This window comes from Pristiophorus japonicus, chromosome 2 (assembly GCF_044704955.1).
Source record: "Pristiophorus japonicus isolate sPriJap1 chromosome 2, sPriJap1.hap1, whole genome shotgun sequence".
NCBI lineage: Eukaryota > Metazoa > Chordata > Chondrichthyes > Pristiophoridae > Pristiophorus > Pristiophorus japonicus.
Window position 1 is genome coordinate 108,327,532 of NC_091978.1, and position 144,179 is coordinate 108,471,710.

The window sequence follows — 144,179 nt, forward strand, 5'->3', positions numbered from 1 at the left end:
CAAAGAATGGCTTGCATTGTCTCCTCCAAGGGAGTGAGGTGAGGCTAGGAATGGGAGATGTGCCTTATGATTGTTACAGATTGTTGGTAGATGAGTGTTTGGGTGAAGGGTGGGCGGAGTCATGCATTGAGGCTAGTGATGCAGTTGATAGGAGATGGCTTTTGAAGATACATTCACTGACCTTAACCACTGGTCTGAGGTCATGAAGCTTCTTTGGGCACTGGAGCCAGGTCGTGGTGTCGACATTGCTGGCAGTGGCGGTCTCAGTGATGTGGTCTCAGATCATTCTACGCCTCAGTGCGTAGAGGACCTCTCTTGCAGTGTTTCCCTCCTGCATAAAGCTGGAGTGCTGTGTGCAAGACCCTGGATGCCCTTCCCTGACTTGCTGAGCCATTTGTGTTAGCACTGAAGCACTTTAACCATTTTTCGTGAGTCAGCTTTAAGTGCTAAAGAATCCCATTTGGAACTTCTTTTTTTAATTAAAAGGCATCAAGGGCTGAAAACTAAATCTTTTCACTGCATTGTAAGATTGGTTCTGAATGCATTGCCCCTTTAATTCAAAGCCCCTTTAATTGCCCACAATGTTTTGCGAACTCCACAGCCTCGCTCCCAGAGGCTGTAACGGCGATGGTAGAGGACAACTTCGGGTCGGAGGCCTCCATTTCCATCACCAGGAGGGAGTTCCACAGTAAGAGAGCACTGCGCTCGAAATCGCCAACCCCCAGCACGAATTTTCGACTGGTAGCGCTGTGGCCATAAACTTGAGTTGCTGCTGCTGTACACAAAATGTTCCCCCTGTAATTCATGAGGACAAGTAAAAGCCCGGAATTCAGACTCGAGTTAAATGCATTTTTGTTAAACAGAAAAATTCAAGGCCTTACCTTAGCTTTGTGACGAAGACTAATTTTGGGAACTAATGCGCTGCACTCCGAGGAAACCTAAACGGGATCTGACCCAGTATTGGGTTGGGCCATTTTTCTGATGTCTAGGCTGTCTGCCTAAAATAGGTGTTAGACCCTGCATTAGCATATCGCCTTGACCTAACGCCTGTTTTAGGATCCCGCGGGGAAATTGGACTGCCCTGAGCAGAGCAGGTGTTGGGTCTGCCCTGCTCAGGTTTCCCTGATCTAGCCCAAATAGTGCTAATGAGGCCGGAGACTCAATTTCAGGCCGGCTTCGGGTCTCCTGGTTGACGCATGCGGTGCCTATTTCAGATCCGAAAACAGGCTTGAGAGAATTTACAACCCATGGTGTTTCCCTTGCCCCATGATGCAACCTATACAAATTGCACAACCTTACATACCATTTGCTTTTTGACTGAAACCAGATATTAAAAAGCGATTTGATGCCATCTTGTGGTCAGAAATTGCACAGCTCCAACAAGCTGCTGAACCCATAATAACCAAAGATTGTGAAACACTAAAAATTACATCTGAAAGTAAATGCAAAGAGTTCATCAGACCACTGCACTTTACTCATCACATTCAGGTTAAGAAACAAAAAGCCACAGACATATAAATATGCTTTAGAAACTATTAACTCATTTATTCCTGCATTATTTCAGTGTGTCGTGAATTAAACTGGTACATTGGGTTAAACAAGCTTTTCAACAATTGAAACAAACAACAGCAGTCTAAGAGTAAACAACAGTGCTCCTCATATAGGTGCTGAACAATGGAAAGAGGACATCTGGTAAGGACAAGAGACACTAACTGGGGGAGGAAGAGGACAAAATGCACAATTGACAGGACAGGTTTTTAAGAAGCAGAAATTTGAGGGGAAAAATTGTCAACAATTATTTAAATATACAAAATAAGTCAGTCACATTATAATAGTAGGAAGACAACAAAGGCTACTGGTTACACTGCCTATTTCCAGAGGATGCAATAGAAATAAAAAGGCTTGCATTATGACCGTAACCTGTGAAGGCAAAGTCTCTTTACATGTGTGTCTAACAATAGCTCCAAAAGTGCGTAATGACTTAATCAGTCACGACAGTGGGGGTTAGAACTGTGAGCTGTATTTCATAGATTTCTTTCTCAAATGATCCACCCTTCAGTCAAAAGCTTTTAATAAATTGTCCTGGAGGGGAGTTTACTGTTCTGGAACAAAATTAATAGAATACAAAATTATGTTATGCTTGAGGCTTATATTTGTATTTGTAAATAACTTGACAAATCTAGAACAGTAGGAGATGTTAAAAACACCTATTAGCTACAATGTACTTTTATGATCTTTCTACTAAACAAACTAAAGCAAAATGCAGACTAAGAAGAAAAACTTACAAGGAATACAGACAATCAGTAACTGTGCATAATGTAAAGTCAGCAACAACAGCATGATTAAATGGCATTGTTTTGTTGGTGTAAACATGGCAGTTTAAACTCATTGGGGTAATTTTGACTTTGGGCGATAGTGTAACACGGGCGATATTGGATCTGCCGCCCTTTATAATTAGTGGAAATGTAAATCGAGAGAGATGTATAAATGACAGCTGATCCAATATCACCCATTTTACACTATTGCCTAAAGGCAAAATAAACCCCATTCTCCGTATTGAGTTACTGCCAGTGTCATTGGCCTGGAAATCCCGGCCTCTCCGAGTCCGTACTGGGTGTCTACAGACTCGGGAAGGCATCACAAAAGTCAGTTTTCAGCACACACTGAGCATGCGCTGGAAACCAGCTTTTCCGATCTGTCAAGCTGAAGCTTGATAGATCCAGCGCATCTCGGGTGCGAGGACATTTGCAAGGGCAAGATTGCGTTATTTACCCATAACTTGCCCAGCAAATGTCCTCAAAATTCTTGCGCCTGATAAAAGCAGGGGTGTAGCCTACTTTTACAGGCATGAGTTTAAAAACATACAAAAAATTAATAAAATTAAATTTAAAAAGCACATTATTTTTAAAAACCCTGCCCACTAAATTACATTTATTTTTAACCATAATTTTAAAAACTTGTTAAAAACTCAGAATTTTTTTTCTCCAAGCGATTTATTAACTTTAATTTCAATTCATTTTAATTATGTGAGGTGTGTGTTTTATTTTTTATTACATGTGTTTAGTGTCTTTGGGTTTTTATTCTCATTAATAGCAGTGAGAACTTGTAGATACAGAGTTCTCATTGGTATTGATAAGAATGCTGTGGAATACGGCACCTGATTGGCTGAGCAGTCACACGTGACGGCACCTTCTGTGTGGGAACCTCGAGGACAGAAGCGCGCTTCGGAGCATGGGAAGAGAAGGCCTGCCCGACGGTATCCCATGCTCCTCCAGGACCACCAGGTAAATTCGTAGAAATGTTTCAGGTCAGAGGCAATTGCCCGCAGGAAGCTTCCGACTGGAATTTCAACCCCAATATCTTTTCCCGTTTCCATTGGCACCTTCATCCTACCTATGTCCACACATGTACTTTTCAGCTGAGTCGCTGGTGAACATTGAAGAGTAGGAAGTCTGGCTGACTCTTCCTCTGCTTAACCCAAGTGCACCATTCCCACCACTATCTCTGGTAAAATCAACACAGATCAGGAATTGAGCCTGGAACCTTCCCAATCTATATCAGTCATTCCACTTTAGGCAGTGCACCTACTGTCTCATCAGGGCAGTCTGTTAGTGACATACTCATACGCTTCCACGCCAAAAAAGGATGAATTCACAGGTGTTTCGAATGAAGAACCCGAACTACATCCTGATGGGTGGAAGATGCCTGCGCGTGGATTTTTTTTAACGTGTGGTGGCCGTTGCACACCAGCCACCATATGAGCTTGACAGAGCTAGGTCTTGGTCCAGTGGCAAGGATTCCCCAAGTAAACTGGAGACTTGCTCTGCTACATGGACCTAGTGCGCACATGTATCACATGTACCCCTGGGTCCCTGGCCCCTAATTCACGCCTCTCCTGGGCCTCGACCACATCCCTCCACATTCTCTCGCCGCTCCTTCGTCCCGATCTCGCCGCTCCTGCTGTACTAGCCCACGCTCCAATCACCGACCTGGACCTTGCTGACGTCACTCTTTGCTGTCGTTGCCCTCCTGCACCAGCTCGTTCTGTACCTTGTAGTAGTATGCTTCCTCATTGCTCATGGCCACAGCACACCGCTCCTTTTATGGCCCTGACCTCCCACTGATGGTCTCTCACAGGTCGGGACTTCCATGCGGCTAACCGAGGTATTAGACCCACAGAACAGCGCACCTCCGAGAGATCCGACGACTTTCTAGAATGAAAAGCGTGCCTAATATTTACCTCAGTATTCTCCATGATCAGGCCTTCTTTGGACTCGGCGCAGTGCAGCAGAAGCAGCGGGGGGCAGAGCTACAGCCCTGCGCCGAAAAGAGTGCTGGCAGCTGTGCGCGTGCACAGTGGAGTCTGCGCGTGTGCGCAGTAGCTCTTGGCCCTCCCAGCACGTCTTGTCTCCGGGCGACCCTATCCCTGGCTGTAGGGATGACACGATATTCGCAGCCCCTATCCCGGGCTGAGTGGCCTGCCACACAGGCCAGCCACTGCCTTTCCGCGCTCCCTGAACAGTTCCCATGGCAACACGGCAGTATGGAGCGTGTACACAGGGAGATTTAGGCCACTTTGTTGGCAGTGCTAAGGAAATAATGTTGGCAGTCTATATAATATACTCCAGTACATAAACTTAATTACTTTGAGCATGCATATATGACATATTTACTTAGCACTCTTTTCAGGAGGCAGGACCCTTTGTTCTTGGATTGGCAGCCCTACCAGAACTTACCCATTTGATGTCTATATATCTCAAATAGTATCAGCATTTTACACAATTACTAAGTATGCTGCAGTAGGTGTAGGAACTTTTAATTTTCTATTTGTTGATTTATTGATTGATTTTTTACTTTTTATTTTTTAGTTATTGATTGATTGATTTATCATTTATTATTGATGATGGTTCTTTATTTTTAAAAGTGAAATGTTTAATGTTTTGGAAAATTCTGTAACATCCCTCCCCCCACCCCACCCCCCTTTATCTCTGGCTACCTGCGCCTAATTTCTAAAGTGTCCGCAAGGTTTTTCAGAATGTACAAAAGTGGACACTTACTCTGACCTAAGTTAGTTTGGAGCAACTATTTGCTGGCCAAACTCGCTTAATTCGGCAAAACAGGTGTAAATGGCTGGGAACGCCCCCTTTTGGAAAAAAAAACGAAACTGAAAAAAAAACTAACTCACTTACGCAAATTAAATGGCCAGAATTGCAACTAAAAAGATACTCCAGAAAAATAAAGTTGCTCAAAAAAAAAGAGCAACTCCTGGGGAAATCTGGGCCCCACACCTGGTCTTGTGTCTGAAGGTGCTGAAATGCTAATGCCAGCATTGATTCCCTGTTGAGATCCCTTATTCATCTTTCTCTGAATGAGAGAACAGGCAAGTCATCTACTGCTGATCCTATTCCACCCTTGAGCCAAACACTATAATTTGCATGAATACTCAACATCAGTTCTGATGAAAGGTCATCAACCTACACAATTAACTCTACCTTCCTCTCTCCACAGATGCTGCCTAACCCGCTGACAGCTTCCAGCATTTTGGGCTCAAGTTTCCACACGATAAAAAACGGGCGCCCCTCCGAGCTGGGCGCCCGTTTTTCGCGCCTAAAACGGCGCCAAAAAAAAGAAATCGCGATTCTGGAGCGTTCTGCAGCTCCTTGTCTGCCTGGCGCGGTGCCCAGGGGGGGCGGAGCCTACACTCGCGCCGATTTTGTAAGTGGGAGGGGGCGGGTACTATTTAAATTAGTTTTTTTCCTGCCGACAACACCGCGCATGCGCGTTGGAGCGTTCGCGCATGCTAAGTGTGAAAAAAACATTGGCACTCGGTAATTTTTGTAGTTCTTTGTAGCTGTTTAATTTTTGAACATTTTTTTAATAAAAGCACATTGGCATCAGCACATCAGCACTTGCAGCCTTCTCACTGTCTCCTTTCCCCCCCCCCACTGCGGGAAGAACGGGCGCCTCCTCCCCCCCCCGCGGGAAGAACGGGCGCCTCCTCTTCCCTCCTCCCCCCGCGGGAAGAACGGGCGCCTCCCCCCCCGCCCGCGGGAAAGAACGGGCGCCTCCTCTTCCCTCCCCCCCCCCCGCGGGAAAGAACGGGCGCCTCCCCCCCCCTGCGGGAAAGAACGGGCGCCTCCTACCCCCCCCACGGGAAGAACGGGCGCCTCCTACCCCCCCCCGCGGGAAGAACGGGCGCCTCCTCCCCCCCCGCGGGAAGAACGGGCGCCTCCTACCCCCCCCGCGGGAAGAACGGGCTCCTCCTATCCCCCCCGCGGGAAGAACGGGCGCCTCCTACCCCCCCCGCGGGAAGAACGGGCGCCTCAGGCTGACTGCAGAATTCTCCGTGCCTGAAGCACTTTCACACAGGTAGGAAGATGGTTTATTTAATCTTTTCTTTGCTTATAAATGTTTATTCAGGTTGGATTTATTTGTATAATATTTGTAGAAGTATAAATAAGGATTGATTGTAGAATTTAATGAGTTACCTTCCCCCCCCACTCCCCCCCCCACCTTGTTCTGGACGCCTAATTTGTAACCTGCGCCTGATTTTTTAATGTGTAGAACAGGTTTTTTCAGTTCTACAAAAATCTTCACTTGCTCCATTCTAACTTAGTTTGGAGTACGTTTTCACTGTGGAAACTTTGAAATCAGGCGTCAGTGGCCGGACACGCCCCCTTTTGAAGAAAAAATTCTGTTCCGAAGTAGAACTGTTCTACCTGACTAGAACTGCAGAAAAAAAAATGTGGAGAATTGCGATTTCTAAGATAGTCCGTTCTCCACCAGTTGCTCCTAAAAATCAGGCGCAAATCATGTGGAAACTTGGGCCCTTTGTCTATTTATTCCATATTGATCACTAGCTTATAAACTTCTGAGAAGAAAGCCTTGTGTATTTTTGAAACAAATTTATACTCAGGGAGATTTTGAAAATAAAATGGTTGCAATTGAAATTTTATTTTAGTGAAAGTACTGTTGAGTTATGATTTTCATACTATTGTGAATTTCCTCTGACTTTCTGCCTCTGCACCACGATAACTTTGCTTGAAATATGGTGGAAACCCTGTTTACGCATATAAACTGTGTTTTCACTGCATTTCTGGTGAAGTTACAGCAGCGGAGTGGTAACTACTCTGAGGAAATTCTGGGGCTATGTCTTTTCGAAGTCTTTGCAAGTCTATCTTGCTTTGTCAATTTGAGTCATCAGCAAATTTTAAATGTTACTTCTTATGCCCAAGTCCAAATCATCCATATATTTCAATTATCAATGAAGTCGAACTGATGTTCTGAATGTGCAAAATCCCCAAATCTAATTACTGTGCTGATCTTGTACCCTGATTATCTGAATGTCATTAGTTACATTTCAGAATTGGTTTACTCTGGGAAAAATTGATCAGCAACAATCCTTCAAAGAAAAAAGAAATTCAATCATGTTGACGAAGCAGCCAGTCTTCACCAATTACTCTTCAATAAGTCACATAAATAGGCTCTGCAGTCACCTCAAGGTAAAGTCCAAAAATTGACTGAACCAAATTTTATTGCTTGTGTTGCAACGTCTATATTTTGGGCACAAGAAGAAATAAAACTCACCTGTTTTTTTTGGTCACAGCAGCTGATAGAAGCTTGGTGTTTCATTCGGTAACATTACAAGCAGCACAGACAATAATTCTGGGAATTGTTATTAGGGCCCAGTAGAAAAGTCCAAACAGCTTTAGTGTTCATTCTGTTCCCATGGGGCAACTCTGTTTTTTTTTACATTACATTAATGTCACTTTAATGCTAGGGTTAAATCATCTCCAAAGTTGCATTAGTATGGACATCAGACAAAAATTTAATTTACAGTGTTCAAGGTTTTTGGTGACAAGCCTCTGAGCTATTTTAAAAAGCATCTTTTCTAATCTGGAATAGCTACAATACATACTTGGTGTTTTCCAACATTTGTTTTATTATTTATTCTCATACACTGTACTATTGCAGTGCTAAAAGCAATTGTTCAACGTACATGATCAGATCTAACAAGTTTTACAAGCTCTTATACAAAACAATGTTATTTTCTTATCCAAAGAACAAAAAGCAAAATTGAAGTTCTTATTAATTGCAATACACAGGACTGTTACTCTCCATGTTGAAGAGTTATCAATTGAAATAGTCTAAGTCCTGGGCCTCAAATTCTTATTCTGTCTGTACGAATTCATTACAGTGCAATTTATTGCCCATTTTGGATCGGAGAATAGTTTGTTCAATTAACTTCAAATCAATTTGAATGTTTAACAGACCAACCACAAAAGATCGCAACTTCAACACTTCGCATTTGTTTGAAAAAGATAAAGAATTTTTTCAAAGCTGTAACTGATTTTGATAAGTTGATTCCAAGAGTGCACAGTAGACTAATAATTATTAGAGGGTACAGTAGCCTAATGCATAGAGGGTACAGTATCAAGTAGTTATTAGAGGATATGATAGCCTAGTAGTTATTAGAAGAGCCTGATGGTTATGGTAGTAGATTATGAACCCAGAGGTTGTGAGTTCTAATCCCACCATGCCAAATTATGAAACTGAATTCAACAAATCTGATCACTTATCAGCAAGCACTAGGAAATGAGGATGGAAGCTGCCGAAGTGTCATAACTGGTTCACTAATGCCTCAGGGAGGGAACCTGCCTTCCCTACCCAGTCTGGCTTATGCTGTTGACTCTTACTGCCCTCAGGGCAGCAAGAGCTCAGCAATAAATACTGCCTTGCCAGTAGTGCCCATATGCCCAGAACTCAAAATAGAGGGTGCCAGGCCAGTAAATCCCAGAGGGACTGCTGATGGCTCACCATTTATAGGGGCAGAAGAGTCCCAAAGATCAAAGCAACATCAAATAACTACAGTTCATGGCTCTTATTGCTGAGCTCCATGGTAGGTTGATAAAAGGGAGACAGTCTTTTCATTGAACAGAATCAATCTTTCTGACCTGAACAAGTAGGATCAAATTATGGCTTAAAATGACATGAATCAGGAACATCAGATGCTACTTTGATAGTGATTGTTAAAACCCATTTGATTCTCCCAAGGCAGGGTTCAAATGGCCATCTGATTTAGCTGAAGGGTAGGGCCTCTTCTGGTACTAATCCTAGACTTTATCACACCGGTAAAAACTGAGTGCAACTTGCAATCCTTTTCCTTTCACTTGCAGGCTGATCCACATGTCGGTGGGCCTCCATTTCTGGGCACCCAGGTTGTAGAATGTTGGCGGGAGATTTGAAATGAGTTCATCCAGTATGGAGACAGACCCACATTCAGTCCCTCAAGTGCAATATAGTGAACTATAATTGAGTGTTGGCCCTCAAGCACAACATTGGTATTGCGGCCAATTGGTTTAGCCATTCACCGCCAGATCTGGCTCAGCTACATAAAGCATTATCGGGTCCTACTCTTGTCTGCAAAAACTGCTCACTATTCCAGGATCATTCTGGAATGCAAAGATAACACCCGGCTACTATTTGCTACTGCTAACTGTCTTCTTAAATTCCTCTCCCGTCTCCACCACACTCACCTCCAACAAGTGTGAGGAGCTCATGGACTTCTTTGTGTCAAAGATTGAGACCATCTGATCAGCTGCCTCTGCCAGTTCCCTTCCTTCCCCTGGCCCACAGGGCGAAACTTCCTCTGAGGCTCCCCCCTGCCCTAGCCCTAAACTCGCACCTTTCTCCAGTTTTTCCCTGATCTCCTCTCTTGACCTCTCCATGCTCATCTTGTCCATGAGACCCACTTCCTGCTCCCTTGACCCTATTCCCACTAAGCTGCTGACAACCTACTTCCTTTTTTGGCTCCTATGTTAACTGATATTGTTAACGGTTCTCTCTTCTCAGGTATGTTCCCCTCTCCTTCAAATCTGCGATCATCACCCCGCTCCTCAAAAAACCAACCCTTGACCCCACTGTGCTTGCAAGCTATCACCCCAACTCCAGCCTCCCTTTCCTCTCCAAAGTTCCTGAACGTGTTGTCGCCTCCCAAATCCCTGACCATCTTTCCTGGAACTCCATGTTTGAATTCCTTCAATCTGGTATTCGCCCCTGCCACAGTACCGAAACGGCTCTCATCAAAGTCACCAATGACATCCATTGTGACAAAGGTAAACTTCCTCATCCTCCTGGACCTGTCTGCAGCCTTTGAAACAGTTGACCTCTGCATCCTCCTCCAACGCCTCTCCACCATTGTCCAGCTGGGTGGGACTACACTCTCCTGGCTCCATCTTGTCGATCTAAGCATAGCCAGAAAATCTCCTGCAATGGCTTCTCTTCCCACTCCCGCATCGTTACCTTTGGTGTCCCCAAGGATCTATCCTTGGCCCCCTCCTAATTTCTCATCTATATGCTGCCCCTTGGCGCTATTATCCAAAAACACGGAGTCAATTTCCACATGTATGCTGATGACACCCAGCTCTACCTCTCCACCACTTCTCTCGACCCCTCCATGCTCTCTAAATTGTCAGACTGCTTGTCCGACATCCAGTAACTGGATGAGCAGAAATTTTCTCCAATTAAATATTGGGAAGACCGAAGCCATTGTCTTTGGTCCCCGCCACAAACTGCGTTTCCTAGCCACTGACTACATCCCTCTCCCTAGCATCTATCGGAGGCTAAACCAGACTGTTCGCAACCAAGGCATCATATTTGACCCTGAAATGAGCTTCCAGCCACATGTCCATGGCATAACTAAAACCGTCTATTTCCACATCCGTAACATTGCCCCTGCCTCAGCTCTTCTGCTGCTGAAACCCTCATCCATTCCTTTGTTACCTCTAGACTTGCCTACTCCAATGCACTCCTGATTGACCTCCTACATTCTACAGTACGTAAACTTGAGGTCATCCAAAACTCGGCAGCCCATGTCAATTCGCACCAAGTTCCGCTCACCCATCACCCCTGTGCTCGCTGACCTACATTGGCTCCCGGTTAAGCAACACCTCGATTTCAAAATTCTTATCCTTGTTTACAAATCACTCCATGGCCTTGCCCCTCCCTAGCTCTGTAATCTCTTTCAGCCTCACAACCCCACGAGATGTCTGCGCTCCTTAAATTCTGTCCTCTTGAGCATCCCTGATTGTAACTGCTCAACCATCGGTGGCCGTGCCTTCAACTGCTTGGGCCCTAAGCTCTGGAACTCCCTCCCTAAACCTCTCTACCTCTCTTTCCTCATTTAAGGCGCTCCTTAAAACCTAGCTCTTTTTGGTCATCTGCTATAATTTCTTCTTATGTGGCTCGGCGTCAAATTGATCTGTTTTCTCTTATAACACTGCTGTGAAGCACCTTGGGAGGTTTTACTACATTAAAGACGCTATAGAAATAAAAGTTGTTGCTGTTGTGGCCGTAACAAAACAATAGTGAGTTACACCAGTGTACCTAGTGTTGCTGTGAACTGCAATAATGCTACTTTGCACACTTCCACTTGCATAGTCCCTGATACTATGCTTGCAATTGACTTCCATCCAAGTCCTGATAGTGTTATTGAAAAATCAACTAGACATTGGGTGTTTTCGAATTAAATGATGCAATGACCGCGTGCACAGAGGATTAATAAGAACCTCACTCAGAGGATAATAGGAGGATTAACCTTAGGTTGGAATTCTAATACACACGAAGAGCAAGCATTAGTTACAGATATTGCTCATTTCATCTAATAATGATTCTTGTTTCTTTTAAGCCACAGGTTTTTGTTGGTTTCGCATTTCCTGCAAAAGAGAAAAAACAAACATTTATAAATTGTTGCTAATGCAAAATCTTTTTTCATTCATCCAGATTGCTGCAGATCTAAACTACATCCTTTCTTTACATGCATACAAAATATCAGATTAACTGCAAATAAGAACCTTTGTTGGATACTGATAACATCATACCTGACTTGCTGATTTCATGGGCCTGTGCTGCCTTATGCTGTGTTTGTACTGCTTCAGCCACTCAGCGCTGAGCGCGGATTAGCAGCAATGTGAATAGGGAGCCATGAATTGATGGCAGGCAGAGTTATGCGCTGTGTATCGCAGTACACATGGGGGCTAGACTTTTTGGCCGCTATTTCCAGCCTTAGTGCTTTTTTTATTTTTCAGGATCGCTGGAATATTGGCCATTTAAAAAAAACACTAGTTTTGCCTTTTTAATTTGGGCGATAGCCTTAGCGACGTGAAATGGGCGATAGCGATGTATTCGTGCAAGACTGGCATCGGTAATAATGGCTGTTCTGCGCATGCGCGTTTTTTTCAGGCAAATAACTTTTGCTGCGATTTGGGAGGTCAGAGTTCATCTGCGCATGCTCAGAAGGCAAAGGGAGGGAGAGAGAGAAGGAAGGTTTGTGAGGAGGCATTTTTTGAAGCAGTTGAGAAGCAGATAAGATGGAGATGGAGCACAAGGAGTCGGAAGCAAATGTGGAGGAGGTTGCAGGGAGAAGGAGGGCGATAGCCTTCTCTGAAGGGGCAAATGAGGCCTTAATCCACGAGGTGGAGACTCGGTGGGGCCAACTTACCCGAGGTGGGCATGGGAAACCTCCCCCCCACATATACCAGAGAATATGGGCGGATATCGCCGCTGTTGTGTCATCTGTGACCCACGATAGGCGAGAGGCAGACCAGTATTGCAAGCGCTGGAACAGTCTTGTTTCATCGGCAAGGGTAAATATTAAATTATTAAATGTATAATTGTAATGATGCACTGACTCATTAATTAGAATGTAAATCTGCCGGATTGTAATCTTGGGTAGCTTCCCTGTTAAGATTTGGACTGGGGTCAGAACCTGCGTCCTTTAACTCTAATGTTGCTGAGATGCCTCAAACTTAAATCGACAGTATTAATTACTTTTTAAATGCTTTGATCACAAATTGGGGCCAAAGAAATGACTGGAAACAGACAGACCGCAAACACTCGGCATTTCTACCACTTCAGTTTAGAAGGAGAATTATTAAATTATAAGAACATAAGAACATAAGAAATAGGAGCAGGAGTAAGCCATTTGACCCCTCGAGCCTACTCCACCATTCAATAAGATCATGGTTGATCTGATCATGGACTCAGCTCCCCATAACCCTTTACTCCCTTATCGCTCAAAAATCTGTCTATCTCCACCTTAAATATATTCAATGACCCAGCCTCCACAGGTCTCTGGGGCAGAGAATTCCATAGATTTACAACCATCTAAGAGAAGAAATTTCTCCTCATCTCAGTTTTAAATGGGCGGCCCCTTATTCTAAGACTAAGGGCCCAAATTTCCCCAGGAGTTTCTCTATTTTTTTTTGGAGCAACTTGATTTTTCAGGAGTATATTTTTAGTTGCAATTCTGGTCATTTAATTTGCGCCATGTAAGTGAGTTAGTTAGGTTTTTTTTTTTGATTAGTTTTTTTTTTCAAAATGGGGCGTTCCCAGCCATTTATGCCTGTTTGGCCATTTAAGTGAGCTTGGCCAGCAAATAGTTGCTCCAAACTAACTTAGGCCAGCGTATGTTACCACTTCTGTCCGCACAGAAAAACCTTACCGAGAATTAATCGGCGCAAGTAACTACATTTAACGCACCACCAAGCATCAAACAAAGCACAAAAAGTAATAAGCATTCAAAAAAAATAAAGAACTGAAGTAAATAATTAAATTAACAAATAAAGAACTGAAGTAAATCCAACATTCAACTAAACTCGGCAGCGGCTGGCCATGTGAGAGTTCCTTTGTCCTGGGATAGGTGCGAGAGAATGCGGCATCTGAACGGGCGGGAGGGAGGGAGAAGGCTCAACGTGGCAGGCTGAAGTGGGGGGTGCTGGGGGTGGTGAACGCAGCATCTTAATGGGGGGGGGGGGTGGGAGAGGGAAGCGATCCACAGCGCCCCCGCACCCCCCCACCCCCACCCCCATTAGCTACATTACACTCGGTCCCTTCATCCAAGTCATTAATATAGATTGTACTCAGCACTGATCCCTGCGGCACCTCACTAGGCACTGCCAACTGAAAATGACCCATTATTTCGCTGCTTGTGTGCTATGAGCAACTCTTTAACGCTTGGGCACCATCTCCTTTTTCGTTAGGTTGGTGGATGGGGGCACGACTGAGCATTGAGGGATCCGGTCAGCTTTGCCCAGACTGTGTGAATCTCTCCGGCTGCTGTCAGTCATACAGTGACCCAGCCTGGACTGGGGGAGAGCTGCCTTAGCTCACTGTATGCCCTGGGACACTTTGGGACATTAGCTCCGGCCACACAGAGGTCCCCGAGCACAGCCCAGGGACACGTGGCCCCTCCCATTACGGTCCTGTCATTGTCTGCTCACCAGTGTTCCTGATTCTCCCCCCCCCCCCCCCGCCCCTCGGGGACCTCGATCAATTCCAATAAACCGCCTCCCTCCCCTCAGGCGTCGAATGGCACAGCCCGTGGATGGGGCCTTTCCTGGAGATTGTACGCAAGAGGGTTGGTGTCAAGCATTAGTTCATAAACACGATCTTATTAAATATTTTCTCTGAACGTAGATGTTATAACCATGCATCCATTGGATACAAACCGTATTAGCATATAATGTTAACGATGAATAGCATGTGGGGTGACTAATTGTGGATTACCGTAATAGTACCTAGTCAATTAACTTATGCCACGCTCTTGTCACATTTACAGAGGAAGATATCTAAGAATCAGGCGGAGCAGAAGTGGACTGGAGGAGGCCCTGCTGACCTGCACCCTATGACTGATCTGGAGGAGCATGCCGCAGCCTTAGTGGGCACTTAATCGTTCTGTCACCCGTGTTGGTGCCGATCTTGTTGTTGCGCCATGTGAGTAATGTGTAAAACAGTGGCAAACCCGTGGTAATTTAAAGTAATTTAATGCCATTTGATTATAATATATGAATGATGTAATGTTATGCATGTAGCTTCTGTACTCTTCTGTACTCTCATGTTAATCATATGTAACATCTCGCATTCACATTTATTGCAGTAGTTTTGCTCCTCGTACATGTGCCTGTACAGCGCAAACATTCTCATGTTTCCCCTTCTCTTCGACTAACCTCAATTATGTTTTTCACCTCCCCAGGCGCAACGGGAGGCCCCTGGAGCATCACCACTACCGCTGCAGGTTTTGCTGACCACGGGGGAAGAACAAAATACGACCGAGGAGTATGATGAGCCGGAAATGTCATCTGTTGTACCTGCAGCCACGTCATCCTCAACGGATGAAGTAGCGGGGCCAAGCGGCTTGCAGTAGGGCACTCCGAGTCGTCCAGTGTCCACACCAACCCTGCGGAGGTTGAGTCAGCGAGGTAGGCACATCTCTGCGATGTCAACGAGAACATGGTGTCACTGTCGAGGGCAAGCGTTGACATAGTTCGCGAGCTCCTCCAGGCTATTGATGGGTTGACCAGCAACATTGCCACACTGTCTGCCAGAATATCGGAAGGCATGGGGCAGATAGTTGCGGCAATGGGGCGAAGGACCAACGTTGTAGATGTCTTGCGGCATGCAATAGTTTCGGGATATGGCACTGCACCCCAAGGTGCCGTACCACCATCCAGCATCACAGATGCGAGACATGAGGAAGAACTTCCTTCTGACTCGGAAGACGTTTCTTCACAAATGTCTTCTCCTTGATCCACTGAGGTAATTCTGCCAACATCACTCCCCCCCCCCCCCACCCCACAGCAGCAGCTGCAAGACATCTTGGTCCCATTATTAGGGGATTAAGTGGGAAAGTGGGGGTTACGACGAGACGGGGGGGTCAAGTTAGAGGAGGGAAGCGTGGCCGCAGGTGGAGGGCGGGGGGGCGTACATTATTGTTTTATTATTATTATTTTTTAAAAATTGTTGATTGTTGACTGATGGGGATGGTAGGAGGGTGTTCTCGTTATATTGTTGTTGAAAACATTTTGTTCATTTTTGGGGGTTGAGGGGGGTGGGTGTTGTATATAGTTTGTTAAAAATATTTTACATCAGTTGTTCAATTATTAAACATTTTTATTTAAATTTACAATTGTTGTGAAATGTCTTCTAATAACGTAAGGTAAAACATCAATACAATGGTTGGAAACAATGGCTATGGCCAGGCCATGATGAAATGTAACTGTCACCAACGTCACTTCACGCAAAGCGTTCATTTATGAGCTGCTGACGCAACAGTTTTGCAGTTGTGTAACTACCACGGGGCTTTTCCAGTGGTGTGGGGGGGCATGGGTTCATCGCCAGGCTGATGGTCCACCTCAGGAGAGGGGAGGAGGAGGACGAGGACCTCGGGGAGTACAAACATCTGGCAATTGTTGTCCTCTCCTGATAGCTAGGTTATGCTACATGCAGCACATCACAATGAACTCAGCAACCTGCTCAGAGTGGTATTGTAGGTTGTCTCCTGAGTGATCCAGGCATCTGGAACTCCAATTGTCTTTTCGACGATATTGCGTGCGGCTTTATGGCTTTCGTTGAGCGCTTCTCGGCTTCTGTCTGGGGCTTATGCAGGGGTGTCATGAGCCAGTTGGCAAGACCGTATCCTTTATCTTCCAGCATCTAACCGTGACCTTGTGGCTGACTCTTAAAGAGGGCAGAGACAGTGCTCTCACACAGGATGTGCGCATCACGGATGCTCCCTGGAAAATTTACATTTACTGCCATGATTGTTTGCTTGTGGTCGACAATGGGCTGCACATTCAGGGAGTGGAATCCTTTTTAGTTCTGAAACACCTCTGCATCCTGTAAAGGTGCTCGCAGGGTGATGTGCATACAATCCATTGCTCCCTGCACCTTGGGGAAGTTTGCTATTCTCGAGAACCCCAAAGCCCTCTCATTCTGTGTCTCCCTGGTCATAGGGAAGTTCATAAAGTCCATCCTGCGTGCGTAAAGGGCTTTAGTCACCTGTCGAATGCAACAATGTGTGGTGTGCTGAGAGCTACCGCAAATGTCACCAGCTGAGGCCTGAAAGGAGCCCGATGCGTAGAAGTAAAGTGCCGCAGTAACCTTAACCTCAATGTGCAGTGCGGTCCTGATGGTGCTGATAGGCTGCAGATCTCTTTAGTTAGCTGGCATATCTCACTGATGACCTCCTTTCAGAATCACAGCCTTCTAACGCACGTGTTATCGGACAAGTCCAGGTATGGTCGCTTATCCCTGTAAATGCATTGGCTGTAATGTCTCCTCCTCCTCAGCAGTCTGCCACCTCTGTGATTGGGCACATAATGCTCTTCAATGAACTTTCTCCCATCTCTATTCTGCAGCATGTGAGTCGTCATCAATACTGGTTAAGAAATTACAGGCCCCATCACTATAAATGCCCTAATCTGTCTTCTTAAATTATCCTCAACAAATTACTTCTCCTCCCAATCACTTCAAGTAGCCTTTTATTAAAGATCCTCCGAGTTACAAAATGGCATCCATAGTGCCGAGTTATGGTCAGGTGAGTGCAGCTTTTCTTGAGCGTCTTTTTGTGCGAGCAATCATTTGGGTGAATTATGGGCGAAATGCCGAAAGTAGCGCTCGGCGATAATCAGGTGCTAGTTTCCATTATAATCAGTATTCTCGGCCTTGTTCGAGGATAACGTCATATTTTTTTTTAAATAGGCTGGGTGATGCAGTTCATTCCTGTATGCCGAAAGTTGCACCGGCGATAAATTGGCGATAATTGGGGGTTAGTTTCTATTTTTCATCAAATATGGGTGATAGCCTGAATCTCAGCACTTATATGGGCGCGAAAGTGCCGAAAGTCTAGCCCCTGGGGTGCTATTTACCAGTCTCTCTGCTGCTGAGAATTTTGGTAATTGAGAAAATGAATGGTGGTAAGCTGGTTTTAAGAGTGGCATCAAGACCTGCTGCACCTGCATCACATCCAGTACGGCTTCGACTGGTGCCTGCAGCTCACCCGAAATAAGCAAATGTGCCAGCGGACCGATTTGCTGTGGTCCTGTCTCAGGCCACATTAGGCGCTTGCTGCATGTGCTAGGCTGAACTTTCGTGCAGTATTACATCATCTTTTGTAGCTGGCACCTCATCTATTGGTGATGGCAATTAATGCCAAATGTGGAGATATGTTTACTTGTGGATAGTTGTTAAAGTCAACATTGAAATAAGAATGCAGTTTTCTTTGGAAATCAATTTCAAAAACAAATCATCATCACTCAAGGGGTTCAAAACCCAGACCTTCCAAATCCAAATGTAAATCATGTCACTGTATGAATAGAAAAAAGATTGGATTTTAGACCCAGACTGATAGGGCAGCTGTCCAGCTTGTACCATCAGACCTGTAAGTAACTGGAAAGCATTCAGCAACCCCTCATTAACCACACTGAATTGGTCACACTCCTAATTTAGTCCATCAATAGTTTAATTTTAAAAAAAATCATTGGTGGCTCCAGCTATAGATAATGGATATAAAGATCATCAGACACTCTTTATAGCTCAGGTCCTTCCTTGTGCCTGAATTGTTGGATGTTCTGATAGGACATACAAAATGGCAGCACTGATGCACTCAAATAGCTTTGACTGTCTGTGGCCTTGGCATTTCATCTCAGCTGAATTTGTCTGCATTCTGATTATTTTGGAAAAATAAAGCTACTGATACAAGTCAGGCAGGGTTCTCCCCCACCCTCCTCCCTAAGGCTGGGGCTCAGGCACGAATGGTTTGCTTGGTATGGATCTGATTCCAGAAAGCGAATGGCATTGTTTTGTGATGATTCAAGTTCAAAAGTGTTTCGCCCTAGATTGGCAATCGTATTAGGAATCATTATTTAGCTCTAATACTCAGATATAACTAAAATAATGGTGAACAGCAAATTAAAAATTAATATTGCCACAGGAAACTTAAATGCATCATCAATGATACATTCTCAAAACAAATACCCACAATTGTTAAAATAACAGAAGCAATATAGCTGTTTAAATAAACCGAATGCTTATTAACTGGTACATTAATCCACATACTGTAAATATAGGAGAAATTGGCGCATAATAACATGACATACAAATGGAACACAAGAGGACAGGAATAGAAGATTGACTGGAATAAAGTTCTGCAACAGAGGGCAAGATTGTAGGTGCAAAGACTGAGTTAGAGTGCAATGAGTGATGCACCCTATTTGCAAAGCAAACCATTTTTTGCTTCATTGGCTGATGTGCTTACTTTAGTGTCATATGTTGGTGTGAGGTCATAATCTGCTTGAGGCCAAATATATTTTCATGTCTTTTCATCTCACCAATCATTAGTTAATGAGAGAATGTATTTGAATAAGGGAATGTATTATGTGGTTACATTTATTCTGTACTTCATGCCTATATGTATATTGACAAATAGTACCCTCTTGTCTCCCCTACCTCAGGTCTTAAACAAAATAGTCTTGTTTTATTTTTATGTGAATTTTGCTACAGTTTTGGTCTGATCAAGCAGGGGCTTCACTAAGTTTGGTTCTAATTTCATCATGTTCAGTCTGGCAGGAGACTGGCAGAGCTCTCACAGAATTTTAGGGCCATAATCTATATTAAACTCACTTGCACTGAAGCAGGTTAAACCTTTCTGTGCCGGGCTCCATTTTCAGTGGAATCGAGCAGCTCTTCTGCAGTCCTATAGAAGTAGTCATAGTTAAATTAGAATAGAAAATATTTCAAATCAAACTTTGTAACAGAATTACAACAAAAAAGTTACTTACAGTTTCTGTGGAATTATTTCACCTTCCATGTCAACATCCATTTGTCACAATGTTCACATGGGAAAGAAAACAGTAAAATGGAGTTACATAAAGCAACGGTCCTCGAATGATATTCTAAGAATACAATATAGAGCAAGGCTACATTCAAGGGAGAAGGTTGTAATAAAGATTGTTGTACTCCCTGATAAACTAGAGAAAAATGTATTCTGAATAGCATTGATAGTGTCGGAGGGGCAAGGAAAGGCTGACTTGCAATTCCTGATTTATTTCTCACTAATGAATAGGATATTGTGCATGAAGTCTGGTGAGGAGAGATACAAGAAAGTCAGATATAGAGATCACATCACCTGCCTCTGTCCCTACCTCAACCCATCTGCTACCGAAATCCTCATCCATGCCTTTGTCACCTCCACATTTGACTATTAAAATGCTCTCCTGGCCGGCCTCCCAACATTTTCACCCTCGTTAAACATTGTCTCACCCAAAACTCTGCTGTCCAGTTTCTATCCTACACCAAGTTCCATCGTCACTGGCCTACATTGGCTCATGGTCCCCAAGTGCCTCAACTTTAAAATGGTCATCCTCATGTTTAGATCCCTATATGGCCTCAACCCCTCCCAATCTCTGTAACCTTCTCCAGCCCTAAAAATGTCCCTTTCCCAAAATTCTTCTGATCCTGCCCTCTTGTGCATTCGCCCTTTCTTCACCCCACTATTGGCATGACATCTTCAGCTGCCCACGCCTCACACTCTGGAATTCCTTCACTAAACCCATCCGCCTTTCTCTCTCCCCCTTTAAAAACCCACCTCTTTGATCAAGCCCCTCCCAATATCTCCTTCTTTGCCTCAGCAATCTTTATTGTTGATTATGCCTCTATGAAGCTCCTTAAGATACATAAATGCAATTAGTTGCTGACAAAGGCATAGATAAGGATTTTAGTGGCAGTGGGATGAGTCATGGGGAGAATAAACAATGTTTTATAAAAGTAAGCCAGCAGCCTTGCTAATGTACTGGACTTGACATGTGGAATCTTGCAAATTATGTCAAATGAAGAACCCTAAATTACTCAAATTGAACTTTATCAGATTTAGACACAATGTTTAAAATTAGCCCCATGTCCACCAATTAATATTTCTGAAGCACTGGCCTGTTTTTCAAGGTAGATGCTATTGAAAGTGACAAATATCATTGTTTTATATGTATACTTGAATTAATTCTGTACAGCCACAGAGGGCTCACTGTCAAGAGTCCCAAGGGATCCCATAATTCCTTGGGAGCACAGGTATTTAAGGAGGCTTCACATGTTGGAGAGGCACTCTGGAGATCTGCAATAAAAGACTAAGGTCACACTCTACTTTGAGCTCACAGTGTTCAGTCTGACTCTTTCTCTATACACAATAACTGGCGACGAGATACAGATAGCGAACCTAAAGATGCAGAGAACAGTCGGCATCCTGGAAAAGTTCTCAGAGGGAGGTGATTGGGAAACTTTTGTGGAGCCAATACTTCGTGGCCAACGAGCTAGATGGGGAAGAGAGCGCTGCCAAACAAAGGGCGATCCTCCTCACCGTCTGTGGGTCACCAACGTATGGCCTCATGAAGAATCTGCTCACTCCAGCGAAACCCACGGAGAAATCGTACGACGATTTGTGTACACTGGTCTGAGAGCATTTGAACCCGAAGGAAAGCATTCTGATGGTGAGGTATTGGCTCTACACCTACAAAAATGTCTGAAGGCCAGGAAGTGGCAAGTTATGTTGCCGAGCTAAGACGCCTTGCAGGACATTGCGAATTTGAAGGAGATTTGGAGCACATGCTCAGAGACTTTTTCGTACTTGGCATTGGCAACGAAACCATACTTCGCAAACTTTTGACTGTAGAGACCCCAACCTTGAGTAAGGCCATAGCGATAGCCCAGGCGTTCATTGCCACCAGTGACAATATGAAGCAAATCTCTCAGCACACAAGTGCTGCTACAAGTACTGTGAACAAAGTGATGTCATAACGTACAGGGCAGGTCACACATATCTGCAGCTACACGTCCGCAGATGTCTGAGTCCACCATCAAGGGTGATGAATGCAAGGCCATTAACACCTTGTTGCCGCTGCGGGGATAATCATCATTTCCATTCATGCTGATTCAAAGAGTACATTTGCAAGGGCTGTGGAACAATGGAACACCTCCAACGAGTGTGCAGGCGAGCTGAAAAGCCTGTTAAACCTGCAAACCACCATGTTGCAGAGGAGGACAGATCCACAGAGGATCACAACGAACCAGAGCCTCAGATCGAGGAGGCAGAGATACATGTGGTGCACACATTCACCACGAATTGTCCCCCGATAATGCTGAATGTTGAACTAAATGAACTCCCGGTGTCAATGGAGCTGGACACAGGCATGAGCCAGTCCATCATGGGCAAAAAGACTTTTGAAAGGTTGTGGTGCAACAAGGCCTCAAGGTCAGTCTTAACTCCAGTTCTCACGAAACTAAGAACTTACACGAAAGAACTGATTCCTGTAATCGGCAGTGCTACCATAAAGGACTCCTACGATGGAGCGGTGCACAAGCTAACACTCTGGGTGGTACTGGGCGATGGTCCCACACTGCTTGGCAGGAGCTGGCTGGGAAAGATACGCTGGAACTGGGACGATGTACGAGCGCTGTTGCCTGCTGACGACACTTCGTGTGCCCAGGTCTTAAACAAATTTCCTTCGACCCAGGCAATGGGAAATTCCAAGGAGCAAAAGTGCAGATCCACCTAATTCCGGGGGCGTGACCCATCCATCACAAGGCGAGAGCAGTATCGTACATGATAAGAGAAAGGGTAGAGATTGAGCTAGACCGGCTGCAAAGAGAAGGCATCATTTCCCCCGATCGAGTTCAACGAGTGGGCCAGTCCTATCATTCCAGTCCTCAAGGGAGACGACACCATCAGAATCTGTGGCGATTACAAAGTAACTACCAATCATTTCTCCCTGCAGGACCAATACCCACTACCAAAGGCCGACGACCTCTTTGCAACGCTGGTGGGAGGAAAGACGTTCACGAAGCTGGATCTGACTTCAGCCTACATGACGCAGGAACTGGAGGAATCATCGAAGGCCCTCACCTGCATCAACATGCACAAAGGTCTTTTTGTTTTTAACAGATGCCCGTTTGGAATCCGATCGGCGGCGGCAATATTCCAGAGAAACATGGAAAGCTTACTGAAGTCGGTCCCGCACACCTTGGTCTTCCAGGACGATATCTTGGTCACAGATCGGAACACAGTCGAGCATCTGCAGAACCTAGAGGAGGTTCTTAGTCGATTCAACTGCGTGGGGCTCAGGTTAAAACACTCAAAGTGCATTTTCCTGGCGCCTGAAGTGGAGTTCCTGGGAAGGAGGATTGCGGCAGATGGCATCAGGCCCAACAACGCGAAGACGGAAACAATCGAGAATGCACCGAGGCCACAGAACGTGACGGAACTGCGGTCGTTTCTGGGACTCCTTAACTACTTTGGTAACTTCTTACCGGGTCTCAGCACACTGTTAGAACCACTGCATGTCTTACTACGTAAAGGGGAAGAATGGGTTTGGGGCAAAAGCCAAGAAAATGCCTTTGTAAAAGTGAGAATACTGTTATGCTCTAACAAATTGCGTGTGTTGTATGATCCATGTAAGTGTTTTGTACGAGCATGTGATGCACCGTCATATGGCGTCGGGTGTGTATTGCAACAAGCTAATGATTTCGGGAAACTGCAACTGGTTGCTTATGCATCCAGGAGTCTGTCTAAGGCCGAGAGAGCCTACAGCATGATTGAGAAAGACGCGTTGGCGTGTGTCTATGGGGTAAATAAAATGCATCAATACCTGTTTGGGCTAAAATTCGAATTGGAAACTGACCATAAGCCACATATATCCCTGTTCTCCGAGAGTAATGGGATAAATACCAACACATCGGCCTGCATCCAGAGATGGGCGTTCAAGTTGTCCGCATACAACTACGCCATCCACCTCAGGCCAGGCACAGAAAACTGTGCCGATGCTCTTAGTAGGCTGCTATTGCCCACCACGGGGCTGGAAATGACGCAGCCTGCAGATCTAGCCAGGATTATGGAAGCATTTGAGAGTGAGCAATCATCCATCACTGCCCGGCAGATCAAAAGCTGGACAAGCCACGACCCTTATTATCTCTAGTCAAAAGCTGTGTGCTTCACGGGAGCTGGTCCAGTGTCCCAGTGGAAATGCAGGAAGATATAAAGCCGTTCCAGCAGCGCAAAGATGAAATATCTATACAGGCAATCTGCATTCTGTGGGGCAATCGAGTAGTGGTCCCCAAGAAGGGCAGAGACACCTTCATCAATGAACTCCACAGTACCCAGGCATCGTAATGATGAAAACAATAGCCAGATCCGACATGTGGTGGCCCGGTATCGATGCGGACTTAGAGTCCTGCGTTCACAGATGTAATACATGCTCGCAGTTAAGTAATGTACCCAGGGAGGCGCCGCTAAGTTTATGGTCTTGGTGCTCCAAACTGTGATCTAGGGTACACGTCGACTATGCAGGCCCGTTCTTGGGCAAAATGTTCCTTGTAGATACATACTCCAAGTGGATTGAATGTGAAATCATGTCAGCTAACACGTCCGCTGCCACTACTGAAAGCCTGCGGGCCATTTTGCCACACACGGCCTGCCCGATGTCCTGGTGAGCGACAACGGACCATGTTTTACCAGTGCTGAGTTCAAAGAATTCATGACCCGTAACGGGATCAAACTTGTCACATCTGCCCCGTTTAAACCAGCATCCAACGGTCAGGCAGAGAGAGCAGTGCAAACCATCAAGCAAGGCTTGAAGAGGGTAACTGAAGGCTCACTGCAGACTTGCCTATCCCGAGTCCTGCTTGGCTACCGCACGAGACCCCACTCACTCACTGGGATCCCACCTGCTGAACTCATGAAACGAGCACTTAAGATAAGGCTCTCGTTAGTTCACCCTGATACTACATGAACAGGTAGAGAGCAGGCAGCTTCAACAAAGTGCATACCATGATAGAGCAAATGTGACATGCGAGATTGAAATCAATGATCCTGTATTTGTATTAAATTATGGACAAGGTCCCAAGTGGCATCCCGGCACTGTCATGGCCAAAGAGGGGAGCAGGGTGTTTCGGGTCAAACTTTCAAATGGACTCATTCACCGGAAACACTTGGACCAAATCAAATTCAGATTCACGGACTATCCTGAGCAACCCACCTTGGACTCTACCTTTTTTGATCCCCCAACATACACACCAGTGGCAACTGGCACCATAGTTGACCACAAAGCGGAACCCCTCATCCACAGCAGCCCAGCAGAGCCCAACACACCAGGCAGCCCAGCAAGGCCAGCTGCATAGCAGCCCAGCGAGGGCCCAACAAATGATTCAACAACCAGCTTTCACACCGAGACGATCAACCAGGGCAAAAAGGGCACCAGATCGACTCACATTGTAATAGTTACACTATTGACTTTGGGGGGGGGGGGGGGGGGCGGAGTGTAGTTATATCTGTATACTTGTATTGACTCTTTCCAGCCACCACAGGGCACATCCCCTGGAGTCCCAAGGGATCCCATAATCCCTTGGGAGCACAGGTATTTAAGGAGGCTTCACAGGTTGGAGAGGCACTCTGGAGACCTGCAATAAAAGACTAAGATCACTCTTTACTTTGAGCTCACAGTGTTCAGTCTGACTCTTTCTCCATACACAATAATCATGGTCTGCATTTTTACCGTGGAGTCAGGTTGGGTGCATGTGGGTCGTGTGGCGGGTCGGGAACACAATGTTCTGCTCGGTGTGTTCTTCAGGGCGGCTTTAACTTAATAGCCCCACGTAAAGCAGCCATGCTTATTTTCCAGCCCAATTAAATGGAGCGGGTCTGATGATGTCAATGATGACTCATATCCAGTGCTAATATTTAAAGCAGCCTTGCACTAAATACATTTGACAGTTGCTAGAGGAGTGTGGAAGCTGAATACTGTTCTAAACTATCAATGATAAATAGTCAAAGGCAGAGAGCTGCACCACGATTTTCTGACGCATCCCTGTATACTCTGGTGGAGGCAGTGAGAGCATGTAAGGGGGTCCTGTTCCTTGCAAATTGGCACAGGAGACCTGAAAAAGGCACCAAGAGAGCCTGGTTGGATATAGCAGAGGAGGTCAGCAGCAGGGATATGGTGAGGAGGATCTGGATCCAGTGGAGGAAATGATTCAATGACCTCAGGAGGTCAGGAAAGGTGAGTGCAATGCCACATTCATCTTCATCCTGATGTGCCTGTCACCCCAACCCCATCACTCTGCCTTTCCAAGCCTACTCCTGTACTTCACTGCTCACACCTTGTACGTCCACCCATCCCTCTCTATGTACATACCCAAATCCCCATCTGATTAACCACTCCTGACACTCCCCCTAATGCAATCTTAGCAAGTAACACCACAGAAAGAGGCCATTTGGCAATTTGCCATTGTCACCCCACTCCCTCGGTCACCCTCTACAGATGCAACTCTTGCAGGAGGAAAGTGTCTAGAACACGCGGGAGAGGCAGAGAATCCTCCAGTATTCACACAACTGACTCCAGCAGAGGAGGGGGCCTTGGAGATATTGGGAGTTGCAGAGCTACTGGCGGTTGGAGACAGAGAGAGGGGACATCCCAGAAATCAGGTGACAGAACGACAGCTCATACAACCACATGGCATACAACAGTCACTCATATTGTGACTAATGTCAGCAGCCAGTGACGCCATCATGTGCATAATGGTAATGTTACACTTTCTTTTTATAACACTTCTAATTCGTCTCCATCAAGTGCTCCCCCCACTGTCGAGCCAGAAAAAGACAACTCCTCAGAGGAATCTCCAGCCACTGAGGATGCAGCGTCAGCAGAACCAAGCGCACCCAGCACCAGCACAGGTATGTACACCTCGGTGGGTCCTGTGCATCATAGCATAGTGTCATCTGGTGTCTCAAACTTCACAAGTAAAAGCAGATGGTGTTGACAGGGGCAGCAGTGGAGACTCCTCGCCAGAGGGTGAAGCACGCTACAAGCTCTGCTCAGCTGCATTCAGATGCTGAGCCTCGGGAGCCATCCAGAAAGAGGTTGATCTTGGAGGGGCAGCAACAACTGCATGAAGCTCTGTCATCTTTTGCAGCCGCAATGTATGCAAATGTACAGAGAATGGAGGAGTGCATTTCCAACATGAAAAGCAACTTATCACAGGTGATGGTGGACATGTGCTGTTCCATGGAAGGGATGGCCAGCTGCACGGAGCAGCAAATGTGCCAGTCACATGAGCACATGCTAGCTGTGGACAACAGATGGGTCATGCTCATAGACCTCATCTCCAGGAGGTATATAAATGTAGACTTGGGCATTCACTGCCCTACTGCTGTGCAGCAAGGTGCTCTCCAGCTCCTTGCTCGCAGTGAAGTGTGGGTGGCCCATGAGAGGGATGATGCTGAACAGGGACATGGAAGTGGGAGCTCTTCTCAAAGTGCTCACACTTCTCCTCCATTGCCTCCCCCTCAGTCAGAGCCCCACATACTGCCTCGGGTCCCAATGGCCGAGTCTGCCCCTGCACGGTTGCAGGAGGAACAGACTTTAGCGGCGTCATCACAGGCTTCAAAACCCAGAGGACACCTGCCAATATCGTCTTAATGAGTCACAGCAAGGAATTGAGCGGGCTGCCTCTACCTCTGCTGAAGCCACAGGGGTAGCATCTCGTAGAAGCATCAGAAAAGAAAAAAGACACAAAAGTAGATGCACACGTATGTGCACATGGGTGTATAAAAAAATTTTAGTGTTCGGTTTTGTTATGTCTTTGGATGCTCTGATAATAACTCCATGAGGCAATGTATTGCATTGAACTGTAGTGACCTTAGTCCATTTAACATAACTCCAGAGTGAGGATCACACATGGTGGCCTGCCTTTTATACTAGGCCTGACAGACCTATACAGGTAGCCTACAAGTTTCCCATAGTAGTACCCTTTGGTGGCACATCATATTTAATAGTACAAACAGTAAACATGTCTGGATTCATGACATCACTCTCCCCCAAGTCCTTAGTGCAAATCACCTTTATGCATTGACTGTGCTCTGGGCTTAGCTTTATCTGGTTGACCCTTGTAGGGCCGTTTCTATCTTGGGTGAGTAGGTGATGTTTCATTGGCAGTAGAGGTGCTGGTGGTTTCTGTTTGTGTGTCCATGACCAATCCATTCTCTCCCCCCCACATATAGATTATGCCGGTGCCTCATTATATTCATGTACATTCAAGTCCAGAAAAAAATTTTTGCATTTACATCATTACATTTGTGGTACAGTTGTGAGGCAAGTGCATTTGACTGGTGCGATACATTCTTGATATATACTTGGAATCAGTGCTGGTGTCAGTACTGGTGCGTGAGGACAACCTAGTACCAGAACTGCTGGATGGTTTCCAGGTAGACTGGTGGCGTCGCAGTGCCCAGTGCCGGCAGTGGGAACCTGATTGGCTCAAGTTGCCTGCTCTCGGGGCCTTTGCCATTGCTCCTGGCGTTGGGACAGGTTCACAGATGCCTGTGACCATCCCTGTCCTTTCCTTGCGCCCCAGGTCGCTGCTGCTCCCTGCGGAGCAGTCGTCTGGGCAGTGCACAGGGAACTGCTGACTCACTTGCCTGGGCGGTATTTGGTTTGGGATCCTGGCTGGTCCCGGTCCCATTTGGGAGAACTGTTGCGGGTGACCCTTCGTTCCCGGGTGTAACCTTGGTGGTGATAGGGTCTGGGGGCTGCGCCTTGCGTGGTTTGCTCTTTCAGGCTCATGGCGGTTGGTGCCATCGGGTGCCTGAGGGGTGGAGCCGATCAGGGGCAGGGTATCGATACCGGTGTCATTGCCCTCCTGAGATCGTTTGCTCTGCAGCTTGTCTATATTAGCTGCTTGTGGCCACACTCCGTGGTGCATCACTCTGGTCCCAGGGACACAGGCTACATCATTGGGTAGCTCACTGGACCTGTGTGTTCCTGATGGGTGTTTGCCCGCTACATTAACTGAGTGCAGTTGAAATCCTACATCGCACAATGTTTCATTATTCATTGTAGATAAACTGAAGTTCCGATCGCAATTGCACGACTTTTATTTGCCTATTCCATGTATAAAACTCTGATCATCAATTACAAGCTTTACATTTAACTCACAGTTGCCATTACATTGATTGAGAATGTGGACCTGTCACTTTAAGTGTTGTGAGTTTTGGGCCTCCTTTAAGAGAGCCTTGCTATCTTTACCCCAATCCTCTTCTTTGCTTGGTACCACGTGTTGCTCCATCAGCACTGCACCTTGTGGTCTGGCCGCCGCCATCTTTTTCTTCAGCGCTTCAGCTCATGGTTTGGGTGCCATCTTTCTTCCATCCACGATGTCGACTGCGGTGATCCTCTTCTCTCTGGGTTCTGCCACCGAGGCTGGGACGTCGCCGTTGGATCTGATTTTCTTCCTCCGGAGTCCTGCCACTGGAGCCTGGAAGGTGCGTTCGGGTCACCTCAGCTGGATCATCTCCACGCAGTCATGCTGGGCGGTCTGTGCCTCAGTTGCTGTGCTGGTCTGCTCTCTGGTGCCGGAATCAACCTCAGGTGGGGGCTTGCTTTGCCTCTGAGCACGGGGGACATCGATCGCTGGAGGGGTGAAATCTTCCAAGCTCCAATGGATCTTCTCCTTCTTCCAAGTAGCGTTGGTCCATCACCTGCAACAATCCACAGTGGTAACTTGTGCAACGTGCCATCATGGAGTACCTTTACATCTGCACTACCAACGACTGAGATAAGTTCATTGTTGTAGGTGCGGAGCTTTGCCTGAACCGAGACCAACTTGGGTCGTTCAACCTGATTGTCCCATAGCCTCTCAAAGGCTTCTTGGTTCATTACTGACTGGCTCGCCCCCGTGTCCACTTCCATGAAGACTGGAATGCCGTTTATCTCGACTTCCATCCTCAACGGGGAACATTCTGTGGTGCAGGTAAACATGCTATATACCTCATCGTGGGGCTGAGCTGCCTCTCTATCGCTTCATAATCAGCGCTGGATTCATGGCCACCTGCAGACCCTTCATCAACACAGTGAGTCATATTTCTTTTACACATTTGCTTGAGATGGCCCTTTGTGCTGCAGCCTTTACACAAATAGTCCTTAAAACGGCACTGGTGAGCCCTGTGATTCCCTCCGCAATGCCAGCATGGTGCTACTCGATTAACCCCCCTGAATGGACTCTTAGTTAAGGGACTCGGCGGCCTGTTCTCTCTCCCCTGAAGAGATACACGTTCTACAGTCCAGCCTCTAAAAGGCGCCATTCTGTGCACAGTACTTGCTGGGTTTGAGTCCTGAGGATGAGTCATCCGCCTAGAGCCACAGGTCGAGGTCATGAATGCCTGGCTCACAGAGATGGCCTTCTGCAGTGTGACTGTGGTATCCGCAGATAGTAGTCTGTGAAGAAGGCCCTCGTGGCCGATTCCGATGACAAAGAAATCCCGCAGCGCTTCGGTGAGGTGTTCGCCGAAATCACACAGTGCCGTCAGCCTCCTGAGGTCTGCAGCATATTTCACAATTTCCTGGCCCTTCGGGCTATTGGTGGGTATAAAACCGGTGTCTGGCTGTGAGGATGCTCTCTTTGGGCTTGAGTTGTTCTTGGATCAGTGTTACAAGCTCCTCGTACGTCTGGGTCGTTGTCTTCGCTGGTGCCAGCAAGTCCCTAACGAGGCCATAGACGGTGGGCCCACAACATAATCAGCCAGTGTGGCCAGATTATCGCCTGCCAGGTCATTTGCTGTGCAAAGGCGTCCCAATCATCACCATCGGCGAACTGCTGCAACGTACCATTTTCGCGTGAAGGTCCATAATCTCGTCACCAATTGTTGTGTCTTTGGATGCTCTGATAATGACTCCACGAGGCAATGTATTGCACTTGAACTGTAGTGACCTTAGTCCATTTAATATAATTCCAGAGTGAGGATCACACATGGGGGCCTGCCTTTTATACTAGGCCTGGCACACCTGTACAGATAAGCTACAAGTCTCCCACTGCAATGCCCTCTGGTGGCACACCTTAGTGACCATACAGCTTGTGTACAAGTTTCCCATAGTAGTGCCCTCTGGTGGCACATCATATGTAATAGAACAAGCAGTAAACATGTCTGGATACATGACAGGTTTCAGTTATTTTGATGACACACTTACATGTATTTCTTTGCACTACTTTCCAATCTTGTCCATTTTTACCTTTAACCTTGGAAGTGGCTTTGTCACTTGAAGTGAATGATGAGACATTACTTAACCTTGAACACTGAGTTTGAGTGAGAGGAATGGCTTGTCTATTTTAGGGATGCTTTATAGTGTTGTTGGGGAGAGGAACTTAGTGCAGTATGTGGAAGCTATGTGGCTGCATTGGAGCAAGTAAAGTAAATCTGACCATGATGAAGCCATCCCAGGCCTGCCGGGCAGCAATGAGTGCCGCTGCTGGGACCATCTCCACCTCAGGTTCTTCCTCCTGCTCCTTTGAAGAGGCGGTGTGCTCTACGCCTTGTTCCTCCTGCAGCTTCAATTTTCCAGTTCTCTTTGGATCTGGGCATGGTGCCGGAAGATTGGAGGACTGCTAATGTCATACCCTTGTTTAAGAAGGGAAAAAGGGACAGGCCGAGTAATTACAGACCTGTCAGCCTAACCTCAGTGGAGGGAAAATTATTGGAAAAAATCCTGAAAGACAGGATAAATCTGCATTTGGAAAAGCAAGGATTAATTAGGGACAGTCAGCATGGATTTGTTAAGGCAAGATCGTGTTTGACTATCCTGATTGAATTTTTTGAGGAGGTAACTGAGAGAGTCGATGAGGGTAGTGCATACGATATAGTATATATGGACTTTAGCTAAGCTTTTGATAAGGTCCCACATGGTAGACTGGTCACGAAGGTTAAAGCCCATGGGATAAAGGGCAAAGTGGAAAGTTGTCTTGGAGGTAGGAAGCAAAGGGTAATTATTGATGCATGTTTTTGTGACTGGAAGGATGTTTCCAGTAGGGTTCCGCAGGGCTCAGTACTGTGTCCCGTGCTTTTTGTGGTATTTATCAATGATTTAGATTTGAATAGAGGGAGTATGATTAAAAAGTTTGCAGACAACACTAAAATTGGCTGTGTGGTTGATAATGAAGAGGAAAGTCATGGGCTGCAGGAGGATATCAATCTACTGGTCAGATGGGCAGAACAGTGGCAAATGGAATTTAATTCAGAGAAGTGTGAGGTAATGCACTTTGGGAGGGCTAATAAGGAAAGGGTAGACACATTAAGCGGAAGGCCACTTAATAGTGTAGATGAACAAAGGGACCTTGGAGTACTTGTCCACAGATCCCTGAAAGTAGCAGGCCAGGTGGATAAGGTGGTGAAGAAGGCATACGGAATGTTTGCCTTTATTGGCCGGGGCATAGAATATAAGAGCAGGGAGGTTATGCTTAAATTGTTTAATACTTTGGTTAGGCCACAGCTGGAGTACTGCGTGCAGTTTTGGTAGCCGTATTATAGGAAGGACGTGATTGCACTAGAGAGGGTGCAGAGGAGATTTACTAGGAATGGAGAATCTTAATTATGAGGACAGATTGGATAGGCTGGGTTTGTTCTCATTGGAACCAAGGAGGTTGAGAGGAGACCTCATCGAGGTGTACAAAATATTGAGTGGGCCTGGACATAGTGGATAGTAAGGGTCTATTTCCTTTGGTGGAGGGGTCTATTACGAGGGGGCATAGTTTTAAGGTGGTTGGTGGAAAGTTTAGAGGGGATTTGAGGGGGAGGGGCTTCTTTACACAAGAGGGTTGTGGGGATCTGGAACTCGCTGCCTGAAAGAGTGGTGAATGCAGAAACTTTCACCACTTTTAAAAGATGGTTGGATGGGCATTTAAAGTGCAGTAACCTGCAGGGTTACGGACCGAGAGCTGGTAATTGGGATTAGACTGGATGACCTTTCGTTGGATGGAGCAGATATAATGGTAAGTATTGCAGGGAATAGAATACGGCCAAGGTGATCTCCTGGACTAGTTTTGAACACCTGGATGGGTCGGTGAGGAATTTTCCCAGATTTTTTCTCCCTAAATTGGCCTGGGTTTTTATCTGGTTTTTGCCTCTCCCAGGAGATCACATGGCTCCGGTTGAGGAGGAGCGTAGAATGTTTCAGTATAAAGGGTGTCATAGAAACATAGAAAATGGATGCAGGAGTAGGCCATTCGGCCCTTCGAGTCTGCGCCACCATTCAATGAGTTCATGGCTGAACATGCAACTTCAGTACCCCATTCCTGCTTTCTCGCCATACCCCTTGATCCCTCTTGTAGTAAGGACTACATCTAACTCCTTTTTGAATATATTTAGTGAATTGGCCTCAACAACTTTTTGTGGTAGACAATTCCACAGGTTCACCACTCTCTGGGTGAAGAAGTTTCTCCGCATCTCGGTCCTAAATGGCTTACCCCTTATCCTTAGACTGTGAATCCTGGTTTTGGACTTCCCAACATTGGGAACATTCTTCCTGCATCTAACCTGTCTAAACCCGTCAGAATCTTAAACGTTTCTATGAGATCCCCTCTCAATCATCTGAACTGCAGTGAATACAAGCCCAGTTGATCCAGTCTTTCTTGATAGGTCAGTCCCGCCATCCCGGGAATCAGTCTGGTGAACCTTCACTGCACTCCCTCAATAGCAAGAATGTCCTTCCTCAAGTTAGGAAACCAAAACTGTACACAATACTCCAGGTGTGGCCTCACCAAGGCCCTGTACAACTGTAGTAACACCTCCCTGCCCCTGTACTCAAATCCCCTCGCTATGAAGGCCAACATGCCATTTGCTTTCTTAACCGCCTGCTGTACCTGCATGCCAACCTTCAATGACTGATGTACCATGACACCCAGGTCTCCTTGCACCTCCCCTTTTCCTAATCTGTCATCATTCTGATAATAGTCTGTCTCTCTGTTTTTACCACCAAAGTGGATAACCTCACATTTATCCACATTATACTTCATCTGCCATGCATTTGCCCACTCACCTAACCTATCCAAGTCACTCTGCAGCCTCATAGCATCCTCCTCGCAGCTCACACTGGCACCCAACTTAGTGTCATCCGCAAATTTGGAGATACTACATTTAATCCCCTCGTCTAAATCATTAATGTACAATGTAAACAGCTGGGGCCCCAGCACAGAACCTTGCGGTACCCCACGAGTCACTGCCTGCCATTCTGAAAAGTACCCATTTACTCCTACTCTTTGTCGCAGTTGTGAGACGGACTGATTGTGCTGGGTGCTCTTTGCCTTTCCGTCATGTTCATAGGTTTTTATGTAACCTTTAGGGCTGCTGACCAAGGGCTGAGCGGCTCTTCGTCGGCCGGCACGGACTCGATGAGCCGAAATGGCCTTCTTCTGCGCTGTAAATTTCTATGTTTCTATATCTATGTTTTTAATCCTCACTGCTACGCTATGTTACACAGCGAGCAGAAAACAACAATGATTCTGGTGGTGCGTACTGAAGGGCTCCTTCAGATCTGTCGAGACATCTAAAGTGCATCTTCAACATGCCTATTGCTTGCTCTATGACACACCTGGTGGGCATGTGGCTCTCATTATATCTCTCCTGGGCCTCAGTACTTGGCATCCTCAAGTGTGTCATGAGCCACGTCTTCAGTGGAAAGCCCTTGTCTCCAAGTAGCCAGCCGGTATGTCTGTTTGAAGGTGCGAAGGGCTGAGGGAGGGTGGACTGGCGCAGCACGAAAGCCAGGGAATCTGACACATAGATGCATGATCATTTTATGGTTGCAGGTGAGCTGCGCATTGAGGAGCGGAAGCCCTTGTGATTCACAAACACTCCTTGGTGATCTGGGGGTGCCGTGATGGCCACATGTGTGCAGTCGATGATGCCCTGCACTAGTGGAAAGTCAGCTAGATCCACAAAGCTGAGCACCCGCTCAGTAATACTGGCTTCATCAGTGGCAAAGTTGATACAAATGGCTGACTTGTGAAACATGGCATCGATCACCTGGGTGATGCATCTGTGAGTGGCCGACTGCGAGATCCCGCGGAATGTCTGCTGCAGATCCCTGGAAAGGAGCCCGAGCCGAAGAAGTTGAGGGCGGTGGTGACTTTGGCAGCCACTGGTAAGGAGTGTCCACCAGGACTTCTGCAGGCCTTGTTGCAGCAAGCTACAAATGTCTGCAATGACCTGGCATGATAGCCTGAATTGCCTGTAGCACTACTGCTCAGACATGTTGAGGAAGCTCATCCTCTGCCCGTATACCGTGTGTTGGGAGTATCGCCTATGGTGCACCCTATGCTGATGCTCTCTCTCCTGTGGAGCAACAGGTTGTTGAGGAGAAGGCTGTTGTTGTGGTTGCTGCTGGTGGTGCTGGGGCTCATCTTCTAATTCTGAGGACCAAGGTGAGACAGTGTAAGTGGCACCCATGATGATGTAGTAGATGACAGGTAAAATGGTGATCAGAGAGCCAATCCCTCAATGTTGTGATAATGAGTAGTAATGTTGTGAGAGTGGCTTCCGAGGTTTCAGAAATGACCTGCAAACTGCTGACACCTAAATTTGTGGACAAAATGGAGTGAGCAAGAGCCTTTCCTTGAGGCAAGGAAAGAGGTGTAATGTTGGAATATTTATGTGCTTTTCCCAGCTGTCAATAAATGGATTCGCTAATGGCCACTGAGCCTGTACCTCCCCTTCACAGGCAAAGTACCCAAGATACGCATCTTGCTTCTGAAGTTAAAATCAAAAGCTGGTGTTAAAAACTCTCACAAGGGTCTCTCATCAAGCAGTTAATGACTTGAATGTGGTCGCCTGCCTCTGCCGATCGGGTCCGTGTCGCGCCTTCAAAACGGCACGAGTTAAATGCGCGAGGCGGCGGGATGATGGCGAGTTCCCGACACGCTCACAATTTCCAGGATTTTTACTGCTGACCTGCTCCCAAACTCACTCGCATGGCAAAGGGCAAAATTCTGGCCCATGTCTCCAGCACTAGATACAAATTTCTGTATTATCCTTACATTTTGTTGGGAGTGTGCCCGTGACTTCACGATGTGTGATCTCAGCAGGCAGAAGAGGCTCCCTGCTATAATATTAACCCTATAGTGTTCTTAGTGGACTGTTAGAAATGTGCTGATTCAAATGTTCATTTTTTGGGGGATATTAAGGGAATCAAAGGGTATGGGGATAGTGCAGGAAAGTGGAGTTGAGGTAGAAGATCAGCCATGATATTAAATCTCGGAGCAGGCTTGAGGGGCCAAATAGCCTACTCCTGCTATTATTTCTTATGTTCTTATGCCCAGACTTGCCAAGGTTCAGTCAAGAATTTCAGTACCATTATTGGGTAACGTAGAACAATCCCCAATGTTTCATTCCATTTAGATTAGGTGCTAAAAGCAGAATTTTTGCTCAACCAAAGAAATTTATCAATTTTCCATATCTTTGTTTTTGTTAAAAAGACAAAAGTTGTGTGACAAGACAGTCACAATAAAAGATTGCAAATTTTAGTTGCGAAGTGTATAATTGGAAATTATAGCTACAAAAATCGATTTTGTTTCAGATTCAAGTAAAAGCTAAAATGCAAAAATGGCTGAATTCTTACCAGCAGGAACTTCCTTCTGCTTCATCTTTCTCTCACAAGCAAGAATGAAGATAACTAAAACTAGCACCTCGGCAACAATACAAAGAAAAGGTATGAGAGCAGCAACTAGACTGTTAACCTTCAAGTGGATCCGCAGTCCACTGAACCCCACTTCGTAGACAGCATCACAGTGGTAGTAAGTAGTGTTATCCATTATCAGGCTTTTTATTAAAAGCGATGACTTGTTGCCATTACTATGGATGTAAAATTGGTCTTCTGTTTCATTACTCAGGATCTAAATGGATAGAAAGAGAAATAAAATTAAACCTTTTTAGCACTTTGACACTGGGTAGGCATTTAAGGGAAGATGTTCTTCCTTGGCACACACTGCCATAAACACACCAATGCAATAATTTCCTGTTCACAGCAAGTAGCATGTTACAACCAATTAATTACTCACAGTACTACGACTGACCTTTTATCACTCTACACTGAAGGAGGGATGGAGGGGAATAACCTTGTGGAACCGGTGTGAAATATTAAGCCAATAATTTCTCCCGATCCCCCACTACAACATCCGCGGATGATTGGTGGAATCCCCGACAGAAACTGCCATTTACGCTGGTTCACTGCAGTTTCTGCCAATCTTCCAGTGATTTATGATGGGAGATTGAGGAACTCCCATGAAATTTCCAACCCTTTGAAGCCGAATATGCCCCTTTACGCAAGGCCCAGTAGTGCTTCCAGCCGACACCAACGGGTCAATAAGTGGTTTGCATCCGGGGCACAGGTGGCAGGAGCGACCCAGCCGGAATTTCCCCTGGGATGCCGCGGACAACAACGGCTTAGTGCCGTGCCCCGTAGTTGGCACCCTGGGCAGCTGCGCACACAGTGATGTCATCGCCGTGCGCGCCAACCCCTTATCACCTTGCGCCGACCCCTCTGTGCCCCGCGAGGGAAATTGCCCCAGTCGGCAGCGGGCGATGCCACCGACAGCTTCACGGGGCGAGAAGCTTTCAGTGGCTGGGGTGCTGCAGCCTCCCTTAAAGGGGAGGGTCCAGCGCCACAGCAGGCATCTTAATTTAATTGGTCGCTGACTCTGGAGTCGGCCTGACAATGGTAGCTGCTGGTTCGACCGGGCCACCAACAGGCAGCCCAGCGCCCCCACTTGGGTGCCGGGCCACTGACTGGGCCAAACCCCTCCCTGGTGGCCTAGTGGGTGCCACGGAGCCAGTCTTAGGCTTCACAGTATCCCTCTCCTTTGAGAGAGGGAGAGGGACGTTGCGACACATCAGCATGACGTGGTATGTCCACATTGTGCTAACGTCATCAGCATGGCGCTGACTCGGTCAGTGCAGCCCCGAGAGCGCCAGCATCATTTTTGAAACTTCAAGTGCCCAATTCTGGGGCTCCTGCATGCTGCTGCCGGTCAATAAAAAATCTGATAATTCAAATTATGCGTCCCAAACCCAGCGTGGGGCAATTTCGGCCCCTTTATGTTATACCTCTCTGTATGCTCTCTGTTAAAGGGTTGTGAAAAAGTCTTGAGCTTTATTTCAAACACTATATAGAAAAGTGCCACTTTCTCATTCACTGTTCTCCTCCACCCTCAGTAACCACCCCCGCAGTCCCCACATCCTCCAAACATTTTCCCCGCTACAGATGCAAGGCTCATCTGGTCTGTAATGCCTAGATTCACGCTTCAGTAATTTTATTTCCCTCCGTCTTCTGTCTCCCTCTCTTGAAGCCACTGCCTCACATGAGGTATGATTCCATAGTTGCCAGCAGATCTTTGGCACTTAGCGCACGTATGATTTTAGACAGCAACACAGCCAAGCCTAATCCTCCCCTCACCTAATATTGGCACATGTACACTTTGCAGCAAGGTTACTTTCTAGTGAAAAAATAATTAACCAAAACAGAAATTAAATTTTTTTTGGTCCATACTATGGGCAAGACTGCTGTTAAAAACAAGAATAAAAATGCTGAGGGTACACCTCAGAATAAGGCCTTTCAGAAGGAGACAGACGATAACCTGTACCAATTTTTATTATTGTTTGGTAAAGGTATAAAGGGATATTAGACAAAGGAAGGCAAATGGAGTTGATATCGAAATAAAGTATACAAAAATCTTATTTTGTGCATCAGAAATTCAATAGCATTAAACACATGGTTCAAAGTGAAATTAGCTACATTTTTCCGATGCATTATGGACACTCCACAAATTCATAATGGAATGTAAGAAGATAATGCCCACATTACGCAGTCTTACTTGATGTTTTTATACGCCAAGGGTTTTCATCATAGTTTAAATCTTTCCAACCCATATATCAGATCAGCTGGTCCCTTTATATTAAGAATCAGTGAAGTTGTTCCTTACCACCTTGCTGCCTTCGACCTCCTTTGACCAAATCCAGTAAAGGGGAATATATTGGCCACTGTTGCAGGTCAAATTAACATGATCGCCATCTGAACGTGTCTCTTTTTCATTTTTGGTCCAAATAGGAGGTACTGATGATAAACAAATAAAACCAATACACAGATTACTGTAGGCCTTGGAATAAAGCAATGCACACTATTACTTGTTCTTGTAGATGTTTCATAAGAACATAAGAACATAAGAAATAGGAACAGGAGTAGGCCATACTGCCCCTCGAGCCTGCTCCGTCTTTCAATAAGATCATGGCTGATCTGATCATGGACTCAGTTCCACTTCCCCGCCCGCTTCCCATAACCCCTTATCCCCTTATCGTTTAAGAAACTGTCTATTTCTGTCTTAAATTTATTCAATGTCCCAGCTTCCACAGCTCTCTAAGGCAGCGAATTCCACAGATTTACAAACCTCTGAGAGAAGAAATTTCTCTTCATCACTGTTTGAAATGGATGGCCCCTTATTCTAAGATCACGCCCTCTCGTTCTCGTCTACCCCATCAGTGGAAACATCCTCTTTGCATCCACCTTGTCAAGCCCCCTCATAATCTTATACGTTTCGATAAGATCACCTCTCATTCTTCTGAATTCCAATGAGTAGAGGCCCAACCTACTCAACCTTTCCTCATAAGTCAACCCCCTCATCCCCGGAATCAACCTAGTGAACCTTCTCTGACTGCCTCCAAAGCAAGTATATCCTTTTGTAAATATGGAAACCAAAACTGCATGCAGTATTCCAGGTGTGGCCTCACCAATACCTTATATAGCTGTAGCAAGACTTCCCTGCTTTTATACTCCATCTCCTTTGCAATAAAGGCCAAGATACCATTGGCCTTCCTGATCATTTGCTGTACCTGCATACTATCCTTTTGTGTTTCATGCACAAGTACCCCCAGGTCCCGTTATACTGCAGCACTTTGCAAACTTTCTCCATTTAAATAATAACTTGCTCTTTGATTTTTTTCTGCCCAAGTGCATGATGGCCTTTGTAACCCAAGGGCAAAATTTCACCATAGCCCCGAAATATGACCAGTGTATGTTTGATGGAATACCACATGAATATGCATTTGTGATGCAACATGTTACAAACAAGTTAAATGTTTAATTGCTATGCATTTTCACTACCAAAATAAATTGACTTTAGCTCAAGGTGTCCAACCTGCAGCATCAGGGCCACATGGAATCCCTGAGCACTGGCAACTCCATTCAGAAGCTCAAGCAACTCAGTCCTACTGCGCTTATCCTTATCTGCTGATTTGTACTGCAAATTCTGTGGGTCCAAAGGTTTCAAAAGGCTTGCTTTTGACACAGTTGCCTCATTGGTATTTAAACATTAAATGAGTTTGCAACTTGTAATTAATGCAAATTAATCGGATCATGGATTTAAACTTTATACACTTTATAAACTTTATACCCCTAAGGTGCCATGGTACACATCTATATGGCCCAGGAAGCCACAAACTTGGACACCCCAGGCTAGGCTATGAGAGTGTGTATTTGCAAATATTGGGAACCTTTCTGAAACCGTAGATATTAAACTCACTTTGTACTTCAAACCTGCCTTCTGATTTTGGGTTTGTGTCAAAGAAACAAGAATAGTTCCCAGCATCACTGCCATTCTGAAAATCAAACCTGCAATCACAAACCATGATAATTATGAATTCATATACTTAATGTTATACACAGGACATTTGCCCCATTTCTAACATCTTAATAGATGAGTTTATGAGGAAGAAAGGAATAGAAGTATATGTTGATAGGGCTGGGAGCAGACTCATCTGGAGCATAAACACTGGCACAGGCTGAATAGCTTGTTTATCAGCTGTAAATTCTAAGTAAATATTTTTATAGATAATGCCAAAGGATCTCCAATACAAAAGTATCAGCAGTGGCTCAGTGGGTAGCACACTCACCTCTGAGTCAGAAGGTTGTGGGTTCAAGTCCAGGGACTTGAGCACATAAATCTAGGCTGATACACTGGCTGACAGAGTCCTGTACTGTTAGAGGTGCCGTCTTTCAGATGAGACATTAAACTGAGACCCTGCCTGCACTGTAAAAGATCCCATGTCACTATTTTGAAGAAGAGCAGGGGAGTTAACTCTGGTGTCCTGGCCAATATTTATCCCTCAATCAGCAAACAAAACCAGATTATCTGGTCATTAGAAGTCTTTCAGTTCTTTTATTTCCAAAAACAGAAGTGATGGATACATACAGACATTCATCTCTAAAAATGTCGTACCAATGACATAACTACACCTTGTTTTTTTTGCACCAATTGAACATAACATGAGAAATAGGAGCAGGAGTAGGCCATTTGGCCCCTCATTCAATATCATGGCTGATCTGATCATGGACTCAACTCCACTTCCCTGCCCGCTCCCCATAGCCCTTGACTCCCTTATCATTCAAAAATCTGTCTATCTCCACCTTAACTATATTCAATGACCCAGACTCCACAACTCTCTGGGGTAGAGAATTCCAAAGATTCACGATCCTCTGAGAGAAGAAATTCCTAATTTAAATGGGTGACCCCTTATTCAGAAACTATGCCCCCTAGTTCTAGATTCCCCCATGAGGAGAAACATTCTCTCTGCATCTACCCGGTCAAGCCCCCTTAGAATCTTATATGTATCAATGAGATCACCTCTCATTCTTCTAAACTCCAAGGAGTATCGACCCAAGCTGCTCAACCTTTCTTCATATGACAACCCCTTCATCTCAGGAATCAACCTCATGAACCTTCTCTGAACTGCCTCCAATGCAAGTATATCCTTCCTTAAATAAGGATACCAAAACTGTACACAGTACTCCAGGTGTGGTCTTACCAATATCCTGTACAGTTGGAGCAGGACTTCCCTACTTTTATACTCCATCCCCCTTGCAATAAAGGCCAGCATTCCATTTGCCTTCCTGATTACTTGCTGTACCTGCATGCTTTTTGCATTTCATGTACAAGAACCCCCAGATCCCTCTGTACAACAGTATTTTGTAATTGCTCCCCATTTAAATAATAATTTGCTTTTTTATTTTTCCTACCAAAGTGGATAACCTCACATTTTCCCACGTTATAGTCCATCTGCCATTTTTTTCCCCACTCACTGCGCCTGTCTATATCCCTTTGTAGGTTCGTTGCGTCCTCCTCACAACTTGCTTTCCCACCTCTTTGTATCAGCAAATTTGGCAACGTTACACTCGGTCCATGCATCCAAGACATTAATATAAATTGTAAATAGTTGAGGCCCCAGCACTGATCCCTGTGGCACCCCACTAGTTACAGTTTGCCAACCTGAAAATGACCCATTTATCCCGACTCTCTGTTTTCTGTTAGTTAGCCAATCCTCTATCTATGCTAACATATTACCCCCAGCCCTGTGAACTCTTATTTTGAGCAGTAACCTTTTGTGTGGCACCTTATTGAATGATTTCTGGAAATTCAAATACACAACATCCACTGGTCCTCCTTTATCCAGTCTGCTTGTTACATCCTCAAAGAACCCCAGCAAATTTGTCAAAGATGATTTCCCTTTCATAAAACCATGCTGACTCTGCTTGACTGCATTATGATTTTCTAAATGTCCTGCTACTACTTCCTTAATGATGGACTCCTGCATTTTTTCAATGACAGATGTTTGGCTAACTGGTCTATAGTTTCCTGCTTTCTGTCTGTCTCCTTTCTTAAATGGGATGTTACATTTGCAGTTTTCCAATCCGCTGGGATCTCTCCAGAATTCAGGGAATTTTGGTAGATTACAACCAATGCATCCACTATCTCTGCAGCCACACTTCTTTTAAGATTCTAGAAAGCATGCCATTAGGTCCAGGTGACTTGTCCATCTTTAGTCCCGTTAGTTTGTCTGGTACTTTATCTCTAGTGATAGTGATTATTTTAAGTTTACCCCCCTCCCCCTGCAAAAGCTCCTTGATTATCAATTATTGGGATGTTTTTAGTGTCCTCCACCGTGAAGTCCAATACAAAATATTTGTTCAAAGTCTCTGCCATTTCCCTGTTTCCCATTATTAATTCTAGTCTCATCCTGTTTTATGAATATGATGATAGTTCATATGCTATCTTCTCTGTCTTTATCATGGCTTATCATGCTTGTATATTAGCATGGATAGAGGATTTGCTAACTAGCAGAAAACAGAGAGTCGGGATAAATGGTTCATTTTCTGGTTGGCAACCAGTAACTAGTAGGGTGCCGCAGGGATCAGTGCTGGGACCCCAACTATTTACAATCTATATTAATGACTTGGATGAAGGGACCGAGTATAACGTTGCCAAGTTTGCTGATAATACAAGGATGGGAGGAAAAGCAATGTGTGAAGAGGACACAAAAAATCTGCAAAAGGACATAGACAGGCTAAGTGGGCAAAAATTTAGCAGATGGAGTATAATGTTGGAAAGTGTGAGGTCATGCACTTTGGCAGAAAAAAAATCAAAGAGCAAGTTATTATTTAAATGGAGAAAGATTGCAAAGTGCTGCAGTACAGCGGGACCTGGGGGTACTTGTGCATGAAACACAAAAGGATAGTATGCAGGTACAGCAAGTGATCAGGAAAACCAATGATATATTGAGACCTTTATTGAAAAGGAGATGGAATATAAAAGCAGGGAAGTCTTGCTACAGCTATATAAGGTATTAGTGAGGCCACACCTGGAAAACTGTGTGCAGCTTTGGTTTCCATATTTACAAAAGGATATACTTGCTTTGGAGGCAGTTCAGAGAAGGTTCACGAGGTGGATTCCAGGGATGAGGGGGTTGATTCATGAGGAAAGGTTGCGTAGATTGGGCCGCTACTCATTGGAATTCAGAAGAATAAGAGGTGATCTTATCGAAACATATATTATGAGAGGGCTTGACAAGGTGGATGCAAAGAGGATGTTTCCATTGATAGGAGAGATTAGAGCCAGAGGGCATGATCTTAGAATAAGGGGCCGCCCATTTAAAACAGAGATGAGGATAAATTTCTTCTCTCAGAAGGTTGTAAATTTATGCAATTCGCTGCCTCAGAGAGCTGTGGAAGTTGGGACATTGAATAAACTTAAGACAGAAATATATAGCTTCTTAAATGATAAGGGGATAAGGGGTTATGGGGAGCGGGTGGGGAAATGGAGCTGAGTCCATGATCAGATCAACCATTATCTTATTGAATGGCGGAGCAGGCTCGAGGGGCCATATGGCCTACTTCTGTTTCTATTTCTTATGCTCTTATCCTCATAGGGACCAACATTTACTTTAGCTGCTTGTTTCCTTTTTGTACACCTGTAGAAGCTCTTACTGTCTGTTTTTTTATTTCTTGCCAGTTTACTCTCATATGCTATTTTCTCTGTCACAGCGGTGTGAGCTTTGAGGATGCTAAAAGGCTGCAGGGTGACTTGGGGACAGGTTATGTGAGTTGGCAAATGCATGGCAGATATAAAGTGAATAAATGTGAGGTTATCCACTTTGGGGGCAAAAACACGAAGGCAGAATATTATCTGAATAGCGGCAGATAAGGAAAGGGGGAGGTGCAACGAGACCTGGGTGTCATGGTTCATCAGTCATTGAAAGTTGGCATGCAGGTACAGCAGGCGGTGAAGAAGGCAAATGGTATGTTGGACTTCATAGCTAGCGGATTTGAGTATAGGAGCAGGGAGGTCTTACTGCAGTTGTACAGGGCCTTGTTGAGGTCTCACCTGAAATATTTTGTTCAGTTTTGGTCTCCTAATCTGAGGAAGGACGTTCCTGCTATTGAGGGAGTGCAGCAAAGGTTCACCAGATCGATTCCCGGGATGGCAGGACTGACATATGAGGAGAGACTGGATCAACTGGGCCTTTATACACTGGAGTTTAGAAGGATGAGAGGGGATCTCATAGAAACTTATAAGATTCTGACGGGACTGGACAGGTTAGATGCGGGAAGAATGCTCCTGATGAAGGGCAAGTCCAGAACCAGTTTTAGGATAAGGGGTAGTTTTCCTTTTTCTTTTCTATTTCAGTAACTAACCTTTAGCATTGTTGTTGCCAATTTCAGTGTATCTAGGGGTTAAGGCATGGCAGGGCAGCTCGGACTCATGTTATGCTCCTCCTGTACTATGCAGGAAGTCAGGGACGCCTCCTGTGTCCCTAACTACGAGTGCGGGAAGTGCATCCACCTGCAGCTCCTGACGGACCGCATTGCGGCACTGGAGCTGCGGGTGGATGAACTCTGGAGCATCCACGATGCTGAGAATGATGTGAATAGCACGTTTAGTGAGTTGGTCTTACTGCAGGTAAAGGGTATACAGCAAGATAGGGAGTGGATGACCAACAGGAAGAGCAGTGCAAGGAAGGTAGTGCAGGGGTCCCTTGCGGTCATCCCCCTGCAAAATAGATATACCGCTTTGGGTAATGTTGAGGGGGATGACTCATCAGGGGAGGGCAGTAGCAGCCAAGTTCATGGCACCGTGGGTGGCTCTGCTGCACAGGGCAGGAAAAAGAGTGGGAGAGCTAAAGTGATAGGGGATTCAATTGTAAGGGGAATAGATAGACGTTTCTGCGGCCGCAACCGAGACTCCAGGATGGTATGTTACGTCCCTGGTGCAAGGGTCAAGGATGTCTCGGAGCGGGTGCAGGGCAATCAGAAAAGGGAGGGTCAACAGCCAGTTGTCGTGGTGCATATACGTACCAACGATATAGGTAAAAAACGGGATGAGGTTCTACACGACAAATTTAGGGAGCGAGGAGCTAAATTAAAATGTAGGGCCTCAAAAGTAGTAATCTCAGGATTGCTACAAGTGCCACGTGCTAGTCAGAGTAGGAATCGCAGGACAGCTCAGATGAATACGTGGCTTGAGGAGTGGTGCAGAAGAGAGGGATTCAAATTCCTGGGACATTGGAACTGGTTCTGGGGGAGGTGGGACCAGTACAAACCGGACAGTCTGCACCTCGGCAGGACCAGAACCAATGTCCAAGGGAGAATGTTTGCTAGTGCTGTTGGGCAGGAGTTAAACTAATATGGCAGGGGGATGGGAACCTATGCAGGGAGACAGAGGGATGTAGAATGGGGGTAGAAGCAAAAGATAGAAAGAAGAAAAGTAAAAGAGAAGGGCAGAGAAATCTAAGGCAAAAAGCAAAAAGGGCCACATTGCAGCAAATTCTAAAGGGGCAAAGTGTGTTAGAAAGACAAGCCTGAAGACTCTGTGCCTCAATGCGAGGAGTATTCGGAATAAGGTGGACGAATTAACTGCGCAGATAGCAGTTAACGGGTAAGATATAATGGGCATCACAGAGGCATGGCTCCAGGGTGACCAAGGCTGGAAACTCAACATCCAAGGGGTATTCAACCTTTAGGAAGGATAGACAGAAAGGAAAAGGAGGTGGGGGTTAAAGAGGAAATTAATGCAATAGTAAGAAAGGACATTAGCTTGGATGATGTGGAATCGGTATGGGTGGAGATACAGAATACCAAGGGGCAGAAAACGCTAGTGGGAGTTGTGTACAGACCACAAAACAGTAGTAGTAAGGTTGGGGACAGCATCAAGCAAGAAATTAGGAATGCGTGCAATAAAGGTGCAGCAGTTATCATGGGCGACTTTAATGTACATATCGATTGGGCTAACCAAACTGGTAGCAATTCGGTGGAGGAGGATTTCCTGGAGTGTATTAGGTATGGTTTTCTAGACCAATATGTTGAGGAACCAACTAGGGAGCTGGCCATCCCAGACTGGGTGATGTGTAATGAGAAAGGATTAATTAGCAATCTTGTTGTGCGAGGCCCCTTGGGGAAGAGTGACCATAACATGGTAGAATTCTTTACTAAGTTGGAGAGTGACACAGTTAATTCAGAGACTAGGCTCCTGAACTTAAGGAAAGGTAACTTCAATGGTTTGTGGCATGAATTGGCTAGAATAGACTGGCAAATGATACTTCAAGGGTTGACGGTGGATAGGCAATGGCAAACATTTAAAGATCACATGGATGAATTTCAGCAATTGTACATCCCTGTTTGGAGTAAAAATAAAACGGGGAAGGTGGCTCAACCGTGGCTAACAAGGGAAATTAAGGATAGTGTTACATCCAAGGAAGAGGCATATAAATTTGGCCAGAAAAAGCAGCAAACCTGAGGACTGGGAGAAATTTAGAATTCAGCAGAGGAGGTCAAAAGGTTTAATTAAGAGCTTGAAAATAGAGTACGAGAAGAAACATGCCGGGTACATAAAAACTGACTGCAAAAGCTTCTATAGATATGTGAAAAGAAAAAGATTAGTGAAGACAAATGTAGGTCCCTTGCAGTCGGATTCAGGTGAATTTATAATGGGGAACAAAGAAATGGCAGACCAAATGAACAAATACTTTGGTTCTGTCTTCACAAAGGAAGACAGGAATAACCTTCTGGAAGTACTAGGGGACCGAGGGTCTAGTGAGAAGGAGGAACTGAAGGATATCCTTATTAGGCGGGAAATTGTGTTAGGGAAATTGATGGGATTGAAGGCCGATAAATTCCTGGGGCCTGATACTCTGCATCCCTGAGTACTTAAGAAAGTAGCCCTAGAAATAGTGGATGCATTGGTGATCATTTTCCAACAGTCTATCGACTCTGGATCAGTTCCTATGGACTGGAGGGTAGCTAATGTAGCACCACTTTTTAAAAAGGGAGGGAGCGAGAAAGCAGATAATTATAGACCGGTTAGCCTTACATTAGTAGTGGGGAAAATGTTGGAATCAATTATTAAGGATGAAATAGCAGCGCATTTGGAAAGCAGTGACAGGATCGGTCCAAGTCAGCATGGATTTATGAAGGGGAAATCATGCTTGACAAATCTTCTGGAATTTTTTGAGGATGTAACTTGTAGAGTGGACAAGGGAGAACCAGTGGATGTGGTGTATTTGGACTTTCAAAAGGCTTTTGACAAGTTCCCATACAAGAGATTGGTGTGCAAAATCAAAGCACATGGTATTGGGGGTAATATACTGATGTGGATCGAGAACTGGTTGGCAGACAGGAAGCAGAGAGTCGGGATAAACGGGTCCTTTTCAGAATGGCAGGCAGTGACTAGTGGAGTGCCACAGGGCTCGGTGCTGGACCCCAGCTCTTTACAATATACATCAATGATTTGGATGAAGGAATTGAGTGTGTAATATTTCCAAGTTTGCAGATGACACCAAACTGGGTGGTGGTGAGCTGTGAGGGGGACACTAGGAGGCTGCAGGGTGACTGGGACAGGTTAGGTGAGTGGACAACTGCATGGCAGATGCAGTATAATGTAGATAAATGTGATGTTATCCACTTTGGGGGCAAAAACGCAAAGACAGAATATTATCTGAATGGCGGAAGATTAGGAAAAGGGGAGGTGCAACGAGACCTGGGTGTCATGGTTCATCAGTCATTGAAAGTTTGCATGCAGGTACAGCAGGCAGTGAAGAAGGCAAATAGTATGTTGGCCTTCATAGCTAGGGGATTTGAGTATCGGAGCAGGGAGGTCTTACTGCAGTTGTACAGGGCCTTGGTGAGACCTCACCTGGAATATTGTGTTCAGTTTTGGTCTCCTAATCTGAGGAAGGACGTTCTTGCTATTGAGGGAGTGCAGCAAAGGTTCACCAGACTGATTCCAGGGATGGCAGGACTGTCATATGAGGAAAGACTGGATCAACTGGGCCTTTATACATTGGTGTTTAGAAGGATGAGAGGGGATCTCATAGAAACATTTAAGATTCTGACGGGACATAGAAACATAGAAAATAGGTGCAGGATTAGGCCATTCGGCCCTTCGAGCCTGCACCGCCATTCAATAAGATCATGGCTGATCATTCCCTCAGTACCCCTTTCCTGCTTTCTCTCCATACCCCTTGATCCCCTTAGCTGTAAGGGCCATATCTAACTCCCTCTTTAATATATCCAATGAACTGGCACCAACAACTCTCTGCGGCAGGGAATTCAATAGGTTAACAACTCTCTGAGTGAAGAAGTTTCTCCTGATCTCAGTCCTAAATGGCCTACCCCTTATCCTAAGACTATGTCCCTGGTTCTGGACTTCTCCAACATCGGGAACATTCTTCCCGCATCTAACCTGTCCAGTGCCGTCAGAATCTTATACGTTTCTGTGAGATCCCCTCTCATCCTTCTGAACTCCAGTGAATAAAGGCCCAGTTGATCCAGTGTCTCCTCATATGACAGTCCAGCCATCCCTGGAACCAGTCTGGTGCACCTTTGCTGCACTCCCTCAATAGCAAGAACGTCTTTCCTCAGATTAGGAGATCAAAACTGAACACAATATTCTAGCTGAGGCCTCACTAAGGCTCTGTACAACTGCAGTAAGACCTCCCTGCTCCTATACTCAAATCCCCTAGCTATGAAGGCCAACATACCATTTGCCTTCTTCACCGCCTGCTGTACCTGCATGCCCACTTTCAGTGACTGATGAACCATGATGGGACAGGTTAGATGCGGGTAGAATGTTTCCAATTTTGGGGAAGTCCAGAACCAGGGGACACAGTCTTAGGATAAGGGGTAGGCCATTTAGAATTGAGATGAGGGGAAACTTCTTCACTCAGAGAGTTGTTAACCTATGGAATTCCCTACCTCAGAGAGTTGTTGATTCCAGTTCATTGGATATATTCAAGAGGGAGTTAGATATGGCCCTTACGGCTAAAGGGATCAAGGGGTATGGAGAGAAAGCAGGAAAGGGGTACTGAGGGAATGATCAACCATGATTTTATTGAATGGTGGTGCAGGCACGAAGGGCCGAATGGCCTACTCCTGCACCTATTTTCTATGTTTCTATGTTTATCATGGCTTATAATGTTCTGTAAGTCTGGAAGTATCATCATCATCATCATAGGCAATCCCTCGGAATCGAGGACTTGCTTCCACTCCCAAAGTGAGTTCTTTGATGGCTGAACAGTCCGATACGAGAGCCACAGACCCTGTTACAGGTGGGACAGACATTCGTCGAGGGAAGGGGTCGGTGGGGCTGGTTTGCCGCGTGCTCCTTCCGCTGCCTGCGTTTGGCCTCTTCATGCTCTTTGCGTTGGGACTCAAAGAGCTCAACGCCCTCCCGGATGTACTTTCTCCACCTCGGGCAGTCTTCGGCCAGGGTCTCAGGTGTCAGTGGTGATGTCGCACTTTGCCAGCGAGGCTTTGAGGGTGTCCTTATAACGTTCCCGCTGTCCTCCTTTGGCTCGTTTACCATGAAGGAGCTCCACATAAAGCACTCGGGAGTCTCGAATCTGGCATGCGAACTGCACTCATTCTGACAGCAATGCTGCCATAGCTTCCTTGTCATTTCAGAAAGTGATAGTGTGATGCTATAAAGTAGAGTTGAGGGTATAAATTACTGTAGTGATATTGCTTTATGAACACTTAACATGCACTTACTAAATTCCTCACTTTGCGATTTTAACAGAGGTGTTTAAAATTTAAAATTTAAAAAAACAGTTTAACCTTGTTCAACCAGAGGAGTGAGGAAATTGACAGAAACATGAAGGGGCCGATTTTCAGCAGCCCACCGCCCGCTGCCGTCGACTGCCACCCACTGCCATTGACATTCCTCCTGCAGATCCACCCAGTGCCACTTTGGAGGTGGCCTGGTGCGGGCGGGAGGGGAGAGCCGCCGGGAACCGCCCGCTGACGGCAGCGGACGGCTAAGTGGCAAAACTGAGCTCCCGCCTGCCGAGCTCCCAGATTCCTCTGGGCAGGAGTCGGTGGGACTCGGCGGCAGAACGGGGGTGGGCCGCTGGCTGGAGGCTGGTCTGTCCCCGACGGTAAATCTGAAGAACCTGAAAAAAAAGTTAAGTGAACATTTTTTTTAACATTTTCAACAGCGACTTACCTGCATGGGGTCCCGTGAAGGTCTTCGGATAGTTTTTGTATTTTTTATTTGTGATTTTTATTTTGAGGACATTGACCCTCCGTGGGCCCGACTCCATCCTTGGCGGCACTTGAGCGGCAAGCGCCTCTGCCGCCAAGAATGCGACCTCCCGCCCACTGTCACCCAGATTGGTGGTGTACGTCTTCCTTTTGCTGCCCGCCGACCTTCGAGGGACCTTCTTCATGAATATCCTGCCCAAAATACCGCCCGGTACCTCGGCGGTCATTGGCGGCACTTTGGGCGGCACTTGGGCGGGCAGAGGTCTTGCTGAAAATCGGCCCCAAAGAGTGTAGTAAAATCATTGATAGTAGTTTCTATCCTCTGAACTTGAATGAGAATTTTCACTTTGGTTAAAATATCTGCTTGTTTTTCCTACACATGCCTACTTACTCATATTTTTGAGATAAATAACCAGCTTTCTGGTCAAAATCAATGTCCCTTTTATCAATCTCGTTGCCATCTTTTCCCCAAGTGCCAGTTATTGGAGATTGTTGTGCAACCGGAAGAGTCAAATTGCAGGATAGCACGATCTTTGTAGCCTTCGTTATGTTCACAGTCATTAACGTCGGTCTAGATGATCCTGAAACAATTTTGAACAATTGCGATAAAAAAAATTAATTTTGATTTTTAAATCTGATTTCACCAAACTAGAAGATCCAACAGCAGTTTCTCCTCAGGATCATTCTGAAGTTAATCAAAAAAATTTGCATTCTATAGTAGATTTCTATCAACTGAAAAATTGAAATATCTTCCTGAAATTAGCAGTAATGAATATTTGGATCAGCCCAGAAATAAATGGCAATTTTATTAATTATTGTACTTTGCTCCACTTTAATAGAAGCTATTGTGATATATTGAAGAAAGCACCAGTGAGCTGTTTGGTGGAAATTATTGGTTTTCCTGTGCTTTGTGCCCAGGGAACGCATATTCTTCAAGTACAAAGCAGAGGAAAAAGAGTCAGAGACCTATGGCCCCAGGATCTCCACTTCTTACGCATTGGCCTGGAAGGTGCATGCGCTGAAAACTGGCTTTTCCGATCTGTCAAGCTGGAGCTTCACAGATCCAACGCATATCAGGAGCGAGGACATTTGCAAGGGCAAGATTGCGGGATTTACCCATATCTTGCCCAGCAAATTTCCTCAAAACTCTTGCGCTGATAAAAGCAGGTGCATTGCCTACATTTACAGGCATAAAAGTTTTAAAACATACAAAAATCAAATTAAATTAAATAAAAAAAACACATTTTGTTGTTAAAAATCCTGCCCACTAAGATAAGTTTATTTTTAACCCTAATTACAAAACTTTTTTAAAAATCGGAAAAATATATTTTTTTCTAAGGCATTTATTAACTTCAATTTCAATTAATTTTATTTATGTGAGGTATGTTTTTTTTTATTATGGTGTTTAGTGTGTTTGTTTTTTTTCCTCATTAATAGCAATGAGAACTCGTAGATACGGAGTTCTCATTGCTATTAATGAGAAAGCTGTGGAGTACTTTACCTGATTGGCTGTGCTTTCTGCGTGGGAACCTGGAGGACGGGAGTGCACTTCGCAGCGTGGGAAGAGAAGGCCTGCCCAACGGAATCCCACGCACCTCCAGGACCACCAGGTAAATTCGTAGAAATTTTTCAGGTCGGAGGCATCTGCACCACTGTCCCAGAAAATGAGAAATTCAGGTCAGTCCAAGACTATAGTTTAGAATTTTAGGGCCATGATACCCAAGTCCAAATGATGATTGAGTTTAAACTCAGAGGAGGAGAAATTCCCCAGTGCCCCGATTGGGGTCGCTAACCGACTCGGGGCAGGACTTCCTGCATCCGGTACGGAAGTCCTGTCCCAGCTGCGACATTGCCCTTACCGTTCCTCAGAGGAAGTGGCACGCAATTTTTCGCGCTCCATTTCCTGTTGGGGTGGGTCCAGTGGCGTTAATGCGGTGCAATCGGCAGTGCTACGCGAGCGCTGACGTGGTTCAATGCCCCTCCCCTTCTCTTAAAGGGGAGGGTCGCTGCACATGCTGCACGGCCTCTGATGGCCTCGACTAGGCCACCAGGGCAGCATGGTACTGAGGCCACAGCCTGGCACCCAAAAACAAAGTGCCGGGCTGCACGATGCTGGCCTGGAACACGCAAAGGGCCATAAATTCAGGCCAATCGATGAGTCAGCAAGATGGCAGTACAGGGCGTTTGCAACCTCCCCTTTAACTTCCACCTTACATGCGGATGTCGGCCCGTTTCGCGACCAGTGAGGCTGGTGCTGACGCCTGCCACGCGGGGCAATATCCGCCACGAGGTGCAAAAAGGGTCAGCACGCGGCGCTAAGGGGTCACAACGCACAGCGATGACATCATTGCCGGCTGTGCGGTGACCCAGGTGCTACCCACGGAGTGCGGTGTTGCCTCTCCCAACTCCCGTGAAATTTCGTGGGAGCCGGTAGCACCTTACCCCTCCCCCAGGGCGAAAACTCTTTGGCGCCCCGTTAGTGCTTCCCAGAGGCGCTAACGGGTGTCGCAAAAAACGGGGCAATTTTGACCGCAGATTTTTTTATTTTCACACATATTAGCTAAGTTGGGTAGGTTATCAAACAAATGCACAGACTACACAACAGGAATCAAACATGCAGTTTCCTTCAGCCAGCAGCAGTGGGTGAGAATTCAGAATGAAGACTATGCAAAGGTTTGATTTTCAAGGATACCGAGGAAGACCACACCTTTAACATTAACCTAATCTAAAGAGATTTTGTTGAATCAATAACCAAGGGGGGAAATTCCTATGGTCTCTAATTTTACTCCCCAATTTATATTCACATTTATTTTTTTGTTAAAATGAGTAAAGACAGGAATTTTAAAATCACTTCTTTAGCAGTTCCAAAATTTAGCGCACATGTGTACACAATTTTTTACATAGTTACTTGCAGCTCTCAATCCTGTCAAGTTGACCCACAATCAAATATATCAATCAAAATGCACCAGAATCAAATGGCGATTGTGGCTGGGTTGAAATTGGTATGCGTTGCGCCCATTTACCAGGTGTAAAACCGGCACAAAACATAGGAATTTAGCAATAGGACAACTTGCGCAAAAATGGGCCCAGATGAATTTTTGCCCCATTAACATTTTCTACAAGAGAAATTTTTGTGGTAACATATGAGCCGTTATCACTATGAAAGTTAGTTGAAGGATTGAATGCAGAAATGTGATGGAGTAAAAGGTAAAAAGAACTAAAAAAAAAACTGCAAAGAAAATATTTATGAAAGGTGTTACAGTTCAGGTGCTTTTGCACCACTATCTCATTCAAATGGTTTGATGGCAGTTACTTTATCTCTCATGATTTGAATTTTATGTTCTTTTGGTCCCTATCTCCATAAAGTGCAGTGACCCAAAGATTAACTATTAATCCAGTTCTGGTCTGATACTGGATTGATAGCAGTCTTGTGCTATGCTCCATCACAAACTTCAGACAGATGATAAAATATTACAGATAGATCAGAGATTTCACCAGTTAAAACAATGAATCAAATTGATTGACAATATCAGCTAGAGTTATAAAGCATATACTAATACTGGAGTACAAGGTAACTATAATTTATAACAAGCAGCTCATTAGAGCTCTCAAATCTCCTGCAGTTAGTGCATTGAACTAAAGCAAAGTACTTAATGCTGCACAGTGAATGATGCCAGTGCCCCAATTGAAGAATGCCATCTTGATCCACATCCCTTAAGTATGGAGGTTCACCTGCAATGTGTAAAGCAATTTTAGTTTAAACATCTTTCAGAATCCAACAATAACCACAGAATCTGAAAACAGATCCTGCTTCATGCACTTAGGCCCCAAAATTCCAGAGGCCAGATGTTTCACCCACTGAGACGCTGGAATTTGAGGTGTAACCCAGTTCTGCTGTGATTCCACCCATGGAAGAAGCGCCATACATTCTGAACAAGTGGGAGTCTACCCCTTCCCCCACAACCTTTGGGGGAGTTTCCAGGAATACTAACCATCACACTCTTATAAGGCCTCAACAGAACTCTTGCCAGCCTGTTATGGTCCTTGGAAAGGTCTCAAAATTTAGCAGGACTAAATAATTGATCCCAAATGCACTTGTTTACCTTAGTAATCATGGCCTTGAGATCTCTAGGAGCTGAAGTAGAAAACAGGTGATTTAATCTTTGGCTCAGGAAGGGCCTCTGGTTCCTTCGAGCGGAATGTCTGTGGGCTGCTCCAACTTCCACCGGTGGATTTGTGTAAGGGCAACTGAAGTGCCCTAATGATTATGTTCTTGGGCCCCAATTTGGGCACAAACCACTGCCGCCGACATTCCTCTTCTACCCAGTGCCACTTTCCATTTGGGCTGGAGCGGGCAGGAGGGGAGAACCGGCGGGAATCGCCTGCTGACGTCAGTAGACGGCCGAGTGGTGTAAGTAGACTCCCACCCACCGAGATGCCGTATTCATGCAGGCGGGAGTCGGCGGGAGTCGGCGGGAGTCGGCGCCAGAATTGGGGTGGACCGCTGCGAGGAGGCAGGTCTGTCCCCGACGGTAGGTCTGAAGATCCTGAAAAAAAGGTTAGTAAATTTTTTTTCACAGCGACTTACCTCAATGGTATCCCCGAAGGTCTTCGGATGGATTTTCTTTCCCCTGATGATTTTAATTTTCAGCTCTTTGACCCTCCATGGGCACAACTCCATCCTTGGTGGCACTTGGGCGGCGAGCGCCTCTGCCGCCGAGAATGAGAGCTCCCGCCCGCTGCCGCCCAGATTGGCGCCGTACATCGCAGATTTGCCGCCCGCCGACCTTCGAAGGACCTGGGTGATGAAAACCCCACCCAAAGAACCGACAGGAACCTCGGCGGCCATCAGCGGTCCTTTGGGTGGCACTTGGGCGGGCAGGGGTCTTCATTAAATTCGGGCCCTTGGAATTTGGGATATGGTGGCATCATTACGTGCTGTCACACTTAAGCCACACTCCACCACACTTCTAATAACAGACAAGTGAGATTAGAATTTTGAGGCCTTCATTTCTTTGAAGAATGGAACCAAATAAATGTTAAATATATCCACTATCAAAAAAAGATACAATGAAGTAACTCTTTACACCTTTACACTTCCATGTGTAACGATTACTCAGTTCAAATACATAACCACATCAAAAATTCATTTGAATCTGATATTACACGATAATAAGATCCATACAAATACAACTGGATTGTAAGTGGAAGACTAAGGGAGCTAGAGTACCACCTTTGAGGTTGTAGGAATGAATGATCTAGTGTAAGAGACAGTGCAATTAGTCTGGTTTTCCACACAGTGAGAATACCAGAAAGAAGAAGATTATGTAGGATAATACATATGAAGCTTAGGAATAATAAAAGGTTAGTTGTCATGATAAATTAGAGACAAGAAAAGTTTTAATAGAGAGAAAAAGGTTCAAGACAAGATGTGAGAAGGATTGCCTATCAAATAACAAACATTTTTCTTGCATCATGTCCATAAGTATGAGAGAGATGGTGGAAAAGTATTCCCAGAATATCATATAGGGGCCGAAATTGCCCCTTCCCTTAAGGCCTGTTACCGCTGGAAATCAGCGGCTGTGGAGTGGAATGACCGCTGATTTTTTGTGGAATGGCCGCCATTTGGAAAATTCCGCTCCTGCAGTATCCCGGCGGTGACCCGCTCCCCCCACTACCGCTCCGCTGCTACTGATCCATCCTAAGTGCGTCATCACCGCCGATGTGCCCCCCGAATGCGAAATTCCACGCAGAAAATCTTGCTCCCGCCACTCGGTGCCACTGACAGCTTTTTCTGTGCACTGTGCTTGGAGTGCTTGTAAAATGGCAGTGCGACTCCAATTAAAGGGGAGGACCTACTGCTGTGGCCGGCATCTTATTTTTTTTTGTCGGCCCACTGCCAGGTCGAGCCGACAATTATGCCCCCGAGTTCAGCCGGGCCACCAAGAGGCATCCAATCTTGGCTGTCAGGCCTCTGGCCTGGCTGAAACCCTCCCTGGTAGCCCAGTGGACCTAACTCAAACAATCGCAGCGGCTTTCCCCTTTAAGTGAAGAGGAGAGACGTGATGACACAGTAGCGCGATGATGTCATCAGCACTATGTTGATGAGTGACAGCGGCGGACAGTCCGCCCATCCCCCACTTCCGCCCCTCGAGTGTGCGATCTTCTGGTCTCTGCCGCACTTCCGCCCCCATTATGACCGACTTCCGGTGTGCTGGTAAAAAAATAGGCAAAGAGCGGAATTTTGTTGCAGAGGTCATCGCATCCACTGTGCCAGTAAAAACAGCTGAAACAGTGTAGATGCGCCACCTTTCCAGCAGTCGGCAATTTCGGACCGATAGACTGAACAATTAGATGTCGAGCTTCAGATGGAGGAATGATAGCTGGGAATCATCATAAGGTCATTCCAGCCATTCTAGTACTTGATGCTGACCCAGGATTCCTGGCAGGTAGGCTGCGAAGTATCTTCAGAAGACTGGCTAGCAGCTTTAAATGGATAAACAAAACTACCTGGCTAGAGATAACTAGCAGGGCAGTCATTAAGCTAACCTGCTTGGCTAGCTCTCCAAAGTCCACAATAAAGTATATGCATTTATTGCAGGATAATATATTATCCATTCCAAGTTCACTGAGCTAGCTAGCACTCTATAGGTCTGTCACCTCAGTATAGATAATAGACTGTGGGTTCCCTCATAGAAATATTAAGCCTGATTCTAATTTCAGGAAATCTGAATATGATGGTTGACCTGGTCGTGTTTTTTTTCAGGGATTTTTCTAACTACAACACATATGTCCATCTGAATTGGTTCCTGGTGGCGTCTACTCCTTTTGCTGGTTTGCTGTGATTTTCTACTCAACAAGTAACGGCATTCTGTTGTCAAAGGGGATGGTCTCTGATGGCATGGGATATTCAGTACCTTTGGCTACCTGTCATCTACAATCACAATGGTGGGATCCATAGCTTGTAGATTAGGCACTATAGCATTCAGTATCACCTATATGGATTAAGAGTGACAGGTATCAGCCAATTCTTGTAAACTGGTCAGTCAGCTTAACGTCAGTGGTGGGGAAGCTTTTAGAAATAATATTCCAGAAGAAAATTAACAGCCACTTTAACAAGCATGGAATAATAAAGGAGAGCCAGCACGGATTTGTGAAGGGCAAATCATGTTTGACTAACTTGATTGAGTTTTTTTGATGAGGTAACAGAGAGGGTGGATGAGGGCAGTGCAGTTGATGTTATGTGTATGGACTTTCAAAAGATGTTTGATAAAGTACCACATATTAGGCTGGTTAGCAAAATTGAAGCCCGTGGGATAAAATGGGCAGTATCAGCATGGATTCACAATTGGTTAAGGGATAGAAAACAGAGAGTTGTGAATGGCTGTTTTTTGGGCTGAAGGTAGGTATACAGCAGCATTTCCCAAGGTTCATTACTAGGACCACTGTTGTTTTTGATATACAATAGCCAGGAAATTATGCTAAATCTATGTAAAACACCAATTTGGCCCCAGCTGGAGTATTGCGTCCAATTCTGGGCAGCACACTTTAGGAAGGATGTGAAGACTTTGGAGAGGGTATGGAGAGATTTACTAGAATGGTTCCAGGGATGAGGGATTACAGTCACATGGATAGACTGGAGAAACTGGGGTTGTTCTCTTTAGAGTAGAGAAGACTAAGAGGAGATTTTATAGAGGTGTTTAAAATCATGATGGGTTTAGATAGAGTAAATAAAGAGAAACGGTTTCCAATAGCTGAAGGGTCGTAAATGAGAGGGCACAAATTTAATATGCTTGCCAAAAGAATCAGAGGGTACATGAGGAAAAATATTTTTATACAACACGTATTTAAGATTTGGAATGCACTGCCCAATAGGATGATGGCTTTCAAAAGGTAACTGGATAAATACTCGAAGTAGAAAAAATTGGAGGAACATGGGAAAAGAGCGGGGGAGTGGGACTAACTGAATTGCTCTTCAAAAGAGCTGGCGCAGACTCGATGGGCCGAACGGCCTCTTTCTGTGCTGTACTATTCTTTGATTCTGTGAACAGTTGTACCTAGAAACTTAGTACCAAATTTTATCACTCGTTTCGAATACCTCACCTTTATGTTTAAATCTGAATTTTGTTACTTTCTTCTTGATGATATACAGCGTTGTCATCTATAGCTACAGGTGTTTTACTGCTTGAAAATTGTATCAATATGATTTTAAAAAAATACATAGCATGAAATCCTTACCTAAAATATGCTATGGAATTTTTAAATTTTCACTGAGCATCCCATTCAATACTATAACATATTATAGGACCTCAGAGGTTATTTATTTTCCAAAGTATTCCTCATGGGATTTTCAAAGTGTATTTTTTATTTATTGTAAAGTACAATTTTACACTGAAGCAAAACATGCTTGCACAATAAATATAAGACTTAAATGAAAGAAATGCCACGTCGGAATTACCTGATAGATGAATAGTCTCCGCCACTAGTAAATGGTTTCCATCGTCCATGTACATTTTTGGTGCTGAGGTTGCATAATGAGAATGACCTGTAAATTAAAAATATTAGTAAACCTTAGTAAGGCCACTTCACTGCATTGTGATTTCTGAAGCAGTTGTTAAAACAAAATTGACTCCTGCAAATACTTTAAACTATTTTTTAATTTACTTTTTCTATATAATTCACAATCTTATATACTATTAGATCTCTCTCTCTCAGGCATCTCCAGGCTGAAAAGCCAAAGTTTCTCCAATCTGTCCTCTAGCTCAGACCTCTGGCACTAGATATCAATCTTGCGGGTCTTCTCTCCTTTGTGTCTTGCTGACCAAAACTGGACACATCGCCGAAGGTGTTATCCAAGAAAAGCACTATACAGATTGAACATGGCCTCCTCTGACTTACATTCCAATAGTTTGACTACACTCTCCAGGAAAGTTGGCTTTCCTGATTACTGCTCTGCATTGGTCAGACATGTTGAATGTTGAGCCTTGCCAACTCCTCACTCACCTGTCCTCCCAGCCAGCTGCTGCAGCCTAGATTTGCACCCACTCCCAGTGCTTCAGATTGGCACTTACCTGGGCCAACTGTAAACGTGAAATGATTCATTATCTGTGAGACACTGTAAATATGAGTAAGTCATTCTTTGTGAGCACCCTGTTAATATAGAATAGATTGTTACCTGTCAGACAGTGTAAGCAATGTGTACAGAATTGGAGACATAGGCCAAGAAAGTTTTCGGAGCCGCTCCCGCTCCGTTGGCATTACTTTGCTGGAAGTATAGTGGACATCCCATTAACACACATAAAGAGGGTTTCTGCCGAATATGCAGCGAAGTAATGCTAGAAAAGCAAGAGCCGCTCCAAGGAAATTCCTGGCTGTAGAAAAAGGCAAAGACACTGGGGTAGACCTTGATATTGTGGGATAGGGTAAAACGGGTGAAAGCGAATTGGCAGCACGATTTACATCTCTCCCAATTTTTATTTCCATTCGTGCTCAAAGAGTAAACGAGAACCACATAGAAGAGAGAGAGGAGACAAAGGAAGGAGTTACAGAAAAGGGTGAGAAAAGGCTGCCAAACTTTATGGCTAGCCTCGGTGAGTTTCAGCCTGAAGCACTGGTGTGGGTGCCAATCTGGCTGCATAAACTGGTTGAAAGGTCAAGGAGATGAGTGAGGAATAGACAGAACTCAACATTCAACATGTCCAATCAATGCAGATCAGAAATCAAGAAATCCCATTGAATTGGCTACAGTGTAAAACATTCAATAGAACATAAAACAGAGGAGGTCGAATATAGATGTCAACCAGTGAAATTGTGTAAGAGTCCTACACACTGATTTAAGAGAGGGTGGGAAGAAAGAGAAGAGATAAAAAATTAAAATATAAAAGAGACAGTTCCATCACAAGAGATCATTTTTTTGAGATACAATATTACAGATCAAAGAGTATTAAAAAAACTGATTTTAAAATATATAAATTGGTGATGAGCTAACACGCGCCTGGTTGATTCTTGCCAGTGTGATATCAATGACTACATCCTCTCCTCAACTCTAACAGCACTCACAGGCCAGTGGGAAAATCATACATTAACTATAAATGTATCCAGTAAAAAGCAGCTTAGTTCTATAAGTCAAGGTTGGGCAAGTGATTGCTGAAGCTGAAGGAAAAGGTATTTTGTACTGAAGGCAGAGCAGGCTCGAGGGGCCAAATGGCCTACTCCTGCTCCTTTTAGAAACATAGAAAATAGGTGCAGGAGTAGGCCATTCGGCTCTTCGAGCCTGCACCACCATTTAATAAGATCATGGCTGATCATTCACCTCTGTACCCCTTTCCTGCTTTCTCTCCATACCCCTTAATCCCTTTAGCCGTAAGGGCCATATCTAACTCCCTCTTGAATATATCCAATGCACAGGCATCAACAACTCTCTGCAGTAGGGAATTTCACAGGTTAACAACTCTCTGAGTGAAGAAGTTTCTCCTCATCTCAGTCCTAAATGGCCTACCCCTTATCCTTAGACTATGTCCCCTGGTTCTGGACTTCCCCAACATCGGGAACATTCTTCCTGCATCTAACCTGTCCCGTCCTGTCAGAATTTTATAAGTTTCTATGAAATCCCCTCTCATGCTTCCAAACTCCAGTGAATACAGGCCCAGTCGATCCAGTCTCTCCTCATATGTCAGTCCTGCCATCCCGGGAATCAGTCTGGTGAACCTTCGCTTCACTCTCTCAATAGCAACAATGTCCTTCCTCAGATTAGGAGACCAAAGCAGAACACAATATTCCAGATGAGGCCTCACTAAGGCCCTGTACAACTGCAGTAAGACCTCCCTCTCCTATACTCAAATCCCCTAGCTATGAAGGCCAACATATCATTTGCCTTCTTCACCGCCAGCTGTACCTGCATGCCAAATTTCAATGACCGATGTACCATGACACCCAGGTCTCAGTGCACCTCCCCCTTTCCTAATCTGCCACTATTCAGATAATATTCTGCCTTCGTGTTTTTGCCAGCAAAGTGGATAACCTCACATTTATCCACATTATACTGCATCTGCCACGCGTTTGCCCACTCACCTAGCCTGTCCAAGTCACCTGCAGCCTTTTAGCGTCCTCCTCACAGCTCACACTGCCACCCAGCTTAGTGTCATCTGCAAACTTGGAGATATTACACTCAATTCCCTCATCCAAATCATTAATGTATATTGTAAACAGCTGGAGTCCCAGCACTGAGCCCTGCGGCACCCCACTAGTCACTGCCTGCCATTCTGAAAAGGCCCCGTTTATCCCGACTCTCTGCTTCCTGTCTGCCAACCAATTCTCTATCCAAGTCAGTACATTACCTCCAATACCATGTGCTTTAATTTTGCACACCAATCTCTTGTGTGGGACCTGTCAAAAGCCTTTTGAAAGTCCAAATACACCACATCCACTGGTTCTCCCTTGTCCACTCTACTAGGTACATCCTCAAAAAATTTCAGAAGATTTGTCAAGTAGGATTTCCCTTTCATAAATAAATCCATGCTGACTTGGACTGATCTCGTCACTGCTTTCCAAATGTGCTGCTATTTCATCTTTAATAATTGATTCCAACATTTTCCCCACCACTGATGACAGGCTAACTGGTCTATAATTACCCATTTTCTCTCTCTCTCCTTGCTTAAAAAGTGGTGTTACATTGGCTACCCTCCAGTCCATAGGAACTGATCCAGAGTCGATAAGACTGTTGGAAAATGATCACCAATGCATCCACTATTTCTAGGGCTACTTCCTTAAGTACTCTGGGATGCAGACTCTCAGGCCCCGGGGATTTATCAGCCTTCAATCCCATCAATTTCCCTAACACAATTTCCTGCCTAATAAGGATTTCCTTCAGTTCCTCCTTCTCACTAGACCCTCGGTCCCCTAATATTTCCAGAAGGTTATTTGTGTCTTCCTTCGTGAAGACAGAACCTAAGTATTTGTTTCACTGGTCCACTATTTCTTTGTTCCCCATTATAAATTCACTTGAATCTGACTGCAAGGGACTTACATTTGTTTTCACTAATCTTTTTCTCTTCACATATCTATAGAAGCTTTTACAGTCAGTTTTTATGTTCCCAGCAAGCTTCTTCTCATACTCTTATTTTCTCCCTCCTTATTAAACCCTTTGTTCTCCTCTGCTGCATTACAAATTTCTCCCAGTCCTCAGGTTTGCTGCTTTTTCTGGCCAATTTATATGTCTTTTCCTTGGATTTAACACTATCCTTAATTTCCCTTGTTAGCCACGGTTGAGCCACTTGCCCTGTTTTATTTTTACTCCAGACAGGGATGTACAATTGTTGAAGTTCATCCTTGTGATCTTTAAATGTTGGCCATTGCCTATCCACCGTCAACCCTTTAAGTATCACTCAGCAGTCTATTCTAGTCAATTCACGTCTCATACCATTGAAGTTATCTTTCCTTAAGTTCAGGACCCTCGTCACTGTCACTCTCCATCTTAATAAAATATTCTACCATATTATGGTCACTCTTCCCCAAGGGGCCTCGCACAACAAGATTGTTAATTAGTCCTTTCTCATTACACAGCATCCAGTCTAGGATGGTCAGCCTTCTAGTTGGTTCCTCAACATATTGGTCTGGAAAACCATCCCTAATACATTCTAGGAAATCTTCCTCCATCGCATTACTACCAGTTTGGTTAGCCCAATCAATATATAGATCAAAGTCACCCATAATAACTGTTGTACCTTTATTGCACGCAGCCCTAATTTCTATTTTGGTGCTGTCCCCAACCTCACTACTACTGTTTGGTGGTCTGTACACAACTCCCACTAGTGTTTTCTGCCCTTTGGTATTCTGTAGCTCCACCCATACCGATTCCACACCATGCAAGCTAATGTCCTTCCTTACTATTGCATTAATTTCCTCTTTAACCAGCAACACCACTCCACCTCCTTTTCCTTTCTGTCTATCCTTCCTAAATGTTGAATACCCCTGGATGTTGAGTTCCCATCCTTGGTCACCCTGGAGCCATGTCTCCGTGATGCCAACTACATCATATCCATTAACTGCTACCTTATGTTCTATTTAACTAAGATGGGCACATTACCCAAACACATTGCGCCACACTCACTCACACATTTCTCTTTCTCTTGCAGGCCAAGACCGGCCTAAATTGGAGGGAGCAGTGGCCGTCAGGCAGCGGGCAGGCTGATATCCATGACCACAGCCAGATAGTGGAGAGAGTGGGTGGCAGTTCATCGAGGCTGTGGCAACCGGTGAGGTTGAACCCTTGTGTTATGTATGTAAACTGTAAATACCATGTCTAACCACCAGAGGGCTTATCCCCTGGAGTCCCAAGGGATCCCACAATCCCTTGGGAGCACCTGTACATAAGGAGGCCTCACAGGCTGGAGAGGCACTCTGGAGACCGGTAATAAAGGAGTGCGGTCACACCTTACTTTGAGCTCACAGTATCTGGTCAGACTCTTTATTCATATGTAACAACTGGCGATGAGATATAGATGACGAACCCCATTGCAACAATGCAGAGAACCGTGGGCATTCTGGAGAAATTTTCGGAGGGAGATGATTGGGAAACCTTCGTGGAGCGACGCGACCAATATTTTGTGGTCAACGAGCTAGAAGGCGAAGCGAACGCTGCCAAACGAAGGGCGATTCTCCTCACCGTTTGTGGGGCACCAACTTTTTGGCCTCATGAAAAACCTGCTTGCTCCAGCGAAATCCACAGAAAAGGCATACGATGAGTTGTGCACACTGGTCCGGGAGCATCTAAACCCAAAGGAAAGCGTTCTGATAGCGAGGTATCGGTTCTACATGCACAAGAGGTCTGAAGGCCAGGAAGTGGCGAGATACGTCGCTGAGCTAAGGCGCCTTGCAGGACATTGCAAATTTGAAGGACATTTAGAGCACATGCTCAGGGACTTCTTTGTACTTGGCATTGGCCATGAAGTGATACTTCACAAACCTTTGACTGTAAAGACCCCAGCCTTGAGTAAAGCCAGAGCAATAGCCCAGGCATTTATTGCCACCAGTGACAATACTAAACAAATTTCTGAGCACACTAGTGCTGCTGCAATACTGTGAACAAAGTAACGTTGTTTTCGAATCGAAATGTACAGGGCAGGACTTACACGCCTGCAGCTGCACGTCCACAGATGACTCAGAGTCCACCATCAAGGGTGGTGAATGCAAGGCCATTAACATCTTGTTGGCGCTGCGGGGTGATCATATTTTCCATTCATGCCGCTTCAAAGGATACGTTTGCAAGGGCTGTGGAACAATGGGACCCTCCAACTTATGTGCAGGCAAGCTGCAAACCCTGCTAATTTTGCAAACCACCATGTTGCAGAGGAGGTCAGATCCACGGTGGATCATGACAAACCAGAGCCTCAGACCGAGGAGATAGATTTATATGGGTTGCACACATTTACCACAAAGTGTCCCCTGATAATGCTGAAGGTTGAATTAAACGGACTCCCGGTGCCCATGGAGCTGGACACGGGCGCAAGCCAGTCCATAATGAGCAAAAAGACTTTCGATAAATTGTGGTGCAGCAAGGCCTCAAGGCCAGTCCTGACTCCCATTCGTACTAAACTGAGAACGTACACAAAGGAACTGATTACCGTAATCGGCAGTGTTACCGTAAAGGTCTCCTACGCTGGAGTGGTGCATGAGTTACCACTCTGGGTGGTACTGGGCGATGGCCCCATGCTGTTCAGCAGGAGCTGGCTAGGTAAGATACGCTGGAACTGGGACGACGTCCGAGTGCTTTCGTCCATCAATGACACCTCATGTGCCCAGGTCCTAAACAAGTTCCCCTCGCTGTTCAAACCAGGCATCTGGGAGTTCCAAGGAGCAAAAGTGCAAATCCATTTGATTCCGGGAGCGCGACCCATCCATCACAAAGTGAGAGCGGTATCTTACATGGTGAGAGAAAGGGTGGAGATCAAGCTGGACAGGCTGTAATGAGAGGGCATCATTTCACCGATTGAATTCAATGACTGGGCCAGTCTAATTGTTCCGGTCCTCAAGGGATACGGCACTGTAAGAATCTGTGGTGATTACAAAGTAATTATCAATCTTTTCTTACTGCAGGATCAATATCCATTACCGAAGGCAGACGACCTATTTGCGACGCTGGCGGGAGGGAAAACGTTCACGAAGCTGGACTTGACCTCGGCCTACATGACGCAGGAAGCTGGAGGAATCATCGAAAGGCCTCACCTGCATCAACACGCACAAATGTCTCTTCATTTACAACTGATGCCCGTTTTGGATTCGATCGGCCGCGGCGATATTCCAGAGGAACATGGAAAGCTTGCTGAAGTCGGTCCCGCGCACCATGGTCTTCCAGGACGACATCTTGGTTACAGGTCGGGACACCGTCGAGCACCTGCAGAACCTGGAGAAGGTTCTTAGTCGGCTTAAACGTGTGCAGCTCAGGCTAAAATGCTCGAAGTGCGTTTTCCTGGCGCCTGAAGTGGAGCTCTGGGGAGAACAATTGCGGCGGACGGCATCAGGCCCACCAATTCGAAGACGGAGGTAATCAAGAACTCACCAAGACCACAGAACGTGACGGAGCTGCGGTCGTTTCTAAGTCTCCTGAACTATTTTGATCACTGCTTACCAGGTCTTAGCACATTGTTAGAACCCCTGCACTCTTTACTGCATAAAGGAGATGAATGGGTATGGGGTAAAAGCCAAGAAAATGCCTTTGAGAAAGCTAGGAAGCTGTTATGTTCACACAAATTGCTTGTGTTCTACGATCCATGTAAGCGGCCGGTACTAGCATGTGATGCATCATCGAAGGGATCGGGTGTGTATTGCAACAAGCTTATGAATTTGGGTAATTGCAACCAGTTGCATATGCATCCAGAAGTCTGTCTAAGGCAGACAGGGCCTACAGTATGATCGAAAAAGAAGCGTTAGCGTGTGTTTATGGGGTAAAGAAAATGTATCAATATCTGTTCAGGCTCAAATTTGAATTGGAAATCGTCCATAAGCCACTTACATCCCTCTTTACTGAAAGTAAGGGGAAAAATATGAATGCATCGGCCCGCATCCAAAAATGGGCGCACACGTTGTCCGCGTACAACTACGCCACCCGCCACAGGCCAGGCACAGAAAACTGTGCCGATGCTCTCAGTAGGCTGCCATTACCCACCACAGGGGTGGAGATGGCACAGCCCGCAGATTTCGTTATGGCAATGGAACATTCAAGAGTGAGCAATCACCTGTTACCGCCCGACAGATTAAAACCTGGAAGAGCCAGGACCCCTTACTGTCCTTAGTAAAAAACTGTGTGTTCCACAGGAGTTGGTCTAATGTCCTGTTAGAGATGCAGGAAGAAATAAAGCCGTACCAGCGGTGCAGATATGAAATGTTTATACAGGCAGACTGCCTCCTATGGGGTAATTGGGTAGTGGAGCCAAAAAAGGGCAGGCACACCTTCATTGGTGACCGCCACAGCACCCACCCAGGCATTGTAATGATCAAAGCGATAGCCAGATCCCAAGTATGGTGGCCCGGTATCGATGCAGACTTAAAGTCCTGCATGCACAAATGTAATTCTAAAGGGTCAAAGTGTGTTAAAAAGGCAAGCCTGAAGGCTCTGTGCCTCAATGCGAGGAGTATTCGGAATAAGGTGGACGAATTAACTGTGCAGATAGCAGTTAACGGATATGATGTGGTTGGCATCACGAAAACATGGCTCCAGGGTGACCAAGGCTAGGAACTCAACATCCAAGGGTATTCAACATTTAGGAAGGATAGACAGAAAGAAAAAGGAGGTGGGGTGGCGTTGCTGGTTAAAGAGGAAATTAATGCAATTGTAAGGAAAGACATTAGCTTGGATGATGTGGAATTGGTATGGGTGGAGCTACGGAATACCAAAGGGCAGAAAACGCTAGTGGGAGTTGTGTACAGACCTCCAAACAGTAGTAGTGATGTTGGGGAGGGCATCAAACAGGAAATTAGGGGTGCATGCAATAAAGGTGCAACAGTTATAATGGGTGACTTTAATATGCATATAGATTGGGCTAACCAAACTGGAAACAATACAGTGGAGGAGGATTTCCTGGAGTGCATAAGGGATGGTTTTCTAGACCAATATGTCGAGGAACCAACTAAGGGGGAGGCCATCTTAGACTGGGTGTTGTGTAATGAGAGAGGGTTAATTAACAATCTCGTTGTGTGAGGCCCCTTGGGGTAGAATGACCATAATATGGTGGAATTCTACATTAGGATGGAGAATGAAACAGTTAATACAGAGACCATGGTCCAGAACTTAAGGTATGAGGCGTGAATTGGCTAGGATAGATTGGCGAATGATACTTAAGGGGTTGATTGTGGATGGGCAATGGCAGACATTTAGAGACCGCATGGATGAACTACAACAATTGTACATCCCTGTCTGGCATAAAAATAAAAAAGGGAAGGTGGCTCAACCGTGGCTATCAAGGGAAATCAGGGATAGTATTAAAGCCAAGGAAGTGGCATACAAATTGGCCAGAAATAACAGCAAACCCGGGGACTGGGAGAAATTTAGAACTCAGTAGAGGACAAAGGGATTGATTAGGGCAGGGAAAATAGAGTACAAGAGGAAGCTTGAAGGGAACATTAAAATAGACTGCAAAAGCTTCTGTAGATATGTAAAGAGAAAAAGGTTAGTAAAGACAAACGTAGGTCCCCTGCAGTCAGAATCAGGGGAAGTAATAACTGGAAACAAAGAAATAGCAGACCAATTGAACAAGTACTTTGGTTCGGTATTCACGAAGGAGGACACAAACAACCTTCCAGATATAAAAGGGGTCAGAGGGTCTAAAAGGAGGAACTGAGGAAAATCTTTATTAGTCGGGAAATTGTGTTGGGGAAATTGATGGGATTGAAGGCCGATAAATCCCCAGGGCCTGATGGTCTGCATCCCAGAGTACTTAAGGAGGTGACCTTGGAAATAGCGGATGCATTGACAGTCATTTTCCAACATTCCATTGACTCTGGATCAGTTCCTATGGAGTGGAGGGTAGCCAATGTAACCCCACTTTTTAAAAAAGGAGGGAGAAAAAACAGGGAATTATAGACCTTCCAGCCTGACATCGGTAGTGGGTAAAATGATGGAATCAATTATTAAGGATGTCATAGCAGCGCATTTAGAAAGAGGTGACATGATAGGTCCAAGTCAGCATGGATTTGTGAAAGGGAAATCATGCTTGACAAATCTTCTGGAATTTTTTGAGGATGTTTCCAGTAGAGTGGACAAGGGAGAACCAGTCGATGTGGTGTATTTGGACTTTCAGAAAGCTTTCGACAAGGTCCCACATAAGAGATTAATGTGCAAAGTTAAAGCACAAGGGATAATGTGCTGATGTGGATTGAGCACTGGTTGGCAGACAGGAAGCAAAGAGTAGGAGTAAATGGGTACTTTTCATAATGGCAGGCAGTGACTAGTGGGGTACCGCAAGGTTCTGTGCTGGGTCCCCAGCTGTTTACATTGTACATTAATGATTTAGACGAGGGGATTAAATGTAGTATCTCCAAGTTTGCAGATGACACGAAGTTGGGTGGCAGTGTGAGCTGCGAGGAGGATGCTATGAGGCTGCAGAGTGATTTGGATAGGTTAGATTAGTGGGCAAATGCATGGCAGATGAAGTATAATGTGGATAAATGTGAGGTTATCCACTTTGGTGGTAAAAACAGAGAGACAGACTATCACCTGAATGGTGACAGATTAGGAAAAGGGGAGGTGCAACGAGACCTGGGTGTCATGGTACATCAGTCATTGAAGGTTGGCATGCAGGTACAGCAAGCGGTTAAGAAAGCAAATGGCATGTTGGCCTTCATAGCGAGGGGATTTGAGTACAGGGGCAGGGACTTGTTACTACAGTTGTACAGGGCCTTGGTGAGGCCACACCTGGAGTATTGCGTACAGTTTTGGTCTCCTAATTTGAGGAAGGACATTCTTGCTATTGAGTGCAGCGAAGGTTCACCAGACTGATTCCCGGGATGGCAGGACTGACATATCAAGAAAGACTGGATCAACTGGGCTTGTATTCACTGGAGTTCAGAAGAATGAGAGGGGATCTCACAGAAACGTTTAAAATTCTGACGGGTTTAGACAGGTTAGATGCAGGAAGAATGTTGGGGAAGTCCAGAACCAGGGGTCACAGTCTAAGGATAAGGGGTAAGCCATTTAGGACCGAGATGAGGAGAAACCTCTTCACCCAGAGAGTGGTGAACCTGTGGAATTCTCTACCACAGAAAGTTGTTGAGGCCAATTCACTAAATATATTCAAAAAGGAGTTAGATGTAATCTTTACAACTTGGGGGATCAAGGGATATGGCAGAAAGCAGGAATGGGGTACTGAAGTTGCATGTTCAGCCATGAACTCATTGAATGGCGGTACAGGCTCGAAGGGCCGAATGGCCTACTCCTGCACCTATTTTCTATGTTCTATGTTTCTAATACATGTTCACAGTTACCAATGCACCTAGGGAGGCGCCACTAAGTTTATGGTCCTGGCCCTCCAAACCCTGGTCCAGGATACATGTCGACTATGCAGGCCCATTCTTGGGAAAAATGATCTTAGTGGTAGTAGATGCGTACTCAAAATGGATTGAATGTGTGATAATGTCGGCATGCATGTCCGCTGCCACCATTGAAAGCCTACGGGCCATGTTTGCCATGCACGGCCTGCCTGATGTCCTTGTAAGTGACAATGGGCCGTGCTTTACCAGTGCCGAGTTCAAGGAGTTCATGAACCGCAATGGGATCAAACATGTCACAGCTGCCCCTTTTAAACCAGCGTCCAACGGTCAGGCAGAACGAGCAGTTCAAACAATCAAGCACAGCTTGAAAGGTTTAACTGAAGGCTCACTGCAGACTCGCCTAACCCGAGTCCTGCTTAGTTACCGCACAAGACCGCACTCACTCACTGGGGTCCTTCCCGCTGAACTGCTCGTGAAAAGGGCACTTAAGACAAGGCTCTCGTTTGTCCACCCTGATCTACACGAACAGGTAGAGAGCAGGCGGCTTCAACAGAAGACATATGATGATCATGCAAATGTGTCACGCGAAATTGAGATAAATGAGTCTGAATTTGTGTTGAAATATGGACAAGGTCCCAAGTGGCTTCCTGGCACTGTTTTGGCCAAAGAGGGGAGTCGGGTGTTTATGATCAAACTCTCAAATGGAAACCTTCAGGAAACACTTGGACCAAACCAAACTCAGAGTTACGGACTATCCAGAACAACCCACAATAGACTCTACCTTTTTCGACCCTCCAACACACACACAAGTGGCAACCAACCCAGCGGTTGACCATGAAGCAGAACCCATCACCTGCTGCAGCCCAGCAGGACTCACCACCCCCAGCAGCCCAGCAAGGCCAGCTGCGCAGCATCCCAACGAGAGCCCAGCAAACGACTCACCAAAACCAGCATTTGCACCGAGACGATCAACCAGGGAAAGGAAGGCCCCAGATCGACTCACATTGTAAATAGTTACACTATTGACTTTGGCGGGCTGGGGGGTGGCGGGGGGAGTGTTGTTCTGTACTTAAACCTGTAAATACCATGTCTAACCACTAGAGGGCTTTTCCCCTGGAGTTCCAAGGGATCCCACAATCCCTTGGGAGCACCTGTATATAAGGAGGCCTCACAGGCTGGAGAGGCACTCTGAGATGTGTAATAAAGGACTACAGTCACACCTTACTTTGAGCTTGCAGTATCTAGTCTGACTCTTTGTTCATTCCTAATCCTTCTTCTCACATCCCACTTCCCACAATCTCTTATCACTTTCAAGTTGTTGATGCTGTTTTCATGCACATCTTGCTGTCCCCACCCACCTGCCCCGCCCCACTCCCCAAACCATAACCCAACTCTTGTACTATTTTGCTTTCAGATAATCATCCACAGCATATTGCTAGGTGCAATGGCAAACGTGCCAGAGAGTCACTTGACAATGTCAAGCAGCATGGAGGAGTCTGCCTCCAACATTACACAGGGTAATGCGCAGAGTTTGGAGCCCAGGATTTCCATGCTGAAAATGATGGAAGACTCCCGAAGAGACCGTGTCGACCCAGACATGATGGTACGTGTGACGGGCGATGTCGCGGCTGTGATTAAGCACAGGCAGAAGCGACACACCATCTTCGTGCTGCAGCGGAAGTGCAAACTTCTCATGAAGTCTCCGATTGATGCCAGCAAAGCTCAGACCAATGTCATGGTGGCAAACATGGCCCTCAGGCTTTCAATGGTGGTGGTGGCGGTGCTTCCCGACATTATTTCACATTCAATCCATTTTGAAAAAGCATCCACCACCACCAAGTACATTTTACAGAGAAACAGGCCCACATAGTCAATATGGATCCTCGACCATGGTCTGGAAGGCCAGGACTACAAACTTAGTGGTGCCTCTCTGGGAGCATTGCTCAACTAAGCACACACACGGCATTGCTGTACACAGGACTGTAATTCAGAGTCGATACCGGGCCACCACATGTGAGATCTGGCTATCGCTTTCATCATTACTATACCCAGGTATGTGCTGTGGAGATCCGAGATGAACATCTCCCTGCCATTTTTGGGGAGCACTACGCGGTTACCCCACAACAGGCAGTCTGCCTGAATGGACAGCTCATCCTTTCGGTGCTGGAACGGCTTGATTAGCTCTTGCATTTCAAACGGGGATGCTGGCCCACCTCCCATGCAGCACACAGTTTTTTACTAGGGACAGCAGAGGATCTTGGCTGGTCCAAGTCCTAATCTGGCAGGCCATGACAGGTGATTTATCATTTTCAAATGCTTCCATGACCATCAACAAGTCTGCGGGCTGCGCCACCATCAACAAGTTTGCAGGCTGCGCTATTTCCACCCCCGTGGTAGGCAATGGTAGCCGACTGAGAGCATCTGCACAGTTCTCGGTGCCTGGCCTGTGGTGAATGGTATAGTTATACGCTGATAGCGTGAGTGCCCACCTTTGTATGCGGGCTGAGGCATTAGTATTTATCCCCTTGTTTTCAGCGAACAGGGATATGAGGGGCTTGTGATCGGTTTCCAGCTCAAATTTGAGGCCAAACAGGTACTGATGCATTTTCTTCACCTAGAACACACACGCTAATGCCTTTTTCTCAATCATGCTGTAGGCCCTCTCGTCCTTAGACAAGCTCCTGAAGGCATAGGCAACAGGTTACAACTTCCCCGCAACGTTAGCTTGTTATAATACACACCCGACTCCGTACGACGACGCATCACATGCTAGCACAAGTATTTTGCACAGGTTATACAATACAAGCAGCTTGTTGGAGCATAAAATGTTTCTGGCTTTCTCAAAAGCAATTACTTGTTTTTTTCCCCATGCCCATTATGCAATAACACTGGTAGAGGCTCTAAGAGGGTGCTTAACCCCGGTAGGATGTTACGAAAATAGTTGAGGAGTCCCAGGAACGACTGCAGCTTCGTGACATTCGGGCGCGTTCCTGATAGCCTTTGACTTGCCGTCTGTGGGCCGAATGTCGTCCGCCGCGATCTTTCGCCCCAAAAACTCCACTTCTATTGCCACGAAGACGCATTTCGACCTCTTCAGCCGCAACCCTACGCGATCCAGTCGCTGGAGGACTTCCTCCAGGTTTTGTAGGTGCTCGACGGTGTCCCAACCCGTGACCAGTATGTCGTTTCGAAAAACCACCGTGCATGGTACCGACTTGAGTAGGCTCTCCATGTTTCTCTGGAAGATGGCTGCAGCCGACCGAATTCCAAACGGGCATCTGTTGTAGATGAAGAGTCCCTTGTGCGTGTTGATGCAGGTGAGGCCCTTCGAAGACTCCTCAAGCTCCTGCGTCATGTAGGCCGAAATCAGGTCGAGCTTGGTGAACATAGAAACATAGAAAATAGATGCAGGAGTAGGCCATTCGGCCCTTCGAGCCTGCACCGCCATTCAATGAGTTCATGGCTGAACATGCAACTTCAGTACCCCATTCCTGCTTTCTCGCCATACCCCTTGATCCCCCTAGTACTAAGGACTACATCGTACTCCTTTTTGAATATATTTAGTGAATTGGTCTCAACAACTTACTGTGGTAGAGAATTCACCACTCTCTGGGAGAAGAAGTTTCTCCTCATCTCGGTCCTAAATGGCTTACCCCTTATCCTTAGACTGTGACCCCTGGTTCTGGACTTCCCCAACATTGGGAACATTCTTCCTGCATCTAACCTGTCGAAACCCGTCAGAGTTTTTAACGTTTCTATGAGATCCCCTCTCATTCTTCTGAACTCCAGTGAATACAAGCCCAGTTGATCCAGTCTTTCTTGATATGTCAGTCCCACCATCCCAGGAATCAGTCTGGTGAACATTCGCTGCACTCCCTCAATAGCAAGGACATCCTTCCTCAAATTAGGAGACCAAAACTGTACATAATACTCCAGGTGTGGCCTAACCAAGGCCCTGTACAACTGTAGTAACACTTGAGCCCCTGTACTCAAATCCCCTCGCTATGAAGGCCAACATGCCATTTGCTTTCTTAACCGCCTGCTGTACCTGCATGCCAACCTTCAATGACTGATGTACCATGACACTCAGGTCTCGTTGCACCTCCCCTTTTCCTAATCTATCACCATTCAGAAAACAGTCTGTCTCTCTGGCCGCAGGTTTCCACATGATTTGCTCCTGATTTTTAGGAGCAACTGATGGAGAACGGAGTATCTTAGAAATCGGAATTCTCCACATTTAAGTTTTCTGCAGTTCTAGTCAGGTTGAACAGTTTCACTTTTGAACAGAATTTTTTTTTCAAAAGGGGGCGTGTCCGGCCACTGACGCCCGATTTGAAAGTTTCCACAGTGAAAACGTACTCCAAACTAACTTAGAATGGAGCAAGTGAAGATTTTTGTAGGCTTGAAAAAACCTTGTCTACACTTTAAAAAATCAGGCGCAGGTTACAAATTAGGCGTCCGGAACGAGGCGGGGGGGGAGGGGGGAAGGAAAGTCATTACATTCTACAATAAATTCTTAGTTATACTTATACAAATATTATACAAATAATTCCAACCTGAATAAAAATTTATAAGCAAAGAAAAGACTAAATAAACCATGTTCCTACCTGTGTGAAAGTGCTTCAGACATGCCTTTCAGGCAGGAAGAAGGCTGCAGGAAGCCTCACAAGTTGAGGCAGCCGTTCCCGACGGCAGGGGCGGGGAGGCAGTGAGGGCCCGACCGATGGCAGGGGGGAGGCAGTGAGGGCCCGACCCGACGGCAGCAGCCGTTCCCGACGGCAGGGGCGGGGAGGTGGTGAGGGCCCGACCGACGGCAGCGGGGGGGAGGCAGTGAGAACGCTGCAGGAAGCCTCAGAAGTTGAGGCAACCATTCCCGACGGCAGGTGCGGGGAGGCCCCCCTGCCGTCGGTCGGGCCCGTCAGGGAACGGCTGCCTCAACTTCTGAGGCTTCCTGCAGCCTTCTCACTGCTGCAAGAAGCCTCAGTGCTGATCATGGTTTTGATCAGGGCAATGTGGTTTTATTAAAAAATGATAAAAAAATGAACAGCTGCAAAGAACGACAAAAATGGCCGAGTGCCAATGTTTCCTTCACACTGTGCGTGCGCGAACGCTCCAACGCGTACGCACAGGGTTGCCGACATGAAAAAAACTAATTTAAATGGTACCCGCCCCCTCCTACTTACAGAATCGGCGCGAGTGGTAGGCTCCGCCCCCTGGGCGCCGCGCCAAGCTGACATCGAGCTGCAAAGCGCTCGAGAATAGCGCGTTTTTTTTCAGGCGTCGTTTTCGGCGCGAAAAACGGGCGCCCAGCTCGGAGTGGCGCCTGTTTTGCCGCATGTCGAAACTTGGGGCCTCTGTTTCCACAACCAAAGTGGATAACCTCACATTTATCCACATTATACTTCATCTGCCATGCATTTGCCCACTCACCTCACCTATTCAAGTCACTCTGCAGCCTCATAGCATCCTCCTCGCAGCTCACACTGCCACCCAACTTAGTGTCATCCGCAAATTTGGAGATACTGCATTTAATCCCCTCGTCCAAATCATTAATGTACAGTGTAAACAGCTGGGGCCCCAGCACAGAACCTTGCGGTACCCCACTAGTCACTGCCTGCCATTCTGAAAAGTACCCATTTACTCCTACTCTTTGCTTCCTGTCTGACAACCAGTTCTCAATCCACATCAGCACATTATCCCCAATCCCATGTGCTTTAACTTTGCACATTAATCTCTTGTGTGGGACCTTGTCGAAAGCTTTCTGAAAGTCCAAATATACCACATCAACTGGTTCTCCCTTGTCCACTCTACTGGAAACATCCTCAAAAAATTCCAGAAGATTTGTCAAGCATGATTTCCCTTTCACAAATCCATGATGACTTGGACCTATCATGTCACCTCTTTCCAAATGCGCTACTATGACATCCTTAATAATTGATTCCATCATTTTACCCACTACCAATGTCAGGCTGACAGGTCTATAATTCCCTGTTTTCTCTCCCTCCTTTTTTAAAAAGTGGGGTTATATTAGCTACCCTCCACTCCATAGGAACTGATCCAGAGTCTATGGAATGTTGGAAAATGACTGTCAATGTATCCGCTATTTCCAAGGCCACCTCCTTAAGTACTCTGGGATGCAGACCATCAGGCCCTGGGGATTTATCGGCCTCCAGTCCCATCAATTTCCCCAACACAATTTCCCGACGAATAAGGATTTCCCTCAGTTCCTGCTTCTTACTAGACCCTCTGACTCCCTTTATATCCGGAAGGTTGTTTGTGTCCTCCTTAGTGAATACCGAACCAAAGTACTTGTTCAATTGGTCTGCCATTTCTTTGTTCCCAGTTATCACTTCCCCTGATTCTGACTGCAGGGGACCTACGTTTGTCTTTACTAACCTTTTTCTCTTTACATATCTATAGAAGCTATTGCAGTCCGTTTTATTGTTCCCTGAAGCTTCCTCTCGTACTCTATTTTCCTTGCCCTAATCAAACCCTTTGTCCTCCTCTGCCGAGTTCTAAATTTCTCCCAGTCCCCGGGTTCACTGCTATTTCTGGCCAATTTGTATGCCACTTCCTTGGCTTTAATACTATCCCTGATTTCCCTTGATAGTCACGGTTGAGCAACCTTCCTTTTTTTATTTTTACGCCAGACAGGGATGTACAATTGTTGTAGTTCATCCATGCGGTCTCTAAATGTCTGCCATTGCCCATCCACAGTCAACCCCTTAAGCATCATTCGCCAATCTATCCTAGCCAATTCACACCTCATATCTTCAAAGTTACCCTTCTTTAAGTTCTGGACCATGGTCTCTGAATTAACTGTTTCATTCTCCATCCTAATGTAGAATTCCACCATATTATGGTCACTCTTCCCCAAGGGGCCTCGCACAATGAGATTGCTAATTAATCCTCTCTCATTACACAACACCCAGTCTAAGATGGCCTCCCCCCTAGTTGGTTCCTCAACATATTGGTCTAGAAAACCATCCCTTATGCACTCCAGGAAATCCTCCTCCACCGTATTGCTTCCAGTTTGGCTAGCCCAATCTATGTGCATATTAAAGTCACCCATGATAATCGCTGCACTTTTATTGCATGCACCCCTAATTTCCTGTTTGATAAGAACATAAGAACAATAGAATTAGGAACAAGAGTGGGCCATCTAGCCCCTTGAGCCTGCTCCGCCATTCAACAAGATCATGGCTGATCTGGCCGTGGACTCAGCTCCAGTTACCCGCTCGCTCCCCGTAACTCTTAATTCCCTTATTGGTTAAAAATCTATCTATCTGTGACTTGAATGCATTCAATGAGCTAGCCTCAACTGCTTCCTTGGGCAGAGAAATCCACAGATTCACAACACTCTGGGAGAAGAAATTCCTTCTCAACTCGGTTTTAAATTGGCTCCCCCGTATTTTGAGGCTGTGACCCCAAGTTCTAGTCTCCCCGACCAGTGGAAACAACCTCTCTGACTCTATCTTGTCTATCCCTTTCATTATTTAAAATGTTTCGATAAGATCACCCCTCATCCTTCTGAACTCCAACGAGTAAAGACCCAGTCTACTCAATCTATCATCATAAGGTAACCCCCTCATCTCTGGAATCAGCCGAGTGAATCGTCTCTGTACCCCCTCCAAAGCCAGTATATCCTTCCTTAAGTAAGGTGACCAAAACTGCACGCAGTACTCCAGGTGCAGCCTCACCAATACCCTATACAGTTGAAGCAGGACCTCCCTGCTTTTGTACTCCATCCCTCTCGCAATGAAGGCCAACATTCCATTCGCCTTCCTGATTACCTGCTGCACCTGCAAGTTAACTTTTTGGGATTCATGCATAAGGACCCCCAGGTCCCTCTGCACCTCAGCATGTTGTAATTTCTTCCCATTCAAATAATATTCCCTTTTACTGTTTTTTTTCCCAAGGTGGATGACCTCACACTTTCCGACATTGTATTCCATCTGCCAAACCTTAGCCCATTCGCTTAACCTATCTAAATCTCTTTGCAGCCTCTCTGTGTCCTCTGCACAACCCGCTTTCCCACTAATCTTAGTGTCATCTGCAAATTTTGTTGCACTACACTCTGTCCCCTCTTCCAGGTCATCTATGTATATTGTAAACAGTTGTGGTCCCAGCACCGATCCCTGTGGCACACCACTAACCACCGATTTCCAACCCGAAAACGACCCATTTATCCCGACTCTCTGCTTTCTGTTCGCCAGCCAATTCTCTATCCATGCTAATACATTTCCTCTGACTCTGCATACCTCTATCTTCTGCAGTAACCTTTTGTGTAACACCTTATCAAATGCCTTTTGGAAATCTAAATACACCACATCCATCGGTACACTTCTATCCACCATGCTCCTTATATCCTCAAAGAATTCCAGTAAATTAGTTAAACATGATTTCCCCTTCATGAATTCATGCTGCGTCTGCTTGATTGCACTATTCCTATCTAGATGTCCCGCTATTTCTTCCTTAATGATAGTTTCAAGCATTTTCCCCACTACAGATGTTAAACTAACCGGCCTATAGTTACCTGCCTTTTTTAAACAGAGGCGTTACATTAGCTGCTTTCCAATCCGCTGGTACCTCCCCAGAGTCCAGAGAATTTTGGTAGATTATAACGAATGCATCTGCTATAACTTCCGCCATCTCTTTTAATACCCTGGGATGCATTTCATCATGACCAGGGGACTTGTCTACCTTGAGTCCCACTAGCCTGTCCAGCACTACCCCCCTTGATGCCCTCCCCAACATCACTACTACTGTTTGGAGGTCTGTACACAACTCCCAGTAGCGTTTTCTGCCCCGTGGTATTCCGTAGCTCCACCCATACCAATTCCACATCTTCCAAGCTAATGTCTTTCCTTACAATTGCCTTAATTTCTTCTTTAACCAGCAACGCCACCCCGCCTCCTTTTCCTTGCCTCCTGCCAACGTCGCAAATAGGGCGTCTGCCTTAGGTAGAGGGTATTGGCCCTGTAGCGAGAAACGATTAATAGTTACTTTATAATCGCCGCAAATCCTGACCGTGCCATCACTTTTGAGTACTGGAACAATCGGGCTGGCCCACTCGCTGAATTCCACTGGGGAGATGATGTCTTCGCATTGCAGCCTATCCAGCTCGATTTCCACTCTCTCCCTCATCATGTGAGGTACCGCTCGCGCCTTGTGGTGAATGGGTCATGCCTCTGGGGCCAAGTGGATCCGCACCTTCACCCCGGAAAAGTTTCCAATGCCTGGCTCAAAAAGGGAAGGAAATTTTTTAAGAACCTGGATACATGAAGCCTCATCGACATGTGATAGCGCTCGGATGTCATCCCAGTTCCAGCGGATTTTTCCCAGCCAGCTCCTTCCAAGCAGTGTGGGGCCATCGCCCGGGACAATCCAGAGTGGCAGTTCGTGCACCGTGCCCTCGTAAGTGACCTTGACCATGGCACTGCCCAGGACAGTGATGAGCTATTTGGTGTACATTCTCAGTTTCGTGTGGATGGGGCTCAGGGCTGGTCTGAGTGCCTTGTTGCACCACAGTCTCTCAAACATCTTTTTACTCATGATGGATTGGCTCGCAGCAGTATCCAGTTCCATGGCTCCGGGTAAGCCATTCAATTTTACATTTAGCATGATAGGTGGACATTTTGTCGAAAATGTGTGCACCCTGTGTTCTTCAGCAACTGCCACCTCTCTGATGCTCGAAATTGCTTTGATCCACCATGGACCGATCTTCCTCTGCCACGTGGTGGTTAGCAGGTTTTGCAGAGCTTGCAGCTCATCTGCAAGCTTGTTGGAGGTGCCCCATTGTTCCACAGCTCTTGCAAACATACCCTTTGAAGCGGCATGAATAGGCTGAATGGAAGCCTCCACAACGCCAACAAAGTGTGAATTGCCTTGCATTCATCCTTTGTTGCGGACTCTGAGTCATCTGGGTCACCTGAGGCCTGCTGGTAATTGCAGACTCGTGGTTTCTGCCCTGTACATTTCTGCTCGCAAACACAGTTCCAGTTAATTTATGAACATTGCTAGCACTTGTGTGCTGAGAGATTTGCTTGGTGTTATCACTGGTGGACATAAACGCCTGTGCTATCGCAATGGCCTTACTGAGGGTCGGTGTCTCGACAGTCAAAAGTTTTCGTAGAATGGTCTCGTGGTCAATGCCCAGTACAAAAAAGTCTCTGCTCCAGGCAGCCATCAAACTCACAATGTCCTGCAAGTCGCCTTAGCTCGGCAACGTAGCTCGCCACTTCCTGACCTTCAAATCGCTGGCACATGTAAAACCGATACCTCACCATTGCATGCTCTCCCTCAGGTTAAGATGCACCCGAACCAGTGTACTCCTCATATGACTTATCTGTGGGTTTCACCAGAGGCAGAAGATTCTTCATAAGGCTGTAGGTCGGTGCCCCGCAGACCGTGAGGAGGACCGCTCTCCTTTTTGCAGCACTTCCTTCTCCGTCCAGCTCGTTGGCTACAAAGTACTGGTCTAGCCATTCGACATAGGCTTCCCAATCCTCACCCTCCGAGAACGTTTCCAGGATGCCCACAGTTTGCTGTATCTTTGCGTTGGATTCATATACTCATCGCCAGTTATTGTGTTCCTGACACAGATGAGATTGCACACAGGGAGGTTAAAGTAACAGTGACCTCAGTCTTTAGTAAGACACTCCAGAGTAAGGAACAGGCCTTTTGGGGCCGGTTTATATACAGTGCTACCAAGGGATGCTGGGATCCCTTGGGACTTCAGGGGATGCACTCCCTGGTGGTGGAACGTAGGAGTGCATGCTTTACAGATACACAACATCGTCGACCATGGCTTGCAGGGTGTCGCAGCAGCCCAACAATCTGTGCTCCCATAGCTAGGATTATTGAGGCGCCACCCCCAGGGAATGGCAGTATGTCAGTGGAGCAGGACCCTGCTGTCCTCTCTCAAGGTGACAGTATTCCTGTTCCCACTGCTACCACTCTGCCATTGCCCTTTCTGCTGCCTGTCAAGACAGCCAGACCAGACTGCTGCCACCCAGTGAAGGAAATCAGCCATCCTTACTCGGTCTGGTCTATATGTGACTCCAGATCCCACAGCAATGTGATCGACTCTTAACTGCCCTCTGAAATGGGCTAGCAAGTCACTCAGTTGTTGTACCAAACCTCCACGACAAAGTCAGCACTATGTGAGTTCCTTCACCACAGTATGCAACATTTCAAGAAGGTGTCTCACTCCCACCTTCTCAAGGGCAATTCGGGATGGACAATAAGTGCTGGCCTTGCCAGCGACATATACAGTTTTAAAAATGCCGAGATGGTGCTGTCTGCAGCCAGGCCTTCGAGGCCCAGAGCTGCTTGAGGTTGTCCTGCAAGGTCATCTGAGCCTCTCCCATTGAAACTCAGCAGCCTTCCTCCAGCCATGCTGCAGCTACTGGGGGATCATTTCGTAGGAGCACTAGATCGGGAAATGGCACCCGAATGACAGACACTAAGAGATTGCACAAGTGTGATTAGTTCATCTCATAAGTGTAAATATGTGTGAATTGATTTTTGATAAATTTATTAATTTTGTTTTAACTCTTTTGTGGTGGCTCTCATTTCAGATTTGTGCCCATGAGGATGCAGTGATTTTCCATGATGGAGGAATGGTATGATGGGGATGTGGTGAGCAATGGGGATCTGGGGTTTCATTCATTGGAATCGGAGTTTGATGAGGTGTTCACAGACAGCCCATCCAGGAGAGGGAGTGGCTGACTGCCTGCTCCCTCCTCGTCCTCTTCTTCTTCGTCCTCCTCCTGTTGTGTTCCACAATCCCTGCTGGCAAGGACTGCGCTTTCATGATGGTCAAGTTGTGAAGCATGCAGCAGATCAAAAATTGGGACACCCACTCCGGTGTGTACTGGAGGCTTCCTCCCGAGCAGTTAATGCAGTGGAACCATTGTCTCAGTAGCCCGATGTCTGCTCAATGATGTTTATGGTGGGAGCATGGCTCTCATTATAGGAGTGCTGGGCACGAGTGTTGCGGTTGTGGTGGGGAGTCATGGGCCAGGTGGAGAGCAGATAGCCCTGGTCGCTGAGCAGCCACCCTCATGTTTGCCGTGGTGGCTGGAAGAATGCTGACACATTGAACTGATGCAGAAGACATCATGGCTGCTGCCAAGATTGCGGGCATTGACCATCAGGAAGTACTGGGCGTGGTCGCACACCAACTGCACTTTAAATGAATGGTAGCCTTTGTGGTTACAGAAGATCTCAGGATTGTTATCAGCGCCTGCATAGCCATGTGGGTGCAGTTGATGGTGCCCAACACCATGGGGAATCCCACTAACCTGGCAAAGCCACACGCATGCTCGTTCTGCTTCTCTCTGCTTAGAGAGAAGATAACGAAATCACTTCTCACGATGGAGAGCCTCAATGATCTCCGAGATGCAATGATGGATGGTGAACTGTGGCATGTTAGCTACGTCTTCTGCTGCAGACTGGAAGGATCCACTGGTGAAGACATTGAGGGCCAAGGCATGTCGGTATGTTGAACAGTGCACTCCAAACTCGCAGATCGGGCTTCAAGTGAGCGTTGCACACTCACTGATGTCACAATCTGCGTCATCTTCATTATTTGAACCATATTGTCAGCGATGCCGACCATCCAAAAATGGCAGCGGCCGCCATCTTTTCTCCTGAACACCGCCCCCCACCACAATTTTAGGCCTCAATACCAGAGTAGAGCCCAAGACTAGGCTCAGCAGCAGCATGTCATCCCCTCCCCTTCCCCCTCTCATTACCAAACACTGCAGAGATGGTATAGAATACATCGAATGATTTTACAGTAACAGCTATCCACTCAAGCACTGCTGTTTAACAGCAGTTATCATGTACAACCCAACACAGAAATTAATAATAGCAAATATATTCTATCAACAGAAATAGGATACATATGTATAGACACACAAGAATTTCTTACAGATATTTTATCTGAGGTGCATATGCTTTCCGCCTATTGAAAAGTCTTACAAAACAGTTTAAGAACATTCCCACAGCTTCTTCCGTGTTTTATGTGAATGCCTGTGTTCAGTAGCAAGCCAGAGACTGCAGTTAGATGGTTCAGTACCATCAGAGGAGGAAGGGCAGCTGAAGGGTACATCCGAAAGCAGCACCTGCGCAGCGCAGCCATTGCCACCCACACTGAATGATCGCACTAAATCACCCCCTTCACATAAATCCACCGCAATGCAAGGTCTCCCCTAGCAGAAGGCTCCGCGGTACCAGGGCGCCCGTGAGCCGGCGACTATTCACACACCTCCAGTGACTCCAGTTTCATTCATATCGAACGAAGAGTCAATTCAAAAAGCGACAGAATATAAAACGGCTCTGGAGCGTTTACCTGATTCGACTTGGCACCGAAAGGAGACGATCAGGAAGACCGCGGAGAGAGCCTGTTTTACCAGTGGCCCAGTCATCTCGATGTCGCGGTGCTGTCCTTCCCTCTGGGGAGCTCCTCTCGCTGTCCCTGCGACCTCTTCCGTTCTATTATCTCAGATCTCTCTCTCTCTCTCTCTCCTCCCTCTCCGTCTTCTCTTTCTCCTCCAGATCCTCCTGAAGGTTAAAGCGTGCGCATCTAGCAATTCACGGTTCAAATTGAAGTCCTCAAGAGGGAAACCTTCTCTCAAACAACACAGAAACGTTACTGACACCAGTCGGACAACAGTTGTTCGGAGAAAGCGCAATTTCCAACATGCATGTTCTCGGATTGAATATTGTTGCATTCAATGTTGCACTTTCCCGAATTTCCTCAACATACTCTGTTGCAACAAGTGTCCCATCCAATCAGATTCTTACTGCTGATTGACACACCATATCCTTCGTTATAAATTGCCAATGCAGCAAGATCTGCAGACCTATAAATCTTGCAATTGTGTTTCACAGTGATCCGGATGGAACTGCATTTATTGGATGTTGCAAATCACAACACATATTTACATAAGAACATAGAAAAAGGAGTGGGCCATTCAGCTCTTCCAGCCTGCTCCACTGTTCAATTTGATCATGGGTGATCTGTACCTCAACTCCATTTATCCACCTGAGCTCAATATCCCTTGATAGCTTAGTTAATAAAAATCTACCATCTTAGTTTTGAAAGCTTCAATTGTCCCAGCATCCATGGCCTTTTAGAAACATAGAAATCCACAGTGCAGATGGAGGCCATTTCAGACCATCGTGTCTGCGCCGGCCGACAAAAAGCCACACGACCCTCAGTCAGCAGCCCTGAAGGTTACATATAAACCTATGAACAATGACGGAAAGGCAAAGAGCACCGAGGCCAATCAGTACACCCCACACAACTGCGACACCCCTTGCACCGAAACATTTTGCACTCCATCCCAACCGGAGCCATGTGATCTCCTGGGAGAGGCAAAAACCAGATAAAAACCCAGGCCAATTGGGGGAAAAAAAATCTAGGAAAATTCCTCTCCGATCCATCCAGGCGATTGAAACTAGTTCAGGAGATCACCTTGGCCGTATTCGATTCCCTGCAGTACTTACCATCGTATCTGTTATGTATAGAAGAACTCCACAAAGCTGAGCACTGTGAGCTAAACTTAGTGTGACCTTAGTCTTTATTCCAACTCCAGAGTGCCTAAACAACATGGCAGCCAACCTTTTATACTGGCCCTGCACGTGTGTGCAGGTGACCATTAGGACTCCAACAGTCGTGCCCTCTGGTGGCAAGTATTACATAGTTACATACATAATATCACTCCCCCCCCCCCGCCAAAGTCTTCGGTACAAATTATTTACAAGTTGAGATATGGAGCCCTTCGCCCCCTGGTTGATCGTCTAAGTTCAAACCCTGGCGTGTGTGAGTTGGCCGGACCATTGCTGCACTTCACCACGGCTGGTCAGACCCGACTGTCATGAATGGTGGGTTCATCCTCGCAATTGATAGCAAGGTCGATTACTGGTTGGATGTGTGTTGGTGGATCGTCGATGGTGATGTCTTCTTCAAGTCGTTCCTGGTTGTCAGTAAATCACAATTTGGTCTGACCTAAATGCTTTCTGCACATTTGGCCATTTAACAGTTTGATTAGAAACATCCTATTCCCTTCCTTGGCCAAAACAGTACCAGCAACCCACTTGGGACCATGACCGTAATTCAGGACAAACACAGGGTCGTTAACATCAATGTCACGTGAAACAGCCATGCGATTGTGGTAAGTGTTCTGCCAGTGTCGCGGGTTTCCACGTGATCATTAAGATCTGGGTGGACCAGGGAGAGCCTGATTTTGAGGGCTCTCTTCATTAACAATTCTGCCGGGGGAACCCTGGTGAGCGAGTGGGGTTGCGTCTGGTAACTGAGCAGAATGCGAGACAAGCGGGTCTGCAGGGAGCCGTCTGTCACGCGTTTCATGCTCTGTTTGATTGTTTGGACTGCCTGCTCTGCTTGACCATTAGACGCGGGCTTAAACGGAACAGACCTGACATGTTTGATGCCATTGCGGGTCATAAACTCGTTGAATTCCGAGTTGGTGAAACACGGTTCATTATCGCTGGCAAGGACGTAGGGCAAGCCATGGGTAGCGATCATGGCCCGGAAGCTTTCAATGGTCGCTGTGGACGTGCTGGAGGACATGATTACGCATTCAATCCATTTGGAGTAAGCATCCACGACTACTAAAAACATATTTCCTAGAAAGGGGCTGGCAAAATCTACATGGATCCTGGACAACGGTTTGGAGGGCCATGACCACAGACTCAATGGAACCTCCCTTGGTGCATTGCTCAGTTGCGAGCAAGTGTTGCACGCATGACTGCAAGTCCGAGTCAATGCCTGGCCACCAAACATGCGACCTAGCAATTGCCTTCATCATGACAATGCCTGGGTGGGTACTGTGTTGGTCACGTATAAACGTTTCCCTGCCTTATTTTGGCAAAACCACACGATTACCCCATAAGAGACAATCCGACTGGATGGACATTTCATCTTTGCGTCAGTGAAACGGCTTAATTTCATCTTGCTTTTCCCTGGAAACGGCCGACCTGTCCCCATTTAGGATGCAGCTCTTTACTAATGATAGCACAGGATCCTGGCTGGTCCAGGTCCTGATCTGGCGAGCTGTGACAAGTGACCCCTCGCTCTCAAAAGCATCCATGACCAGTAGCAAGTCTGCGGGCTGGGCCATTTCAGCCCTGGTGGTGGATAATGTTAGCCGGCTGGGAGCATCGGCAGAGTTTTCAGTGCCTGGTCTGTGGTGGATATCATAGTCATAAGCGGATAATGTTAGTGCCCATCTTTGGATGCGGGACGAAGCATTGCTGTTTATCCCTTTGCTCTCTGAAAGCAGTGAAATGAGCAGCTTGTGGTCAGTTTCAAGCTCAAACCGAAATCCAAATAGGTATTGGTGCATTTTCTTAACCCCATATACACAAGCTACGCCTCTTTCTCGACCATACTATAGGCTGTCTCAGTCTTAGACAGACTTCTAGACGCGTATGCAACCGGTTGGAGGTTGCCCAATACATTGGCTTGCTGTAACACACAGCCGACCCTGTACGATGAGGTGTCACAATCTAGCACTAAACTTTTACCTGGGTCATAGTGTACAACTTATTTGAACATAGCAGGTTCCTAGCCTTCTCAAAGGCTGTCTCTTGAGATTTGCCCCAAACCCAGTCATCACCCTTACGTAGCAACATGTGCAAAGGCTCTAACAACGTGCTCAACCTGGGTAGAAAGTTACCGAAATAGTTGAGGAGTCCCAGGAACGAACGCTGCTCCGTCACATTCTGTGGTCTGGGTGCATTCTTGATGGCCTCTGTCTTTGAGTCTGTGGGCCTGATGCCGTCTGCTGCAATCTTTCTCCCACAAAATTTGACTTCTGGCACCAGGAACACACACTTGGAGTGTTTCAGCCTGAGTCCCACTCTGTCTAGGCGACTTAGAACCTCTTGCAGGCTGTGTAGGTGTTCGATGGTGTCACGACCAGTGATCAGGATGTCATCTTGAAACACAACGGTGCGCGGAACAGATTTCAGCAAACTCTCCATGTTTCTCTGGAAAATGGCTGCAGCCGAGCGAAAGGGCACCTGTGGAATATAAACAGCCCTTTGTGTGTGTTGATGCACGTCAGTCTTTTTGAAGATTCATTCAGCTCCTGTGTCATGTAGCTGGAGGTTAGATCCAACTTGGTGAATGACTTCCTCCCCGCTAATGTTGCGAACAGGTCATCCGCCTTGGGCAGCGGGTACTGGTCCTGTAGTGAGACTCGGTTAATCGTTACCTTGTAGTCTCCGCAGATTATGACCGTGTCATTGCTTTTCAACAGTGGAATAATTGGACTGGCCCACTCATTGAAACTGACCGACGATATGATTCCTTCGCATTGGAGTCTGTCCAGTTCGATCTCGACTTTCTCCCTCATCATGTATGGAACCGCCCGAGCCTTGTGATGGATGGGCCGTGCATCGGGGCCTAAATGGATCTGTACCTTGGCGCCTGTGAAGTTGCCGATGCCTGGTTCAAATAACGAGGGAAACTTGCTCAGCACTTGAGCACACGAGGCGTCATCCACTGAAGATAGTGCTTTGATGTCGTTCCAATTCCATCTAATCTTTTCTAGCCAGCTTCTGCCAAACAGCGTTGGAACATTGCCTGGAATAATCCACAATAATAGGTCTTGCACAGCTCTGTCATATGATACCTTCGCTGCCGCACTTCCAATGACTGGTATGAGCTCTTTGGTGTAGGTACGCAGCTTTGCATTAATCAGGTTCAGTTTGGGCATTTGTGCCTTATTGCCCCACAGTTTCTTGAATGCCTTCTGGCTCATTATTGACTGACTCACACCTATGTCCAATTCCATCGATACTGGAACTCCATATAATTTGACTTTCAGCATTATAGGAGGGCTCTTGGTGGTGAAGGTATGTACCCCATATGCTTCTTCCTCGGGTTGAGTTGCCTGTGCCGCATGATCCGTGCCGGTTCGGTCATCCTCTGCCACGTAGTGTGTCGCAGCAGTTTGCGCATTCGTGGGAGGGGCCCCATTGTTGCGCAGCCTTTGCACACGCAGTGCTTGAATCGACATTGATGGGCCTGCTGATTACCCCCGCAGCGCCAACACGGTGCTAATGGATTCACATTCACCCCTGAGGGCGGACTTTGACTCATCACAGGTCTTGCAGCCGCAGACATATAGGCCGTGCCATATGCAGTTCGGCCTGCTAGCGACATCATTTTATGCACAGTACTTGCCGGTGAGCTTCGATGTTGAGAAGATGTCTGTTTGGTGTTATCGTTCATGGCCATGCATGCCTGCTCAGGTCTAGGGTTTCGGCAGCCAGCAGCTTTCGAAGAATGACCTCATGGCTGATGCCAAGCACGAAAAAGTCCCGCGGCATTTCCCCCAATGCAGCTCCAAAATTGCAAGGTCCCGCGAGGCGTCTCAGGTCGGTGACATAATCCGCCACGTCCTGGCCCCCGGAGCGATGGTGCATGTAAAAACGATACCTGGCCATGAGGATACTCTTCTTCGGCTTGAGATGGTCTCGAACCAGCATGCACAACTCTGGTTTTATCGGTGCGAGCAGATTCTTGATGAGGCCGTATGTTTTAGGCCCACAGACAGTGAGGAGAACCATCCTGTGCTTGATCGCATTAGTGACTCCTTCCAGCTCGTTGGGCACGAAGTACTGGTCGAGACGCTCGATGAAGGCTTCCCAATCATCACCCTCTACGAATCTCTCTAATATTCCAATGGCAGCCATGGTTGCATGAAGGTGCGTATTCTGTTACTCGTCGCCAATTGTTATGTATAGAAGAACTCCACAAGGCTGAGTACTGTGAGCTAAACTTAGTGTAACCTTAGTCCTCTTTATTACAACTCCAGAGTGCCTAAACAACATGGCAGCCAACCTTTTATACTGGCCCTGCACATGTGTGCAGGTGACCATTTGGACTTCAACAGTCATGCCCTCTGGTGATAAGTATTACATAGTTATATACATAACAGTATCTGCGCCAGCCAACAAGAGGTCATTCAATGTAATCCCATTTACCAGCTCTAGGTCCATAACCTTGCAGGTTATGCCACTTTAAGTGCCCATCCAAGAACTTTTTAAATGTGTTGAGGGTTTCTGCATATACCACCTTTCCAGGCAGTGAGTTCCAGACTGCCACAACCCTCTGCGTGAAGAAGCCTCCCCTCAAATCCCCTCTGAACCTTCTACCAACCATCTTAAAACTATGCCCCCTCGTAATTGATCCCTCCACCAAGGGAAATAAGCCCTTGCTATCCACAATATGCAGGCCCCTCAAAATTTTGTACATCTCAATGAGGTCTCCCCTCAGCCTCCTCTGTTCCAAAGAGAACAAACCCAACCTATCCAATCTGTCCTCATAGCTAAGATTCTCCAGTCCAGGCAGCATCCTCGTAAATCGCCTCTGCACCCTCTCTAGTGCAATCACATCCTTCCTATAATACGGCGAACAGAACTGCACGCAGCACTCCAGCTGTGGCCTAACCAAAGTATTATACAATTTAAGCATAACCTCCCTGCTCTTGTATTTGAGGAAGAGATTCCAAATTTCGACAACACTGTGTGTGAAAAAGTGCTTCTTGATTTTGCTGATGAATGACCTAGCTTTAATTTTCCCCTTGTCTTTTTTTGTAAATTTGATACGAGATGGGTAGACCCCCTGGAGAAACAGTGTCATCATCACAGGCAATCCCTCGAAATTGAGGAAGACTTGCTTCCACTCTAAAAGTGAGTTCTTAGGTGACTGTACAGTCCAATGCAGGAATTACAGTCTCTGTCACAGGTGGAGCAGACAGTGGTTGAAGGAAAGGGTGGGTGGGACTGGTTTGCCATACGCTCCTTCTGCTGCTTGCGCTTGTTTTCTGCATGCTCTCGGCTGTGAGACTCAAAGTCCTCAGCGCCATCCCGGATGCTCTTCCTCCGTTTAGGGCGGTCTTGGGCCAGGGATTCCCAGGTGCCGGTGGGGATGCTGCACTATATCAAGGAGGCTTTGAGGGTATCCTTGAAATAGTGCAACATCCCCACCTGGGGCTCCCTTGCTGTGCAGGAGTTCAGAGTAGAGCACTTGCTTTGGGAGTTTCGTGTCGGGTATGCAGACGATGTGGCCCATCCAACGGAGCTGGTCGAGTGTGGTCAGTGCTTCAATGCTGGGGTTGTTGGCCTGATCAAGAACACTGATGTTGGTGTGACTTTCCTTCCAGTGGATTTGCAGGATCTTGCAGAGGCAGTGCTGGTGAACCTTCTCCAGCGCTTTGATGTGTCTACTGTATATGGTCCACATCTCTGAGCCAAATAGGATGGTGGGTATCACTACTGCCTTGTAGACCATAAGCTTGGTGCCAGATTTGAGGCCCTGGTCTTCAAACACTTTTTTCCTCAGGCAACCGAAGGCTGCGCTGGCGCACTGGAGGTGGTGTTGGACCGCGTCGTCGATGTCTGCCCTTGTTAATAGTAGTCTCCCGAGATATGGAAAATAGTCCACGTTGTCCAAGGCCGTGCCATGAATTTTGATGACCGGAGTGGGGGGGGGGCAGTGCTGTGAGGTGGGATCATGTTGGTAGAGAACCTTTGTCTTACAGGTGTTTAGTGTAATGCCCATGATTTTGTATGCCTCGGTGAAGATGTTGACGATGGCTTGGAGTTCGGCCTCTGAATGTGCGCAGACGCAAGCGTCGTCCACGTACTGCAGTTCGATGACAGAGGATAGGACGACCTTGGAGGCGATGAAGGTTGAACAGGTTCCCATTGGTTCTATAGTTTAGTTCCACTCAAGCGGGGAGCTGGTTGAGAGTGATATGGAACATTACAGTGAGGAAGATCGAGAAGAGCGTTGGCACGATGATGCAGCCCTGCTTGACCTCAGTCCGGACGTGGATTGGGTCTGTGGTGGATCCATTGGTCAGGATCACAGCTTGCATGTCGTTGCGTAACATGTGGTGGATGGTGACAAACTTTTGGGGGTAGCAGATACGGAAGAGGGCACTCCATAGCCCCTCATGGTTGACAGTGTCAAAGGCCTTTCTGAGGTCAAAGAAAGCTATGTACAAGGGTTGGTGCTGTTCCCTGCATTTCTCTTGTAGTTGTCGTGTGGTGAAGGTCATGTCCGTTTTACCCCTTAGTGGACAGAATCCGCATTGTGATTCTGGGAGGAGCTCTACAGCCACAGGGAGAAGATCGTTGACGAGGATGCTAGCGATGACTTTCCCAGTGGCCAACAGCAGGGAGATTCCTCTGCAGTCACTGCAGTCGGACTTGTCCCCTTTTTTGAAGATGGACACGATTACTGCATCTCTGAGACCTCCTGGCATGCTCTCCTCCTTTCAGATAAGAGAGATGAGGTCATGCATTCATGGCAATAGTGCTTCTTCGCCATACTTTAGCACTTCGGCGGGGATTCCATCAGCTCTTGATGCCTTGTTCTTCTTGAGCTGACAGATGGCCTTTTCTACCTTATGCAGGGCTGGGGTTTTGCTGAGATGGTGGCGGGTAGCATGCTGCGGGTGGAGTCTTAGACACTCGTGTCAAAGGCAGAGTCTCGGTTAAGGAGATTGTAATGTATGTACATAAGGTCTGCCCACCAACAGGGGGCACTACCGTTGGAGGTCCTAGGGTCATAGGTACACACGTGCTGGGCCCGGTATATAACCTGAACTTCACCTTTGTATCTTCACTTCTGGAAGCCATTAAAGACTGACCAGGTTACACCTAGTCACTGGCTCACAGTACGGAGTTCATTGTATCATTTCATACACCGCAACTGGCGTTGAGGCAAATATGAACCCACACAAAAGTATGGTGAGCACAGCACGATCGAATACTGTTGGAATTCTCAAGAGATACAATGAGGGAGAGGATGGGAGATTTCACGGATCGTCTTGACCAGCATTCCGTGGCAAAAACAAGCATGCAGAGAAGCGCAGGACAGTTCTTCTCACTGTCTGTGGCCCCATGATCTATGCACTCATCAAGAATCTGCTCTCATCCACTCTTCCTACAGAAAAGGATTACAAAGAACTGTGTGCTCGAGTTCAGGAACATCTTAAACCCATGGATGGAATCCTCATATCCAGATATCGCTTCTATACGCACGTTCGTCCAGAAGGCCAGGACGTAGCGGCATTTGTTGCTGACCGGAGACATCTTGCAGGGCCTTGCAAATTTGGGCCTGTGTTGGAAGACTTTTTCGTGATCGGGGTCAACCACGAGGCGATCTTAAGTAAGCTGCTGGCTGCAGAGATGCCGGACCTCAGCAAGGTCATCACCATCGCCTAGGCTTGCATGTCCATGTAGAAAAGCACGAAGCAGATATCGCAACAAAACAGGAACTCCACGGCAAGTACTGTGTATAAAATTGTATCGACGGCCGGCACAGCTGCACATGGCAGGGCCTACTCAACTGCATCTGCAAGACCGGGAGCCGCTCAAACTTCGCCATCGAGGGCCAATCAACTGCGTATGCGAGAATGGGAGCCGCTCAAAGTTCACCATCGAGGGCCTACTCGACTGCGTATGCGAGAACGGGAGCTGCTCAAAGCCCGCTATTGGGCGCAAATCCGAGTTCAACGTGTTGATGTTGCAGGGGCAATCACCGACCCCATCAGTGCTGCTTCAGGCAGTATATATGCAGAGGATGTGCGAAGACGGGGCATCTTCAGCGGACGTGTCCACAGCGGAGCAAGCGAGCTGCGACACACCACGTGGATGATGATCAATTCAGCGTGGATCTGGTGATGCAGCCCGAGGCATTTGAGAGCTCCAGGAGGAAGTGTATAGCGTACGTGCGTTCTTAACAAAGAGCCAACCGATAATGATGGAGGTAAAATTACTAACAAAGAGCCAACCCATAATGATGGAGGTAAAGATAAACGGTGTGCCGGTATCCATGGAATTAGACACGGGTGCGAGTCAATCGATAATGAGCCAGAGGACTTTCGAAAATCTGTGGGAGACCAAGGCAGAGACTCCCAAGCTGAGTCCGATAAATGCGAAGTTGCGTACCTACATCAAAGAGCACATACTAGTGACCAGTAGTACAGCAGTAAGAGTATCTGACAAGGGATCAGTTCATGATCTACCATTATGGATTATCCTGGGCAATGGCACATCGTTATTCAGTAGGAGTTGCCTTGAGAAAATAAAATGGAAATGGTACGATATCAATGCTTTGTCATCAGCGGATGACGATATGTGTGCTCAAGTGCTGAGCAAATTTCCCTCACTGCTTGAACCAGGAATTGACAGCTTCAAGGGAGCCAAGGTGCAGATTCGCCTAGGCCCAGACGCAAGGCCCATCCATCACAAAGCCAGGGTTATCCCGCACATGATGAGAGAAAAGGTCGAGCTCGAACTGGACAGGCTACAATGCGAGGGTGTCATTTCACTGGTCGAATTTAATGAATGGGCCAGCCCCATTGTTCCGGTGTTAAAGAGCGATGGCACGGTCAGAATTTGTGGAGACTACAAGGTCACGATCAACCGAGTTTCGAAACAAGATCAGTACCCGCTACCGAAAGCTGATGACCTGTTTGCAACGCTAGCCGGGGGAAAATCGTTCACCAAATTGGATCTAATGTCACCCTACATGACACAGGAACTGGTTGATTCATCAAAGAATCCCACGTGTATCAACACGCACAACGGACTGTTTATTTATGACAGGTGCTCTTTTGGCATTCGTTCGGCGGCAGCCATATTTCAGAGAAACATGGAGAACCTATTGAAATCCGTCCCCAGGACCGTGGTATTCCAAGACGACATCCTAGTCACAGGTCGTCACACTGCCGAGCACCTGCACAATCTGGAAGAGGTTCTGCGTCGTCTGGACAAAGTGGGACTCAGGCTGAAACGTTCGAAGTGCATTTTCATGGCACCAGAGATCAAATTCCTTGGACAAAAGTTTGCTGCAGACGGAATCAGGCCTACAGACGCGAAAACAGAGGCCATCAAAAATGCGCCCAGGCCCCAGAATGTGACGGAGCTGTGTTCATTCCTGGGTCTTCTCATTAATTTGGTAACTTCTTACCCAAATTGAGCACATTAGAGCCTTTGCACAAGCTGCTCAGGAAAGGAGATGACTGGGTGTGGGGTGAACTTCAAGACAGAGCCTTTGAGAAGGCGAGAAATCTGTTGTGTTCCACAAGCTACTGGTACTGTATGACCCATGCAAGCATCTAGTTTTGACCTGTGATGCGTCGTCCTATGGGTCGGCTGCGTACTCCAGCATGCCAATGGGTCAGGCAAACTACAACCAGTTGCATATGCATCTCAAAGCCTGTCCAAGGCAGAAAGAGCCTCCGGCATGGTAGAGAAAGAGGCATTAGAATGTGTTTAGGGAGTTTAAAAAAAATGCACCTGTACGTGTTTGAGCTTTGCTTCGAGCTGGAAACCGATCACAAGCCGCTTATATCATTGTTCTCGGAACATAAAGGTATCAATACCAACGCGTCGTCCCGCATCCAGAGGTGGGCGCTGACATTATCTGCCTATGATTAAGTCATTCGCCATAGACCCGGCACCGACAATTGCGCTGACTGCACCGGAGGTGGAAACGCCAATGCCCGCAGAGCTACTCATGGTCATGGATGCGTATGAGAGTGAAGGGTCGCCTGTTATTGCTCAACAAGTTAAGACATCAACCAGCTAGTATCCGACCCTATCTGTTGTAAAACGTTGTGTTCGTAACGGGGACTGGTCGACCATTCCCAAGGAAATGGGCGATGAAATCAAACTGTACAGCCATCGCAAAGATGAGCTTTCCATCCAGTCCGACTGTTTACTGTGGGGTAATCATGTTGTACTGCCCAAGAAATGCAGGGTGAGATTTGTACGGGAGTTACATAGTACGCATCCCGGTATTGTCATGATGAAGGCCCTCGCCAGGTCCCATGTTTGGTGGCCTGGCATTGACTCGGACTTAGAGATATGTATGCATCAATGCAGCACTTGCATGCAGTTAAGCAATGCCCCAGAGGAAGCTCCGCTCAGTCTGTGGTCATGGCCATCCAAACTGTGGTCTAGAATCCACATCGACTTTGCGGGCCCCTTCCACAATAAAATGTTTTTTGTGGTGGTAGATGTATACTCCAAATGGATAGAATGCGTGATCATGTCATCCAGCACTTCCACTGCCATCATTGAGAACCTGAGAGCCATGTTTGCCACACATGGTCAGCCAGACATCGTTGTCAGCGACAACTGAAGGGTGCAAAATTCACAAGAACCCCCCCGGTGCTTCGGCTTATTCGAAAGGAAATTTAATTTTGGACTATCTACCAAAAAGTTTGGAACCCTAAAGTGCTTATGGAAGAAACTACGAACTTTAATAGAATTTTGAACTTTTACAAGACAATTTCAAGGCTATGGGTGGGCCTAAAGGGACTGACAGGAGACAACCTGATTAGTGAGACTACCTGGGTGTGAGGACTAAAGTAACCTGTCTGGATAAATGGGTATTCGAGAATCCTTCTCCACAAGAGTCATTAACATTACAGATGACCCAGAGATAGCTAACCATCAACTTGAAACTGGAAAACCATTTCAGCATATACATCACAAAGAGGCCCAATCCAGCCTGTATGCCAAATAACTAAGCACAAAAGGACATTGCAATTACCAAGCTAATATTTCCATCAGGAAACAGTTTTCGAACATCAACCCACCCAAAACATATCAAATTTTAACGAGCCCGCCAAAATATTACAGAGTCAAGCCCACCAAATTCGAACAAAGGATTCTGAACTGATTTGGCGCCAAGATTAGAACCACTGAAATCGTATAATTGGCCCCCTGTTTCAACAGAGGATATGCCATACTACACCAGGTGCTATATTGCGAGTATGCCATCAAGACAAGGAGAGAAATCAACACGACAGTTGTAAACTAACTTCTCTAGCCTCGAAGTCCTGAAGGAAGAAAGAACATCACCATCGTGGCAGCAACCGACCACAACCAACGTGGTACCAACGGTAAACCACCGCGATCGACCAAACTCAAAACAAAACTCCAACGGGACAAAACCGAAGAATTGAAAAGTTTCCACTCTACAATCTGATCCTGACCTACCAACGGGTAAAATATTACCTAAAAGACTGTAGAAACCTACTTCTAATGAAGAAAACCGGGTACTTAGCCCATAAATCCAAAACGCGCCTTACCGCATCAGCGGACTCAACCCAACTGAAGATTGTGCAGCAAGAAGTCTTCTCCGACGTTCGGGTTACCAGCGAACCCCGAAACCGCGATCTACCGCTAACTGTCAAAAGGATTGGTAAGCATAGTCCCTGCCTGCCCTGGAGTCCAACCTAGCTAGGATTAGGCATTTGGAGGTGGGAGGTGTAATTCTACTGTAACCTCCTTTGAATGTGATGTGTTGTTCTCTATTAGAGTCATTATAAGCTATTGTAACCTCCTCTGAGTGTGTAAGGTATTGTTCTTTCATAAGTTTGAATAAGTTTTGCCATTGTACTTTCTTATTAGAGTAATGATAAGTTTGTAATTTCTTGACTGTAATAAAATCAAAGTTCTTTTGTATCAAACCAGTGTCCTTTGCACTTTGTCACATTCCACCAAATAAATCCAGAGTCTAGAACCCAAGAGAGTGGGAGTGTTTCGAACTGCTAAAGTTGGTCAGAAGGGAACCTGACCCCATCATGGAGAACACCCCTTACAAAATGGTGACTGCAGCAGGACTCTGGTACAAGGGGTGTGATGTGGAGAATGCTGCTTTGGGGCAAAGAACCAAGATGGAAAAGAGGATTTGCTCCTACGTGTATAAGAATGTCAATGTAACTAAAGAATGGGTGCTTAGTCTATTGCGCACTGAGCGTCCAGCTGACACTGCAGCCCAGTGGACAGCAATCAAGGATCACAAAGAAACAGTAGAGAAGGCAATTTGGTTGGTCTGTTGACAGCGACTTGTCCAACTCCTAGATAAAACGAATGAGACACTACAGGCAGAGTTATGGGAATGCGCAGAGAACTATCAGGAAAGGGTTATGTCATAAGAAAGATTATCGGGAGATCTCCGTAAGCTAAAACAGGAAAGGTTCCAGATAATGGAAAGGTTTAAAAACAATCAGGACTATTTTCAATGTCAGGTTATCGAGGCCAAAAGTAATGAAAAGTCACTGAGGGAGGAAAGCACTCACCTCACTCTACAAGTAAAAGAGCTCCAGGAAAGATTAAAAGATGTGCAAGCAGCGTATAAAGTAGCTAACATTAATGGGTTTAAACCGGGAGACCCCGGTCCCTGCCAGCAACAAATTAAAAGTTTAAACCTTGCTCTATCGAAGGCAAAAGGCATGGTATACCTAGTAAGCCCGGGTACACCCCAGGTAAACCTGGAAGAGAAGGAGGAAACTACCCGGCCACTTCCTGTGGCACCGGTGACTACACCGGTTCAGCAGGAGGGGCAAATCAGTTGCGGGGTGGACAGGGATAGTGAACCACCACCACCTGTAGCACCGAGTTTCAGCTTGGCTTGGCTGCAGGGAGGAGAGGAAGGCGAGCCAGAACAGGGAGAGCCAGAACCAGGGGCAATGTGCCCGGTCCGGCAACAGAAGTTTGGCCCGCCCACCCTTAACGGGGGTCCAGGGCCCCTGGAAAGTCAGTTTGTGGTCCCCAACACTCCCCATCAGCTTAGGGCTATGATAAGCCACCTGGGAAAGCTAACTCCAAAGGGAGACACCTCGGTTCACTAATGGGTGCGATGATGCAGAAATGGCAAAGTTGCTTCTCCTATCTCTAGACAGCAAACTGTGCCAGGCCCTCTCTACTGAGAGCAAAAGAGGACAGAAAACACTTGCTGCCATCCAGAAAGACATTTTAGAAGCTATGGGCTGCAATGATGGAAGTCCCTTCTTCAGAGTGGAAGAGTAGCGCAGGAAATAATTCTCCAGCCCCTGCCCAAAAGACCGAGACAGATAAGCCATGCCACCCCACTCATTCGATACTTTTCTAACCGCACTCCGAGCCATGTTAGATGGCCCTGGAAAGGTAGCCACCACCACTGGTACTGAAATCCCATCTGCCCCCTCCCAACCAAAACCGTGACTAGGACAGGCGCAGCCTGTCCACCTGTGTGCCCTCGAGTATGATGCGTGGGGGAGATCGACTGTTCAGCTGGAGGTGGAAAAGGTGAAAGGGACTTACCTGCTGGACACCGGTGCCTCAAACACCCTTGTCTATGCAGCTAACCCCGCCGCCTCACCTTTGTCTAACGGGGTCCCCTACAGCTTGGTGGGTTTCACAGGCACTGAACAGACTGGCTCATTCTCCGTTCCGCTCTCCATTCATTTAGGTACACTCCACACTTAGTGGACTTGTGTCCTGATGAAGTGGGAGCAGGAAGGGAGAGGGATCCTGGAGGCTGACTTCCTCCTAGGCCACAGGACCCTGGTGGATTTAAGAAACCACTGTCTTTGGGGGTCAGTCTGTATGGGACAGGAGAGTGAGGTAATGGTTATCCCGGGAAAACAGGGAAAAGGGACGGTGTGCACCATGAAACCAAAGGAGGGTTACAACCTTGAATTACTGGTCAGTAACACCCCTGTGGAATATCAAAAATATGTGAGAAAAACCTTGCAGCTTTTGCCACTCACAAACACGACTGTGGGAGAATAAATGGGGTCGAGGTTAGCATAGATGGGGATCTCATGACCTGACCAGAGAAACAGTACAACTTCCCCAGGGAGGCGGAGGCAGACATGGAAACAGCCTTGGGTTCGCTGGTTAAACAGGGGGTATTGAGACCCATAGTTACCTATGTGAACTCTCCATTGTGGCCGGTTAAGAAACTGGACAACTCCTGGAGAGCCACGGTGGATTATCAAGTACTCAACTGTAACATCCCCACCCACTGTTGCTGCTGTCGCTGACCTCATTGGAAGTATCCCAGCCTCCGCGACCACCATCACGGTGCTGGATATTTCCAACGGGTTCTGGTCCATACCTTTAAGAAGGGAAGATCAGTACAAGTTTGCTTTTAGCTTTAAAGGGCAGCAATATACTTGGAACTGTCTCCTTCAGGGCTTCTTCAACAGCCCCAGTATTTTCCATCAGTGTATGGCCAAATGTTTAAAGAACTTCAGCAGACCCCAGCAGCTAGTACAGTATGTGGATGACCTGCTCCTGTTCACCAATGAGGGGGAGGAGCATGGCCCACTGCTGGCTGAACTGCTGGAGCTGCTGAAAGAGGAGGGATTTAAAGTAAACCCCAAGAAGGCACAGATCGGCCTGAAGGAAGTAAAATTCCTGGAACTAGCTGTGCATGGAGGGGAAAGAGCCATTGATAAAGCTAGAAGGGAAGCAGTGCAGAAGTTACCCGCCCCCAACACAGTGACAGGAGTAAGATATTTTCTAGGGCTAACTGAGTACTGCAGAAATTTCATTGAGGATTATGCAGCCCCCGCAGCCCCTCTGCTCCGACTCCTACACAAGGGAGTGGAGTGGGAATGGGACAAAGGTTGCGAGGCAGCATTTATCCAACTCAAGAAAGACCTGCAGACCGCGTCAGCTCTAGGGGCCATCGATGGGGGTAAAGATTTTTTCCTGGAGGTAGCAGCCAGTGGGGACAGCCTGAGTGCAGTAATGCTCCAAGAGCGGCACGGCCAGCTGAGACCAGTGGTCTACACCTCCAGGGTACTCACGGACGTGGAGAAGGGATACTCCAACTGTGAGCGGCACCTCCTAGCCACTCACTGGGCTGTGAAAAGATCACTGATTTTCACAGTGGGGTCCCCTATCGCACTCCTTACCCACCATACGCCCACGCAAATGCTGCTGGACGGGAGAATCAAGGACGGAACAGTGAGCAATGCCCGCATTGCTCGCTGGACCCTGCTCCTCTCTCAAATGGACCTAAGGGTAAAGGGTTTCTGCGAGCCAAGTCTCGCAGCCAACATGATCTATCCAGGGACAGCCCACCGGTGTTATGTAGAAGGGGAATGGGAAATTAACAGATGCTTTCGGGCTGGGTTACACCCCACAGGCCGAGAGATCTATGTGAACGGTTCAAGCACGGTATCTGCGGGTGAACGACTCACAGGCTGTGGAGTTTATGACCCCGAGGTAGGCATTGCCCTGGCAATTAAACTCCCCAGTACTATGAGCGCCCAGCACGCTGAACTGTCTGAGGTGGTGTACGTAGTCACACACCCCGAAGAATTCCCTACCCCATACACGATTTGCTCGACGGTATGTTCATATGCAATTTGTGTACGGAGTATCTGGCAATTAAGCCCCTACTGGAAAAGATCATGAAAGCCGTAGGGGAGAAAGGGAATATCTACATACATAAAGTGAAGGCACATTCCACCACTGAACTCCGAAGCGAGGGAAACCAGCAGGCTGACATGTTGGCCAAGCAGGGAGCCCGCATGGGCAAGCTATGGGATCCATACAATCCAGGACCCATTGCAGCAGTTAGGGGCAGGATGGGGACGGCAGGGAAGGCAGGGATAGCTTTGCCCCCGGACCTAAAAACGGTTCAGACCCTAGACCCCTTCCTCAAAACTGTTCTGAACACGCTAGCTAAAGGGGAAAGGATAGACGGCCCGTATGGTACCGCAGCAATTGCCATTAAAGAAGGCATACTGTTCAGGAGGCAGAAATGGGTAGTACCACAACAACACCAGAGAGAATTCCTCCAGCTGGCCCACGAGGGTCCAGGAGCAGGGAACCCCGGACCTGAGACCACTTGGCAATGAGTGGAACAGGCAGGGTGGTGGCCAGGGCTCAGGGAAGACGTCCGCGAGTTCTGTGCTAGCTGTCTGGTGTGCGTGGCCAACAACCCGACCCCCAGAAAAGAAAGGTGTCGATGGTACATATCAGGAGGGTACAGGGACCCTGGCAGTCAATCCAGATCAATTACATCGGGCCCCTACTCACTGCCCAGGGAGGCTACAAGTACTGCCTAGTATTGGTGGATGTATTCACCAAAGGGGTGGAAGCCTTCCCATGCTGAACAGCCAATGCCCTGGGAACAGTCAGGGTCCTGGTCAGAGAAGAGTTCTCCCGATGGGGACTACCACAATACGTGGAGTCCGACCAAGGCAATCACTTCACCGGGCAGGTGATGCAGGAGACCCTTAAGGTGCTCGGCATCAAAGTCATCCGGGCCTGTGGAGTGTTTAAACCACACCATCAAGGAAAGGCTGCACAAAGAGGCAGGAGACTCACCCAAAGGGTGGGTAGAAGTCCTACCACTGGTTCTCATGGGGATCCAGGCCAGCCAGTCAAAGAGCACGGGGTACTCCCCGTATGAGCTCATGACCAGCAGAGCCATGCGAACCCCCACCCATGTGTTCGTGGAAGGTCAGCTTAGGGAAGCGAACCGGGACAGCTTTGTCAGGAATCTGTTTGAACATCTTAAATAGATTCACTGGCCGGCTGCTAACAACATGGGAAAACAGCATTGGAGTAACCGATTGCTGCTAGAGCCCCGCAAACGCCTTGAGTGGGAGATAGGGGACCAGGTTATGGTGAGCAACTATGCTAGAGTAGGGGTCTTTGAGGCACTGTACATGGGACCGTACCACATTGTCGACAAGACAAGCCCCATGGTCTATGCCATAAAATTGCCCCGCCGAACAAAGTGGTTCCACATAAATCAGTGCAAACTTTTCAACCCGGGGCAGCAGCTAAGCGTAAGGGACAGCCAAAACCCGTAAACCGTACTAAAGACAGGGACCCCCAGCCAACAGCCCCTGACTGTGGAATTCCCACAGGGGACATGGCAGACCCACAGACTGCACCTAGAGGGCGGTGGACTGTGTTACTGGAGGAGCTGTCCCCCCAATCATTTGGGACTCGGACCCACCCCCAGTAGCCAGAGCCTTAAGAAGGATTCCCCAAACACCACGGCCAAAGACACCGTGATCACCAGCGCCCCAATTTGAAAGGGACCAGCCGCAAAAGGGTACCTAAGGTCAGAGACCAGCCCGCAAGCAGGGACACCCAGCCCGTAGCCTCGGACAACGAGGGACCCCCGGAAGAGATAGCGATGGACCAGCCACCAAGTGGGAGTCCCCAGCCCGTAGCCCTTGACCAGGTAGAACTCCCAGGGGGTGAAAAAAACCAGGCAGCCACCCCCAAATGAGCGGTGTGCTGCAGGACCAGATGGGACATTCCCCTGATAGTGTGGGACTCGAACCCACCTCCGGGTCCGACGGTGTAGGCCGACCTACTACTGACCTCGCTGGACACCCAGCGGAAGAAGAAAGAAAGAAAGAAGGCAAGAATTAACCTGGCAACCCGGAGACGGGTGGCAGATATACATATATAGTACGATATGAATTTAAGTATGTTTAGTGAATAATTTAAGAGTAGTGTAAGATTATATGTGTAATGATAAGTATATATGTATTAGTTAACTGGGGTAAGAAAATAATCTACCTGTGCAGCTATTAAAAGAGGCACAGGCCAGATAATGCCCGGGAGTAAGAAGAATCTACCGATATAGCTATTAAGGGAAGCACCGGTGAGATAACAAGCAGAACGGCTGTGAGATAAAAGTTAGAAACAGACATCAGTCCACAAGGAACTGAATAAGACAGCCAGTCAATTAAAGACTATACTATGTCTGAAAGAAAGAGGGCACATACTGGAACTCGGTCATCTTTGTCAAGCCAGAGAGCTTTCTCAGGGCTCGACAATCTGTTTTATGTGCCCCTACAGGAAAAAGAGCAGCATGAGAAGGATCCTGTTCCTGCTCGCCCTGATAAGGATGAGCAGTGGCGACCAAGGAGACGTGGAAGAATCCCTCAGTTACGGGTGTTCAGGAGGAAGAGCACCGATCGTAACCGCTGTAGGTGGCACCCCAGGCGTGGAAGAACTCGCCGTTTACACCTACGAGGGAAGATGGCCAGGGTGGTTGGGATCTAAGTCTACCTGCTACTCCAGCCAGGAAGGTTTAACCTACGGGAGGCCTCAGTTCCATGCCCCCTGTTAAGTCCTGACTCTAATGTACTGACTTACACGAGACACATGCTGAAGTCAAGGTCACTCAGGACCTGCACCTTTAGTTCCAGCTCTCCAGTGCTGCACGTGCCTGAGACCTCTCTTTATATACCTCAGTGGGACAGGTATGGAGTGTCTCCTGCAAGTGCAGCCCTGGTGGTAAGGTATGCTTATTGTTACAGGTCATATCCAGTTACAGTCATGTATAGCATGGTAAGATACAGTTATATACAGTAATGTGAGATACATGACATCACCCTCCCCCAAGGTCGTATTGCCTTTATAGATTCAGTCTCTCAGGTGGTCTGCGCTCTCACGTGGAGTGTCTTAGTTGTGGTTCAGTTGTTTGCCTTGGTGCCTGTTTTTCGTTCGGTGTGATTGCTGGTATCTCGCCTGGGCTGTCTGTTGAGACTGCCCTTTCCTTAGGTTGTTCCACCTGTCTGTCCACCAGGTGTGGTGTGAATTCCACATTGTAGTCTGCCTCTGGTTCTTCAGTGTTATCAGTAAATCTACTTTTTACTTGGTCTACATGCCTCCGGCAGGTTTGGCCATTGTCCATTTGTACAACCAGTAGCCTGTTTCCCTCTTTGTCTGTTACTGTCCCTGCAAGCCATTTGGGACCCCGGCCATAGTTTAGCACAAACACTTTGTCCCCAATCTTATTCCACCTCCCCCTCGAATTTTGGTCATGGTACTCAGTTAGCTTTTGACGCTTAGCCTCAACAATTTCATGCATGTCTGGGAGGATTAACGAGAGCCTGGTCTTTAAAGTTCGTTTCATCAATAGTTGCGCCGGGGGAACCTCAGTCAATGAATGCGGACGGGATCTGTATGCCAGCAGCAGTCGCGACAGGCGGCTCTGCAGTGTGGGACCTTGGATTCTGAGCATGCCTTGTTTAATGATCTGCACTGCTCGCTCCACCTGGCCATTGGAGGCCGGCTTGAAAGGTGCCGTCTTAATGTGATTTATACCGTGGTCAACTATAAAATCGTGAAATTCTGTGCTGGTGAAGCACGGACCATTATCACTGACCAATATGTCAGGAAAGCCGTGCGTTGCAAACATGGTTCTAAGGCTCTCCACAGTGGTGGAGGTGGTGCTCGAGTTTAAAATGGTGCACTTGATCCATTTTGAAAATGCATCAACGACTACGAGGAACATTTTGCCCATGAATGGGCCCGTATAATCTACATGCACCCCCGACCACGGTTTGGTGGGCCATGGCCAGGGTCTTAGGGGGGGCCTCCCTGGGGGCATTACTGAGTTGGGCACAAATGGTGCACCGACGGACGCAGAGCTCCAAGTCCGCGTCAATGCCAGGCCACCAGACATGAGATCTGGCTATGGCCTTCATAAGGACGATCCCCGGGTGCTCGCGATGGAGCTCCCGGACAAACGCCTCCCTGCCTCGTAAGGGCATAACTACTCGACTGCCCCACATCAGGCAGTCTGCCTGTAGTGAGACTTCATGCATGCGCCTATAGAAGGGTTTGACCTCCTCGGGGCAGGCATCGCGAGCCTCTGCCCAGTCACCGGTTAAAACGCATCTTTTAACTAGAGATAACGTGGGGTCGCTGGTCGTCCAGGCTCTGATTTGGCGAGCCATCATGGGCGAACCTGTGGATTCAAAGGCATTGATTGCCATGACCATCCCACAGTCCTGTTCATCGGACCATTCTGTGGTCGCCAGGGGTAGCCTGCTAAGCGCGTCGGCACAGTTGTCTGTGCCTGGTCTGTGCCTTATCGTGTAGTAATAGCCGCCAGCATGAGTGCCCACCGCTGAATGCGCGCCGAGGCGTTGGTGTTGATTGCCTTGCACTCGGGTAGTAGGGACGTGAGGGGTTTGTGGTCGGTTTCTAACGCAAACTTGGCTCCGAAAAGGTATGGGTGCATTTTTTTGACACCGTACACGCACGCGAGTGTCTCCTTCTCAACCATACCGTACCCGCGCTCCGGCCGCGAAAGTGACCCGGAGGCATAAGCAACGGGCTGTAATTTACCTGCATCATTGACGTGCTGTAAAACGCACCTGACCCCTTACGCTGACGCATCACATGTAAGGACTAAGTTTTTACCTGGGTCAAAAAAGGCTAAAACACTCTTGGAACATAGAATGTTGCGTGCCTTATTGAAGGCACATTCTTGGGTGTCCCTCCAAAAGCAATCGCACCCCTTTCTGAGTAGCATGTGGAGAGGCTCCAGCAGCGTGCTCAAGTTCTGCATAAAGTTCCCACAGTAATTGAGTAGCCCAAGAAAGGCGCGCAGTTCCGAGACATTCCGGGACCTGGGTGCCAGGCGAATCGCTTTGGTTTTGGATTCGGTTGGGCGGATTCCATCAGCGGCAATCCTTCTGCCCAAAATTTCAACCTCAGGCGCGAGAAGCAGACACTTGGATTTCTTAACTCTTAGGCCTACCCGATCCAATCGACTTCGTACTTCCTCAAGATTGCGGAGATGAGAGTCGGTGTCCCGCCCGTGATGAGTATATCATCTTGAAACACAACCATCCCCGGGATGGACTTGAGCAGACTCTCCATGTTGCACTGGAATATAGCAGCTGCCGACCTGATGCCGAATGGGCATTGATTGTACCTTTATTTTATTGAACCTTAAAATGTGTTTGACTATGGACCTTTATGTTACCTGAGAATGCGTTTTGACTATGTGCTTTTATTTTACTCTGCTTATATTGTGCTTGACTGTATGCCGTTATTATATTATGAAAACCGAGTAAAAGAGGAGCATCATACCCCCTCTATGCTGCAACCGAATTGTATTCGAACAAAGGATTTTGAACTGATTTGGCGCCAAGATTAGAACCACTGAAATCGTATAACTGCCCCCCTGTTTCAACAGAGGGTATGCCATACTACACCAGGTGCTATACTGCGAGTATGCCATCAAGACAAGGAGAGAAATCAACTTGACAGTTGTAAATTAACTTCTCCAGCCTCGAAGTCCTGAAGTTCTGAAGGAAGGAAGAACATCACCATCGCGGCAGCAACAGACTACAACCAACGTGGTATCAACGGAAAACCACCGCAATCGACCAAACTCGAAACAAAACTTCAAAGGGAAAAAACAGAAGAATCGAAAAGTTTCCAATCTACAATCTGATCCTACCAACGGGTAAAACATTACCTAAAAGACTGTAGAAACCTACTTCTAACGAAGAAAACCGGGTACTGACCCCACAAATCCAAAAGGCGCCTTACCGCATCAGCGGACTCAACCCAACTGAAGATTGCGCAGTAAGAAGTCTTCTCCGACGTTCGGGGTACCAGCGAACCCCGAAACCGCGATCTACCGCTAACTGTCAAAAGGATTGGTAAGCATAGTCCCTGCCTGCCCTGGAGTCCAACCTAGCTAGGATTAGGTATTGGGAGGTGGGAGGTGTAATTCTACTGTAACCTCCTTTGAATGTAATGTGTTGTTCTCTATTAGAGGCATTCTAAGCTATTGTAACCCCCTCTGAGTGTGTAAGGCATTGTTTTTTAATAAGTTTGAATAAGTTTTGACATTGTACTTTCTTATTAGAGTAATTATAAGTTTGTAATTTCTTGACTGTAGTAAAATCAAAGTTCTTTTGCATCAAACCTGTGTCCTGTGCACTTTGTCACATCCCCCAAATAAATCCAGAGTCTAGAACCTAAGGGAGTGGGAGCGATTCGAACCACTCAAGTTGGTTAGAAGGGAACCTGACCCCCTCATAGAGACCACCCCCTTACATAACGGGCCATGTTTCACGAGCCTGGAGTTTCAAGAGTTCATGAAATGCAACGGCACAAAACACGTGTGGTCAGCCCCATTAAAACCCATGTCCAATTGTCAAGCGGAGTGGGCAGTTCAAACCATCAAGCAGAGCCTGAAACGCGTAACTCACGGTTCCTTGCAGACACGCCTGTCACGCATACTGCTCAATTACAGGACAAGGCCACACATGCTCACTGGGGACCTGCCTGCGGAACTATTGATGAAGAGAGGCCTCAAAAACAGGCTCTCTTTAGTCCATCCTGACCTTAACGATCATGTCAAAACCCGACATCAATGTCAGCAGTGGTATCATGACCGCACCGCAGTGTCACGTGACATTTCTGTAAATGACCCAATGTATTTACTTAACCATGGTTAAGGGCCCAAGTGGCAACCGGGCAATGTTACGGATAAGGAGGGTAACCTGGTGTATATGGTTAAGCTCAAGAATGGGCAGATGTGCAGGAAACACATTGATCAAATCAAGCTAAGACACAATGACGAACCGGAACAGTTGGAAGAAGACACCACGAGCTTAGACGACCAACCAACTCACATCCAGCCATCAGAAGAACCCACTGTGGTCAACGCCCAGTGATAGACTTGGAAAGTACTAGGATTGTACTGAGACGGTCAACCAGAGAGCGAAGGGCTCCGGATTGTCTGAACTTGTAATATGGACTTGTGCCAAGAACTGGGGGGGGTGGGAATGAGGTAATGTATGTACATAAGGTCTGCCCACCAACAGTGGGCACTACCGTCAGAGGTTCTAGGGTCATAGGTACACTCATGCAGGGCCGGGTATTTAACCTGAACTTCACCTTTGTATCTTCACTTCTGGAAGCCATTAAAGACTGACCAGGTTACACCTAGTCACTGGCTCGCAGTACGAAGTTCATTGTATCATTTCATACACCACAGAGATCTTCGAAGTGCTCCTTCCAGTGGGCCCTGACTGCCTCGGTGTCCTTAATGAGTGTCTCCCCGTTCTTGGCCAGCAGCGGGGTGAGGCCTTGGGTGCTTGGGCTGTAGGTGGACTTAACTGCGGTGAAGAATCCTCGCATCTCATGGCTGTCAGCCAGCTGTTGTATCTCCTGTGCTTTCTCCACCCACCATCTATTCTTTAGGTCGCGGGTTGCCACATCGGTAACACAGCCTACAGAGCACTGCTGTGTGAAGGTGCTATTGTATGCATGCAGCCACCAGGATCATTATTGAGTATACTACAAGCATCTTAAAGCAGTGGTTCAGGTGTCTAGACAGATCAGGGAGTACATTATAGTACAGTCTCACCAGGATCCCCAAGATTATCATTTTCTGCCACAAGCTGCATAGTTTGTGTTATGTTCAGAATAACTCCACAAGAATAACTGTAAGCTCAAACTGTTGTGACTTTGGTCTCTTAAATGTAACTCCAGAGTGAGGAAGCAGCATGGTAGACTGCCTTTTATACCTGTTTGCCCAGGGTGTGCAGGTGACCCTTAGGTCTCCAACAGGTGCGCCCCCTGGTTGCAAGTCTTACACACTAGTAAAGTTTACATACATAACATCTCTTCACCCCCCAAAGTCTTAGATACAAGTTATTTACAAGTTGAGGTGATTTGGAGCTCTGCGTTCCCGGGTTGATTACCTGAGTTGAAGATCTGGCATGGGTGAGTTGATCGGATCATTGCTGCACTGCAGCGTGGTTGGTCTGATAGGATTGTCGGGCATGGTGGGTTCATCCTCCTGGTTGACTGTGAGGTCGGTTGCTGGTTGGGTGTCTGTTGGTGGATCAATGATCGTAACGTCCTCTTCAAACTGTTCTTGGTTGTCAGTGAATCGCAGTTTGGTCTGATCCAAATGCTTTCTGCATGTTTGTCCATTCAAAAGTTTGACAACAAACACTCTATTCCCCTCCTTAGCTAAAACATTGCCAGCAACTCATTTAGGACCATGACTGTAATTAAGAACAAACACAGGGTCATTCACCTCAATGTCACGTGATATAGCCGCGCGATTGTGGTACACATTATGCCGGTGACGCCGGGTTTCTACATGATCATTGAGATCTGGGTGGACTAAGGAGAGCCTGGTTTTGAGTGCTCTCTTCATTAACAATTCTGCAGGGGGAACACCTGTAAGCGAGAGGGGTCGGGTCCGGTAGCCGAGCAGAACCCGAGATAACCGGGTCTGCAGGGAATCGTCCGTCACGCATTTCAAGCTCTGCTTGATAGTTTGGACTGCCCATTCTGCTTGACCATTGGATGCGGGCTTAAACGTGGCAGACCTGACATGCTTGATGCAATTGCAGGTCATGAACTCGTTGAATTCCGAGCTGGTGAAACATGGTCTATTGTCACTAACAAGGACATTGGGCAAACCATCGGTGGCGAACATGGCCCAGAGGCTTTCAATGGTGGCAGTGACGTACATGATGACATTATTGTTCATTCAATCTATTTAGAGTAAACGTCCACTGCTACAAGGAACATCTTTCTTAGAAAGGGGCCAGCGAAATCTACGTGGATCCTGGACCATGGTTTGGAGAGCCATGACCACAGACTCAGTGGGGCCTCCCTTGGTGCATTGCTCAACTGTGAGCAAGTGTTGCATTGGTGTATGCATAACTCCAATTCCGAGTCAATGCCGGGCCATCAAATGTGCAAATTGGCGATAACCTTCATCATGATTATGCCTGGGTGGATACTGTGTCGGTCACGTATAAATATTTCCCTGCCTTTTTTTGGCAAAATCACGTGATTCCCCCATAGAAAACAATCCGAATGGATGGACATTTCATCCTTGCGTCGGTAAAATGGCTTAATTTCATATTGATTTCCCCGAGAACAGCCGACCAACTCCTATTAAAGATGCAGCTTTTCATTAGTGATAGCACAGGGTCCTGGCTAGTCCAGGTTCTGATCTGGCGAGCCGTGACGGGTTACCCCTTGCTCTCAAAAGCATCCATTACAAGAAGCAAGTCTGCGGGTTGTGCCATTTCCACCCCGATGGTTGGCAATGGTAGCCGACTGAGGGCATCAGCGCAGTTCTCAGTGCCTGGTCTGTGGCGGATTACATAGTTATACGCAGATAACATTAGTGCCCATCTTTGGATGCGGGATGAAGCATTAGTGTTAATATCTTTGCTTTTTAAGAACAGCGAAGTGAGCGGTTTGTGGTCGGTTTCGAGCTCGAACCGGAGTCCAAATAGGTATTGGTGCATTTTCTTAACCCCGCATACGCATGCTAATGCTTCTTTCTCAACCATACTGTAGGCTCTTTCAGCCTTAGATAAACTTCTGGACGCATATGCAACCGGTTGCAGTTTGCCTGGCACATTGGCTTGCTGTAACACACAACCGACCCCGTACAAAGATACATCACAAGCTAGTACTAAATGTTTACATGGGTCATACAATACAAGTAACTTGTTAGAACATAGCAGGTTTCTGGCCTTATTAAAGGCTGTCTCTTGAGATTTATCCCAAACCCAGTCGTCACCCTTGCGTAGTAATAAATGCAAAGGTTCCAGCAAAGTGCTCAACCCCGGTAGAAAGTTACCAAAATAGTTGAGGAGTCCCAGGAACGAACGCAGCTCCATCACATTCTGTGGCCTGGGTGCATTCTTGATGCCCTCCGTCTTGGAGTCCGTGGGTCTGATTCCATCTGCCGCAAGCTTTCTCCCCAGAAATTCGACCTCTAGCACCAGGAAAACACACTTGGAGCATTTCAGCCTGAGTCCCACTTTGTCCAGTCGCTTTAGCACCTCTTCCAGGTTGTGCAAGTGTTCAGTGGTGTTGCGATCAGTGATCAGGATGTCAGCTTGAAACACCACAGTGCGCGGAACCGATTTCAGCAGACTCTCCATGTTCCTCTGGAAGATGGCCACAGCCGAGCGAATCCCAAAAGGGTATCTGTGGTATATGAACAGTCCTTTGTGCATGTTGATGCACATCAATTTTTTCGAAGGTTCAAGCCAGCTCCTGTGTCATGTAAGCAGAGGTTAGATCCAGCTTGGTGAACAACTTCCCCCCTGCTAGCATTGCGAACAGGTCATCTGCTTTGGGTAGTGAGCACTGGTCCTGTAACTAGACGAAGTTGATTGTTACCTTGTAGTCCCCACAGGTTCTGACCGTCCCATCGCTTTTCAACACCGGAACAATTGGACTGGTCCACTCGTTGAACTCGACTGGCGATATGATTCCTTCTCATTGAAGTCTGTCCAGCTCGATCTCGACTTTCTCTCGCATCATATATGGAACTGCTCGGGTCTTGTGATGAACGGGCCGTGTATCAGAGACTAGATGGATCTGCACTTTGGTGCCTGTGAAGTTGCCGATGCCTGGCTCAAATAACGACGGGAATTTGTTTAGCACTTGGGCACACGAGGCGTCATCCACCGAAGACAGTGCTTTGACGTCGTCCCAGTTCCATCGGATCTTTCCTAGCCAGCTTCTGCCGAACAGTGTTGGGCCATCGCCTGGAACAATCCATAGTGATAAATCATACACAGTTCCATCGTATGATATCTTCACTGCCACACTGCCAATGACTGGTATGAGCTCTTTGGTGTAAGTGCGCAGCTTGGTGTGAATCGGGCTTAGTTTTGGCCTTTGTACCTTGTTGCCCCACAGTTTCTCAAAAGCCTTCGGGCTCATAATTGACAGATTCGCCCCACTGGAATGCCGTTTAATTTGACTTTCAACATTATCGGAGAACTTTTGGTGGTGAAGGTGTGTACCCCATACACTTCTTCTTCAGCCTCGGGTTGAGTTGCCTCTCTTACTCATTCAGCATGATCTGCACCGGATCGGTCATCTTCTGCCGGCTCTCCCACGTCGTGAATCGCAGTACGTTTGCACATTCGCTGGAGGTGCCCCATTGTTCCACAGCCCTTGCATACGTAGTGCTTGAATCGACATTGATGGGCTCGATGATTTCCTCTGCAGCGCCAACATGGTGTTAATGGATTCGCATTCACGCCCCACAGCGGACTCTGAGTCATCCTAGGTCTGGCCTCTGCAGGCGTGTAGGCCCTGCCATATACAGTTCTGCCTGCTGAAGGCATTATTTTATGCACAGTACTTGCTGGTGAGCTTCGATGCTGCAAAGATATCTGTTTAGTGTTATCGTTCGTGGATGTGAAAGCCGGGGCTATCGTGATGGCCTTGCTCAGATCTGGGGATTCGGCAGACAGCAGTTTGCGAAGAATGACCTCGTGGCCGATTCCAAGCACGAAAATGTCCGGCAACATTTTGCCAAAAATCCAGCAAATTCACACGGTCCTGTAAGGCAGCTTAGGTCGGCGACATAGCTCGTCACATTCTGGCCCTCGGAGCGATGATGCATGTAAAAGCGTGTAAATACCTGGCCATTAAGATGCTCTCCTTTGGCTTGAGGTGTTCCCTAACCAGCGTGCACAACTCTGCCTAAGCCTTGTCCATTGGTTTCACCGGTGCCAGTAGTTTTTTGATGAGGCCATATATCGTGGACCCACAAACGGTGAGGAGAATCGCCCTGCGCTTGACTGTGGTATCTTCCGTATCCAGCTCCTTGGCCACTAAGTACTGGTCAAGATGCTCAACGAAGGCTTCCCAATCATCACCCTCAAAAAATCTCTCAAGAATACCAATGGCAGCCAAAACCGCTTGTACTCGTCTCCAATTGTTATGCTCAGAATAACTCCACAAAACTGTACACTGTAAGCTCAAACTGTTGTGACCTTGGTCTCTTTAGAAACATAGAAACATAGAAACATAGAAAATAGGGGCAGGAGCAGGCCATTCAGCCCTTCTAGCCTGCACCGCCATTCAATGAGTTCATGGCTGAACATGAAACTTCAGTACCCCCTTCCTGCTTTCTCGCCATACCCCTTGATCCCCCGAGTAGTAAGGACTTCATTTAACTCCCTTTTGAATATATTTAGTGAATTGGGCCCAACCACTTTCTGTGGTAGAGAATTCCACAGGTTCACCACTCTCTGGGTGAAGAAGTCTCTCCTCATCTCGGTCCTAAATGGCTTACCCCTTATCCTTAGATTGTGACCCCTGGTTCTGGACTTCCCCAACATTGGGAACATTCTTCCTGCATCTAACCTGTCTAAACCCGTCAGAATTTTAAACGTTTCTATGAGGTCCCCTCTCATTCTTCTGAATTCCAGTGAATACAAGCCCAGTTGATCCAGTCTTTCTTGATAGGTCAGTCCCACTATCCCGGGAATCAGTCTGGTGAATCTTCGCTGCCCTCCCTCAATAGCAAGAATGTCCTTCCTCAAGTTAGGAGACCAAAATTATACACAATACTCCAGGTGTGGCCTCACCAAGGCCCTGTACAACTGTAGCAACACCTCCCTGCCCCTGTACTCAAATCCCCTCGCTATGAAGACCAACATGCCATTTGCTTTCTTCACCGCCTGCTGTACCTGCATGCCAACCTTCAATGACTGATGTACCATGACACCCAGGTCTCGTTGCACCTTCCCTTTTCCTAATCTGTCACCATTCAGATAATAGTCTGTCTCTCTGTTTTTACCACCAAAGTGGATAACCTCACATTTATCCACATTATACTTAATCTGCCATGCATTTGCCCACTCACCTAACCGATCCAAGTCACTCTGCAGCCTCATAGCATCCTCCTCGCAGCTCACACTGCCACCCAACTTAGTATCCTCCGCAAATTTGGAGATACTACATTTAATCCCCTCGTCTAAATCATTAATGTACAATGTAAACAGCTGGGGCCCCAGCACCGAACCTTGCGGTACCCCACTAGTCACTGCCTGCCATTCCTACTCTTTGCTTCCTGTCTGACAACCAGTTCTCAATCCACGTCAGCACACTACCCCCAATCCCATGTGCTTTAACTTTGCACATCAATCTCTTGTGTGGGACCTTGTCGAACGCCTTCTGAAAGTCCAAATATACCACATCAACTGGTTCTCCCTTATCCACTCTACTGGAAACATCCTCAAAAAATTCCAGAAGATTTGTTAAGCATGATTTCCCTTTCACAAATCCATGCTGACTTGGACCTATCATGTCACCTCTTTCCAAATGCACTGCTATGACATCCTTAATAATTGATTCCATCATTTTACCCACTACCGATGTCAGGCTGACCGGTCTATAATTCCCTGTTTTCTCTCTCCCTCCTTTTTTAAAAAGTGGGGTTACATTGGCTACCCTCCACTCCATAGGAACTGATCCAGAGTCAATGGAATGTTGGAAAATAACTGTCAATGCATCCGCTATTTCCAAGGCCACATCCTTAAGTACTCTGGGATGCAGTCCATCAGGCCCTGGGGATTTATCGGCCTTCAATCCCATCAATTTCCCCAACACAATTTCCCGACTAATAAAGATTTCCCTCAGTTCCTCCTCCCAACTAGACCCTCTGACCCCTTTTATATCCAGAAGGTTGTTTGTGTCCTCCTAGTGAATACTGAACCAAAGTACTTGTTCAATTGGTCTGCCATTTCTTTGTTCCCCATTATGACTTCCCCTGATTCTGACTGCAGGGGACCTACGTTTGTCTTTACTAACCTTTTTCTCTTTACATACCTATAGAAACTTTTGCAATCCACCTTAATGTTCCCTGCAAGCTTCTTCTCGTACTCCATTTTCCCTGCCCTAATCAAACCCTTTGTCCTCCTCTGCTGAGTTCTAAATTTCTCCCAGTCCCCAGGTTCACTGCTATTTCTGGCCAATTTGTATGCCACTTCCTTGGCTTTAATACTATCCCTGATTTCCCTCGATAGCCACGGTTGAGCCACCTTCCCTTTTTTATTTTTACGCCAAACAGGAATGTACAATTGTTGTAATTCATCCATGCGGTCTCTAAATGTCTGCCATTGCCCATCCACAGTCAACCCCTTAAGTATCATTCGCCAATCTATCCTAGCCAATTCACGCCTCATACCTTCAAAGTTACCCTTCTTTAAGTTCTGGACCATGGTCTCTGAATTAACTGTATCATTCTTCATCCTAATGCAGAATTCCACCATATTATGGTCACTCTTCCCCAAGGGGCCTCGCACAATGAGATTGCTAATTAGTCCTCTCTCATTACACAACACCCAGTCTAAGATGGCCTCCCCCCTAGTTGGTTCCTCAACATATTGGTCTAGAAAACCATCCCTTATGCACTCCAGGAAATCCTCCTCCACCGTATTGCTTCCAGTTTGGCTAGCCCAATCTATGTGCATATTAAAGTCACCCATTATAACTGCTGCATCTTTATTGCATGCACCCCTAATTTCCTGTTTGATGTCCTCCCCAACATCACTACTACTGTTTGGAGGTCTGTACGCAACTCCCACTAACGTTTTTTGCCCTTTGGTGTTCTGCAGCTCTACCCATATAGATTCCACATCATCCAAGCTAATGTCTTTCCTAACTATTGCATTAATCTCCTCTTTAACCAGCAATGCTACCCCATCTCCTTTTCCTTTTATTCTATCCTTCCTGAATGTTGAATACCCCTGGATGTTGAGTTCCCAGCCCTGATCATCCTGGAGCCACGTCTCCGTAATCCCAATCACATCATATTTGTTAACATCTATTTGCACAGTTAATTCATCCACCTTATTGCGGATACTCCTTGCATTAAGACACAAAGCCTTCAGGCTTGTTTTTTTAACACCCTTTGTCCTTTTAGAACTCTGCCACACAGTGGCCCTTCCTGCTCCCCGCCCCGGGCCTCTCCGCCCCCCACCACCGCCCCCATCTCCCCTCCGTCTCCTGCCTCTGCCTCCCTTTTGTCTCCCTCTGTCTCCCTGCATTGGTTCCCATCCCCCTGCCATATTAGTTTAACTCCTCCCCAACAACACTAGCAAACACTCCCCCTCGGACATTGGTTCCGGTCCTGCCCAGGTGCAGACCGTCCAGTTTGTATTGGTCCCACCTCCCCCAGAACCGGTTCCAATGCCCCAGGAATTTGAATCCCTCCCTGCTGCACCACTGCTCAAGCCACGTATTCATCTGCGTTATCCTGCGATTCCTACTCTGACTAGCACGTGGCACTGGTAGCAATCCCGAGATTACTACTTTTGAGGTCCTACTTTTTAATTTAGCTCCTAGCTCCTTAAATTCGTTTCGTAGGACCTCATCCCTTTTTTTACCTATGTCGTTGGTACCAATGTGCACCACGACAACTGGCTGTTCTCCCTCCCATTTCAGAATTTCCTGCACCCGCTCCGAGACATCCTTGACCCTTGCACCAGGGAGGCAACATACCATCCTGGAGTCTCGGTTGCGGCCGCAGTAAACGCCTATCTATTCCCCTCACCATTGAATCCCCTATCACTATCGTGCTTCCACTCTTTTTCTTGCCCTCCTGTGCAGCAGAGCCAGCCACGGTGCCATGAACTTGGCTGCTGCTGCCCTCCCCTGATGAGTCATCCCCCCCAACAGTACTCAAAACGGTGTATCTGTTTTGCAGGGGGATGACCACAGGGGACCCCTGCACTACCTTCCTTGCACTGCTCTTCCTGCTGGTCTTCCATTCCCTATCTGGCTGTGGACCCTTCTCCTGCGGTAAGACCAACTCACTACACGTGATACTCACGTCATTCTCAGCATCGTGGATGCTCCAGAGTGAATCCACCCTCAGGTCCAATTCCGCAACGCGGACCGTCAGGAGCTCGAGGCGGATATACTTCTCACACACATAGTCGTCAGGGCCACCGGAAGTGTCCCTGAGTTCCCACATGGTACAGGAGGAGCATATCACGTGACCGAGCTCTCCTGCCATGCCTTAACCCTTAGATACCCTTAAATTGGTAATAACAATGTTACAGTTCACTTACTGATATAAAAAAGAAAAAGAAAAGCTACTCACCAATCACCAGCCAATCACTTACCCCATTGGCTGTGACGTCACCTTTTGATTCCTTTCTACTTCTATTTTGCTTTCTCTCCCGCTGTAGCTGCACCGGTACGCCTTTTATAGGCCGCTCCGACGCTGCTCCCGCCTCTCCCCAACTGCCGCTGGTACTCGAGCTCCCGCTGGGCCTTTTATAGGCCGTTCCGACGCTGCTCCCGCCTCTCCCCAACTGCCGCTGGTACTCGAGCTCCCACTGGGCCTTTTATAGGCCGCTCCGACGCTGCTCCCGCCTCTCCCCAACTGCCGCTGTAACTCCAGAGTGAGGAAGTAGCATGGTAGACTACCTTTTATACCTGCTTTCCCAGGGTATGCAGGTGACCCTTGGGTCTCCAACAGGTGTGTCCCCTGGTGGCAAGTCTTATACACTAGTAAAGTTTACATACATAACAGTTTGGCTGTCCAGAAAAGCTTCATTATGGAAAAGATGAAGGTGGAGGAGCAACAACCAATGGAAAAGCAGGACTCTGACTGACCCAGAAGACATCTCTGCAACCAGGCAGAGTCATGCACCTGGTTTTCTAGACAGGACCTTTATTAAGGTTGGGTCTCTTTTATCTTGAAAAGAGAGAGCTGAGAGGTGGCCTTGTGGAGGTCTTTGTGATTACGAAGGGTTTTGGTGGTGTGGACATAGAAGAGTGTTTTCACTTGTGAGGAAGAGCAAATCTAGAGGCCATCAATATAAGATAGTAACTAAGAAATCAAATAGGGAATTCAGAAGATACTTCTTCACCCAGAGAGTGGTGAGAATGTGAAACTCACTACCACAGGGAGTAGTTGAGGTGAATAGTATTGATGCATTTAAGGGACGTTGGATAGGCATATGAGGGAGAAGGGAATTAAGAGTTATGTTGATAGAGTTAGATGAGGAAAGTTCAAGTGGAGCATATGTGCCGACACGGACTGGTTGGGTCGAATGTCCTGTTTACGTGCCATATAGTTTATGTAATTAAATACCTGAACTGCCAATGGACGAATGGTCCTGCCCACATTTAAACAACGCAGTGTGCACCATCATCAATATTGTTCTCTATACTAATTGACCTATTATGGATCCTATCTCATGCTCTGCTAAGATTTTACTCTGCATCATCAGAAGAAACTGTCGAGGCACAGTTGAAATAAAGTGGAACTAAATTTAACACCTTAAAAGTGATAAGCATATGTAACCCCGATATTAGCGCATTGTTTCCCTTGGTGATTGTAAGGCATAAATTGCAAGGGGCGGTTCCACGACTGAAGCTTCCCTTGCAATTGCTCGTAATAAAAGACGGTTGAACCTTGGATTTTGTGTGTTCACTTCCGTGGTCGTTATACAACAGGGGAAGGGCGAGGTGTCAATTAACTATATCAGTTAGTCCACCTTGAGGAAGAGAAACCTACTTTTTAACCCCTACATTTGGCATCACGAACAGGATGCAGACCCTCTGACCTGGATGATGTGACAGCTGAATGCCAGTGAGTATGATTTTGTACCACCTACAGCTGTAGCATGGACGGGGAAGGAGGTAATCTGTAGAAAGAATTAGAAGAATCTGTATAAAGAATCTGTATAACTGAGTTATAACGAACCACGGAAGGACGAAACCCAAGGTGAAATAAGGTGCATGTCCCGAAGCGTGACACAGTAATAACACAGAGAAGCCGGTATTGATCGTGCGCAGCGCAAACAGGAAGGAATACAACCTAAAAAGGAGGAGAGGACCCCAGCGATCATTAGAGGAAAAATGGCCAGTGAAGTAAAATGGGAATGGTGCCTACAAGGATCCCTAATCGATATGCTAGCTGAGAAAATTAGAAAATTAAAAAAAAAGAAAAGAAAAATTGAATGTTTAATTGGGGAAAAAAGTTTTTGCGATGGTCTTATGTAGTTTAAATTAACAAATTCGCAGAGACACCACCATCAAAATTCCCGGATCCGAACACAAAGCTCATCGACAGTACCCATTAAGACCTGAAGCTGAGGCAGCGGTCTGTCAGATAGTGCAGAAATCAGAGGAGCAAGGGGTAGTGAAACAGGTAATATCCTCCACTAATTCACCTGTGTGGCCGATAAAGAAACCTGACAGGTCTTACCAACTAACTATCGATTATACTGCCCTGAATAAGGTGACTCCCCGAGAACACCCACTAGTGGCAAGTCCAGCCACAATTTTTAATGGCCCGGAACCAGAACATAAGATATTCACTGTACTGGATATAGCAAATGGATTTTGGGCCATACCCTTAGACAAAGATTCTCAAGGAAAATTTGCCTTCACCATAAAGGGAAAACAATACACATGGACCAGAGTGCTACAGGGATTCCATAATAGCCCGAGCATATTTCATCGAGTATTGTCAGGGATTTGGAACCAGTAGACGTCGGAGAAGGAAGCACCTTTTTGCAGTATGTGGATGATATCCTTATTGCCTCCAGCACAGAACAACAACACGTACTAGCTTTAACTACAGTGCTAGGAGCTATACAGAGTGCAAGATTAAAAATAATCCTAGGAAGGTGCAGGTGAGAAGGAGCGAAGTAACATATCTAGGATACATAATATCACAAGGGAAGAGACAGATGCCCGAGGACAGAAAGGAAGCAATTCAATCAATGCTCAGGCCAGGAATCGTGAAAGGGGTCAGGCAGGTACTAGGGCGATTCAACTACTCAGAAAGATCAGGAAATTGTGGTTGTAAGGTTAAAACAAGCTCTCACAGGTGCTCCAGCCCTGGAATTACCTGACCAGAACAGGCCCTTCCTCATCTATACCCACCACAGTAAAGATCATTACATAGGGACAGGCATAGGCCAATGGCATAGTAATGTGGGGACACCTACCCAGCATACCTTAGTAGAATTGCTTAACACAGGAAGGCTAAAAATGGTATCTGACGCGCGAAGGGCAAGATGGGAAGCAATGCTGTTACACCCACAACGGGACGGAAATAATAAAAAACAACTATAATAACCCTGCAGGATGGATCATTACGCAGGGAAGCGGGCATGAGTGTAGCCCAACAGGAGAAGACAAGGGAAGTAGTCAGGCTTGAGGAGGCAGACATGGATCTATATGTAGATGGGTCTCAGCGCTATATGGGACACCACGGACGGGCCATGGTAGATAGCAGCGGACAGGTCATGGAAGGACGATTTTAAGGGGGTCAATCAGCTTAAGTGGCTGAATTAGTGGCTCTCACTGAACCACTGAGGCTGGCTAGGGGAAACGGAGTAAACATCTATACAGACAGTCGATATGCTTTCGGAGTAGTGCATGATTATATGATAGCCTGGAGCAGATGGGGATACATGACCTCAGGAGGAGGGCCGATTAAACATGAGGAGATTGTTGAAGAATTAGTGGAAGCCTCCCTCCTACCCGAAGAGTGTGTGATCAACATCAATAGGGGGATGCATGGGCAGACGAGGCAGCCAATCGACTGGCAGAGACAGGTACACTGGCCCGGGAAGCCCAAGTCGGAGTATGTACAATCGGGCCTGAGGAAATAAACATGCTTAAGGTACAGGGAGAAGCCACCCCACAGGAAAAGGAGGGGTGGAAGCAGAGAGGGGTCCAACAAGGGACCGACGGGATAGGGAAGAAATAATGGGAATGTGGTGGCCCCGGAATGCATCCAGAGGAGCCTATTAAATTTATACCACGGGTATGTCCATACAGGTAGAACCAACATGATAAGCTCGATGTCCAGATGCTGGTGGTGGAAGGAAATGGGTAGAGAAATAGAGGACCACTGTAGAACGTGTGTGACATGCGCAAAATACAACCCAGGGGGAAAGTAAAAGTCAGAATGGGACATCAGCCCCGACCGAAAGGACCCTGGGAAAACGTACAGATAGGTTTTACTGGACCATTACCCAGCAACATAGGGAAGACATACTGCCTAGTTATAATAGATCAGTTTACAAAGTGGGTAGAGGCTTTCGCCACTAGAAATTGTTCAGCAGAAACCGTGGCCAGGATCCTAGCAGAAGAAATAATGCCACTAGAGTAGACATAGAAACATAGAAACAGAGAAACATAGAAAATAGGTGCAGGGGTAGGCCATTCGGCCCTTCGAGCCTGCATCACCATTCAATAAGATCATGGCTGATCATTCACCTCAGTACCCCTTTCCTGCTTTCTCTCCATACCCCTTGATCCCTTTAACCGTAAGGGCCATATCTAACTCCCTCTTGAATATATCCAATGAACTGGCATCGACAACTCTCTGCGGTAGGGAATTCCACAGGTTAACAACTCTGAGTGAAGAAGTTTCTCCTCATCTCAGTCCTAAATGGTTTACTCCTTATCCTTAGACTATGTCCCCTGGTTCTGGACTTCCCCAACATTGGGAACATTCATCCTGCATCTAACCTGTCCAGCCCCATCAGAATTTTATATGTTTCTACGAGATCCCCTCTCATCCTTCTAAACTCCAGTGAATACAGGCCCAATCGATCCAGTCTCTCCTCATATGTCAGTGCTGCCATCCCAGGAATCAGTCTGGTGAACCTTCGCTGCACTCCCTCAATAGCAAGAGCGTCCTTCCTCAGATTAGGAGACCAAAACTGAACACAATATTCCAGATGAGGCCTCACTAAGGCCCTGCACAACTACAGTAAGACCTCCCTGCTCTTACACTCAAATCTCCTAGCTATGAAGGCCAACATGCCATTTGCCTTCTTCACCGCCTGCTGAACCTGCATGCCTACTTTCAATGACTGATGTACCATGACACCCAGGTCTCGCTGCACCACCCCTTTTCCTAATCTGCCTCCATTCAGATAATATTCTGCCTTCGTGTTTTTGCCAAATCAAGGTTCACAGGGAAGGTGATGAAACAGGCCTGCGCTTCACTAGGAATCAGGCAAACATATCCCATATCAAAGAGACTTAAAGGGATGGGTAGACAGGATACCCCGAGTACTAATGAAGTTCAAGGCAACCCCTAGTCGGACAACAGGAGTGACACCCTTTGAACTAAAAAAAAACAGGATACAGAAATTTGTAATGTAACTCTGTAAGCAGTTACATAGAAACATAGAAACATAGAAAATAGGTGCAGGAGCAGGCCATTCAGCCCTTCTAGCCTGCACCGCCATTCAACGAGTTCATGGCTGAACATGAAACTTCAGTACCCACTTCCTGCTTTCACGCCATACCCCTTGATCCCCCGAGTACTAAGGACTTCATCTAACTCCCTTTTGAATATATTTAGTGAATTGGCCTCAACTACTTCCTGTGGTAGAGAATTCCACAGGTTCACCACTCTCTGGGTGAAGAAGTTTCTCCTTATCTCGGTCCTAAATGGCTTACCCCTTATCCTTAGACTGTGACCCCTGGTTCTGGACTTCCCCAACATTGGGAACATTCTTCCTGCATCCAACCTGTCCAAACCCGTCAGAATTTTAAACGTTTCTATGAGGTCCCCTCTCACTCTTCTGAACTCCAGTGAATACAAGCCCAGTTGATTCAGTCTTTCTTGATAGGTCAGTCCCACCATCCCGGGAATCAGTCTGGTGAATCTTCGCTGCACTCCCTCAACAGCAAGTATGTCCTTCCTCAAGTTAGGAGACCAAAACTGTACACAATACTCCAGGTGTGGCCTCACCAAGGCCCTGTACAACTGTAGCAACACCTCCCTGCCCCTGTACTCAAATCCCCTCGCTATGAAGGCCAACATGCCATTTGCTTTCTTAACCGCCTGCTGTACCTGCATGCCAACCTTCAATGACTGATGTACCATGACACCCAGGTCTCGTTGCACCTTCCCTTTTCCTAATCTGTCACCATTCAGATAATAGTCTGTCTCTCTGTTTTTACCACCAAAGTGGATAACCTCACATTTATCCACATTATACTTCATCTGCCACGCATTTGCCCACTCACCTAACCTATCCAAGTCACTCTGTAGCCTCATAGCATCCTCCTCGCAGCTCACACTGCCACCCAACTTAGTGTCATCCGCAAATTTGGAGATACTACATTTAATCCCTTCGTCTAAATCATTAATGTATAATGTAAACAGCTGGGGCCCCAGCACAGAACCCTGCGGTACCCCACTAGTCACTGCCTGCCATTCCGAAAAGTACCCATTTACTCCTACTCTTTGCTTCCTGTCTGACAACCAGTTCTCAATCCACGTCAGCACACTACCCCCAATCCCATGTGCTTTAACTTTGCACATTAATCTCCTGTGTGGGACCTTGTCGAAAGCCTTCTGAAAGTCCAAATATACCACATCAACTGGTACTCCTTTGTCCACTTTATTGGAAACATCCTCAAAAAATTCCAGAAGATTTGTCAAGCATGATCTCCCTTTTACAAATCCATGCTGACTTGGACCTATCATGTCACCATTTTCCAAATGCGCTGCTATGACATCCTTAATAATTGATTCCATCATTTTACCCACTACTGAGGTCAGGCTGACCGGTCTATAATTCCCTGCTTTCTCTCTCCCTCCTTTTTTAAAAAGTGGGGTTACATTGGCTACCCTCCACTCGATAGGAACTGATCCAGAGTCAATGGAATGTTGGAAAATGACTGTCAATGCATCCGCTATTTCCAAGGCCACCTCCCTAAGTACTCTGGGATGCAGTCCATCAGGCCCTGGGGATCTATCGGCCTTCAATCCCATCAATTTCCCCAACACAATTTCCCGACTAATAAAGATTTCCCTCAGTTCCTCCTCTTTAATAGACCCTCTGACCACTTTTATATCCGGAAGGTTGTTTGTGTCCTCCTTAGTGAATACTGAACCAAAGTACTTGTTCAATTGGTCTGCCATTTCTTTGTTCCCCGTTATGACTTCCCCTGATTCTGACTGCAGGGGACCTACGTTTGTTTTTACTAACCTCTTTCTCTTTACATACCTATAGAAACTTTTGCAATCCGCCTTAATGTTCCCTGCAAGCTTCTTCTCGTACTCCATTTTCCCTGCCCTAATCAAACCCTTTGTCCTCCTCTGCTGAGTTCTAAATTTCTCCCAGTCCTCAGGTTCGCTGCTATTTCTGGCCAATTTGTATGCCACTTCCTTGGCTTTAATACTATCCCTGATTTCCCTAGATAGCCACGGTTGAGCCACCTTCCCTTTTTTATTTTTACGCCAGACAGGAATGTACAATTGTTGTAATTCATCCATGCGTTCTCTAAATGTCTGCCATTGCCCATCCACAGTCAACCCCTTAAGTATCATTAGCCAATCTATCTTAGCCAATTCATGCCTCATACCTTCAAAGTTACCCTTCTTTAAGTTCTGGACCATGGTCTCTGAATTAACTGTTTCATTCTCCATCCTAATGCAGAATTCCACCATATTATGGTCACTCTTCCCCAAGGGGCCTCGCACAATGAGATTGCTAATTAATCCTCTCTCATTACACAACACCCAGTCTAAGATGGCCTCCCCCCTAGTTGGTTCCTCGACATATTGGTCTAGAAAACCATCCCTTATGCATTCCAGGAAATCCTCCTCCACCGTATTGCTTCCAGTTTGGCTAGCCCAATCTATGTGCATATTAAAGTCACCCATTATAACTGCTGCACCTTTATTGCATGCACTCCTAATTTCCTGTTTGATGCCCTCCCCAACATCACTACTACTGTTTGGAGGTCTGTACACAACTCCCACTAACGATTTTTGCCCTTTAGTGTTCTGCAGCTCCACCCATATAGATTCCACATCATCCAAGCTAATGTCTTTCCTAACTATTGCATTAATCTCCTCTTTAACCAGTAATGCTACCCCACCTCCTTTTCCTTTTATTCTATCCTTCCTGAATGTTGAATACCCCTGGATGTTGAGTTCCCAGCCCTGATCATCCTGGAGCCACGTCTCCGTAATCCCAATCACATCATATTTGTTAACATCTATTTGCACAATTAATTCATCCACCTTATTGCGGATACTCCTTGCATTAAGACACAAAGCCTTCAGGCTTGTTTTTTTAACACCCTTTGTCCTTTTAGAATTTTGCTGTACAGTGGCCCTTTTTGTTCTTTGCCTTGGGTTTCTCTGCCCTCCACTTTTCCTCATCTCCTTTCTGTCTTTTGCTTTTGCTTCCTTTTTGTCTCCCTCTGTCTCCCTGTATAGGTTCCCATCCCCTTGCAATATTAGTTTAACTCCTCCCCAACAGCACTAGCAAACACTCCCCCTAGGACATTGGTTCCGGACCTGCCCAGGTGCAGACCGTCCGGTTTGTACTGGTCCCACCTCCCCCAGAACCGGTTCCAATGCCCCAAGAATTTGAATCCCTCCCTGCTGCACCACTGCTCAAGCCATGTATTCATCTGCGCTATCCTGCGATTCCTACTCTGACTAGCACGTGGCACTGGTAGCAATCCCGAGATTACTACTTTTGAGGTCCTACTTTTTAATTTAGCTCCTAGCTCCTTAAATTCTTTTCGTAGGACCTCATCCCTTTTTTTACCTATGTCGTTGGTACCAATGTGCACCACGACAACTGGCTGTTCTCCCTCCCATTTCAGAATGTCCTGCACCCGCTCCGAGACATCCTTGACCCTTGCACCAGGGAGGCAACATACCATCCTGGAGTCTCGGTTGCGTCCGCAGAAACGCCTATCTATTCCTGATTTAAAGACATAGGCTAGAGATTAGCAAATCAAGGACTTAGAGAACGACACTAAGGAACTGAAAGTCCAAACACCCCAAATAGGTGATTACCCCAGAGAGGTCCGGGCTCGCATCCAAATGGACCGGACCCTATCAGGTAATAATGGAAAGTTATGGTAGTTATAAGGGGTATCGCCAAGTGGAAACACTGGACCCAGCTCAAAAAGCATGGTCACTAACTAACCGGTGACGACTGGGAAATATTGTTTTTTGCAGGACTCTGGTGCTCGTGGAAACAACGTAGGGTAACGCAGCCTCATAGCAAGGACAACAGGCTGAGGGATGGCAAGGCCTGTATTACAGGGACTTGGACGACATTAGTTGTGATAAAGAATCAAAAACACTGATGGTGACGGTCGGAGCAACAGTAGACTTAAATAACGGGCATAAAACAAGGTAACAAGGAAACGAAACAACATTGGGGATGGGCCAGTAATACAGGACCAATAATTAGTGTGAATAAGACCACGTAGTGTTTTATAATCAGGAGGGACAGAGATATTGCACCCGGGGGAAGGGGGTGCAGGTTTCACTCAACATCTATGATTGGTGGTGGAAGGGTATCTCCTGAGATAGACCCACCAACACGGCCCCACCCACTACTTTAGCAACAGTGAGCACTACCAGGGCCCCGAACATCACACCCCCAGTGCCACAAACGTGTCCAACAATGAACGCTGGGGCAAAAGGGGGATTGATAAGGCAGATACTTCGGGGTATGTTAGCGAATAATTACTGTATTCCTAAATTTAAACACTATAACCATCCCCAACTTCTGCAGGTTAAACACTATAAGCCTGTGTAGAAATCTGACCCTGTGAGCACTTAAAGGCCCTGAATCAAAAACCATGAAGTTTAATGTGGAAAGAGGGTCAGGTAAAAAACGGGACTGGGGAAAAAGAGGGATACTAGAAATGGTATGTGGCGGGATACACGGCAGGATACGCGGCAGGATACACGGCAGGATACGCAGCGGGAGTTGCGACGGTAAACCCTATAGACCAACACACGATAGATGATCGAGTTAACGCCCGAACACGAACCTTACAGGGACTGCTAGAAAGGGCTGAAGATAATGAAAAGAAACAGGCACAGCTGGGTAATGGCGCAGAAAGGGAATTATTACAAATGGCCCACACATTGCGAGACCATGCCAGAACTATAAATGAATAGAGCAGAACGGAACTTAAGTAAAACCATACAGACAGAACTAGTATGTACAGGATATGGAGCCTGGTTGCTCAATGGAATACAACATAACCTAGAGCAGCTTCAGAATGGAAAGGTGCCGGATTGGATAACACTTGATGTATTTACCAACTGGACCTTGGACAAAAACATGATTCATGCCTGCGAGGTGCGGAGAAACAGTCATGCTTGGGTCCCAAAGGCCAGATGTGAAACTGGACATTTAAAGATAGCTTTGTATTATCCATACCACAGTATGATGTGACAAAGGGAGATCCTCTATACCAAATAATGTAGGAGAGATAAGAAATCAAACTCGCAGTTCCATGACAAACCAGAAATGTAACTGAAGAGAACAACAGTACTCTCAGCATAGATGATTGTTATAAAAACAACCAAATTGCTTTATGTTGAGATCCACTACGAATGATCAAAGATGACTGTGGATATAACCAAGTGGACGGGTGCACCTTGAGTATCACCCCCCCAACACAGGACTACTAAAATTATCGCTGTTCCACGAGGAAATGGAGATTGATGTGTGAGCACCACGGCAACTAAAATGAAGAAAGGAACATCTCATGCACCACCATGGATATTGACCTGCTTTACTCTGCTTGGCGAGACAGATATAAACAGATTTATTGTAACCCCTGAGCTTAAGGAGGAAAGGTCGATGGGACAATGATGGACATTACCCGAGGAGGTTATGCAAAGATACCGAGGAGGTATCAGGCCACAAGGAAAACCGATACTCGAACTGAAAGAGGAACAAACTCGACTGAATTTGACCCCATTCGACAACAGAGAGGATACCCCAGGCGGGGCATAAATACGGCAGAATAGAGAAGACCCGAAGTGGAGGAAAGATCATCATCATAGGCAGTCCCTCAGAATCGAGGAAGACTTGCTTCCACTCTTAGCATGAGTTCTTAGGTGGCTGTACAGTCTAATACAAGAACCACAGTCTCTGTCACAGGTGGGACAGATAGTTGTTGAGTGAAAGGGTGGGCAGAGAGCCTGGTTTGCCGCACGCTCCTTCCGCTGCCTGCGCTTGATTCCTGCATGCTCTCGGCGACGATATTCAAGGAACTCAGCGCCCTCCCGAATGCACTTCCTCCACTTAGGGCGGTCTATGGCCAGGGACTCCCAGGTGTCAGTAGGGATGTCGCACTTTATCAGGGAGGCTTTGAGGGTGTCCTTGTAACATTTCCTCTGCCCGCCTTTGGCTCGTTTGGCGTGGGCGAGTTCTGAATAGAGCACTTGCTTTGTGAGTGTCGTGTCTGGCATGCGAACTATGTGGCCTGCCCAGCGGAGCTGATCAAGTGTGGTCCGTGCTTCAAAGGAAAGATAGAAGAAACAGAGGATACCCCAGGTGGGGCATAATTCGAACACCGAGAAAATGTTGGCTAAAAAGGACTTATACATGAACTATGCTGGATTAAATGTACTGGTTGTAGTGCAAGGGAACTCATCTTGCTAGTATTATCCTGTAAAGAGGTGTAACCAACGTAAGAGGCAGGCCCTAGCCCATACTATAGTTAAAACATTGAATAACGAGAAATCGGACAGTCCGGCAGAAAGGACTTACTTAGTATTACCTTGATGGGAAAGCCAACAGGTAGATCCTGCAGCTCGAAAAGTAGCGCTACCCAAGCAAAAAGACAACCCTGGAAGCTCACCCGTGAGGTATTAATTGGGAAATGGCCTATCTTGGACATATAGCCAAGAGCCTTTAGGGAGGAATTGCAAGGGATAAATTGCAAGGGGAAGTTCCACGACTGAACCTTCGCTTGCAATTGTTCGTAATAAAAGCCGGTTGAACCTGGGATTCCGTGTGTTCACTTCTGTGGTTGTTATACAACAGGAGAAGAGCGAGGTGTCGATTAACTATAGCAGTTAGTCCACCTTGAGGGAGAGAAGCCTCCTTTTAACCCCAACAGATGGGCAGGTGTCGATTAACTATAGCAGTTAGTCCACCTTGAGGGAGAGAAGCCTCCTTTTTACCTCAACAGTGATAGAGGCTGCATCAATTTAATTCAGGTAACAGCTCTTTAAGAGCTGATGATGTACACTATTCCCTGAGTCCTCCAGAATGTAGGGCCAATCCAGGCCAAGAGTGCATCTTGCTTATTATGCACATTATGACCAACTGAAACATTATGCTGGGTTTCTATACATTTTAGACACCCAACTGGATTTGATATGGTTCTTCTTTCCTGATATGAGCCACCAAAAAGCTCTGAGTACTCCAACTCCTCTGCTTCAGTGCCAGACTCGAATATAAGCCCCTGCAATGTTTTTCGGGTGTAAAAAGATGTTTTAATGGTGCTTTGGTACTGTCATGTGCATTCTCTCCTTTAATAGAACTGCAAAAAAGGTACAGTTCCAGTGCATCATATGTAATGCACTTGGAATACCAGGGAAAATGCAAATTAGCTGGCTGTATATTACCCAGCAAGATCAACTGTTTCAGGCCTCAGCAGGTAGAGTGCCAGGTTCTGGCAGCAATGTACAAGGGTTGTGTTATCAGCCCCTTTGAATAAATATCGTTCTCTGTCTGTCAGTAAGCTGTTGGTCTCCTATCACTTATCATGTTTTCTTCTTGTGAGCATTCACCTCTTGTTCCATTTCTTAAACTGACTCCCATTTTTCTTTATTTATTGTAGATTTAGAAGTTGTCATAGAGATCAACATTGTAGTATGTTGTCCAATCTATTTCAATATTTAACGTTTTGTGGTGCTTGTGGAAGACAGTGCTTATAATCTGAATTTATTCTTGGTCTTAACATTGATTTTATTGGGTAATATGAAGATATTGCTGTTGCTGTGGAGACATGTTAATGACTTAGCTCATTGTGCTTTCATTTTGTATGCAAGGGATATAGCATTTTTCCGACTGATTTTTTTTCTCTTTCAGAATATGCTAACTTCTATGAGTCTGATGTGAGTGGCTTTAATGTTACATACACAATGTAATTCAGTCTTTCATATTTATTTTGTAATGCTTTTGGAGGTTGTATTATCTGTTATTTTATACTAGGTTTAGACAGTTCTAGTGGATGGAACCATAAACAACCACTATACAATCAGCAGGTATAATGTAATGAGAATATAATATAATATCTATAAATATGAAATTAAATGCTTGCACCTTTTTAAAGAACAATGTCTCAGTTGTTGAACTCATTTTGTTTCCATCCTTTATAAATGAAAGAATCTTGTTGTAATTTGTTTTTAATGGAGTTTGTTTTTTTTAGGCTTGATTGTTTAAACTGTGAATAAACTGATGGGAAGCAGTTCAGTTAAAATGTTTTTGACAAACTATGACACAGGCAACTGGACTGAGTGGAAGTGACATATCAAAGCCAACATGTAAGGACGCTGTGAGCAAGAACAACCTTTGAGAGACAGACAGAGTAACTAGGAATTGCTGGCAAACATAAATAAGATGGAGGGAGAAAGCCTTTGAATGAGTAATGCATTGAAATAAAGAAGATTCAAACACAACAAGGAAACACCTTCAGGATATAAGGGGAAGGGGGAAATTGGCAGTGAAAAGTGGGAAACAGAGCGAGAGAGAGCACAAAAGCAAAATACTGCTGGAATGTGAAATAAAAGCAGAAAATGCTGGAAATCTCAGCGGGTCAGGCAGAATATGTGGAGAGAAAAACACAGTTAAAGTTTTGGGTTGATAACCCTTCGTCAGAACTGGCGAAAGTTCGAAAAGAACACATTCTTAAGCACTGAAAGGGGGAGGGAAAGAAAGAACAAAAAGGAAGGTCTGTGATAGGGCGGAGGGCAGGAGAGATTCGAGACACAAAAGGGATGATGGGCCAAATTGAAATGTTAATGACAGAAGTTAGAAAAAGGTTAGTCTAGATAGGGTGTGTATGGTGGAATAATGACCAGCTGCCATTGGAGACAAAGAGAAAAAAAACATAAGATAGGGATGTGCGGGGGGTGGGGGAGGGAAGAGAGCCAAAGATGGGCAGAATTTATGCTCTGAAATTGTTGAACTCGATGTTGAGTTCAGAAGACTGTAAAGTGCCTAAACGAAAGATGAGGTGCTGTTCCTCAAGCTTGCGTTGTGCTTCATTGGGACAGTGCAGGAGTCCGAGGACGTAGATATCAGAGTGGGAGTGGAGTGGAGAATTAAAGTGACAGGCGACTGGAAGCTCAGGGTCACACTTACGGACTGAACGGATGTGTTCCGCAAAGCAGTCACCCAATCTGCGCTTGATCTCCCCAATGTAGAGGAGACCACATCGTGAGCAGCGAATACAGTATACTAAATTGAAAGAAGTACAAGTAAATCGCAATTTCACCTGGAAGTAGTATTTGGGGCCTTGGATAGTGGGAATGGAGGCGGTAAAAGGACAGGTGTTGCATCTCCTGTACTTGCACGGGAAGATGCCGAGGGAAGGGGAGAGGTGTTGGGGGTGACTGCGGAATGGACCAGGGTGTCGGGGACGGAGCAGTCCCTTCGGAATGCTGAGAGGGGAGCGGAGTGCAAGATGTGATTGGTGGTGGGATCATGCTGGAGGTAGCGGAAATGGCGGAGGATGATCCATTGAACGTGGAGGCTGGGGAGGGGCGGGGGTCGGTGGGGGGGTGAAAGGTGAGGACAAGGGGAACCCTGTTGTGGTTCTGAGAGGGAGGGGAAGGGGGAAGAGCAAAGGTGCTGGAAATAGAATGGACACGGCCGAGGGCCATGTTAACCATGGAGGATGAGAATCCTCGGTTCAGGAAAAATGAAGACATGTCAGAGGCACTAGCGTCAAAGGTGGTGTCGTCAGAGCAGATGCGACAGAGACCGAGAAACTGGGAGAGAGAGAGAGAGAATAATCTAGAGGGCTGAGATTCGAGGCAAGAAAGGAAAAGTTAAAAAAAATGGAGGGCTTGGGAAAAATAATCAGACACTCAAAATAAATGAGAAAAAAGCCAGAAATGATAACATTATAGACTTGTTAAAAAATGCAGCAAAGGGCTGACATATCCAGTGCCAGCAAGAATAAGCTATAACCTGACACATGGCTCGACATGCAAGCATAATGCAATGATGACCTGTGTGGTTGGTGTGGTGTGGAGTGGCACAGAGGGACACTCTCCTTGCAAACACATCATGGAGAACTACCTCTACTTCAGCAGCCACAAGCATGGGGTCCAGTGCTAAATTGCTCGACCTCCTTGCCTACAGTTGAATGTCAGTATCTTGTGTTTCTTTTCTCTTTATTTTTACCTGTCACTTCTAAATCCATCCCTCCTCCATGCTTAGCAAAGGCTGCCATTAGGTTAAAATACTTTCTGGCCTTTTTCAAAGGCTTTCGGAATTTTTACCTCCATGTTCTGCCACTACTCTTAAATTGTTCTTTCCCTTTAGAAAATAAGGCGGCCACTCAATCTATTTTCGCTGTTTTTTTAAAAAAATGGGTTCTGGCGGTAATAACCGTCGGGAAGCGGGAGTTTGCAGCAGTGTGGGTGGGTTAATTGGAGCGGGGCAACCACGGAGAAATTCAGCCTTCTGGTCATGTGCAGCTAACGAGCCAGCTGCTCGCTGGCCTTCTTAAAGGCCAGGGTTTGCAGCTAGGCCCTGAGGAGGGAAGGAGTTGTGTTGAAGGATGGCTGGTGCTGCTGGACCAAAAAGGGCAAGTTGATTTTCAGACGGCAAGTTGGATACCCTGATGCAGATTGTCGAGGGCAGGGGGCGAGTCCTTTACCCAGATGCAGGGAGACCCACTTGCGAGGTGTTGACAAATGCCTGGGGGAGATTGCTGTGGAGGTTTCTGGGACCTCCATTGATAACTGCACCACCACGGAGTGCAGAAAAAGGCTGAACGACATTATCCGTCTGATGAAACATAGAAACATAGAAAATAGGAGCAGTAGTAGGTCATTCGAGCATTTAAGTCTGAACCACCATTCAATATGATCCTGGCTGATCCTCTATCTCAACACCATATTCCTGCTTTTTCCCCATACCCCTTGATGCCTTTTGTTTCTAGAAATCTATCTATCTCCCTCTTTAATATATTCAGTGACTTGGCCTCCACAGCCTTCTGTGGTGGAGAATTCTGAGTGAAAAGATTTCTCCTCATCTCGGTCCTAAATTTCCTATTCCGTGTCCTGTGGCCCCCTTGTTCTAGACTTCCCAGCCGGGGGAAACATCCTCCCCTCATTCAGTCTATCCAACCCAGTCAGAATTTTATACGTTTCAATGAGATCCCCTCTCATTCTTCTAAACTCTAGTGAATACAGACCTAGTCGACACAATCTCTCCTCATACGACATTCCTGCCATCCAGGAATCAGTCTGTTGAACCTTCACTGCACTCCCTCTGTGGCAAGTATATCCTTTCTTAGGTAAGGAGACCAAAACTGCACACAATACTCCAGGTGTGGTCTCACCAAGGCCCTGTATAACTGTAGTAAGACATCCTTGCTCCTGTACTCAAATCCTCTTGCAATGAAGGCCAACATACTATTTGCCTTCCTAACTGCTTGCTGCACCTGCATGTTTGTTTTCAATGACTGGTGTACAAGAAAACCCAGGTCCCTCTGTACATCGACACTTCCCTCGCCATCACCATTTAAATAATACTTTGTTCTTATGTTTTTCCTACTAAAGTGGATAACTTCACATTTATCCACATTATACTGCATCTGCCATGTGTTTGCCCACTCACTCAACCTATCTAAATTGCCTTGCAGCATCTTTGCATCCTCCTCAGAACTCACAATCCCACCTAGTTTTGTGTCATCAGCAAACTTGGAAATATTACATTTGGTTCCCTCATCCAAATCAATTATATATTGTGAATAGCTGGGGCCCAAACACTGATCCCTGTCGTACCCCACTAGTCACTGCCCACCACCCCGAAAAGGACCCGTTAATTCCGACTCTCTGTTTCCTTTCAGTTAACCAATTTTTTATCCATGCCAATACATTAGCCCCAGTCCCATGTGCTTTACTTTTGCACACGAACCTCTTATGTGGGACTTTATCAAAAGCCTTCTGAAAATCAAAATACACCACATTCACTGGTTTTGAGGATGTAACTAGTAGAGTGGACAAGGCAGAACCAGTGGATGTGATGTATTTGGACTTTCAAAAGGCTTTTGACAAGGTCCCACACAAGAGATTGGTGTGCAAAATCTAAAGCACATGGTATTCGGGGTAATGTACTGACGTGGATAGAGAACAAGTTGGCAGACAGAAAGCAGAGAGTTGGGATTAACGGGTCCTTTTCAGAATGGCAGGTAGTGACGAGTGGAGTGCCGCAGGGCTCAGTGCTGGGACCCCAGCTCTTTACAATATATATTTTAATGATTTAGATGATTGAATTGAGTGTAATATCTCCAAGTTTGCAAATGACACTAAACTTGTGTGAGCTGTGAGGAGGACACTAAGAGGCTGTAGGGTGACTTGGACAGGTTAGGCGAATGGGCAAATGCATGGCAGATGCAGTATAATGTGGATAAATGTGAGGTTATCCACTTTGGGGGTAAAAACACGAAGGCAGAATATTATCTGAATGTGGCAGATTAGGAAAAGGGGAGGTGCAGCGAGACCTGGGTGTCATGGTTCATCAGTCATTGAAAGTTGGCATGCAGGTACAGCAGGCGGTAAAGAAGGCAAATGGTATGTTGGCCTTCATAGCTAAGGGATTTGAGTATCGGAGCAGGGAAGTCTTGCTGCAGTTGTACAGGGCCTTGGTGAGGCCTCACCTGGAATATTGTGTTCAGCTTTGGTCTCCTAATCTGAGGAAGGATGTTCTTGCTCTTGAGGGAGTGCAGCGGAGGTTCACCAGACTGATTTCAGGGATGGCTGGACTGACATATGAGGAGAGATTGGATCAATTGGGCCTTTATACACGGGAGTTTAGAAGGATGAGAGGGGATCTCATAGAAACATATAAGATTCTGATGGGACTGGACAGGCTAGATGCGGGAAGAATGTTCTCAATGTTGGGGAAGTCCAGAACCAAGGGACACAGTCTTAAGATAAGGGGCAGGCCATTTAGGACTGAGATGAGTAGAAACTTCTTCACTCAGAGAGTTGTTAACCTGTGGAATTCCCTGCCGCAGAAAGTTGTTGATGCCAGTTCATTGGATATATTCAAGTGTGAGTTCGATATGGCCCTTACAGCTAAAGGGATCAAGGGGTATGGAGAGAAAGCAGGAAAGGGATACTGAAGGAATGTTCAGCCATGATCTTATTGAATGGTGGTGCAGGCTTGAAGGGCCGAATGGCCTACTCCTGCACTTATTTTCTATGTTTTTATGTTTCTCCCTTATCTAATCTGTCAGTTACATCCTCAAAAAACTCCAGTAGGTTTTCCTTTCATAAATCCATGTTGACTTTGTTTAAAAGTGAGTACCTCTTCCAGCTACTGCTTACCTTCCATCTGTGAGCCGCTCCTTCATCCTTCTCTTATTTCCCACCTTCACTGTATTGAAGCAGCATTTCATTGTTGAGGCCTCTATATATATGTATGGGTTTGCACGATGGAGGCTTCCTCTCATCTCACAGTTATAGCTGCATTTCAGGGACACACTTGTGTACTCATTTCTGATGCGTCATCACAGAGGTACTCACCAACCACTCTATGTTTTGCAGGCCAAATTTGCACACAACAGGATGGAGCAAAGGAGGACTGGTGGTGGCGAGCCCAACATCCAAATCCTTACACCCTTGGAGAAGAGGGTCAAGGCGCTTGTCAGCAGACATGCTGCCTTCCCTGTGGCCACCGGTACTGCCGAATGCTGATGTGGGTAAGTGAGGCCCTCCTTTAATGCTATGTCTCCCTGAAATTGGTAAGTGAAGACCCTCCTTTAATGATCTCTCTCCCTGAATGCGCCAGTGCCTACTGTGCCTTTCCTTCCAAACGTGTGCTAGTTTCAGCTTCCATGCGTCAATCCTCTACCTCCCCCTCATAGCAGCCCTTCTCCCATTAATACTTGCAGATGAGAGGCCGAGTGGCAGCCGAGGACAGAGAGAGCCAACACCTGTGAGACCAGCACCAGGCCTCGACAACAGCCTTAAGGACATCAGTTCCAATATGCCTAATGGCAGCATAGAGGGCATTGAGGGCTCCAGCATTGCTGACATCCTGGAGCGCACTCCATCTTTTGGGGACCTCAGTGATGAGGAAGAGGAAGAGGAGGAAACTGTTGGCAGCACCGTGTCACTGCTTCCACCCACACGTACCAGACAGTAAACCAGGAAGCAAAATGCACAGGTTCTAATTTACTTTTTATGAATTTTACAGAGAGCGAAATAAAGATTGGGACACACACATAGGATTAAGGTAGCAGCTGAAATATCATAAACAAACTTTAAAAAATATATATATAATTTTAAAAACCATGTAATTCTTAATCATATTTGTTATATATGCAGACTATAGATATACTCACTGTGTAGTTACTGTATAGTTGCATAAGATGGAGACTTGTTACCTGATGTACTGTCAATAAGGTTTACACTGTGTATATACTATGCTGGCACCACTAGAGTGTGCAACTGGTGGAGACCGGGGTTTCCTGCCCCTGTGGCAGAGGCTTTCCACCAGAGGGCACTGCAGTGGGAGACCTGAGGATCACCTGCATAGGTGTGCAGGGCCCAGTATAAAAGGCTGCCCACCATGCTTGTGCCTCACGCTGGAGTTACAAATAAAGGATCAAGGTCACTACAGTTTGAGTACAACACATTGCCTCGTGAAGTCATTCATAAGTGCATTACAGACATAACAATATTAATGGAAAAATGTTGACATTCTGCAAATATAAAATGAGATTTTCTGGGCCAGAATGGTTGTTCAGCAGTCAATATGTAATTTAAAAATCCATTTACTCCTCTTTCAACAAGGCAATTCTTTTTTGGGGGCGGGGGTAGGTTAACAGTGATATTTCAGCGTAATAGGGGAAGTTTTCATTCTTATATGTGATTTCAATTGATTGCTGGCTTTGGGGAGTTCCACAGCAGATCCTGTGAAGGAGCAGTGAATGACTGACCATAACTGCATGATTTATGCGTTTATCTGTGCATGCGCTAAACTGAATGTTCTGGTAATCTGCTCAGATGATTCTCTGTGAAAAATACTTGCTAACATCCAACCCAACTCTTTGCCTGCATACTTTAAATCATGTCCCTTAGTGCTCCCATCCCTACCCATTTCAAGTAACTGGTTCAGGACAGGATCTAATCCCATCGTTGTTCAAATGAACGGATGGAAAATGATGGCGGGTGGGGGTAAAACATGCCTGAATTCCTGATATGCACCCCTGACAGACAAGACTTCATGCTGGGAGCGTGATTTTATATGATCACCCATAATATCTCTTCTGTTACCAATGAGTTGTCATCAAAAATAAATGTAATCCATTTCAGTACTGTCACATGAAAGGTCAGCTATATGTTACCAGATCAATAGTTTCAGGTTTAACTTTCATGGATATTGTCACTTGTATTGTCACCAAATCACGTTTCATCAGTGCTCATTTGGACCTCTAGATGGAGCTCCTTGTGAATATGTGCCTCTCAAGTGAGGAAAAAATGGGACTGCCCAGTGTCACTCTGCTGTAATTGTCCTTCCCATTGGCCAATAATGAGCAGTCATAAAAATTCCATGGTCTAGAAGACTACCTCACCTAGGGCTAAAATGTCTGAGTTGTGGAATGAAGATTTATGAGAAGGAAAAGAGGGAAAGCAGCTCGAAGTATTTCCATATTGACTACAGTGAAATCTTTTTAAGGAATTAGTATTGTTTTAAAGAATATTCTTTAGATATCTCAGAAAGGGTATTCAGTTTTAAGGGGTTGGCTTTTCTTACCTTTCTTTATCATACTCATAACTACTTTAATATAACCTATTAAATATTACTGCGATATTGGCTGCAAAAATAAAATCTTACATCATTTTATTTTGGAGATCTTATATATAACAGTAAATAAAGAAGCTGTATTTGTATAGCACCTTTCACATTCTCAGGACACCCTAAAGTGTTTTTGGACCAATAAATTACTTTTGAAGTGCATTGACTATTGTTATTTGGCAATCAGCAACATCCGATTAATGCACAGGAAGGTTTCACAAATAGATAACAGCCAGGACATTAGAAAAACTCTCCTACTCTTCTGAGAATAGTGTATAGGCATATGGGGCGCTGATTTAAAATCTGATCTGAAAGACAGTACCTTCAGGAATGCAGCACTCCTTCATTGAGGGGTCATCCTTAAGTTATATGCTCAACTTCTGGAATGAGGCTTATACGGATACAAATCCCAGCACAAGGGTAGAAATCTTGGAGCAAGGGAAGAAGCACGGTAGCGGCAGGTTAAAGGATGAGCAGCAGACATGAATTGAGGGGTATTAGATGGGAGGCTCGTGAATGTTAGATGAAGATAGAGAGTTCTCTGTATGAGACCTGAGAAGTAAGTAGCGGATAGGTCCTGGTGATCACAAGGTGTTGACAAATATGTGACTGGGAAGATTTAAGTAGTAAACTGTAATAAAACCTGACAGGGAGCTCAAAATTTAAACATAGTACAGACAATGAACAAATCATGGAAGCTGACTGTGTTTGGCAGTTTTTCACCCCAGAAGTACCGGAAGCACTCTAAATCTTGGGGCACAATGTAACTATGGTATCAGTTAGACTTTTGCAAGTAGAAACAAATGCTTGTCAAACATTTTTAGACAATGGGCCACAAATTCCAGCCTCTCAGGGTGCGTATGATGTGCACATGCGCCTGAAGAGGACCCGTAAGTCCTGGGTTTAGGCACGTGAAGCCCATGACCCTAAACCCGGTACTTGCATTCTGTCAAAATTTCTTTTGACAGATCACGCGTCTCCCTGGGAGAAGGGCCTTCGCGGGCAGAAATTTGGGCTATTTGGGAAATTTGGGCTCTGAGGCTGGCTAAGGGAAAAAGAATAAACATCTATGCAAACAGCTGGTATGCTTTTGGAGTAGTGCAATGTAAAGTGCAATAAACATTACCGATCAACATCAACAGAAACGCATGGGCAGATGAGGCAACCAAGCAGGCGGTAGAGGCAGGTCCACTGGCCAGGGAAGCCCAGTTTGGAGCATGTACCATCGTGCCTGAGGAAGTAAACATGCTTAAGGTACAGGGAGAAGCCACTCCACAGGAAAAGGAGGGGTGGAAGCAGAGAGGGGCCCAACAAGGGACCAACAGGATATGGAGGAAAGATGGGAATGTGGTGGCCCCGGAATGCATCCAGGGGAGCCTACTAAATACCACGGGTATGTCCATACAGGTAGAACCAACTTGATAAGCTCGATGTCCAGATGCTGGTGGTGTAAGGGAATAGGTAGCGATATAGAGAACCAATGTAGAAGGTGCCTGACATAAGCAAAATACAACCCAGGGGGAAAGTAAAGGTCAGAATGGGACATAGATTTTACTGGACCGTTACCCAGCAACAAGGGGAATACATACGGCCTAGTTATAATAGACCAGTTTACGAAGTGGGTAGAAGCTTTCGCCACTAGAAATTGTTCATCAGAAACCGTAGCCAGGATCCTAGCAGAAAAAATAATACCCTGATGGGGAATGCCACTACAGCTCGACTCAGATCAAGGTACACACTTCACAGGGTACCTGTGCTTTACTAGGGATTAGGCAAAGGTTTCATATCCCATACCATCCGGAATCCTCTGGATTAGTGAAACGAATGAATAGGACCTTAAAAGCAGCCCTAGCTAAAACAATCGAGGAAACTGGGAAAGGCTGGGTAGAGATGTTACCCCGAGTACTGATGAAGCTCAGGGCAACCCCTAGTCGGACAACAGGACTGACACCCTTTGAACCAATGAGACTGCCAGAAGTCTTGGTTACAGGAAACGAGGACGAAGGGCATTATAAAGACAGGATACGGAGGTTTGTGATGGAACTCTGTAAGCAGGCTAGAGATCAGCAAGTAATCAAGGACTTTGAGAATGACACTAAGGAACAGAAGGTCCAAATACCCCAAAGGGATCAATCAAGTGATGTTGAGGATGGTAAAGAATGTGCACCTGCGTAGTTATAAGGGGTATTGGCAAGTGGAAACACTGGACCCAGTTAAAAAAGCATGGTCACGAACTAACCGGTGACGACTGGGAAATTGTTTGTTTGCAGGACTCTAGTACTCGTGGAAACAACGTCGGGTAACTCATGCTCATATCAAGGACAACAGGCTGAGGGACAGCAAGGCCTGTATTACAGGGACTCGGGCGACATTAGTTGTGATAAAGAATCAAAAACACTGATAGTGACGGACGGAGCAACAGTAGACTTAAATAACGGGCATAAAACAAAGTAACAAGGAAACAAAACAACATTGGGGATGGGCCAGTAATACGGGACCAATAATTAGTGTGAATAAGACTGCGGTGTGTTTTATAACCAGGAGGGACAGAGATATTGCACCCGGGGGAAGGGGGTGCAGATTTCACTCAACATCTATAATGGTGGTGGAGGGATATCTCCCGAGATAGACCCACCAACACGGCCCCACCCACTACTTTAGCAACAGTGAGCTACCAGGGCCTTGAACATCACACCCCCAGCGCCACAAACGTGTCCAACTATGAACGCTGGGGCAAAAGGGGGATTGATAATGCAGACTAAGTGTCATGTATACAGACTAACTGTATAGTCACATAAGGTGTGCCACCAGAGGCACTGCAGTGGGAGACCTGAGGGTCACCTGCAGAGGAGTACAGGGCCCAGTATAAAAGGCTGCCCACCATGCTTGTGCCTCACTCTGGAGTCACAATAAATGGGACTAAGGTCACAACAGGTCAAGTACAATACTGGACCTTGTGGAGTAATTCATAAGAGTATTAAAGACATAACAACTGCCGACGAGATTACGAACTTTCACGCAAAAATGACTAACGTTGGTGCATTAGAAAAGTTCTCAGAGGTTGAAGATTGGGAAGCCTTTACGGAACGGCTCGACCAATATTTCGTAGCAAACGACCTGGTAGGCAATGATCCAGCCACGCTGGCAGATAAGCGCACAGAGCTATCGTGTTGACCAATTGTGGGCCCGCGGTCTACGGCCTCGTCAGGGACTTGCTTGCACCTGAGAAAACAACGACCAAGTCATACGAGGAGCTGAAAGTTCTAATTCGGGACCAACTCAAACCGAAAGAGAACATCCTCACGGCCAGGCATCGGTTTTATACACACCACCGCCCCGAGGGCCAGGAAATCGCGAAGTACGCTGCTGACCTCAGGAGGTTGGTAGGACCGTGTGAATTCGGCGCATCCCTCGCCGATGCATTGTGGGATGTCTTCGAAATTGGCATCGGTCATGAGGCCCTTTTTCACAGGCTACTGTCTGCCGAAACCACCGTCACTCTGCAGAAGGACATCAGCATCAGCCAGGCGTTCATGACCTCAAGCTGCAGCTCCAAGCAGATGAATGACTCACTCTCAGGATTCAAACCCGGCAAGTACTGTAAATAGAATGGCGCCTTTCACAAGCAGAACTGTTGAAAGTGATCTGCCCAGCGCAGAGCATACAGGCCCCGGGACCTTTAACTCAGAGTCTGCCGAGGGGTGCAAATGTAAGTCTAGTAGCACCATGCTGGCGTTGCGGAGGTAATCACAGGGCTCATCAATGTCGGTTCAGAGACTATGTGTGCAAAGGCTGCAGCACAAAGGGCCATCTCCAGCGAATGTGCAAAAGAGCTGTGACTCACCACGTGGAAGAGATGTCAGTAGATGGCTGTGAATCCAGCGCGGATTACAAGGAGATGGCTAGAGAGGCAGCTCAGTCCCAGGATGAAGTGTATGGAGTATATACCTGCACCACAGATTGTCCTCCAGTGATAATGGAAGTCGAGATAAATGTAGTTCTAGTCTTCATGGAAGTGGACACGGGGGTGAGTCAGTCAGTAATGAGCTAGGAAGCCTTTGCAAGGCTATGGAACGATCAAGCTGAACGACCCAAGCTGGTCCCAGTTCAGGCAAAGCTGCGCACCTACACCAAGGAATTGATATCAGTTGTTGGTAGTGCGGATGTAAGTGTTTCCCATGATGGCGCGGTGCACAATTTACCATTGTGGATTGTTTCAGGTGATGAACCAATGCTACTTGGTAGAAGATGGATGGGGAAGATTCATTGGAACTGGGAAGACTTCATCCCTCCAGCAATTGACGTTCCCCATGCTCAGAGGCAGAGCAAGCCCCCACCTTCAGTTGGACCAAGCACCGGAGAGCAAATCCGCGCAGTCCCCGAGCCACAGACCGCTCATCACGACCGCATGGCAATGATCCGGCCGGGATGACCCAAATGCACCTTCCCAGCTTCAGTGGCAGAATCCCTGAGAAAGAAGATCGTGGCAGTCGATATCATGGACAGAGAAAAGATGGTGTCCAAACCACAAGGTGCAACGCTAATGGAGCAACGACACGTGGTTCCACGCAAGGAAGACGATTGGAGTAAAAGTATTAAGGCCATTTTAAAGGAGGCCAGCAACCCACCATTTTTGAATGAACTGCTTGAAATTGATAACCAATGTAAAAGTCCAGCTGTAACGAGCAAAATGTTGTTGAGCGCCTGCAAATTGCAATCAGCAATTAGCGGGCGAACACGTAACGGTCATATACAGGTCCAGTGGGCTACCCAATACTGTAGCCTGCATCCCTGGGACCAGAACAAGTGTCACCACAGCTGACAGAAGTAGACAAGCCACAGAGTAAACGATCCCCGGAGAGCAGAGGCACTGGTAGCGATACCCTGTCTCAGATCGGTTTAACATTGCAGGCACCCAATGCCATGAACCGCCACTGGCCAGAAACAGTAAACTGCGCCTATGCTCGCAGTCAGCTACCATTGCCCACCACCCGGGTGGAAAAGGCGCAGCCCACAAACCCACTCGCCACCACGGCAATGCCCAAGAGTGAAGAGTCACCCGCAACGGCTCCTCCGAATGGAACCTGGACCAGCCAGGATCCTAAACTAGAGAGTGTTCACAACGGTGCCCTCAAGGAACGAGAGTCAGAGGTCCCCTGCAAACTGCTAGACAAGACGAGGCAGCCCCATCGTCGCTTAAACGAAACGTTCACTCGCTCAGACCGCTTCCCAGGGAGCAGCGACACTGTGCAAACGAAAAGGACAGGGAGGTCACAGACACATCAGCTGTCTTTGGACCTGCCCGACACTAGGAGTAACGGCAAGAGCCCTGAGCTCCGGCAACATGAGCAAAATGAGCTCACCTCACCCACAGAACCACTAGCATGGGGCGCTGCACCGCCACCAGATGACCCGGATCTCATTCGGCCGTGCTGGAACTAGACTGCCTTGTGTACCTGTACTGATATACCTGTACTGATCATGTAAATGTACCACACAAAAAGAAACGCAACTCTAATCCACCCAACAAATGTACCAGGATGTAAATATAAAACCCATGTGATGAACTTGAATGCAACTTGCGTGTAACGGGCCATTAGCATGATCTCTGTATGGGGGGGGGAGAATGGAGTAGTCATGGACTCACAACCAGAAACCACTGGGACCTCCACTGGCAACAAATCTCACTACCAACCCACCCAAGCTAGAAGCAACCCTCGAATGGTCAACCAGGAAGAGCAAAGCCCAGGTCAATTTTTGAGTCAATTTGCATTAAAGACTTGGGGGGAAGTGATGTCATGTATGTAGACCATGTATATTTACTGTATAGTCACATAAGGTGTGTCACCAGAGGGCACTACGGTGGGAGACCTGAGGGTCACCTGCATAGGTGTGCAAGGCCCAGTATAAAAGGCTGCCCACCATGCTTGTGCCTCACCCTGGAGTTACAATAAATGGGACTAAGGTCACAACAGCTCAAGTACAATACTAGACCTCGTGGAGTCATTCATAAGAGTATTAAAGACATAACACAAAGGATAAGATACACTTCGGGGTATATCAGCGAAATAATTACTGTATTCCTAAATTTAACAAACTTCACCACCCACAACTTCTGCGGGTTAAACACTATAAGCCTGTATAAAAACCTGACCCTGTGAGCACTTAAAGGCCCTGAATCAAAAACCATGAAGTTTAATGTGGAAAGAGGGTCAGGTAAAAAAGCGGGACTGGGGAAAAAGAGGGATACTAGAAATGGTAGTCGCAGGATATGTGCCGGGATAAGCAGCGGGATACGCGGCGGGATATGCGGCGGGAGTTGCGATGGTAAACACTATAGATGATCGAGTTGACGCCCTAACACGAACCTTACAGGGATTGTTAGAGAGAAATGTAGGAGAAACTCGCGTGCGGTACCATGACAATCCAGAAATGTAATGAAGAGAACAACAATACTAAGAGCCCAAGTTTCGGCCTCAGTTGCTCCTGATTTTTTGAAGCAACTGGTGTAGAACGGAATATCTTAGAAATTCAAATTCTCGCCATTTAGTTTGCTCCAGTTCTAGTCAGTTAGAACAGTTTCACTTTGGAACAGAATTTTTTTTTTCAAAAGGGGGCGTGTCCGGCCACTTACACCTGTTTTCAAAGTTTCGGCAGTGAAAACTTACTCCAAACTAACTTAGAATGGAGTAAGTGAAGATTTTTGTACGCTTGTAAAAACCTTGTCTACACTTTAGAAAATCAGGCGTAGGTTACAAATCAGGCGTAGGGAATGGGGCGGGGGGGGGGCGTTTAAAGGGAAATTTACAAACATTAAACACTTCAATTTTACAAAAAGAGTCATCATCAATAATAAATGATAAATACATCAATAAATCAACCAATAAATCAATCAAAAAAAATTAATAAAAAATAAATTTTTTAAAAAATCAATAAA

At 46.5% G+C, this 144,179-nt stretch overlaps 1 protein-coding gene across 1 annotated transcript; it reads right to left on the minus strand.

Annotated features, from left to right (window-relative positions):
- Window positions 1-34,429: 34,429 nt before the first annotated feature.
- On the minus strand, window positions 34,430-83,410 carry LOC139228876 (embigin-like). The gene is made up of 7 exons (XM_070860354.1): window positions 83,335-83,410; window positions 58,951-59,037; window positions 50,884-51,073; window positions 40,207-40,295; window positions 38,614-38,744; window positions 36,255-36,528; window positions 34,430-34,836 (listed from the first exon to the last, which is right to left on the minus strand). The coding sequence occupies exons 1-7, from the start codon at window positions 83,408-83,410 to the stop codon at window positions 34,430-34,432; spliced, it is 1,254 nt and encodes a 417-aa protein (XP_070716455.1).
- Between the last annotated feature and the right edge of the window lie 60,769 nt (window positions 83,411-144,179).

Bases quoted from the DNA above. Each gene is read 5' to 3' on its own strand.
- LOC139228876 (XM_070860354.1), bottom strand. From the start codon at position 83,410: ATGACTGGGCCACTGGTAAAACAGGCTCTCTCCGCGGTCTTCCTGATC. The intron at 51,074-58,950 runs GTAATTCCGACG...AAATTGTTTCAG, and splicing joins GGAGACTATTCATCTATCAG to GATCATCTAGACCGACGTTA. The intron at 40,296-50,883 runs GTAAGTAGGCAT...TTGTGATTGCAG, and splicing joins TATTTATCTCAAAAATATGA to GTTTGATTTTCAGAATGGCA.